The 144179-nt window shown below is 40.6% G+C and overlaps 3 protein-coding genes and 1 long non-coding RNA gene across 8 annotated transcripts; 2 read left to right on the top strand and 2 right to left on the bottom strand.

The window, feature by feature from the left end:
• Positions 1–70646: 70646 nt before the first annotated feature.
• LOC140251633 (uncharacterized) lies at positions 70647–109949 on the bottom strand. Its single transcript, XR_011903442.1, has 3 exons — positions 109875–109949; positions 74720–74843; positions 70647–74053 (listed from the first exon to the last, which is right to left on the bottom strand). It is a non-coding gene; the product is annotated as an uncharacterized lncRNA (long non-coding RNA).
• A 54-nt stretch (positions 109950–110003) lies between these two features.
• On the top strand, positions 110004–111998 carry LOC140251632 (protein EOLA1-like). The gene is made up of 2 exons (XM_072335633.1): positions 110004–110440; positions 111560–111998. The coding sequence occupies exons 1-2, from the start codon at positions 110176–110178 to the stop codon at positions 111775–111777; spliced, it is 483 nt and encodes a 160-aa protein (XP_072191734.1). The 5' UTR covers positions 110004–110175; the 3' UTR covers positions 111778–111998.
• Positions 111999–112188: 190 nt separating this feature from the next.
• Positions 112189–123102, bottom strand: TMEM185A (transmembrane protein 185A). Its single transcript, XM_072336214.1, has 7 exons — positions 122911–123102; positions 121170–121346; positions 119517–119724; positions 117176–117259; positions 116188–116364; positions 115742–115865; positions 112189–114764 (listed from the first exon to the last, which is right to left on the bottom strand). The coding sequence occupies exons 1-7, from the start codon at positions 122946–122948 to the stop codon at positions 114520–114522; spliced, it is 1053 nt and encodes a 350-aa protein (XP_072192315.1). The 5' UTR covers positions 122949–123102; the 3' UTR covers positions 112189–114519.
• A 1176-nt stretch (positions 123103–124278) lies between these two features.
• IDS (iduronate 2-sulfatase) lies at positions 124279–139859 on the top strand. 5 transcript variants are annotated; one of them, XM_072335602.1, is made up of 9 exons: positions 124279–124389; positions 133171–133307; positions 133668–133845; positions 134618–134706; positions 135948–136148; positions 136762–136932; positions 137062–137188; positions 138437–138610; positions 139261–139859. In XM_072335602.1, the coding sequence occupies exons 2-9, from the start codon at positions 133176–133178 to the stop codon at positions 139761–139763; spliced, it is 1575 nt and encodes a 524-aa protein (XP_072191703.1). In that variant the 5' UTR covers positions 124279–124389; positions 133171–133175; the 3' UTR covers positions 139764–139859. The 5 variants fall into 5 exon arrangements, with proteins under 5 accessions (XP_072191703.1, XP_072191700.1, XP_072191699.1 ...); XM_072335599.1 differs by lacking the exon at positions 124279–124389 and adding an exon at positions 131843–132070; XM_072335598.1 differs by lacking the exon at positions 124279–124389 and adding an exon at positions 131843–132088.
• The last annotated feature ends 4320 nt before the right edge of the window (positions 139860–144179 follow it).

Below are 144179 nucleotides of genomic sequence, written 5' to 3'. Positions count from 1 at the left end.
CATGTAAATGAAAGAACATATTGCATAAGCAACAAAGTAATTATTTGTACGTAGTTGAAGGGTCTATAATAAATACATCTGTCTTTGCAGGGCCTATTATAGGTACATACTTATATACCTCTTCAAGAACTGTAATTACAGAAAAGAACCCACAGAGCAATCGTGATTCCTACCAGCGGGGACCCTACCTAGAAGGTTGGACCCCAGCAGCCAGGTGTCCAGCAGCAAACCATGGCATGTAGAGGGAGCAAGCTGCTTTTCCTACTGCTATTCACCATTTCCTAGTGGGGCTGGGGCTGGGCATGCCAGCCTTGCTAGCTCCTGCAGGTTTGTTCCACTGGTTCACATCAGACCACAGCAGCCACTTGTACCAATTCATCTTCATTTTCTGAAGGAAAAAAAAACCACCACACATGACAATCAGGCAACTGTCTAGATAAAAATGCTCTTTTTATCTCTAGAAACCTCAGAGACTGAGACTTACTTTCAAGAGTAACAGATGGCTTAACTGCTCCAGGTAAAGACTGCGCACGAGTCAGTGACAAAAAAGGGTTGAGTAGGTTTTTTTTGTAACATAAATCTCTTCCAAACCCACTCCAGTAAACGGTAATAAGAACATGCAGGGCTTTTTAATTGAACATTAAACTCAGAAGTCCCATTACATTCACAGTACAGTATCCAGTTAATACATCCTCTGGGTTTTTTTCCTTTGTCCCACCCACAGAGATGTTACAAATTGGATTTAAATTAAATTTCATTCTAAACACATATATTCAATCATAACAAAACAGTGACAAATTAGCTTATTCCATTTAAACTCATTGTATTCTCAGCCTGAGTACCTCCAGCTCCAGCCCAGAGCCCATTTCCCAGAGGTCAGGTATGCGCAGAGCAGACACACAGATGTGTGTAGCTATTAGCGTGGGGATTGGTTTGATTATTACATGAGATATCAGATTGAACTGCACTGCATGCATGAAAGTTTTAAAGAATATGGGGTAGAGTTGCTTTTATTACTGCGTGAGCAAAGGGCTATATAAATGGATGGATGCGATCAGAGTGGTTGTAGTGTGTAAGTGTAGTGTCTAAGTAGGTAGCACTGCTCTAGAAATGCCTACACGTATTTTTCTCTTTCTTACATGCAGTCTGATACTAAAAGAAACATGGCTGGCAATTTCCTTTTTAACAGAATCTGTTACAGGTCTGTTTAAACACTGCTCCCCATTAGCTACCTTTACAGCACAGGGATAACCTGCAATGAGATTCCTGACTTTTCTTCCCCACAGCTGGGCCTTTGCTAGTTTTAGCACTTAAAGAAATCCAGAATAGGTCAGGTGTGGAGAGAACAGAGTGAATTTGACACCACTGCTGAGAGAGCTTGGAGAGTTTCCAAATCAATCAGTCTCGGAGGGTGGGGGGCAGAAAAGCAACAGGCGTGAAAAAAAGATCTGCAGTGTTACCATGGCTAAACATCAACTGTGGTGAGATCAAACACTTGTGAGGCAAAGGATATTGAGACTGCTATTTGTAAAGGAAAAACGCCATCGTTCCAAGATTACAGTGGAATGTGTTTAGAAAATAAACATTCTCGATTTGCCCTAAAATTTGTGGCAGTAAACAAACTCGGTTCTTTTTTTTTCCTGGTTTCTGCAGTCTTTGTGCACTGAAGGTATGTCAGAAAGAATTCAGGTCTCATTTTCATAACGGATTTCCAAACCCAGCAGGAATATGGTGTCCCTACATGCAGATGTGTCTTAACTATCAACTGGCCTAGGGTAGTTAATCACAACTGCTAACAAACAGAAGGAAAAAAAAAAAAAAAGAAACAATTAAAAATCTAATTGGTTTGAAGCTTTAAATCCCATCCCAGCGTGTGTGTTCATTGCTCTCTGTACTAACCCAATCCAACCAAACCGTGCCCCTTCTCTCCATGGGCCACCCAACAGCCGCTGCAGCCATAGACAAACCTGCAGCTTCCAAAACTTGTGCTCCAAGTTTAATTCTGGATTGAATTCTGCCAGATACCCAGCTGTCACAGCCTTCAAGGAAGATGCTAACAGCCTCACAAGAAGGGCTCAGCACCTCTCACAGCTGGAAAGGAAGGAACATTTCTCTCTTTGCGCTTAAATGCTGGAAGAACAGCCAACAAGACTGCCCAGGGAGGTGGTGGAGTCACCAACCCTGGAGGTATTCAAGGAACATTTGGATGTTGTGTTGAGGGACACGGTTTAGTGGGAGCTATTGGTAATAGGTGAACGGTTGGACTGGATGATCTTTTAGGTCTTTTCCAACCTTGGTGATTCTATGATTCTATGATTCTAGGATTCCATGATAAGACCACTTAGCTGTCTTTATCTTTCCTAATACAGGTGTATCTTCTAACTGCATTAGGAAATGACTTGAATCTACTGGTGAACTCCCTCAGCAAATGACAGTATGAATCAGCAGAGAATGTAAAGGAGTCATAGGTCTGTAAGATGCAGTGGCTGCACAAACTTTGACTGAGCAGTGCTTTCACACTAGATCATCAAGTGAAAACCCTCCCAACTTTTGATTCTGCAGCTTTCATGGGGTGTAAACTGACTGGTACCAGCTGAGTAGACTCAACAGGACATTTGGAGCTAGACTGCCCCAAAAGTGCTCTCTACCGTCTGTTAGCACACAACATATCCCCAGACTCGGGTGGTACAATAACAAACAGGAGGGTTTGCTCCTGTGGCAGGTGTCTGGTATCCATGCCAGACCCGCTACCCATGTGTAAGAACACTGAGTACTCGTGGTCTTTCCTATCTGAAACCATGGAAAGCTGCACAAGCATGGATCACTTTCTCACCAATAAGCGTTCACAGCTACAGTATCTTAAAACCTGTTCTATACAAGACCTTCCTAGTAGCATTTGAGGCTGTATCATCTGCAGGAAAAATACTTCTGTCCCAGGTTCTTGCACCTTATAAATTAAATGCAACTGTAGGAAAGCAGGTAGTCATAAATGAACAGAAGAATCAAACCCATAATGCATGCATATTAGCCTAGACCCACCCAGCACTGGCTGAGCTGGGCAGTGCAGCAGCATTCCTGTGACCGGCTGCTGGACACAGGAAAGTTCTGTGTGGGATCCAAGGGCCACTGAGGAAATCCAGAGGGCAATTTGGGAGCATGTCCAGTGCCTGTGGCTCGAGCTGTGATGGGCAGGAGCTGCAGGGGCCCTGCCTGTCTGGTCTTCTCCATGACATTGAGTGTTTTCTGAGGCAGCGACACCGACGGCACTCTGTGTCCTAATGTTGAGAGAAGGGTTTAATCTTGCAAAGCTTAACTGACGCAAGTGACCCTCATTCCTAGCGGCTGGAACTGCTCCGGCACACGCAGGTCACACTGGCAGGATCCGGCCAGGTCTGGCCTCTCTCGGTGCTGAGGTCAGATCCATGCAGGTTTTAATTAAATGACAGAAAAGGAAGCAGAGTGGTGTGAGTTAAAAAACACCACCAGTAAAAGCTAAGTCTTTTAAATATTCTTGGAGACTGCTTAAGTATTCCTGCCTCAAGGAGGTAAGTGAGTTTATTCATAGAAGTAAAAACAACTTACACAAGCTATGGTTTGCAAGACACTTTACCAATTACGTAGACAGATTTCTGCCTCTAAAGCCTGTAAAATACTAAGGACAAACAGTTAAAATATTTATTTTCAAGATAATAATAATAATAATAATAATAAATCCCAGAATATTCAGAACTGTAGACTGGAGGGGGAAAGGGAAAACTGCAAGAGTAATTCCCATTCTTGAATTGCTGTTGATGTAAAAACTACTTTCTTTCTTAAAATCCTATATTCACTCTTCACTTTCTGGATTTAGAGCACGAGTTGAAATAAATAGACTCTTAAATTAAGCACTAATTTAATCTGAGGATTTGCTCAGACACAGAAGAAATGCGTCTGATTACAAAACTGCTTACAACGTTAATGAAAGAAAATCCTCCCTTTTTTTCATGGCCACAGAAATCCCCCTGCTTTTGGATAGGTTAAGGTCCTTTATGATGTTGATAAAGCACTCCTCTTGGAGAAAAGGAGGGTACCATCAATCAATAACATTTGTCTTTGGCTTCTTTTGTTGACATCCCAATATTACAACAGCAAATCATAATCCTAGAAAAGTAAATAGACTCTAGGGAGAAGAGGCTATAAATTGGGCCTGCCTTGATCAAATGAACTCCATCATGAAGGTCTGTTAAGCACTGAGTGTTTTACTTTCTAGCAGAACATCCACATTGAAAAGCCATTAGGTGGGTTGAATCAGAGCTAGGGAACACTGAGCCGAATTTAACAATTAGTAGCAGATCACTTTGATCATCTGCGATGTGTCTTTTTCTTTAGCCACTATTAACTTCAGTTTACCCCAATAATTTCTTCTCTTCTTTTCCCCTCCCCTGTTATTTGGAATATTTCTTTAAGGGCAAAATTCAGGCTTTGTATAAGCAGACGTGACTCCACTGCTTTAATGAGCACGAAGGGCCTGTCTACATAAGAGTACTGCTCCAGATTAAGCAAAGCCTGTTACATAAAACAATTGAGCTACCTCACTGAAAGTGGAAATACTTCTGTTATGGTTTAAAGTGGTTTAACTCATTCGTCAGTTTAATGAAACTGAAAGTTTCCCTAGCAATTCAGAAGGAACGCAAACAGAATCTTGTACAAAAAATGCAAGTTAAGCTGACGCAACTTGACATGCACATAAAACTTTTGTAGTCCCTCTAGCATAGAACAGTCAGCCCACTTTTTAACATCTTTTTCCTTTTACTTAATAGTGACTTGAATACCACAAGTTAGCCCTGATTTCCAAAACCAGCTGAAATAGTGTTCTGTTACCACAAGAAATCATCATTACAATTACTTTTCTTCCATATGCCTGTTGGTACACACAGGCAGTACGTTCAAAATCCAAATGTGAAATAATAATAATAATTGTTATTATTTCTCAAATCCCAAATGAGACAAAAACAAAATACGCCTTTGGGCCTCTGAGATGTGTTTTTGACATGAGGAATAAGATCTAGAGGAAGATAGCTTACCTTATGATGCTGAAGTTTTCACACTGTTTACAATAGATCTTCCAACTGCACAGGTGTCAAAAATAAAGCAAACTGTGTTGTGCGGGAAAAGTAACTCCGACAGGTCTAATTTACTGAGTCTGATTCATGTGACAGCATAAACAAATCATTCTTGTCAAAGTCTATATTGAAAATGGAGTAAATTGATTGTGGAGTCAAGTGCGCCGGTAATTTCAGGGAGTATTGTGATTTCATTTGTAAAACTATTGTAAAGAGGAAAAAAAAAATACAACAACCCACCCTGTCTTTCAAAGTTGGCTTCAATTTTTGCACTAGTCAGAGTAGATGAATATGCTGTTTAAGAGCACACTGTTATTACCAGCACTTCCCCTGTGCAATCATGTTACTGTGTATTCAGGGTAGTAACACGAGAAATCCCCCGAGATCTTTTGTACAAATATACAGTGGAGATCAACAAGAAATCCTCCGAGCGAACAAAACATTCTGTATGTGTTTTCTTACTTCTGTAGCAGCAGAACTTTATCGCTGATTAAAACACCAGCATATCATTCGGCTTCTTACTGGAATTGTTTTTTATGCTTATGAGGAACTACAAAAACAACATTTATGATAATGGGGTTTTTCAATTCAAGTTCAAATTATATAATCTCTGAAGTCATTGTTTTTTTTCCTCTTTGGGGGATAGAACAAGTTTCTGGGAGTATGCAGCTGAGTTTCATATCTATGAATAAAAACCAGAAAGATGCAGACTTTGTGAAGATAAGCAATAGCAAAACTCGTATGTAATATATCCAGCACATCTAACGATCCTCAGAGCAGAGAAAGTGAAGCCAATAAGTTATGCTAGACAGGCACTTACAGAGGTCTTCTGGGGTCATGTTTACTAATCTCTCTCTCACTCTCTGTCAGAGTGCTATGGAGCACAAAGCATGCAGACTACAAGGTAGATGAACACTGAATTATTCAAAACAATACCTTCACATTTTATAAAAAAATAACACACATTAAATAAAATGTGCATTTAACCAAAGGGTGAATTTTAGTAACCCCACACCTTCACTGTGCCGTGAAGACAATAAACGAGACAAGACTTGTGAGAATGGTCTTGTCCATTTTGCAGTGAATTGATTTAATAATGTGCCCCTGTTCTCTCCAACCACTTGACTTGGTACAGCCCTTTGACTTAAATTCCAGATGCCTCTTTTTTTTTTCTCTCCCCCATATACAGGAGGTACGAAATCTTTTGTTCGGATATCCAAGGGAAGAACAATTCCGTCCCACAAATATTCACCTTTTGTGTTCGTCTCTAAACTTCATAAGGTCAACATGAATTAGGGAAACAGAGCATTAAATATCTAAAATCAATAGCATGTACATAAATCAACATTCATTACTTTACAGAGATTTCCAGTTTCTCCTTGATTGATTAAAGCTAGGGGTTGAAAATAAGTGCTTTTCCCCTGCCTGGAGAAATTCCCAATTGTCCATGCTGTGAACCTTCCATTATGAGACATGAGACAGCGGTAGCAGTACATGGTTCATTTCACACAGCCACAAAATAGACTTGTCATTCCACAATCGAAAGTAAGGAACCTGATGGAAGAGCAATGTGTCAAAAACTTGTCAAAAGAGGCTTGTGCTTAATGACAACTGAGAACAAGGAAACCGTATCTTGAGGTTTACAATGGCTAGCATTCCCATGCAGACAGTAAAGCAGGAAAAAAAATAGCTTGCTAATTTGTGATATATTTGAATGTGATATTGAATGGTAATTCCTATTTTTCAGCCTAATTAATTTTGATTCTGCATTAATTTATGGAAGATAAATATTTACAGTACAATTAAATTAACCGATTTATAAAAGCAGAGGAGCAAAACCACTTGAATAAGAGCTGCCTAAATTAATACTATGGGAAAAAAATTCTCCGCACTAAAAACGCTGGGAAGTTCATGACATGTACAGTGTTCTATTATTAAAGGTACCGTATTCTAACATGATAAATATAACAAATTGATCTTTTGTAAGAATTATGTTAGGCCCTAAGAAACGCTAATGTCACAGTCTGTGGCACAGCAGAGCTGAACCAATTACACGAGTAGATAATTCAGCCCTTCACACCAATATAATGTTATTAGTAGGAATACACTCAAAGAAAAATACATTTGGGGGGGAATACTTTACAGGTAGGTGATGCTTTTCAAGTGTTTATATAACAGGGATGGGGACATAATTTCTTAAACTTCCAGCATGGAAGGCAGTTCCATAAGGTGTGGATTATATTCATTCTGAGGTGACAATATTGCTGTTTTATTAATAGTTACAGAAGAACATGCATGTACATATGGTGAATATGTCTGAAGTATTTTTTCATGGAAGGACTGATTAATGATGGGTAAGGCTTCAGAGATTCATAAGAATTCTTTAGGATTCATTAGAATTCAAAACCTTTATAGCTAAAAATCTAGGCCAGCATTACCACTAACAAGGACTTCATGTTAAATTTCCAGTATATCTCTTGTCTAACATAGACTGTAAACTGGGGAAAGCCTTCTTTCTCTCAATGTATTTTTGCTTTTACTTTGTGTGTAGAAAACTTTCCAGAAGTTTACCTCAGACCTTCAAAAAGTATTTCAGTTTGTATTTTCAGTGCCAAGTTTAGACCAAGACATTTGCACACCAGATCACTTGCCCCAGTCCCAGGGGGAACCTGCACAGGAAGCAAGGCAGAGCCTTCAGAGAGCTGCAGTTTCTTAAGTGACACAACACTTCCTACAGATATTTTATCTAGTCCCTAACTTCTGAGGGCTCACAGTGTCTGGGAGATCTCTCATTTTTATGGAGTTTATTTTGCCCATATACTACATGATGCTCCAGCAGCACTGGAGGGGATTTATGGATGAGCAGAGTAGGTGCTGAACTTCTTAGGAGTCTCTTCCATCCCAGAGGAAGTGGGATGATTGCTTGAAGAACAGCCCCTTCATCCCCATTTGTCTCCCATAGTGTGTAAGGCAGTCAGGTTTCACAGAATCATAGGGGTTAGAAGGAACCTCTGGAGATCTTCCAGTCCAAGCCCCTGCTAAGGCAGGTTCCCTGCAGTAGGCTGCCCCAGGAAAGCATGAGCAAACACCCTGCTATGACAAGAGCACTTGGTGTAAAAAGCAAGACCGATGTAGAGATTGTCACAAATTCATATTTCATCCAAGTAAGAACAGGCAAAAAAAGTGCCCTTACAAGTTTCAGAAACTATAAAGAGAAGATGAATTATTGTGGAGATGGTAAACATGCAATTTTTATTTTCTGAAATATATCATCACAAAGAATCACTGAATGGTGGGGGGTGATGGAGCCCAGGCTGGTGCCCAAATACACACAGTGACATTAGCAATGGATGACAATAACCTCACTGACCCTCACTGCATAAATTCGAATAATAAATAAATAAATCCGAACACCAGCAGAGCCCTGTGCACTCTTGTGTCTGCACTCAGCTGAGAACAGCTCTAAGCACTAAATGAGGTCTAGGTTGGATTGCAGGCAGCAGATCTTGGTGTCCATCCCACAGCATCACCAGCATTTCCCCAGCCCTGCCTGTCTCAGGTAGCAGGGGCCTCACAGAGGCTGGAGTGGAGCAGGGCTGCGGGTCTGTGCTGAGAGTGATCATGGCCCTGCAGAGCCAGTGGACTTGGCTCTGGAGCACAACTTCCCATGTGAGGTCTGGGCTGTCTTTTTCCAAGAGCATCCAGGAGACTGGAGACCCCTATTCCAGTACTTCTAACAAGAGATCAGGAAGATCTTTGGCACCAATTAGTGTGATGTGCACATGACAAAGAGCCTTGTTCTGAGCTTCCTTTGCATATATGGGCTGGACGGGGCATCCCTGATGTGGAAGCTGCGGCCGTGTCTCAGAAACTTCACAGTGTGCTTTGTGGGGAGGCTTATCATCCCGTATGGCCCAGAACTCCACTGGTGGTACAACAGGACCACTGGGATGCTCATGCTGCAGGAGGCCAGGAGCACAATCCTGCAGACAGACACCCCTGGTCCCGACACCATCACCTGCTCCAGGGCTGAGGAGCTCCCCGGCATCCCTTGTGGGTGGCCCAGGCACTCCACTACCACCACTCTGCCCTCAGAGGAGGAGCTGGGGCAGGAGGTGGCAGCAGACTCTTCTGCTTATGTCCTGGATTGCTCTCTGGGGGACTCCAGTGACTCCCAAAGAGGAGGGCCAGCAGCAGTCCCCAGTCCCCCACCTCATGAGAGGTATCTCCGGCAGTGGCCCTAGGCTGGCACCCAGTGCCAGACAGAGCATGGCTGGGAGGCCAAAGTCAACCTCTTAGACAGGTTCTGAAAGAAAATAAGTAAAAAGAAGTAAAAAGAAAGAAAAAGCCTTGGTGTTATTAACAAGGCAGTTGGAGTTTCTGTCCCTGCTTACACTGATTTCTCACTCTTCTTGTTCTAGAGAAGGCCATAGAGCTGTAAGTTTATTTCCACAATTAGAAACCAGCCAGTCATGGCAGTGTTGCCCTTTTGCAGCCTGTGGAATTTGTGACACTTATCTGGAGCTCAGAAAGTGAGGTGCAGAAGTGAATTTTATCCCTTGTGACCCACTTAGTGGATGCCTTTGGCAGTTTCTTGCAGTTGTAGGGACAAAGAGAGTTCATGTGGAAGGAACAGCAGGAAGGGGAGCGCGTTGATTCTGGAACCTACCAGCTCTAAATGTTCACAAGTGGAATAATAAGGTTTTCCATATATGCACCTGTTAATATGCTGTGGCACTGTATAGTGCCTACAGTGAAGAAAAACAAACAACATTGTTAAGGCAGCAAGTAACCTGAAACTGGTCTCTCAAACTATTTTCTAAAGAATAATTATAACTTCAGGGTGAACTGAAAATGAATCTAAAATCTGAAGCCAAAAAAGCCTTGAGATGAACTAAAACAAGCAAGCATTCTATGCTTCCTTACATTATTTCCTACCTCTCTTTCTGGGAAGAATTTGACACTAACACAGAAACCTTTAATTAGCCTTTAATATGTAGATCCATTGCAAATATGTGATGAGATGATTCCTGTTACTGCACACTGTGGGATCTGATAGGAAAACCCAAGCCAACCTTTTTTGGAAAAAATAAAAAAATGAAGACTGTGACATGGAGAAACTCGAAAACCATCTGTTTAATTCTGGACCTTTTCTGCAAACAAAAAATCACAGAAGTAACAAGACTGACAAGAAAACTGGGATTTGGAAGCAAAAATTATAATTGAATTCTGACACCAGCAAATACCTTGAATGAAAGGCAGAAGGCTGTGCTGCCCCATATTCAAGACTAAAGAAACTGCGGCCGCTGTGCGCTACCAGAGCATGCGCATCTGTGTGTGTGGAGGAGGGCAATGGCAATGCTCTCAGCAGCATTTTGTCTGTCCCTGCTTTGAGCCACCTCTTTTTTTTTTCCCCCTCGCTACAGAGACTGCATGGCATATTTGATTAAAACAAATAAATAAACACAGCCGTATCTAAAGGAGAAGTTGCTAAATGAATAAACTGATTATTTTAAGGGCATTTACAATTTGTTCAAAAACCATTCACTGTATCATGAAGGAAAAAAATTCCTATCGGTGTCGGGAATTGTCCTTAGGGAGATACCACTCTAAGCCTCTCAGCACTGCGCTGCCAATGTCTTTGTTCTTGACCTGACCTAAAAAAGCGCTCTCTTTACTAGTCACAGAGGATTTATTTTCTGCCTCAGCATAGCCCCCGCTTCTTTTAGGCAGAAAATGGCACTTTTGCTCAGTTGAGGCAAAGGACCTTTTTGCAGTGGGGGTGATTGTCCACCAGGACAGGATCCCGTGCTGGAGCCAACAGTGTAGTTGAATTCAGGAGCACAACTGCCTAGAAATATTTGCTACAAAGTCTGCTCTTGTGGATGGCACTGGGGTTTGGAGCTCCTTCCTGCTTTCCTAGAGCAATTTAAGCATAAAAATAAGTGTTTGTTTTTTTTTTTTTTTTTTTTTTTTTTTTTTTTTTTTTAAAGAACGTTTTCCAATATACTAATTTTATGTGTGTGTGACATGGAGTATTTAAATGGTGATTTACATTCTTAAATATTATAAGCCTCTTGAGACCCTAGGAAGTTTACAGGTTTGTGTTCACTTTTGTCAAATGAGAGCTTGTTTATATGAGAATTTCCTCTTCTCCCCTGTTTTACCTGATAATTTTTCCTTTGAACTGGCTCAGAACAAAACTCTGCAGTCTAAATACCCAGTTCTGTAACTTACTTGAGGGGATTTCTGCATGTCTGCAGGGAGATGCTTCATGATCTGGTCATCAAAGCTTACTGCTAGGAGCTTTATGGTTCACAGAAAACTGAAAATATGTTTCTCAGTAGCACCTATTTGGATAAAAACAGAGCCTGCAGCCATGGCCAGGAGATGTGCTGAATGCCTGTGCCCATGGAGGGACTGAACACAGCAGCTGTGGTGAGACCAGCTTCCCTTCACAAGGCACACAGTTATTATTGATCTGTCCAGAGTGCTCGGGAGATCTAAGTCTTTATGATGGCCATGATATGGCATTGTAGTGCTTCAAGGAATTCTTCTGCAAAACACAGTTCAAACTGTTTTGGATCAAGATAACTAAGGCAAGGGCTTCACTGGACTTCTTCTAAGGAAAGCTTTGCTGACCTGCAGCAGCAGACACAATAGACATCAGCTGAGGAAACCAGTCTTTTTAAAATTATGGATTTTTTTATTGGATTTACTAAGCATCTTGCCTTCATTTCCATTTTTTCCTAAGCAAAAACTAAATTTCCATATCTTCGACAAGTAAGTGTTGATTTAATTACAAAGTACTATTGGCACTTCTTAAAAAATGTAATACTAATCTCACAGTGTTGAAGTATACTATTTTCATGTTGTTTTCTTTAAAGATCTGATAAGATTCTAAAGCTTTTAGTGACAGATAAAAGACTGAGAATAAAACAGAAAACACCTTCAAATACTGGAAAGACAGAAGAATAGAAAATTGAATAACTTTATCTTCAAATTCTCATGATTTTTAAGCCAGCTTGCAATTTGATGAGCTGGAGCAATTAATTTTGTATGTATAACTAGTAGAGATTGAACTCCTTATCAGGGTTTCAGAGGGCACATGTTCCAAATGCTAAGTAAACAATACAGCGCCAATCCTTCTTCCCCTCTTCTCATCCTCCCATTGGGTTTTACAAGCTGATGTTTAAAAAATAAAATGCTAATGCTAAGTTTTACCTATTTATATAGGAAGGCAATTTATTCTATCATTCAGAGTAAAAGAACACAATTTCTATTTGAAATATTAAGTCACTTTCCAATTCATACCATGTGGGACTTTTGTCCTGCAAATGACTTCTCCATTGATTTCCAGTGTTTCCTTCAAAACCAGTGTACTGAGTATAAGCTGAGAACCAGACAGAGGAAACTGTGGTGTAGGGAGAGGCTTGGAGCTTCAATGATGCAAAAGTGCAGCATTACAGCTAAGTTGTCGTTAGCCATATCTTCACTAAAAGGTGAAAAGGTAAGAGTCAAGCATGATGCAACTTGTGCTGTGCATGTTTTCCACCCACGCTGCTGGCTAGCAGCACTTCTAGAGTCCAGATTTCCTGCTGTTCAGAACACCCAAGGGCAGGATGGACAGGGCTGAAGGCTGCTCACTTGGGTCATCCTGTCCCCAGCCCTTCATGTAGCATGGCTGAGATCTGCTCTCTGCCATGGAACTGTGCCCTTGGGTGCACTCTGGAGCTCTGCATAAATCCACACTTTTCCTTGGCTTGTGCATGAATAACGCTGCTGATGAACAAGTTTGCACTTGCAGGTAGGCTCAGATAGGTGCTTAAGCACTGGTGTAGGTTGCAGAACACAGCATGAGAATTAGGTTTCGTCTTGCTGGCAGCAAGAGGTGTCCCACTGAAGTCAACAGGAGCTTTGGCTTTGAACTTTTTTCTGTTCCATAATCACAAGAGGTTTTTTTCTATATGCAGAACAGAAAAATGTAGAATTATGGAATGGTTTGGGTTGGAAGAGACCTTCAGCATCATTTATGTCCAGCCCCCTTCCTATTGCCAGGTGCCCCATCCAGCCTGGCCTTGAATGCTTCCAGGGAGGAGGCATCCACAGCCTTTCTGGGCAACCTATTCCAGTGTCTCACCACACTCACAGTAAAGAATTCCTTCCTAATATCTAGTCTACATCTACCCTCTGCCAATTTAAAGCCACTTCCCCTCGTCCTGTAACTACATGCCCTTATAAAAATTCCCTCTCCAGCTTTCTTGTAGGCAACCTTAAGGTACTGGAAGGGCACTACAAGGTCCCATCATAGCCTTCTCTTCTCCATGCTGAAGAGCCCAAGCTCTCCCAGCAGCAAACTTTCCCTAAATTGATATGAGTAAGTTGTAACAATACCCTCATCAAATCTTAGTGCTGTGTAGTATTACTGGATGGAACTTATTTCTAGGAGTATGTCCATAGACCGCTCCAGCCTGAGGAGCCTCTATGCCTATAGTAAGACTATGCTATTCTTTTTGAGCAGTGTTTGCTGACCAGGGCTCTAAGCAGTTGTCCACATCCTTTTTTTGTGCTCATGGCCCCCTTACTGAGTACACATAATGTAAGACATCTTTGTGTGTTTCTACAAAACTAGAAAATCTTCATTGGATACCTCTTGCTTAATATGACATAGACAAATCAGTGCAAAGTCAGCTGTTTGGTAGATTTATTGTCCCTTCAAAAAGCATTCACGAATACCTGAGAGGTCACTTTCCTGTGGATTAGCATATTAGGAAACTGATGTTTGATAAATTAAGCATAAAGTAAATATCCCTTAACTAACAATATCAGAAAAAAAAAATTATAATAAGAGCTCCCAGGAAATATATGATCCAGTGCACAAGGATCCATTTTTATCTCTACATTACAATACTGATAATTCTGAGCAAGAGCAGAATTGCCTGCACTGATAGAAAAACACACACTACCCTTCTCTTACTACCCATTTGCTTTATTTCTTTCTTCTTGCTCTCTGGACAGATAAAGGGCACGATACTAAACTGCTCTGCCATCTGGTCATACTGTTGTTGGTTACTACATAAGACAGAACAGATGTTTCAAAGTGATATGAGATCATAGCCTAATAAGTAAGCAAAATACATATACCTTACTGAAGGCAATTTATTTGGGAGAAAATATTTCACACATTTGTGTGTTATACAGAAGATGCTTTAATTAGGTTATTGTATTTGCCTGTCACATTGTACTTGCTTTGTACTAGAAACAGTCTTATTAAAGAGAAAGACTGTCTTTTTCTACGACCAAGGTTTTTGATATTTAGGGAAAGATTAAACAAAGAGAACAAACTGCCTGAGCATTTCTTTGACATTCTGACACACGATTTCCTAAGCCGATGCTCTCGAGGTGAAAGCTAAGAAAAACAGAGAATGAAGTGCTTTGCTTCTTCTACTCCCTAGCCAGTAATAAGCCCTTTCATAATGAGCGATAGTCAACGATATTTCACTCCATCAGAACCAAACACAAACCAACCCCTGCAGAGCCAACAAGTCTTTTCAATTTTCCACCCTTTTAGTACAGGTACTTTTTAGGAATGTCTTAGAAGAGGGCTACTCAGGGCTCAGCCATCTGGCCATATCCAAACCCCCAGATGCTTTGTCTCAAAGGCTACAAAATGAATGGATTTAAGGCAAAAAGAAAAAAGAAAAAACAACACAAAATAGGTGCAGCATTCTTGACTATGAACTGTACTGTAACAGGCTACTCTCACTAATTCACAGACATCCCTCGTGAATTCTAAAGTGAGTTTTATCTAAGTCCTTCATTTTCCAGGATGGCAGCCACCAAGGGACTGAAGCAGAAAATGTACAGCTCTTCAAGGCACCATTAGCAGCTCCAGCCTCCTTTCACAGACATACACGTTCTACCACATGAATACAGGTTTTGACTAAAAAAGACATTTTTACTCATACTGAGAATGAAACCTCTTTGCAGAAAGTGGCTGTCGTTCCACCTTGGATTAACATTCCATCTCCTCTGATACTCTCTTGCATTCACTTTTCATATCTTTCCTTGGCTAATTCTGTTTTCCAGTTCTCTCTTTCGCTCTCTCTCTTTTTTACATCTTTCACTATTGATTTTCAGCCCTAATTATGAGCACAACTGTGCATTTTATTTTCTCTCACACAGCAGGTGACATTTCATCACCAGCTACAACGAAGTTACACTGATGGCAAGCACAATGGGCTACAACTGACAACAGATCATTCATCAGCTTCTATAATCAACTCATTTGAAATATATATAGATGCATGAGTGTGAAACAAACAAAATGATCATACAGTAAATTGATAGTAATTTCCAGTCTGTTTCCACAGTGGTTTGGGCTTTTATTTCCTACTATCCAAGAGAAAACTGAATTATCTCTAATGCTTCCAACCAATCCTTCAGGATTTGAAAGAAAGTATCTTAAGGTCCCTATTTCTCGCGCTTAAGTTTGTTATCTTTCAGCTGGGGAGCTGGGCTAACTTCTTATTTCATCTGACCTTCCTGATGAATTTTTCTTCTAAATGATTCATTTGATTTTTTTGTTTGTTTGTTTTTGTTTGCTTTTAAGTTCAACAAAGGTAACAGGGATGGCAGCAAGGCTGCTTAAAGGTACAGAATGACCTTATTATACCAGGCGAATTTAGGAGTTTCCTGGCTGCAGAAGTGATGAGTGGATAAGCTGGAAGGCTACAGAACAGAGAAGCGGTTGGTGAATACTTTTTTCTTCACACCCCTGGGATAGTGTATCCTTCAGTTAAGTAGGAAGCTTAAAATAACACAAGGAAGTACTTTCATCCAGTATGCAATTAAGTTTCAGAGAGACAATCTCACAGACTGGTAAAGCCACAGCTGCTCTAACCACTGCGGCTCTGCTCACGCAGTTCTGACCTCATGCCTGCAGGTCAGCCCCTCTGTCCTTGTTCTCACACGCTTCCCCTAAGTATCTCTTACATACACAGGAGTAAATGGACTTTTAGTTTGACCTGGGCCTCTTCCTCAGTTAGCAATAAAACTGTATTGTAGGCCTTCTGTTTTAACTTCCTCCCACTCTGCTAAACAACAAAAAGTTTTCCTACATTTTTCATCCATTCTGCACTGGCCTTACACGATCCACATCCACCTCCACTGCTGTACCCAGAGTCACCTGCACATGAATCCGTCTTGTGAATCATGCCTAAGAAGCATACGCTACTTGATATGCACTGAAGCATACACGTAGAGAAGGTTTTTGTTGTTGCTGGGTTTTGTTTGTTTCTTACTGAAAGTAAGTGGATGCCTCAGTGGTTTGCAGAGATCAGACACCCAGCAAATGTGTTTTCTCTCCTAATGGTTTGATATCTCCAGAACATAACCAGTTTTTGCGCTGCTTTCCTACCCACTTGCACAGCTCAATACATCTCAACCATACTGTAGATGCAGTGATGGAAATAAAAGAGTGATTAAAAAGACTTTTGAATCTGAAAATGAGAGAGGTGTTGTGCAAAGATATAATCCCAAAGTTGATAGCTGAGATCCATTTTCCTTGGGTGTTGAAACTAAACTTCCAATTACAAAGGTGCATTAACTCCCTTTCTGGAAAAGATTCACAGTGATCAGGTACACTAAGTGCAGTTTGTCATTTCATTACCTTTACTGCCAAATGGCCACATGACACTAACCTACTTACTGAATCTCTGCAGATACAGGTGCATGCCCTTTCTTCCCAGTACCACTCAGGTTGTTTTTGAGCTGTGATCAAGTTCAGCCTCATCTCAGCAGCTGCTGCTTGAAACTACACACTGAATAAGCCTTGTTCTAGAGAGTCTGATATAGGAGTGAATTAAACTTAATCATACTCAAGACACAACACTCACTTTTTGATATGTTTTGTTCCCATACAGAAGCAGCTTTAAACCTAACACTTGTTACACTGGATTCAGTTTAAGAAGCACAGAAGAGTACACACTATCTTTCACAAGTGCAAGGGATGCGGGGGGAAGATTCTGAAAAGCTGTAAAAGACTCTGTGTTGTCTCAGACTGGCTTAGAAGAAATAAATCCTATTAGCCTAATACATGCACACATATGCACAGAAATGAACTGTTTTTTAACAGAACATACATTTCCAGGTGCTGTGCAAGTGACTGCCTGTCCAATAATAAGATAGGCTATGCAGTATCATTTTATGGTTTCTATTTATCCTACTATAGACACGTGCTTCAATTAGTATAAAACAAATGGCATAATTCCAGATCCACTAAACCTTGGAGACATGTATTGTCATGCAAATGCAGTATGCATTTACTACTGCATTGCAAGATGGCACAGGACTGAGAGTGGGACACAGCTGTGTGGGCCCAGCAGGTGAGGGCTGCTGCAGCTCCCTCCACTGGGGCAGCTCTGTGCCATGCTCTGATGGGCTATCATGGGAATCGCTCTGAGAAAATAATGCTATTACCTTTGATCAGCCACAGGCATGCTTGAGACTTCCCTGTACAAGCAGCAGCCCTGTTAAGGTAACTGTGCACAGGATGCTCTGTGAGCTCTTAGTCCTCATAATGAAAATGGGAAATTTTCTCCAGCACATCTAAGTTGTGGTGCCTTTTAGAAAACGGATTGTAAGGAGCTCAGTGGTTTTATTTTGGGGCTGCATCATCCTTGAGGCCTCAGAGCCCTTCATTGCCCTGTTCTGCCCCACCAGAAGGCTGCTCAGCCAGAGCTTTTGGGGCACCTAGACCGATAGGAAAGAAATTCCGACACAGCATGACATTTTCACAGAATCACAGAATCACAGAATCACAGAATTATAGGGGTTGGAAGGGACCTCTAGAGATCATCGAGTCCAACCCCCCTGCCAAAGCAGGCTCCCTACACCACGTCGCACAGGTAGGCGTCCAGGCGAGTCTTGAATATCTCCAGAGAAGGAGACTCCACCACCTCCCTGGGCAGCCTGTTCCAGTGCTCCGTCACCCTCACTGTAAAGAAGTTCTTGCGCACATTCGTGCGGAACTTCCTATGCTGGAGTTTCAGCCCATTGCCCCTAGTCCTGTCCCCACGCACTACTGAAACGAGACCAGCCTCGCCACTATAGCTCCCACACCTCAGGTATTTATAAACCTGGATCAAGTCCCCTCTCAGCCTTCTTTTCTCAAGGCTAAACAGACCCAGTTCCCTAAGTCTCTCCTCGTAGGGGAGATGGTCCAGGCCCTTCACCATCTTTGTGGCCCTCCGCTGGACTCTTTCCAAGAGATCCCTGTCTTTTTTGTACTGGGGAGCCCAGAACTGGACACAGTATTCCAGATGAGGCCTCACCAGGGCAGAGTAGAGGGGGAGGATCACCTCCCTTGACCTGCTGGCTACGCTCTTTTTAATGCACCCCAGAATGCCATTGGCCTTTTTGGCTACAAGGGCACACTGCTGGCTCATGGCCAACCTGTCGTCCACCAGGACGCCCAGGTCCCTCTCAGCAGAGCTCCTCTCCAGCAGGTCTTCCCCCAACCTGTACTGGTGTATGCAATTATTTCTACCGAGATGCAAGACTCTACACTTGCTTATGTTAAACCTCATCCGGTTTCTTACTGCCCAGCTCTCCAGTCTGTCCAGGTCTCTCTGAATGGCTGCACAGCCTTCAGGCGTGTCAGCCAATCCTCCCAGCTTCGTGTCATCAGCAAACTTGCTGAGGGTGGCCACTATCCCCTCATCAAGGTCGTTGATGAAGATGTTGAACAAGACTGGACCCAGCACAGACCCCTGGGGGACACCACTAGTCACAGGCCTCCAGCCAGACACCGCACCGCCAACGACAACCCTCTGCACTCTGCCAGTCAGCCAATTCTCGATCCACTTCACCGTCCACTCATCTATCCCATACTTCCTCAGCTTTGTTATAAGGATGTCATGGGGGACCGTATCAAAAGCCTTACTGAAATCAAGGTAGACTACATCTACCGCTCTCCCCCCGTCCACCCAGCTAGTGACATCTTCATAAAAGGCCACCAGGTTGGTCGAGCACGACCTCCCCTTGGTGAACCCATGCTGAGTACTCCTGATAACCTCCTTTTCTCCCAGTTGTCTGGAGATGGCATCCAGCACAAGCTGTTCCATCACCTTCCCTGGGACAGAGGTGAGGCTGACTGGCCTATAATTACCCGGGTCATCCTTCTTGCCCTTTTTGAAGACTGGGGTGATATTGGCCATCCTCCAGTCTTCAGGCACCTCCCCAGTTCTCCAAGACCTTTGAAAAATTACAGAGAGCGGCTTAGCAATAACCTCCGCCAGCTCTCTCAGCACCCGCGGGTGCACCCCATCAGGTCCCATGGATTTATGGACATTAATGTTTCCTAAGCACTCACGGACCACCTCTTCCCTGACTAAAGGGAAATCTCCCACTCCCCAGATTCTCTCATCAACCACCGGGGACTGGGATTCCTGGGGGAGAGCCCTTTCACTAAAGACAGAGGCAAAGAAGGCGTTCAGTATTTCCGCCTTCTCAGCATCCCCCGTTACCAGAACACCCCCCTCACTTAGTATGGGGCCCACATTCTCCCTAGCCTTCCTTTTGCTGTTAATGTACTTAAAAAACCCTTTTTTATTATCCTTTATCTCCTTAGCTAGATTCAGCTCCAGGTGGGCTTTAGCCTTCCTGGTCGCATCTCGGCAGTCCCTGACTACATTCTTATATTGTTCCCAAGTGGCCAGACCCTTTTTCCACATATCGTGTACTTTCTTCTTTCTGCGGAGCTTGCACATGAGTTCCTTACTCATCCACGCAGGTCTCCTGGCACCTTTTCCTGACTTCTTAGTTACAGGGACGCACCGATCCTGAACCTGGAAGAGGAACCGTTTGAATGCTAGCCAGCTCTCACAGGCCCCCTTGCCTTCTAGCACCCTGGCCCACGGGATGGCCCCAAGTAAGTCCCGGAGGAGATCAAAGTTGGCTCTCCTGAAGTCCAGGGTAGCAATCCTACTTTTTGTTTTGCTTCCTCCGCTCAGGATCTCGAACTCCACCATCTCATGATCGCTACAACCCAAGTTACCCCCGACTTTTACTTCCTTAACGAGTCCTTCCTTGTTGGTGAGAATAAGGTCCAGCAGCACCCCGCCCCGCGTCGGTACCTCGACCATCTGCATTAGAAAGTTATCTTCAATACACTGCAAGAATTGTCTGGACCGCGCATGCTTGGCCATATTGGTCGTCCAGCAAATATCTGGATAATTGAAATCCCCCAAAAGTACCAACGCCCGGGAGCGTGATGCTACTTCCAGTTGGCTACGGAAGGCCTCATCAACCTCCTCTTCCTGATCAGGAGGCCTGTAGTACACACCCACTACAGTGTCCCCCTTACCAGCCTGGCCCTTGATTCTCACCCACAAGCTCTCGACTGCTACATCACTCTCCCCCAGGTGGAGTTCAATACATTCTAGCTGCTCTCTCACATAAAGAGCAACTCCACCACCCCGCCTTGCTAGCCGATCTTTCCTAAAAAGGACATAGCCCTCCATGACAACATTCCAGTCATGCGAGCTGTCCCACCACGTCTCTGTGATCGCAATGAGATCATAGCCATGCGATCGCACACAAAACTCCAATTCTTCCTGTTTATTCCCCATGCTTCGCGCATTAGTATACAGGCACTTGAGAGAAGGAGCATCTCCCCACCTCTCTCCATGCCTTTTCAAGCAACTCAAGCTCACTAAGAGTCTGCCTCCTTAACAATGTGGTGTGTGTTTAAATATTAAACTTTGCTTGGTAAGATGGAGTGAAGGAAAAGAAAAAAAAAATGAAGAATGCCTAATAAAGTGATCTCCAGGAGCTGAGCACTGAATAAATGCTGTGTGTCTTCAGTGAAGTGGTAGATTTACAATTAAAGCCTTTGATTTTCATAAAGCTGTTGCATCGTGTCAGGGTAGCAGAGAAATAAAAGTGTTGGGAGTGGGAAGTCAAGAAGGAGGCATGATATTTCCCCTGCAGAAGTCTAACATTTATTTTGCAATTGATTCACTGAGCAGAAGCATCTTGCCACAGCAGCCACCCACTTAATGATGACAAAGCAGGAACACCTCAGCCCTGATGGTGCAGTACAGTCAGGCATGACATCTCAGATCAGGTATGGCTGGCTAATGGTACTACCATGACACCCACACTGAGCTTTGCCCACTCTATCTCACTATGCAAAAACAAGTCACTTCAAACCTCAAGGCAGAGAGTATAATAAACTCATATATATTCAAAGTGAGAGTTTCTGTTCCCTTATGGATTGTTAGGAAAATGCTTCCTGACACACTGCAAAGTGGGTTATGCGAAAAGAAAACATTGAGATTTCATATCAAATAAGCAAATCACGACTTTATTATGAATATATCATTTCATTCTTTAAAGCAACCAAAAATTCAACACGGTGATTGACATTATTCCAAGGAATTCAAGTAATCTCAAGGAAATTGTTCGGCTTTCCTGTCGCTTGCCAAGGATGCAAGAGGTGAGGATTATTCAGGACTGAGATGGACTCATCAAGTCGTGAAATGGGATGAGCTTGAGGGAAAATGTTAATACATTAACTGTAATGTGTTTTTATGTTTCTGAATATCTCCCCCTCATCTCCTCCCTCAAGTATGTAAATTGGCAATAAATGATTGGCATTCACAAATGTGCCTCCAAGCAGGTTAGGGATAATTAGTAAAGCATGTAGGCACTCTGTCCTAAGAGCCAGTTGTGACAAATCCACAAAAATAATGAATCTCTATTAATAGTTAATGATGTATGTCAAGAAGAACCCAGCATTCGGGCTCTTCCCCTTTAAAAGCATGCTACTCTCCTCTGCCTTGCTTGGTCCAGCTGAACGCCTCCCCTGTGCTGGCCTGCTTTGACTCAGAGCCAGGATGAAGTAATTGCAAGCTACCAGCCTGAATACTTCAGAAGTCTGTCACGGAACAAGATTCAACAAGCCTCTTCTCAATTTGTAAATATGCTGGGATATAAGTGGTATAAAGGCTCCAATGTCAAACAAGTTAAAGCATTAGCTGTGCTGCTGTAAGTGCTGCGGAGGTACTTAATACTTTATGTATTAAGCTCTATTAATACTGTAAATCTTGTTCATCTCTTTGTTCCCCAAACTAATTTGCACAGATTTTTAAAGACCAAATTGTATTTACATTTTTTTCTTCCCTCCCCCTCCCCTCCCCCCCCCAAAAAAAAAGAAAAAAGAAAAGAAAAACAACCCACACAAAACAAAAACAACGACAACAAAAAACTGTTCCATTTCTGCTGTTACGTGTGTATATATCATAGAATCGTAGAATCACTGAGGTCGGAAAAGACTTACAAGATCATCCAGTCCAACCATCTACCCATCACCAATGTTGCCGTGTGCTTCCAGTGCCTGACCACTCTTTCAGAGAAGCAGTATTTCCTAACATTCAGCCTGAACCTCCCTTGAAACAGCTTGAAGCCATTCCCTCTAGTTTTATCACCAGCTACACGAGAGAAGAGGCAGACCTTCAGCTCATAACAACCTCCCTTCAGTAAGATACAGAGAGCAATGAGGTCTCCCCTGAGCTTTCTCTTCTCCAGACTGAATCATCCCAGCTCCTTTAGCCGCTCCTTATAAGGCCTGTGCTCCAGACCCCTCACTAGCTTTGTTGCCTTTCTTTGAACATACTCCAGGGCCTTGATGTTTTTCTTGCAGTGAGGGGGCCAAACTGGACACAGTATCTCAAGTTGCAGCCCGACCAGAGCTGAATACAGAGGTACAATTACTTTCCTTTTCCTGCTGGCAACACTGTTTCTGATACAAGCCTTTGGTCTTCTTGGCCACCTGGGCACACTGCTTGCTCATGTTCAGCTGAGCATCAATCAATACTCCCAGATCCATTTCCTCTAAACAGTCTTCCAGCCACTCTGCCCTAAGCCTGTAGGATTGCCTGGGGTTGTTGTGGCCAAAGTGCAGGACCCAGCACTTGGTCTTGTTGAACCTCAGCCCGTTGGCTTCAGCCCAGCTATCCAGCCTGTCCAGATCCCTCTGTAGGGTCTTGCTGCCCTCAGGCAGATGGACACATTCTGCCAAAATGAAGTATTACAGCCATATAAATGCCTAAGATCACAAAACGTATTTCTAAGAATTGTCTGTGCGTCCTTCATAGAATTTGATAGAAAATATAAGGTAGTTTCCAAGAGAACTTGTTTTTTGAACATATATTCTGACAAGGTAAGGTATCCCTGTTGGGAACATCCATATCCATTAATGATAATACATTTGGGGGTTGTTGGATCATATCAAAATACCCAGATAAAATGCAAACAAAACAAACCTTTGCTGTGTGGGGAGAGAGACTGAGTACTAGTGAGAATTTAGATGTCACTACCATTTAATGACAAGCATTCTTCTGGCTCTTTGAAACAGAAGCTTCTTGATGTCCAGACATTACTGACAAGCCATGTACTGTTGATTGGACTGAAAAAAACAACAGCCCTGCTCCAAAGTCTTTCACTGTTAATAGCTTACCTTATTTATTGTCTTCATAATTAATCTTCTTGCTAGCAGAAAAGTTGAAACAGTTAAAACCTCTCAATGCAATGAGATGTAAATGGAGGTGTTATAAACTTGAACTGAAATATCTTAGCTCAAACTTCTGGGAGGCACTGATCCTTATCTAACAGCAGCAGCTTATATCCCTCCCTAATTATTTAGAAGAACAGCTGGCAGAGTGTTTGTAATACTTGATTCCTTGTGACTTACACAGGAATCCTGTTGTTTGTTTGTTTATTTGTTTGTTTGTTTTAATCTGAAAATATTTAGTTTTAAAAGAGAATCAAGGCAATTCACTTTAAGCAGTGTGAGAGAGATGTTGCAGAAGACTGAAATAAGGAACATTTTAATTTACTGGATTTCAAGGCTCTATTAAGATGATAGGGGACCTGCTTTGGAGCTCTCGTGTCCAGTGTTTAAGAACAGGAAGCCTGTAAAACTTCAGCACATGTTTCTGAATGCGGCCTCTACTTCTGTCGAGTCCCCAAGCTTTACTTGTCTTTCTCTGTCATCTCTTCGGAGTCTTTACTGCAAGTCACTGAGGCCTATGGAACCAGCAGAGGTAAAGACCAATGGAGGCTTTGAGAAGTGCCAGAGCATTAATTAGCTCTGGGTTCCCAAATCTCCACTGATCTAATGAAAGCTGCTCAACCACAGGATGATGTGGAAAGCCTGCTGGGGGCTCTCTGGTTAAGGTATGGAAGTGGGAAGAAAGAAGTGTAGGGTCTGTTCTTTGTGCCAGCACCTACGTGCAACCTTGAACAAACCATCAGTTTTCACTGCTCATTTTCTCTGTATGTAAAATGAAAATAATTGTGCTCACAGGACTACTCTTAAGCTAACTTCACCTCCATCTGAGAAGCACTTTGGGATCTTTGAGTTAGAGAAACTACTGAACTGCAAAATATCATTTAAAATATGTATTTTATGGATGTGCTTAAAATAAGTATTCCCTGCACCAGTGCAAAGTAGAGTTTTGACTGTGGGATATTGAGTCTAGCTGATTTTACTGCTACCTTGAAATGTATAAACATTGTATAGGAATTTTCAATTCAGCAGAAGACTGTGAAGCAGCAATTCAAACAGCTTTGCTTAGAATATCTGTTGTTAATAAACAACTTTACAGGATCATTTTGCAACATTTTGCATTAGATGCACTTAAAAAGTAGTTTCAAACATGTTAAAACACTGTATTCTTGTACATACTTTACCATTTCACACAAGCTTGCATTTCTGTTTTAATGAAACAACAGTAATTTTAGCAATGACATTCAATAACTGACTCACATTTATCCTCAGCAAAGGTGACACATTGCAGAAGACCAAGGCATGGTGCTGCTGTGGCTCTGGCTATGTGCTGTGAAGTCAGAGCTGGCTGCTGGGACTATTTGTCCCTAGCATCACACCAGCCAACGGCAATCCTCCCTGAAGGCATCTGTGCAGTCACTCCTGGGTGAAAACTCAAAAAATCTCCACTTGTGCAATTCCTATTGGTAGGTTTCATGTAAGAATGAGTGAAATAACATTTGCTGTATGCTATTTAATATGACTAGATCACTGTTTTAAGATTCTTCCTTTCAAGCACGTGTGCAGATTTGTCCACTAAACTAGCTTTGCCAAGCCTTCATGCAGTGCTGTGCACCCTCACTGTGTGCTTGCCTCAGTCTCTTCCAGGGCCTTCTCCTTGCACAGATTGCAACCATTTAGTAAATATTTGTTGAAAACTTCAAATACAATTCAGTTGTTTCATTATGAAACTCAAATTCAGTCTGTTAGATAAAACAAAGAAGTATAGTCTTCACGCAGCCACCAGGTAGATCTAATGAGCTGGGGCTGAATGCAGGTCAGAGTCAGAAGTAATTTTGTAGTTCTGACCTAAAACTAAGCCTCAGTCCTTAAAAAGAAAAGTTGGTTCTTTCCAACCTGGCGAAACAGAATTACTTGAGTTCAGATCCCTGAATTTAAGTTTTCCCTCATTTACTCACCTGAATGAAGGTGGGGGGGGGGGGAGTGGAAACAACAGCAAGTGGTAGAAGACCAAGACCCAAATGTAAAGTGAAATGTCTAAGTAAAGATAATATAGTGAGTTAAAAGGCAATACCACTTTTTTTGTTTCTCTATTTTTCCTAGTAAAATCAGAAAGATAAGATATACTTTTTCTCCAAAATTAAACTGAGTCCCATTATCTAATGTCTCTCATGTGTGCACTTAGTGAAATCAAGTAAGTCTGGTGTGCTTTAGGATTTCCCTTATTTCTTTTCTCTTCAGAAAAAAAGACGCCAACACACAGGCAAGAAGTGCACTACCTCATGCAGGGCAATAGGTGGGTCATGGCGAACATCTGTAAGTGTTTTCTCTGTTTTTGCAGCACAAGACTTCCAGAGATTTCTTATGCCCTATTATATAGCAAAGATTGAAGAAAAAAGCAGAACTCAGTTCTGTAGATGAGGAATTAAAAAGCCATCCTGGACTGGCATGATCTGTGCGCTACTCAAAAGAAGGATAATATCAGGTTAGCATCAATAACAGGAACACCTTTACCTCACACGTCAGTAGCAGGCAGCGTCACACATAAGCTCGTCATGCAAGGTGTCAGCTACGAGCATTCTGGTGTAAAAACCTCTAGAACAAGATGCTATTTTCAGTGCAAGAACAGGGCAGCTGCCAGCATCACCTAACTTCTTCAGGTTAGGTAGCAATACTCTGCTTCCTAAGAGTCCAGAAGAGCCTTCCTCTCCCTGCAGCACAGGCCACCTGCCCTCCCATCCTCCTCCATGCCTGTTTGACCTGCATCTTGGACCAGGACCTGAGGGACTTGCCAGCTGCTGGACCAGTTTAAAACTTTGGCCAGTTGCTCTTCCAGGTGTTAAAGATCACAAAACCCTGCTTTCCTGCCTATCAAGTAAAAAGCAGACATGCTTCAAGTGCTGGAAAATTACCAGCTTTTGTTGTACTTACCCAAGCAGTAAGCCTAGAGCACACACTTGCCGAACCACTGGTAAGTTATTTGCTTCCTACCAAAGCAAGCTGAGAAGGGAGGAATGGATACTGTCAGAAATTACAAAAATCAGGCATATAGCGTTCTCTTCATGCAATGTGACTTTGTCTCAGACTGAAATAGGGCACAGCTGAATTTGTAAATAGTCCAGCATTCGCCCTTTTGTCCTTGTGTAAATTAAAACACAAACCTTTTGAACAACAACTTTGGTGTCATCTGCAATCTCTTCTGGAGTCTCCATGTGGAGTTACATTGGCAGGTGACTGAAATCTTATCAACTCCCTATTTTAGGTCAACTGCTATTCTGTAATTTTACACCTTCCCTCCCGATCATAACTCCCTAACAAAGTGACACCTGCCTTTGGCTAGGTGGACATAAATGAACTGTCTGCAGCAACTCTACAAGTTTACGTGCTACTCATCTCTTCAGGAATAGCTGGATTTAACTTATCTCATAACGCTTTATGACATTGATGATGCTTTGATAATACAATATTATTGCATAGCAGTTAAAATCTACTACAGATATGATCTATAAAGTGAGGGAAAAGCTTAATTAAAAAAAATAAAATAGAAGATGATGGAATGCTTGGACAGTTCCAAAATGTGATAGGGCCATGTGCTCATAAGCTTAGCTAATTTGCACACAGTGCAAATCCACATGTAAACACGTTGCTGTAAGAAGAAAACATTGCTGTTGTAAAGCATTCCATAGTGTTCTTTTCTTTTTAATTTATTTTTTCTTTTTTTACCCTTAGTTTTATTTTCCATGGAAGCAGACAAAAATATATGAGAGCTGCTCCAAAAGTAGTGTCTCCTATGTGATGATGTTGGCCATGATGTCAGAGGCAGATTTTGACGGTGTGACAGTAGAGGTTGAACCTTTCCACCAATATCCCATTACATTTTGTTGCCATGTGACAGATGGCAGCAGAGGAGCAGTCTGACAGCAGTGTCTGATGTGGAAGAGTAGATGAAGCAACAGGTAGAACTGAATTCCTCCACGAGGAAGAAATGGCACCCACTGACATCCACCGATGCTTGCTGAACATTGATGGAGACCAAGCATTGGATGTGAGTATAGTGAAATATAGGCAGAGGTGACAGTGGTCACATTGTCTGGTGCAGATTTTTACAAGCATGGCATACAAGCTCTTGTTCATTGCTGGTGACAATGTGTAGCTAATCATGGCGATTCTGTTGAAAAACAGTGTTTTGTAGCTGAGAATTTGCCCTATCAAACAGTGCTATTGTGCACTTTGCACCTGCTGTAGTTTTCATGGGAAGAAAAAAAGAGGCATTACTTTTGGAGCAGCCTACCTACTTTAAGAACAGAGTGCTGTTATTTTTAATGAGACCAATCCTCTGCTAGAGGGAAGACATGTCTGAATTTTTGTTGGTGCAAAAGTAAGTAAAAGTAAGAATATGCTGCAGAGGTGACACTACCTCAAAGGTGAGCTTTGGATCTGACTGTTTCGCACACAGCCACGACTGCTTTTGATGCAGATGCATCAGAGGGCAAGTAAATCTACCTAAAATGAATAAAATAATAATAATGCAGCCTTCTAAGCTTCCACCCACACCCCGTAACACACCATTTATCTGCTGACCATACTTAACATGTTCTGTTGGCACTTGTCTATGCCAGGCCACAAACACTATAAGCAGTTCTAAACTGTATCTTGATAAATATTTTTCTCTTTCTAATTCATATCCTGACTTACATATGATTTATAACATTTCTACTGGGAAAGCTTTATAGGCAAGTAAGCTTTCTTTTGTGAGGTTTTCTATACTACCATTAGGAAACATCTTTTTTCTTTTACTATGGTAATATTTTCTACATTGATTTTCAACTTCCTTGTTACTGGAAGTTGCCTAGGTAATAATTTAAAGATATTAAAGAGCTGCTGGTATTTCATGAAGAAGCCTGACAAACATTCAATTAAAAATTGTGCTGGTGGTAATTCATCAGAGGGCACACTTCTCTAGTTCCTTTTCTTTATTTCAGACTTTACCACCTGAAGTTATGCTCTTAATTTGTAGGGGCACAGCTATACCCTGTGCCTCTTGTCTGTGTTCTCTCCGGGAGAAGATGCTGAGTCAGAAAGAGATAAACTTCTATCGTAAGTAGTCATTCATAGTGCTCAGCACAAGAGAAATAGGCCTGAACTACAACAGAACTTGAGGTTTCCTTTACATCAGGTTTCTATCAAAAAGGTCAAGCTAAGACCTCCCACAAATGGAAAAGAAATAGAAGGTTTATTGCTACAAATGCAAGACCGCCGCATTCATCTTATGCAATACAGTGCACAGCAGTGAGATGGCAAAAATTAGAAGCATCATTTCCACAGCACTTAAGAACTTTTTACAGACTTTTTCCACTTGTAGTTACCCTTATTAGGAGTTTTCATTCACCATTCACATGCTGGACATAGAGTGAGGAAGTATTCATCTCTGTACACTTTTTTCCTACTTATTACTTTCATAGGTACAACAGATTAGTGACATTTCCTTCCATTTTTTTTTTCATGGGCACTTTGAGTTTAAGCTGAAAGTATTCAGATTGCGTGGATTAATTAGATGTTTTATTAAAAAAAAAAAAAGACAACCCAAAAAACAACAGGAAAATGAGTTGCAGAGCATAATATAAAACACAGCAGGCTTTGACTTTCTGCCTAGAAGCTGTTTAAAAATAATAATAATAATAATTAAGAAGGAAATGAACAGTACACTGTATTCTATGCATAAATCAGTGATACTAAAGGCAAATATTTGCTTTTAGATTATGATGAACTCAGATTTATAAGAAAAAAAAATGGACTTGAGATGTTAATGTAGCTAAATATGAGCTCTAATCAGCTATTCCGCCTGCATCATCTTCCATGGCTATGCATAATAATAGTAGAGGTGTTCACACTGTAATGCAACCTCTCACTGTAAGCGAGAGCCTGAGGATGTTTTCTCCCCTTATCCTTGAATCCCCTTTGCACAGCCCTAAGCCCCATCACACATTTAGAAGAAACAGTTCAAAAACTAGATGGAGTATAATAAATTAATCTGGACTTAGTGGGTGGATAAAAGGTCCAGCAGGGGTTTGTTACGGACCCTGGGGACAAGAAGAGAGAGGAAAATGGAATATTGCACAATGACATTAGTAAGGCAAACAGAGATAATACTGTGTGTGTGCCTGTCTGTGTGTGTCTGCAGAGAGAGTTGGGGGAAGGGTGCCTTTGGCACACTTAGCCTGGTTTCATCCTCACATAACAATGACTGAATGCTGCTAGCCTACTTCCAGAGCTCCAGCGAAGAACTGTTTCTACATCTGTGCTTGAATTATCACACAAAACCAAATCACAGATAGGGAAGCTCCTCCAGCAAAAGGAGAACAGCACTACAAGTTTCCATTCTGGACAGCTTGTCCTACAAATCTGAAAACATCTTTCTGTTGTCAGACCACCTAGAAAAGGGGTGTCTGTGCAGTCTGGATAAAGCCATTAGCTACAACTTCTTAATGGTAAAAAAACAAACAAACAATTGTTGCCCTTTTGAAAGACAGAGAAACGCAGGTGTTAAATATCAGAAACTAGGTCTGTTCTTCTACATATTCTTTAAACATACACACACACACATATATATATACACACATATGCAGTGCCATTTCAATGTTGAGAGCCAAAGTGCCAGCTCCACTGAGTTTAGCCACTATTATAGTCTTTCTTAAGTGAGAATAATTGACTGGCATTAAAAATGCTTGTGTCCTGCTCACCAGAAATGGGTTGTCCCTTTTGCACACAACCAGCCTTGCTACATGCTATGAACCACCTTCAGGCAGGATATCAAGGTAAAAATGTACAGACTGATACATCACAGAACACAAGGAAACAAGCAGCAAAATAGAGCACAGGGAAAAGAAATAGCTGGTTTAAATGGAGTGAGACTCTCACATCCAGGAGCCAACAAACTGACAGGTTTGGGAAAGCCATTTCCAGTGATCAATTTGAACTTTGTACCTAAAATTCTAAAAGCATGCAATGTTCTTGTCTTTGAATTTATATTCATCCAAAGCTAACATGCAAACTGTGCTTCAAAACTGAAGCAAAGCACAACTTTAATGTCATCTGAAAATGTGCCAAAATTCCAGTTGCTCCTCATCCCCTTTTCTTACATCTATCGCAAGTAAGGGTTTTCCATCACTTACACAACAGAGTTGGGCCACTGCTCATTATATTAAAGAATATAGATGTAGGTGCTCCTCGTTTTGCCTTTTTCAAGCATTCTACAACAAGATGCACACAAGCAGTGGGAAACGCAACCTCAGCTGCACAGGAGTCTCAGAAAACACAAGCAAAAGTCCCCTCTGCCACCACCTGCAATGGGTAAAGCTTTCCTGCTTTCAACTCTCCTCATGCTGCTGAGGAGCAATGTGAATTGAAGGGGAAAGCTGGGAACTGGAAGTGACACAGAGGAGTTTCTCTTGAACATCACTCACACTCTGCCAACATTCTAGCACAACACCAGAGATGTAGCAGAGTTTTAGTTTTTGAAGAAGAATTTCCAAGCGTGAGCCTAGATTTAGTTTGAAAACATCATTTTTACACATTCTCTCAAAAAGCGACTCTGCAAAAAAAGGTCTTTGGAGTATAAGAATTACCTTTGGTTAGTGGCTTAAGCATGCACTGGATTCCCAATGGCCTACTTGTATCTCAGGATACACAGCAGGCACTTCTGGATGCTGCGTGACATCTAACAGTTCTAATGCAAAGAAACGGCAGCAGTTCTGTTGCTCACATCAAAAACCTGGGTATGATTATCACACTAGACTTACAACACCTGATTGACTAAAAATGTGTAGAAGAAGGAGCTATGGAACAGGCAAGCACATTACGCAGAAAGGTAGACGAGCAACAAAACAAAATTAACACTTGAATTTAGGGGAGAGATCTAAAAACTAAGATAACTGCAGTGTTGTTAGGTAGCCAATATCCTAGTTATCATCCAAAATGTGGAGATACGACATTAACTGGACAGTTCGGAACAGTGCTCATTTTGAAGTTACAGCAACTTCCCCCAGCTGCTGGAGCTGCATCTGGCTGCTGCCAGAAAGCGCTCCGTGCTGAATAGCTCTCTTCCTGCATAACTCTTACTCAAAAAAACACAAAAAGATCATAAACAACGTTTTCCTTTCATTATTTGGGAGTATATTTTAGATAAATGTATTCTGATGGCTTAGGACTCTTTGTTCAGATTGTACAAGCTGTTTGATGTCAGAGTTATTTCAATCCTGAGAAGAGGTATTACAATAGCTAGAAATGATGTATGAATAGGACGTAAATGATGATGATGGAAGGGCTGATTTAATAAATGGAAACTTTAAGCTGAAAGCATGAATGAGAAAGCATTAGATTTGCAGCTCCACCAATGGGGAAGTCAGGGAGAAATGAGGAGAAATGCTGCATGTCACCATGCCAGCCAGTATTTATCCAAGTGCTCTGAGAACTGGACATGACGTTGGGTCAGCTCCTATGACTGCCAACTTGCAGACGATACATAAAGCTGACAACCTAATCATCTGTGGCATTAAAGATCCTGTGGCACTTGTAAAAGACAAGGAATTAGCCATCGTGAACTGGCCTAATTTCAGTCTGCATAATTACATTTTACACACCTATGATACACTGGCAGTTTCTCAGGGTGGGGAAAGAAAGTATTCTTCCCTGGCTGTGACCATTTTCCTAGCATATCTCAGACGCAGATGCAGTTATCTTGTGCTTATGTCTGATGTAAAACTGTTAAATTTGCAACAGACTTTGAGATCACTTATTCTGAAAGGCAAGATCATTACCGCAGACATCTCAAAGGACTGTATACTCTACCCTACCTGCTTTGGTAACTAGGCAAAAAAAAGAGAAAATTGAGGATCTGACTTCTGATTCCTCCCCTTTCTTTTCCCTGCCTGTTTCTATGCTTTTGAAACCTAAGTCATAATGCTGCCTGAACATTTTTTTGTGTGTGCTTTAATAAACATAACATGCTTGCACTTGTTTTGCATTTTAATAGCGATGCAGTGGCAGTAAGACACTTCCACAAATATAAATGCATGCAATTACATAGGTACTTAAGTGCTAACTTTTTGTCAGGCACATACATCAATTAAAATTCTCTTCTGGTTGTTACCCATGCCCAGTAGGACTGCATGGCTCCTTGTCTTCTGTGTGGGCACACACCATCACTCCAACTGCAGCTGGTAGGAAGTATTGCTCTGTGGCTGTATGGGAGCTAGCTCCAACAGAGACTTACTAGTGGTGCCTAAGAACTGTCAGTTGAAGGGGTCATGCTGTCAATCTGACAGCTTTTAATTTTTCCCTTTGCTTTCTTACAGACAGTTTCAATATGAAGCATCTGATCCTTAATTGCATTATATGCCTCATTTCAGAGACAGCTTTGTTTGCATTTGTTTGTATTTTCCCGTTTATACTTTTTAACTACTTCTGTTACGTTTCACATTCCACTATACAGACAGAAACTTAAGCTGACTACCTGCCAGGTGTGTTAACCCATCAAAATATGGCCTCTTCCAACACAGCCCAACTACTCTGCCCCAGTAAAGGGATATGACAATACCACATCATGTGGCCGTGACCACTGGCAACATCACTTCTAAGAGCCAGAATGTACAAATATTGCAAACACACAGAGTTTGGTTCAGGATTTTAAAGCCCTGAAGTACTGTGTTGGTCTGTCTAAGGTCTGCACTTGACCCATTTTAAATACTTTCTGTCTAACACAGAAGTAGACCCTCATTAACCTGCCCCGAAGTCCTTTGAAATTAAACTAAATCTCACTAGGAAAAATTCAAGTAGTAGCAGTTGTAGTTTTATGGGATATAGTTGTGCAGTGTTAGTATTTCTGATTTTAGCCCACTACTTCTTTACTGTCTTGCCAGACTTGGGGTAACATTTCTATCATTTTTTGTTCAGAGGTAAATTGCACAACCAGGAATGATGTTAATTCCAGCATTTGGCTCAAAGTGCTCTTACTAACTTCAGTAGCTCACCTACAGGGCTCAGCAAGTTCTGAGGCTAGTATGAGCCACAGTATGAATGTGAAAACTTCAGTATTTCCTATCACGGGCAATATTGAATTGACCCATGTTTACACTAAATAACGTAACTTCCTTGTGTGTTTCATGTGTTGACACCCATAAATCAGCAGTATGATTTTGTATTCGGCTCTATCAGGCTGTTACCCTGACAATCACTGTTAAATATTTATAATAATATATCTATTTATTTTTAATAAATATTTTGTTATGATCTCAGGAGAAGTTTTCTGCCTTTACTATTGTAGAAAGGATGGATACAAGCAACTTAGCTTATATAAGGAACTGTCAGAGGACATGAGGTGAAACACCATCTCTGTTCAGGAATCTAACTGGGTGTACTTATTGCGTGCTAGCATTAGTCAGTTATTATGTTGTTAAATCCTCTCTAATCATTAACTGAATCTTTTCATAAATATCTTTTTGCAAAATGGATATTACCTAAAAATTTAATTTCTCGGATGTTTACAGGCTTAAGGAAAGTGATTTTATGATAGAAAATCAGAATGACTTCCTTTCTAAATAACCCCAATCGGTGCTGTAATTGAGAAGAGCAGGCCATATTTTTCCACACAATAATCTGATATGGGAGTTTTGTTTCTCAAGAGGCTTCCTTGGTCTTCTCTTTATAGACATTCAGTCTCTGTAAATATGCTTTTGGTTTCTTTATCAGTAATAGTATTAGACCTGAATGTTTTCCTATGAAGTGTAATGGAATATAAAAGGGTTTTATGTAAAGTTTTAGGCATGGTAGTTTAATAGATTGAAATGAACATAGATTGAAGGATATTCTTTACAAGCAAACTACTGTTTACAAGGATTTTCTTTTATTACTTAGTTCTTATATTTTTTACAGAAAATGACATTGTTTCCTCTATTGATGGTTGGGGTTTTTTTTTGTCATTGTTTTCCTTATATTCCAGCTCGTACTTTGCTACCAAGCCATCTGACTCTCTGTGTTGCCATGGGAAGGACTGTAATGCCATCAATTCAGAGAAGTTACAGTGTTCTTTTTCTTCATTTTATTCTTACACAATCATTAGCGCAGATTAGCTCATTTCATAAGGGTGTCCTGGCACTCAAACAGGACTGTAAAAGATTCCATGTTGGAAAACATACAGCAAAAACATTTTGCATGTTTCACAGAATGGCACCAACAGACACAAGCAAGAATCAGTGCTTCCAGACTTGTAGACACCTGACTGTTGAAGAACTGAGCCAAACTATGGGCGGTTATCTATCCTGCTTACAGTAGCTAATGGAAGTTCTGGAAAAGTTAAAGCCCCCCCCCCCCCACCAAAACACCTATAACACAAAAAGCCTGCTGCATGCCTGAGGGGATTTGTAATATAATACAGAGATTTTCATTTTTGAACTGCTGGCTAAATCCACAGCAGGCTGGTAGTGACTGAAGTTTGCTGCCTTCTAAATCTGCAGTGTGCTCTATCTGAAAGCAGCCAGCAGTCTCAGCTCAGCTGCTGGTGCCAGCTCTTTCTACCAGACAAAGAAGAGCTTCCTCCTACAGACACATTTCCAGCCTCAAAATAATTGTCTCTGGAAAATGACCTCCAGGAGTCACATCCACTGAAGTTAAGAAGGTCCCACTTGAGCACGGGATAGGCAGGATCACACTTTGTATAACACAACCCAAACTTCCCAGCAATGCCAGGCAAGCACATTTACATATTGGAAGAGGTTTCCCCTTGCTGCTCACTGTGTCCAGTCAGCAGGGCCAGCCGCACCCCCATGTTATGGCAGCCACTGCCCAGCCCCAGGACCTGGATGGTCTCTCTGAATGCAGCTCCAGAGTGGTAAAAGAGGCAAAGCCAAACCCTTAGCTGGGAACTTGCAGCAAGCATCAGCTAGTCCTACTGTATTCGTCATCCAGTGTTGACAATGGTAACAACTTACTTTGACCAGTAAACAACAGAAAGACGATACAGATGATACAGGGAGCAGACGTGCAAAGCTGAGAAAGCCAAGAGCAAGGAGTTGCTATCCTGACTGCAGCCACGTGTTAATCTCTCTTTTGGCTGGTGGCTGTGTGCTGCGCTGCTCTGCTCAGTGTTTTGCATGTTGATTGGCTTGTTATTCACTTCTCCCTCTGTTGGAAGCCAGACTAACCTGTGGGGGAAGTGTTGGAAAACAATTACAGTGTATTGAAATGGCCATACGAGTACAGCATACTGCAATACTCTACATAATTTATTAGGTGTTACTACATTTGCTGGCACCCACATGACAAAGATTTTAACAAGACCGACAAATATGACAACATCTGCATTTCTGGGAGAACATGTGTGATGAAAATTTAAAATTAAATCAAAAATGCACTTACTCTGATGCAAACACTGCAGTTGTGGTCTGCCTGGACTCTCAGTGTATCACGTTAACTCAGGATGGCTGCCAGAGCATAATAGAAATGTTTGTTACAGCAGCAATTAATTGCTTACTATTTTTGAAAATTAAAATTGAATGTACATTTCCAATCCGATCCAGTATTACCCTGAATTTTCATGCATCATTTCTTTGTTTCTGTCCCTATTGTGCACGCAAGGTCAATTAACTGGCAAATACAATTATTTTACAAACATAGCAAGCCACAGCTCTTATAAATAACAACTTATTTGCATGTTTCCTTGTTTCTGAAGAGAATGACAGTGTTATAGGCCTGAAAATCTTTGAAAACATAATACAGGGGGACACTGTTTTTAAGAAAATATTCTGCTTAAGTATACATTCCAGTAAATAGGCTATTTCTTAGATTAGAATCAGTGAGAAGTCAGTTTGCAGATTCTAGAACTCGCTTCATTTGCATCCTGAAAATGGAAGGGAACTGAAAGCTTTCAAGCTTACCGTTCAACTCTGTGATTCTGTTGCTCTTTGTAAATGAAACAGGAAAGAGATATAAGTGAACATATCCCACATTTCGGCTTAAATGAGCTTTTCAAATTGTAAATGAATATAATTGTAGCCACCTTCACCATATTCCCGAAGTTCAAGCTGTGACAGAATTTTGTGAAGGATTTGGGAAAACATGACTCACAAGATTCTAATGCTGGCAGACAAAGACCCCTTTCTGATTCTACTTTTGATTCCCAGGGTCTCTTTAGATAAAGAAGATATTCAGCACCGAGGGACAATAGAGAACAGCTGTAAGGATGATTTCTTTCAAAAGGAGAAATCAAAGGGCAGCACTTCTAATGTGCAGTATATATGGCAATCCCTTTGTCTGAAGATTGAATAACTGGTTGGTACTATCGTGCTGTGCTGAAACTGCATGGCTATAGAGGTTTTCCTAGACATATTTCTTGACGACAACTGCATGCTGTTGGATTTGTTTCAGTGACTGTGAGCAGTGCATATTGTGTTCCATTTGCTACTTCACAAGAAAAAAAATACGCAGTGAGCTTATGGCCAGCAGAACTCCTTTAGGCTGACTGGGGCACAAGGGGTGATTTGTAGATTCAGACGTGCTGACTTCCAGGCACTTTGAAAAAGCTACGCTGGATGAATTTGAGATTTATCCCCCAGAACAATTAATGTATTGGGGTGCTCCTACTGAGACCTACCGATGGGAGCTGACAGCTGCATACAAGGCACTGGAAACACTTTAAAGCTTGCTCTAAAGAAAATAGAGCAGTCTACGCCTGGCGGGGAGGAAAATCGATGACTCGGCACTTGGCAGTGGTGACCAGCAGGATGCTTGTGATGAGTGCTGAGTCATTGATTTCCATCCCCGATAAGCAGCAGCTGCTCCATTCACACCGCAGAAAGCCTTCTTGCCAGGACCAACTGTGTCAGCAGGCTTTATTGTCGTTAAAGCAAGAGGTATTAGCTGACAAGACATCCAATTTATGTATTTTTGGTCTTGATATGTCTACTTACACTTTCAAAGTTGCTTCTCAGCTAGTGCACCTAAGAGGACACACACATCAAGCATGACATTCAATAGCACAGGCAGCTTCACAGGCACAAGTGATATTTGTGTGATGGATATGTGAATGCAGTCCAAGCTTTCACTTCCTTTCCTTACTGGGATGTACACATTTCACGTACTCAAGAGATCAGTCAAAGAGAGGTTAGGGTGCCTTCTGAGAAAGTAGATTACAAGTCAGCACAGTGATTAAGGTAGGAAAACTTCCGTGCTTAAAGTTGGACCTGTAAATATTTGGGTGGACTGAGCTCTTCTTACATGGTATGCCTTCAGTGTATGCTATATTGTAATATGGGATAGCTGAAAAGTGAAGCATAATTGTAGTTCATCATTTTGTGAAAATAAAAAGCCAGCAGATAAAACAGGTGAGACTGCACTGAATGACTGCAATAAAAGAGCAGTTGGAGCAGGTTATTACAAATCTCAGCAGTTTTATGAGTATGTATTTATTCCTCAACATGTTCTGTTGTTTATTACATTGTTTATATTACCATAATTATTACTTAATAGGCTAATATTTTTGTATGTCTGTTTGAACTGATCTTTGAGGATACAGTTTTCAGGAGTCAAAAGAAAAGAAGGGGCTGTCAGGAGATAAAAGCTGTCTCTGCAGATTAAAATGAACTGAAACATACTATTTATAGTCAGACACATCACTGTTGGTCACAGCACTGAGTTTCTTCATTTAGGGTTCCCTTCATCGCCGAATATACATGACATTTCCTCAGAGCTCCTCCCAGAATAGACCATAGCTCAGGCTTCCTTACTGGAGCAGCCACACCAACCATTTCCTCTCAGCTCTGCAGCCTTTGTTGTAACTAGTAAGCGCTTTTTGTAACTAGTTGGTGTGGCCATACATGAGATCCCCTCCTTGGGCAGGCACAAGCCCTCTTCTATTCATTTGCTTTTCATTGTGGCATCATCTTTTGGCTCCAGTGAGCCATTACTAGAGTTATGCTAACTCACCGTTTTGGTTGACATAGACTGTGCTGTGTACATCAGGTACATACAACATCCACTCAGGTTTTAGTGCTTGTGAGTGCATGAACTCTGGACCTGAAGATAAAATCACTGCCAGCATCTTTTCTTTGCCTTATCTCTCTGCATTACTGACAGCCCTCCTCCATTCTCCCTATGCCAAGGGGCAGCTGAGGAGGCTCCTCCTTGCACTTACAGTTGCATTAGCAGAGAAGCTTTCAAGGATAACTGCTGCTCCTCAGGGAGGACGGTAACAGGAGCAGGAAGGAGTGCCCTCATTCTTTTATTCCTTTGCACATCTGGGTTCTGAAGTATCTGAGGCTGTGCTAAAAAACTGCTAACTTAAGAAACAAGTCTTTGAAATCCAATTGTCAGCTATAGCGCAGTTAATGAGCCATGTAACATCTTAAATCACACACATATCACTTTCTTCAAAGTTGTTGACCAAGGGTATAAAGAATACAAAAGAGAAATAGTAAGTGAACTCCAAAGTATGACGTGACCCCTGTCCTGTGCCTGAGTTTCCTTGGCATAATTCACAGAACAGAAATGAATCTCATAAGCGAACAGTTGAAACTGATGCAAATAGATGTGTTCTTAAAATTCTCTATTTAATTTTCCAATTGTTTTAGTAAAATATTAACTTTGCAGAGTGCAGGCAAGATTCTGGTACTGACTTATGGTAAAGTTACGTCTCAAGTGTTGTGGAGTAAAGGAGAGGTCAAATGAAAAATAAAATACCTATGACAGATACTACATAATACCGTTAACAACTAGAAGCTAAGGAATGTGGTAGTCATTATAGAATTCAGAAAGGAACGAGTATTTAGTGTAAAACATTTGAAGTTCCCGTTAAACTGATCAAGTAGGGGGGAAATGCTACTCATAAATAATGAGTGTTCAATACAAATGTTGCAGTTTAGAATGCGGTCCAATTTTTGGATAAAAAAGATGTTCCATTAAAGAGTATTCCAGTGAACAAGATCCTGCTGTATTTAGATCATATCTGTCTTATAAAATTAAAGATCTAGTCATAATTAACGGAGATTCAGGCATTTACCTAATTAAAATGAACTAGGTAGAAATAATTGATTACACATTTCTGTTATGAATGAAAATAAACATAAAAACCAGTGTTCTTCCAAAGATAATGTGTAACTCGAATGCTTTGATGATAGAAATCTCACATTATTAGAATGTAAGATCATGACTGATTGGATAAAATGTAAATGATTACAATTAGTTAAGTCAGATGATCTAAAGCAGTATATGAGTTGATAGAGCTATGGCAATTTATAGTATCTGAGAATGTTCTCCTTATCTCCAGCCAATGAGAAACACAGAAACAACATTCCTGAAGAGAAATACTTCCTTCAAGCCACTATCAAACAAAATCTTTTTCAGATGAAAAAAGACAACAAATGACAACACTGCAATGACTGTCACTACAATTGGCTCACAGAAAGCCTCTGTGTATGTAAAATAACAATGGCTATATGAACCTAATGATGATGTGATGTTCTCAGTGAGGTGTTAAAGCTTTCCTTAAGCTCTGAATTCAGAAAAAAAATCATTGAAAACAGCCTTTTTTACAAGACTGTTAATATTTCTTTGCCTTTTTGTACAGGGAGTATTGGAAAGATTCCTCTTTTTTGGTGTCCTCTGATGATGGAAAGTACCGCTGTAATGCATCTCTTCCAGCACTGCAGCTTCAACAGAGAACTGAATGCAGGATGTTGCTTAGATCACAGAACCACAGCGGCTGGAAGGGACCTCTGGAGATCCTCCAGTCCAACCCCCAGCTGCAGCAAGCTTCCAATCACAGGTTGCACAGGAAAGCATCTGAGTGGGTCTTGAATATCTCCAGAGAAGGAGATTCCACAGCCTCTCTGATGTTCATAGAGACCTGCAGTACCATGGATATGACTATAGGGTTAAAACAAAACCAAAAAGAATGCACGAGTCTAGCATTTTGCTAGCCTACTTTAATGCTTTGTTCGAATCTGGGGGAGGAGATTTGGGTTATTTTATTCCCACTGGTGCAAGAGATAACATTTGCATTCAGCAGTGGTCAAACTGCAAAATCAGAATGGGACAAATCTGTTCATAACATTTCTAGGATCCCTGTTCTTCTGGTAAGGCAAACAAGATGCTCTGTTGTATACAAGTCCTCTGAAAACAAAATATTATCTCCATTGCTGCACCTTTGTTACAGCATCTTCATTTATAAGTAGAAGAAGCAGAATGGAAAGTAAAAAAATAAATATGAACCACAAGGAGCAAACCAGCCTGCTTCTAGATGGTAACATTTGGAGTTGTCATACTGTATTGTATGTAACCTTTCTGTCACATCCCTGAATATAAAAGCAGAATATTCAAGAACAACACTAAGTAGCCTGCCTTTTGGACACAAAAGACGTTCTTAGCTTATATTCCACTAGCTTTCAAATGCTCAAAGAAACAGCTGTTCAATTTTATGTCATATCACTACACTGCTCTTATTGCAAAAGACAGAGACCTTGCATAATCAACATAATTTCCTGGTGTGTGTTCCTATTGCATCCATTCTCACACTGCTAATGGTAACTGCTGCATTAACAGCACTTCTGTTTTACCAAATATGCTGAAGATTATGTTCTAGAATAGACTTTCACAGGCAAATCTTCACAAATACAGCAGGCCAGAGCTGTCAGGTACCTTTATTCCTGAGGACATAATTTTATTTGAACTAAAGACATCTGGTCAATATTTATTAAAGCCTGTAGATTGGCTTGATGATACAGAGCTAGAAATATAGCTGATGTAAACTGGTATGGCTATAACATATTCATCAGAGAGATGCTAGATTAACATCAGCACAAAATCTCTCCCAGAAAACTACAGTATAGCAGTACACTACGTAGGTATGTACCTTTCAAAAACTGATTTGAACTTGGAATCTTCATTTTTTTTTAGATGTAACCTGGGAATTCTCTGGCCCTTAAGCAAAGCTATTTGAAGCTAATGTCCTAGTGCAGATAAGAACTGATTTTAACTCAATGTGCATTCACTTGATACGTTCCATCCTGTTAAAAACACCTCTCCCCACCCAGCAAGACAAATATGTAGGGCAGACTGTGCAGAGTACTATTTCATTTTCTCTCCTTTTTTAAAGCCTTCTCCTTTAGGTGTGTGCATGCACATATTTCTACGCCTACCCCTCCTTGTTCATCTCATGCCTCTGCAGGGCACCAGAAGTGCTTTTCAGGTGGGAAGGCAGCAGTGTAAAATTGACTATCATTCTAGTCAATTTGCTTCCGTAGCCATTCCATGTGTAAAGCACTTGTACAGAAGGAAGCTTTATAGGCACTATGAACAAAAAAAAAACACCAGTTTTTATTATTATTATTATTATTATTATTATTACAGCTAAGAGGTTCCTGTGAAATCAGAAAGGTTTCATGAATTTGTGTGAGGACAAAATTTGGCATGGAACGTATAAAATAAAACATTAAAAAAAAACCCTATTAAGTTCTTGCAGTCTGTTTCCTCTTGTTTTTCTTATTAGCACAGGAAAAACTCTCAGGAGAAAAATCATTTGTTCTACAGAAAAAAGCCTTAACCTACAGACGAAAGGCAGATTGTACGCAAAAGCACTTCTCGCTGCCTCCTACTGTCTGAAACCAAACTGTAGTGTTATTTTAAACAGAGAAAGCCAAGAGAAAAAAAAATTATGTGGCTGCAATATGCTAAAATAGCCTATGTTTGATATATTTGCTTTACCATCCGCTGATAAGTAGCATTTGTTTTGGTCTTCTAGTGTTTACTCTTAAAATTTTTTTATGGTCTTATATAATTTAGGCCTAACCCATAACTTAATTCAGCACTGTGCCTTTAAAGTTAAAGGATGTCTGGGAGAAGGAAGTTGGTACTGCTTGATTTGTTGAAGACCGGTGTTGAAGACAGACATGCTCAGTTTTGTTTTGACGTTCCTTGCAATCTAAAATGAAGGTCATTATACCCAAAAACGTGCGTCTGCTGCTTGTGTGTAGGGAAATCCAGCAGCCTTCCATGCAGCCTGGATGACATCAGGCTGGTACCAGAAATAAATCTTCGTAAGATGCAGAAGATTTATCAGTGCATACAGAGGCACACAAAGGTTGTGAGGCTACCACTTCAAACAATTCAGACAGTGGAAGATTATGATTAATTTACAATTGGTTTCTAGTATCAGAGGGTTTGCCTGGCTTTCAGATACTGTCCATGCTATTCTCTAAGAATATTTAGGTAAGATTATATTAAGAAAAAGATAAATATGTGTTTCTCACATATTTGATGCTATAAATGATTCTCCTGTGTCTAAGCACAGAAACTGGACTTGTCTTTAAGTACTTCCTATTTTGTTGGTTGGTTTTTTTTGTCATTTTGTCTCTCTAATTTGTCAATATTCCTTGGAATTCTCATCATGTTCTCCTCCATTGCTGGAGCCTCCAAAGCTTTGTGGCATCTTCAGATTCAATAAACACACTATTTGTTCTGTCATCACTAATGGAAAGACTGTTAAAGTATCAGATTTAGGACATTCCTTGCTGAACCATGTTTGGTATATCCTACTGTATTTACAGTAAACCACTGGTAACTGCTCTTTCAGTTGGATTTTCCAAATCATTTTGCTAACACTCCATAGCAGCTTTCTCTCGATCCTGTTTTTCCAGTTTATTTAAGACAATGTTATGTAAAGTAACAATGTTTCAAAGCACCTGTGAAGTTATAAACCATATCACCCCATCACTGCCTCTGACTTTCTCCCAGATTAGAGCATTCAAGGAAAACAGAGTTGCTGCAGAAATTCATGGAGTTTGAAGTTTTACTAAGTCTTGAGATCAGTAAGTTATGGAGATAAGCCACCCCTGAGCTTACTCCTCCACTTCCTGGAAAAACCTCTTTTTATTTGGAGATCCCTCTTCCCATCTTGTAATTGCAGGGGGATTCTGCAGGCATGTGCAACAAAAATTATTGCCTCCCAACTAGTTCATCCAATCTATCCAGTTCCATCAGCTTTAACTCTTCCACCTCCACCAGTGCTTGAGAAAGGGAGTATCCAGACCCGTACCTTGTGTGCTAGCTTGTCCCAGTTGGGGATCAAAGGAAGGAATGTTGGCCTGAATTTCCTCAGTAAAGTGCATTACATTAGACTCTTATTGTTACTTTGATGTTAGTTTTTGTGGTTTAATTATATACTGCAAAGAATTCTTAGGTAAGCCAGAAAGAGCTAACCTTATGACTCAACCATCCTCTTTTTGGCCAGTTGACTATAGATTTAATTAACATCCTAGGCATCAGTTCTGCAGGCCTACCTACCCCAGGCAAATCTCCCATCAAAGTGAATGGGAGTTACCATCTGTGAAGGGTTGAGCACAGAGTCAATAGTACAGTGCTACAAGTTTGGGCAAACAGTCAATAGATATGAATTTTTTAGTAATGCTGTTAAAGTGTTCTGAGATTAAAATATTCTATTTTGGTTTAAAGATATTTGTACTCTCTTTATCTGGTACATTTGTACATTTGTAAGCAGGATATTGGTGAAAACATTAAGAAAGGTCAGTTTCATTCAACCTTTTTTGTTTGTATCCCTTCCTCTGTGTTGAGAGATTTGAGCATCTTAGAGGAATCTGGGAAATATACATATATGTATATAGTGTTTATGTATCATATCAACTGTACAGAAAAGGTTACTCCTTCCAACACAGATAAATGTGTATTTAAAGCTCCAGTTAGAAAGATATATTCTGGTCAATGCCAAGAGGTAGAAAATGTGTGTGTTTTATTGTTTGACAATAGGCTAACTCACTGAAGTCAATGAAAATTCTGCTGTTAACATAGTAAAAAATATATGTATAAATAAGCTATGCTTTCAAAATGTTTTCATATGCTTCCAAAATGCTGTCCTGAAGGTTCTGAATTCTGGCATTAAATGGATATCCTTGGAAAGCAATAACAATAGGTGTTCTGCATTCAATTTAGTGATGGGACACAATCATATGGATCTTTTACAACACTGATTTTTTAAAAGATCCCATGAAGTTCACGATACTATCAAAGAGTTGGAAATCCCTGGGTATTTGGAGGGGTGGAATCCTGTGCTAACCTCTTCCTCTCCACAGACAATCTCGTGTTGCTTCTACCAAAGAAGCAGCTTCAACAGTGGTACCACATCCCTTCTTTAACTCTGCTCACCTCAAAGCCAGGTCAACCCCCACAGACTCACAGACCCACACCACCAGCTGTGCTTCCCTCCAAGCTACCTGGGTGACAGGATGGAGCGGTAACTTTCAGTACTCTGCATGTCATCCACCACTAGTGCATTTGTAGGACCCAGAATTGCTCAGTGTTTCTTTTAAGAAGCCAGTGGAATCAGACCGCATACCCTGGCATACCCAGAAACATAATTTGGATTGACAGAAATCAATGTGCTTTGCCAAAAAATGCAATTAGTTTACTCCAACAACAACGGCCACAAGAAGTAGCAATAAACTGCTTCCTTGGTTCAGGGGGGAGTTTCTGCAGAAACAAGATGTTGTTTCATTTTCTGGAGCAATAGATAGAAAAGATTTTCCCTGCTTAAATTATCAAAGAAGGAATTAAATCTTTAGTCTAAATTTTTCTTCGCATTGTGTTTAATTTTTGAGGAGGTGGGTGGGTGATGGGGGAGATCTTAAGGATCTAACTCTCTGTAAAGGAGGTTTTCAGTCTAACGCTTTAAGCAGTGAACTGTGCTGGGCAGAAATCTATCTTGTACTTGTCACATCTATATTAAATTATCAACTTTTTTCATTTTACAAGGGAAGACGTGAGCAGAACATTACTCAACTGTCAGGACATGGGACTGCGCTGCTGAGCAGAGTATAAGTGAATATACTCTATGAAGCTGCAAATCTAGCACAAAGGTGCCAGCGGAGGGATTTGTGTCACCAGTTTTACCTGCTGTGCTTCTTGGGAGGCAGTTCTCAGTAGGTTTTGTTTTCATTGCTTTTTGCTGCGACAATGTTTAAACCTGATCAACAACGCTTTCTCCTGAATTTGATGTTAAAAATAAGGTCCGGGAAAATATTTTTAGCTATAACCAATAACAAATTGACCAATGTAAAGACACTATGATGACTTGTGCAGGTGGTCTGTACCTTGCTATTTACAGAGTGGTAAAAAGCAGTATTTGCAACTCTTCTTTCAGTACATCTTCCAGGTATTCTGGCTTATCACCTCAAAATATGTTTATAAGAGAATTAAGACACATCCTGAAAATGTTATAGAGATCCTACACATTCCTCCCTAGATTATTAGTGAGAAATAGAGAGAAGCTCACAGAACCTCCTGATATTTTTCCAGTTTTGCCTTGCAAGCAGACCTGGTCAGCACTAGACTTTGCTGCCATCCATTTTCCCACTGAAAGGAATAAAAATGTAAAAGAATATTTTACATCCTTTTAAAGGATAATTCGGTAAATACTAGTGTTACCAGCCTCCTGGGCTCAAACAAACAAGAAAGCCAGGCTTGAATGGCTGTGCTGGGACAATGGTGACTAGCAGTGGATATGCTTGGGGATGGAAAAATGGTGGGTCAAGGAAAAACGAATGTGGAAACTAAGATAGTTCCTGTGCATATCTTTTCCTTCCAAAATATTTGCATGTCCAGAGCTTCTTACTGCATCTCCCTGTCAGGTAATTAGCCTCTGCATAAAAAGAGAAGTTGAATGTAAGTTTTTTTGCAGGGGAAAGATACTGTACAGCAATGGCAGGAGGTACTATTACAGCATGTTAGCAACTCTGCAATACGTGGATATACTCTGTGCACTGTAACCTCCCCCTGTGCTTACCTCTCTGAGAACACCAGTATGGGATGAAGATACTATTCCGCTGCCCCTGATTACATCACATGGTGAGTCTGTCACACAGAAGGGCGCCAGGACACAAACAGAAGAGTAAAATAAGAGAAAGAGCAAAATTAATTCCACTAAATAAGCAATTGGAAAGTAAAAATACCTACCCTGAGACATTTCACATAAAAATACAGGCAGTTCAGCTCTCAGGTATTCCCAGCCCAGTGCACTGTGGTGTGCAAAGGGCTGGATGTTAACTGCTTGCTGAAAACATGTTTAATCTAGAAGCTGCAGACTCTGTCACCAAAGGTGCAAGAGATGCACACAATGCATTCTCCCAGCTCATTTTCAATGGGGGAAAACACCAGACCAGCTGCCAAAACAAGAGCAATCTCGTGTCATCAGAAAGTGTTCCACATAGGCTGTGTGACTGCTCCCTTTCATTTCCCCCTCACAAAACCCTTTCAGCTTCATGTGGCATTTGGTTACACACAAGTCTGCTCAGCTCTTGTTTGATCTTATTTGTTTACCCTTGTCATGTTATAAGTGCTAAATCTATTTTCCAGCTTATGACAAGGGCTTTCATTACCTTTTCTTTCCCTTCTAGAATTCTAAGCATCTTAAATGCTGGCCACAGAAATGCTACTGTTTCCTAGTTTCTGTTTTCTCATTTGACAGCAACATTATACACAGGTTTATGTGTAATTTGAGTTTTAAAATCCACCGGGCTTTTCCAGTTCCTTACTGATGTTCTGAATATGGGGACAAGCACAATTTTTAGCTTATGTGTACGACTTCAGGGAAGTAAAAAGTTAAAGTGACAATACTAATATGAACCCTGCAGAGCAGCATCCCTCGTGGATGCCTTTCATCGTCTGTTTGTCATCAAGCTGTACGTAAAGATGGAAGAGCAGTGTTCTGCCTTAAAATAATGACAACTCCACGAGAACTTACCAGCTGTCTGTTTCATGAAAGGTACATTCTTTTGTAGCGCTGAATATCCTGCACTACTAATAATTTTGTAATGACAATATAAGGCACTCTGCTCAGCAGCAAAAGGACTGACCCCTGTATTTCTTGTAAGCATAGATATATATATTTACAAAAAAGAATTCATAAGACAGACCTAATATCTCTTTGCACCTCTTGTGATTACTGGAGTCACCAAATAAGATGTAATTGGTCCTTGTACCTCGGAATGTCCACAATGAACACCTATGCTCATTTACTGCATGGCCGATTAACTGCTAATAATCAGTACTCCAGTGAAAACAGAAACTTAATATATTTCAGGGTATATTTCTATGTATTTGTGAATTTCAGATTACTTTTCAGAGGCACATAGTTCTCTTCAGACACAGACTGACTGGTGGGGCAGCAGGATCCAGTTCTGAAACCCCCCACTGTTTGCTGCTCAGAAGCAGAACTTTTCCCTGACACTTATGAGTTTGGATCTTTCTAGTCCCTTATAAACAGTCCAGTAGAGCCACCAAACAGCAAGAATGCTTTGAATGCTTCACAGTTAGCCTTCTGCCCAGGAATGGTATTCTTAGCTTCAGCAGCTCTGTCCCAGCTGCTAGAACACTAAGTGCCGGAATGTGCTTAGTCAGCATGAAGTGCTGCACTAAAACTCTGTAGACTCCTGTGTGCTCAGGTACATGATTTAGCGGAGGGTTGTTAGTCAGGTTAGTATGGTTAGGTTGTGGTTGGACTTGATGATCTTTAAGGTCTTTTTTCAACCTGAGTGATTCTATGATACGTTATATTCCATCTGCCTTTTTTACTATTGCTTTCAGTTTGGTACACCAAAATAAATGTTCTGCCCCTACACAAGTGAGGTAAGCAGTAAGAACAAGCCAGATGCTTATTCTGAGAAGAAAATGAAAAAGTAAAAATAAAGAGAACACTGTTAACTAGAAGATTTGATAAAACACAGCAATCTCCCTAAAAGAACCTCACCATACACTTATTCTTTAATTCTCTTTGAGGAAAACAAACAAACAAACAAAAACCCTCACAGCTGACAAAAATTAGATAGCATGATACAGCTCATCTACAAGTGATTTGCCCTTTGAGGTTTGCACTCCTGGCAGTTTTACTTGTGGTATTATAATCAAATGCTTTCTTAGGTCACTGAACTGGTTTTGGAAAAGGACTGTACTTTTACTCATTTACATGTCCTACACACCTACTTATTTACCTGGTGAAGAACAGGATGGTTTCACATAGTTTGGGAAATCTGATAACATTCTCATTATGAACTTCACCTGAAGTTGAGAAGAGACCAAAAGAGACACTGTGAAGGCCAAGCTTCCCAAGAAGAGAAAAGTGTTTTTTTAATCTGTAGACCTCCAGAAACTGGAAACCACAGGCTGAGAAGGCCAGAGAGGTGTGAAGTGGTGGGTGGAGAGGGCTGGGGAGGAGAGGAGGAGAGGGACTTGGCACACCTGTGCCTACAAGCACCTGTAAGCACTGAGCACATCCACTTCTCATGCTAAACCAAACAAGGGTTGTGCTTAAAGCCTCTCTTCAAAGTGTGTTAATTTTGTTCTTTGTGTTTGTGACCGTACAGCTGAAACAAGTCCATCGGCTGAAGGATGGGAAAAAGAGATAATAGACCTCTTTAAGTGTCCTGCCATGCTAATACTAGTCCCAGAAATGAAGGGAAAGTGTTCTGAAAGTCTCTGCTGTAATAATGGTGTCAGATAGGAAACTTGTGCCAGAAGGATGGCAGGCTGGTGACTGGAGCCTACTCAGGGATGTTGGGGAGGTTCACAGGCATGCAGTCAGTGTATCTGCAGATCCAGTTACAAGCTCGTAAATGTTGAACTTTAGGAATGTTACCAGAGCTGTGAAACAGACCTTACCAGTAGTGCTGCGTGGGTATGAACACACCAAACAACTGCTCAGACATGGGCTATTAGCAACACTTCCAAAGAGCTGCTTGGTGTCACCAAGATGAACTGATTAATTCGAGCACCTTCACACTGCTCTGGTTACAAATCTTTCATGAAGTTCAAATCCCACGGCAAAGTATGGATCTGAGCAAATCCAGGTTGTCAGGAAGTTCTAGAATGTTTGAACTGTGAAAATTAATTGGTTTTACACTACGAGCTGCACAATTACTTCACAACATGTAATCATCGGGCATCCGTTTGATTTGCTTGACAAAACTGATAATTTTCCAACCAAGAAAACATCAATTTTGGAAATGAACACCAAGAAGCCACTGCAGCACTCAGTCTGCCTGCACAGCATCCTACCTACACAGCTCCCCCATCTGCATAGTACTTTATCTGCACAACTCCCAACCTGCACAGTGCTATGCCTGCACAGCTCCCCCAGCTTCACAGACCGCTTTACCTGCTCAGCTCCCTACCTGCACAGCACCACACATTCTCTGTGCAGTTTCCACATACAGAGCTTGTTGACAAATCTACGGCTGTCTGGATACAGGCTCAGCCAAATTCAGCACCAAACAACTCCATGAATAGAGTCATAGGTAATGCCTGTGCACAGCATGGCTGGTTTTGAGATGTTTGATACTGAAATTTCACATATGCCATTCATTCTGAAATAATTAGTGATTATAATTTCGTCCCAGGCTGTGCACTCTCTACTCAGACCCCACACAGAACCCATGACTACACCATCTGCAAATGCATTTGAACAAGGAAGTTTTGGGCACCTGCCAGAGAGAGGAATTTAAGCAGGAAAAAAAAAGACATCTACTCAAAGAGGATGAAAATTTGCCTGGTAGCAAAAATAAGCCTAACCTCACCATCACACTGTGAATTGGTGTTGTAATGCATGTGGGTAGTTTGCCAGCTCTAACACCAAGTGAGCAGCCTGCTGTTTGTGTGAGCAGGACTGCATCTCCACCAAAAACAAAAGGACCTTGGAAAATACCAAGTCAACTTACCCAGAAGTGCATCTCCTTGTTTTGATTTTTTCAATGGGAAGAATAAATGATTTAGATAATTAGAAAAATAGCGTTAAGAGGCTCTGTCCTGGAAGTTGCTGAGAGAAAGTTAAATTTCATTTCTTTCATTGCAGTCTACGAGTGTTTCACCCAGCTTTAATTGCTCCCATGTACTGACTGGGAAATGTCTCCTACACAGGCTTTATATATTTTTTTCCAGAGAAGGGAGACGGAGGCCTAAAGCTATGATTTTGTCTTCATGTCTGTGTGCAACATATCTCAAGGACAGAGCACTGGACTGTAAACAAAAGGGACAGCTGTAAGGTCATGAACATTCCTGGAAGCCTGCTATACACAAATACAATGTGGAAAGAATATGGAAATCAGTCAGTTACAGCAATATTCATTCTGTGCTGTTTTACATGTTTTTTTAGAACTCAAGCTATTTCAGATTCTTTTAGATCTTTTGTGTCGTATCATTTAATGTATTACAAAGCAGCGTTAGCTAACAGGGAAGAGGTGGGGGAGAAGCACAAATCTCATGGCACCGCATAATGCAACCTTCTTGACTCAAAATGTTGTCATCGATATTGGAACAAAACAAAATAACCCTATCTAAAAGATGAGTTTCAGGGTTAATGATAAGGCACCGCATGGAGACTACTGAGAAGTTATGAACGGGAAAGAGAGAAGAAACATCATCTGTTTGTTTTCTAGGATTTCAGCCATGCAGTCTTCTGCTCTGCTTCTAGGCTGCCTTTACACTGACCCACTCATTCCCTAAATAAATACATCAGTCTGCATAGCCTTAGTATTAACAAGGTTCCATGGTTTTGGAAAAGGGCAGAAGCTCTGTACTTTGCTTTTTTTTTTCCCCCCCAATAGGATAATATTTTCAGGACATGTCTTTCCCTGCACATTGTGCTTACACAGACTTTCCGGTGGTGCTCCAGTAAAAAAATGTTTGCATGTGCAGTTCTAAAAAGTCTTTCAGAGATGTAAATCATTAAAGACACAGGGACTCAAAACCATGTAGACACAGTGAAAAGCAAAATCCCTGTTGGCTGCTGTTCATGACTGAGTTGTGTTGCTTTCTCCTTACCCTCATTAAAGTCTGCACAGGAAAATCATTCTCTGAGGTCCCTTTTCTGTATCAGGTGTTCAGCATTCTTTTCCATCCCTTTTGGAACTCTGCTAATATACCGAAGAACAGAGGCAATGCGAATGGATCTACTTGCAAAACAGCTCCTATTTTATTTGCTTTCTGTGCTAAGCACCATTGCCACAGAGGACTTGGATTTGCCATGGAGAGCTGCCTTCGTGTCCTGCCCAGCACAGTGCTGCGATGGAGCAGAGGTCTCCTTTCAGACTCACTCCTAAAACAGTGCTTCAGAATGGCACTAATAGCACTGCTGTGGCATGGAAAAGCTGTCAGTATTTATTCCAATCATATTCCTAGCAGTAATGATGTATTTCATAAATTCATCTTAATTCTTCACTAGAATTCCTCATTCTCCATTTTTGGTTTCGAAGTGCTCCCGTACACTTTGCAAGAGTTATTGTCAGTGGAAGAGCATGATGCCAGTAGATCCCAGAAATCCTGTGCAGTACGTATTAATCAGCATTCAGAAATATCCTTAAGATCATTAGATGAAAGCAATTAAAAAGTTATAAATGTCTAAAAAGAACTGGGATGTATTGGCAAGCAGCGGCTCTTAGAATTCACACGTCTTCTTGTTGAGTCAATAGAAAAGGATTTTCTCCGCTGATACACACTACTGCTGAATTTGATGCAAAAGCTGGAATGCATTATGCCTACATTTGCTTACATTTTTTATATCACAAAGATAGCTAAATACACAGCGTGGTTTATTCATTTGTAATTGTATGACTTTGATACTTCTGATGCCTAGGAGATCCTCATTTCTTTCCACTGAAAAGCCTCAGAACTTGTGTGCTGGTGCAGGTACCCGAGCAGCTTGGAGCTGGGGCTGCCACCCCTCATCCCACTGCATGCATGGAATAGGGTGGTCTTCTTGGCATATACTCCTGGTCAGAATGAATACTACAAGCACTGGTTGAAATTCTCTCATGTTACAGCAGCGGCATTTTCACTTGCTCCAGCAGAGCAATTCCAGTTTGCAACAACAGAAGAAATGGACCCATTTTTGGACTAGTGGGAAGAGAGGGAATAGCCCCAAGTTGTGCCATCTGAACTTCAGGTTGGATACCAGGAAAAATTTATTCTCATAAAGAGTGGTCAGGTGCTGGAACAGTGTGCCCAGGCAGCGATGGAGTCACTGTCCTTGGAGGTGCATAAGAAATGTACAGATGCTGTACTGAGGGACACCATTTAGTGGGAAATATTGATGGGAGGTGAACGTTTGGGCTGGATGTTGTTGGAGGTCTTTTCCAACCCCGGTGACTCTGTGATTGTAAAATTCCTAATGAAAATTCACATCAATACTGTGATCATGAAGTGCTGTATCACTGTGTGGGCTGTTGGAGGAACAATAGGGGTTTCTCTGACACACGCTGAAAACTGAAACTATCATTAGCAGTGATGTTCTGACTGTGAGGCGTTTCTCAGTGACAACTTTCACAGAGACCAGGAGCAGTGCTAAATGTGGGGCTTCTGTAAGCACTGTGCCAAGCTCCGGAGGCTGTTCCTCAGTGCTATGCTCACACCTCAGAAGAACGCAGAGCAGAGGGATGTATTTTCCTTCTTTCCTATTGCAGTATCTACCCTGAAGAAAGGACTGAGGGAGTTAAGCCCATGTATGCATGTCTACGTGTTTGCATTTCTTTCACAGATGTAAATAAAAGTACATATGCATCTGGATCACCCAAAACTAAAGCAAAACCATGTCTAGAACTAAAAAAATCATTCCGAGTGTTAAATATTTCAGAGTAAAATGTCACTGGGGTTTTAGGAAAGAAGAAGTACTGCATGTAATTTAAATTGCAGCTTGAAAGGAATTATCCTCCAGGAGATCCTTGCCATGGAAGCAGTTTCTTTCTTAAAAATCATTTTGTCCTTTAATAATCTCTAAAAATGACGTACTTACAAACATGAAAAAGACTGTTTTAGTGAAGAACTCCACACACACTGCTCTGCTTCTTAATTTGTATTGCAAATGGAAAACGGTGTTATTTTGAATTAGAACAGAAATAATGCAAACGTGTCAGGCCTGTTGTCAATCTGAACAACAGACGGCTGCCTTAAAATCATTGAGCAGCTCTTATTAATAAGATCTTGTACGCAATTCTTGCATTTGTTTTAAGTCTTTATCAGTTTGAGTACACTCCACTTCCCGTATGTACAGGTATTTCCCATTGCCAAGTGGAAGAGAAAATGTTCTTACAGATGGGTATAAAACCAGAGAAAGACTGGAAAATTTCACAGCAGCTGCAAAACAACTTAATCTTGGACTCTTATTAAGTAAACCACAAGCAGCTTTGGACACCTTTAGGTAAGTGCAGATTTCTCGGCTCCGAGAACCTCCAGCATCACATATGCTCTATGAGAGCAGTGCTGTGGCACAGGCTGTGGCACTTCTTTATCTGTTTCTATGCATTTGCTACAGGAGCACAGCAGAACAACAGCTAGAACAATAGAAATCTGCATTCCCTCCAGCAGTGCCTGAGCAGTTGGTGCTCTGCAGTCGGGACAAGCTGCTTTCCCACTCGGGAATGGAATTCCATGCAAAAGCACCTGCACAAACCACAAAGTGCAGAGCTGTCGTCTCATGCAGACAAACTGATTTTAGCTCCAGGTTGGCAGACTGGTTAATTTGGAGTCTCAGTGCAGGTTTTTCCAGCAAATCTTCTCTATCTATCAGCAGGAATAAAATGCACGCATGCTCCTCATGTGACTTTCCACTCACATTCTCAATTTAATAAAAATAGAATCCCTAAGTGTTTGAATGTACAGTTCCCACTTTGTTTCTAAATTTGGGACTTTACTTTAAATTATTGCTGGAAGCATTCCTCACTAAAGGAGACTGGAAGGAAAAGGACAATGTCTGACTGCAAAGTCGTGATTGTGGAGGAGTTTCCTTTTACTTGGTGTTCTGCAGAAAGCTGCTTTGTGGCATTGCAGAATGCTGTGATTTGTTGCCTGCTACTGCAAGGTGAAAGAAAACCTCATCATCTGATCACCACTGTATCTTTACAAGCCCTGAAGATAAAGTATGGAAAATCTATAACCTCAATGTTATGTCTGTTGCTGCCGCACTCTTTATTAATCAATCAATGCCTCTCCACAGAGCTCTTTCAGCCTCCTCCTACGGCAGTAAGACCTGTAATCAGCTCGACAAACACAGTTCAGAGATGCATCCTTTGTGCTTCTATGTAATTTACATATACTAAAGAAACACCCAGCGTGCTATTCATAACATGTTATGGAGTACAGAACGCACCGTATTAGAGTGCTATAATCACAGCCATTATTTAAATAGGTTAAAATGCTTTTTACATTCTAGAGTAAATTTCACTGTGAAGACCGAATGGATTAGATCGTTGTTTCCCCATTTCCTTCATAAGTAAAGCACAATTGTTAAACAGCCCCCTGCCCTTCCTGCTCACGTACATGGGATGAGTGCACTGTAGCACAAATGAATGCTCCAACGAGTGAACACGAGTACCTGCTACACAGAAACCTTCCAGCTGACTTTTAATAACAAAAAAGAACTTGTATTTTCTGAAATTGAACAACAGACATCAGCAGAACAAAAAGCATTTCCTGATGCATCGATACAAGCTTTTGCTGTTGCCATTATCACACCATTTCAGGCACTGCACTATCCCATGGCACATATTGATTTGCTTGCCTTTCCCTTAGCACAGTTCTCCAGTGGCCTGGCTCACCTGCGTTTAGTCCAGTCATTTTCACCCCCTGCTGTTTTAATTCAGATTTGGAGTGTTAGAATTGCACCTATTGACTATAAGTAGGGTTTTGCTTTGCTCTTTTGTAGGTAAATCATCTGGAGGGAAGGGGTAAGGAGCCTTCATTTTGCCAGCTCATCTCTCCCTTGTGGAGAAGGCCAGCTCCATGCTGCATCGCCTGCAGCTTCCAGCTTACCAGCATTCTGGGGCAGCCTCACAAAGGCTCTCAAAGAAAGTCATCCGTTAAGTACTCAAGCGAAGATTTATTTATAAAGCCTTCGATGGGAGGCCAGTGAGGTGGATACAAAGGATAAGAGCACCAGTGAGGAGGTCACTCTCAGGCACTCTGCTTGTATTCAGGGCAGGGGCATGGCTCATGGTGGGCTGTGCTGCACAGCGCTCTAGAAACAGCAGCAGCAGCAGCAGCAGCTAGCTTGATTGCAGGTATGTTGTCCAATCCTTATAGAATCATCATGAACAAACAAAATGTTACTCTTAGTTACACATTTTATACCTACCTACATAAGATTGTTTGAAAATGTCAGCATGGTAAGAAGTTATTTCTGCCCCATAAACAACTCAGTCCAGCTCTGTTAGAGAATGTGATAGCACCTCAATTACCAAACGATCATGTTAACACATTACAGGAGATGCATATTTTATGCAAAGACTATAATTTGAAAGTATCTTATGGTCACTACATGCACGATAATCTCTACAGATAGCCCTTGGTTAGGTGTTTTGATAATGGTAAAACCAAGGATTTCTCCCAAGAGATATCTGGTTCCTGTCAGTTTCTACTTTCAGCTCATTAGAACACATCTTGCTTAAGAAAAGAAGCAAAAAAAATCTAGAACAGCACCAAGGTGATTGTAAGAGTAGAGAGAGCTTCTCCTTCTGTCTTCCATCACACATACTATGATAGTATCTAAGAAGATGTTAAACGAATTTGGATGGTCAGAAGATGATTCTCAATGACTGATTTTTCCTTTGAGAAATTCACAACAGAGCACATTCTTATCTCAAATATAAATTCTTAGGAACCATCATTGCCTACAAATGAAATAAAGTACTTCCATTTCCATTTTTCCATCTTGAGAATGATGCTGTTAACTAGGTTAGTTCAAATCCATATGAGTAAAAGTCATGAGTCACAAAGCTAGAATTTAGCCCTCCAGAAACTTCACTTGCCTGCATCACTTATTAGCAGAAACAATGCCAGAAAACTGTGTTGTTGCAGTTTTTTAACCTTCTACTTTCTTATTCCAAATACTACCTATCACTGCTACGATCTTTTTGATTTTCAGGGATGAAGACTGTTTGAAGGCACACTGTAAATAGAACTCTTCCACTCAAGAAGGGTCAGAAATTCAGAGAGTGAGCAAACAGGGAGAACATTTTCTCTACATCAGCGCTGAACATCCCTTTGTTATGTTAAGTCTTAATCTCAGTCCTGACCTGAATAGAGCAGAATTTTGTCAATTTCAACTCTCTGTTTTGCAGCTTGACTCCATATTTTCTGATGCAAACACAGTATCTGAGGTCTGATTCAAATTCATTTCAACCTCATCTATATCCCTGTTATCTTGACAATACATCTTGGGCTGTATAAGGGGAAGTGTGGCAATACGACTTTCCCTGAGGGTGAGCTATATTGGATGTAACATGCTCCATATATTTGCATTCAGTAGCATGGCATGAAACACACAACTGTATTAGCAGATCTCATTGGACAAGTCTGGAAACCACAACAGATGCTGGCAATCACAGAGACAGTGTTGAAGCTCAGCTCACAAATTATCCTCACCCTCTGTGCTGTTATGTTGCATTCTGACAGGGAACTGACCTTTAACGCGCTTCTTTGGATAGACACAGTCAAAAGATCTATTCTGTTTGCCTGCTACCAAACAAATGACTTTTAATGCTTGCACAGTATTTTAACAAAGATATCTTTAACTGTGTAGTCCCAATTTTATTGGAATCCTAGTTAATTTTGAACAAATACTTTGATAGCGGATTAAAATACTCAGTTTTGCAAGAGGGAAGTGTTCAGGCTGGTGGAGGTCTGTAGTATATCAATGTCCCTTCTGTTTCCTGCCAGGCAGAACCAGGATTTCCTCTGCTTGGGATAAAGGTTCCCAAACACAAGATCAGTTCTCCATAGATGCAAAACTTCTCCTGTCAGGAGGAAGGGAGAGAATGAGAAATCCCTCTTGGTTCTGTGTGAAGGACAGCTAACTGCTTCCACAGCAAACACTGATGGCAGAAGGCAAACATGCATCAGAAATATGAACAGTGGATGATTTGGGAATTAAACAAATATCACCTCTCTCAGTTACACGACTAACACAGCAGCCTTTAATGCAGAAAATAGAGCATGCTGCAGACTCCAGGAAGTTAGCTGGGAATTTTAGATTTAAAATCTATTATTATGTTCTTCTGTGAAGTATCAGTATGTTTGTGCAGCCAGTCTCGGGTCAATGTGACTACATATTGGAACACAGCACCACAAATGTGCCTCTTTGCTGCTTTTACTTATTAATTTCAAATTGTAGTGTGCGTTTGCAGGGCTATATGACATCTACAGCCAGAGAGCGCTGACTGGTTAGCCAGCACATGCTGCCAGCCACCACAGTCAGTGCCTTCTTTTAGTCTTGCTCATTTCTTCTCTTCCTGCCTCCTTGAAATCCCCCTTTCTATTTCACTCCCTCCCCAGCCCTCACCTCTTCTTTTTCTCTCTCTATCAGGAGCAAATACTAACAGAATTTATATTCGGCAGCTTGTCACGCGGCAGACATCTATTTTTCACTTGTCAAATTGGCCAAAATTGAAGCAAAAGCATGTTAGTATGGTGATCAGAATACGCATATACTCCGGGTCAAACCTTCTCCAAAAGATGGGTGCAACAGACGTGCACAGAAGTTATTTATTTTAAAACAAATATTCAGCTGTGGATGCATACTCATTAAGGATTAAACAAAGCCAAACAAACCAATTAGAACAAGCCACACAATGGGTAGAACTACGAGTACGTTGGAAAATCAATAGCCATATAACAACATCTCCCCTTTTTAACAAATCTGTCTGTAAAAAGAAAACTGAAAGTGGCTAATCCTTTATCCTCACTGTGGAGCTAAAAATTTACACGTGCTGCCTGTTTGAATAGGACCTGCCATGTTTAATATATTCTGAGTTATATTTTTACCCACCTTGATAATGGGCAGCCGTTGACCAAGGTGAAAATTTACATTAAGAGGCAGAGACATTAAGCCAAAAAAACTTTCAATCCTCTGGTTAAGTAGTAATAGTAGCAGTAATCTTCCCTTGCTTTCAGTACATGTAGGTATATTTTAACTCCAGAGAATCACAGAATCACAATCACAAAGGTTGGAAAAGACCTACAAGATCATCCAGTCCAACCATCCACCCATCACCAACAGTTCTCACTAGTCCACGTCCCTCAACACAGTGTCCAAACATTCCTTGAATACCTCCAGGGTTGGTGAATCCACCACCTCCCTGGGCAGCCCATTCCACTGCCTGACCACTCTTCCAGAGAAGCAGTATTTCCTAACGTCCAGCCTGAACTTCCCCTGGCACAGCTTGAAGCCATTCCCCCTAGTCCTAACAATAGTTACACGAGAGAAGAGACTGACCCCAGCTCACTAAAACCTCCCTTCAGGTAGTTATAGAGAGCTCTAAGATCTCCCCTGAGCTTTCTCTTCTCCAGACTGAACAGTCCCAGCTCCCTCAGCATACATCAATATGCAATGCAATAGTGCCAAAGAAGCCAAATGACACTCCTCTCCCTTTGATACATAATACTTCCTCTTCCATTATTGATTCTTCCATGTAAGTGGTCTGTATAGAACATAACATGCTGCTTAGATTATGCTCTGCAATGCTGGAGACAGAGTGAAACCTGTAAGCATGAGGTTCCCAGCTGCATAAGCAATCATACCCCTCTTACTGCCTGATACGATATAAGAATGAAACAGCTGCATTAGCCTTGGCAGAAAATTATTTCAGACACAACTACATTTGATTTATGTAGGGGAACCATGGACATTAAGGTAGACAAGAATTTTGAGAATCCAGGATGTTCAGACTCACTTTATATCTACAGCTGCTGTTATGAGCAGTTGGAGTAACGCATGGTGAAGCAGCAGCAGCATGGGACTGGATGCACTTCCCGACTGTCACACAGTACAGTAACTTCATTTAAGGGAAGGCAGTTATTTTTTCCCTCTTCTACAAAAGGTGCAGAGACCACTCAAGGCATTTTCTCAGTGATAAAAAAATCAGAAGAGATTTTCGTATTTTGAGATACACAAATCAGAAACATAATGACTTCAGCTTCAGACTGACCGAGGTCTGGATGGGTGAGACAGTCTGGAGCCTTTGGAGGACTCCATGCTTTCTGTGTGTTGCTATATCCTTTTCTTGGAACCCCTCTGCAGCTGCTCTGCTGTTTGTCCCCACTGCCGTACAACCACCTCTGAGAGACACAGCACGCTCACTGCAGAGGAGGCTAATAAATCCATGAAGCCAAACTTTCTAGTGTGTCTCGCCATCTCTTTACGTTTTATGGATGCTTTCAGCTGACAGTTCTCTTTAATACTACCAGTGTCTCCAGGAGCATAGGGAAACAAAAGATTAAACTCAGAGAACTTCTCCTATATAAAAAAGCATTTAGGTCTGCCCATCTAATGAAGAAAGTGATAGTATTTACTCTCTTATACGACTGTAGACCAAAGCTAAAATGATACAGCATCATTTTTAGGCCATAATTTTGTGAACTCTGTAACAGCTGTAAAATCAACAGAAATGATAGGAATCTTTAAAAATGTGAAACACGCTGAAAAGAGAAGTGTTCAAAGCTCAAAGATTCTATCAGTGCAGAGGCTCCACTCCCATTGCAATCTGCTTTCTTCCACTGAAATTATCATAGATCTCAAAACAAAATTGAGTTATAACAGTTAAAACTGGAGGGGTAGGGGTGGGGGGGGAAGAGAGAGAATAAGTAAAAAAAAGGCAAATTTCAAAAGAGATTTTAATTCTTCTTTTTGGAGGACTAAAAAACACCAGAGATAAATCCCAGAAATTAATCAACCATAGTAAACCACCACCGAGTGGGTGAAGCACTTGGAAGCCTCAGCTGCACTTAGAGCGTATATGGATCTCGATGGATGAGTAAGCCTGTCCCACAAGACAACTCCTTTGTTCCCTCACACAAAGCACACTATGCAGGACTCAGGACTGGGTTCCAGTATTTTAAAAGTGGTAAACTGTGTGAAATGCCTGGAATGCAATGCTGGGATAGGGGTCCCTGCTGTGCCCGGCCCTACAGTCTGCAGTGTGGCTGTAACAACATTCGTCTGCAGGAACAAGGTATTTTAAGACTGAATGTGTGTAGTATGGTTTCAGAGTCTTAAGTAAAAGGCATTACATAACTGCAGTGGGTTTGACGATGAGGAAGATGAAATGGGGAGGGGGGAGGAGGGGAATTGGGAGAGCTTTGGGGCTGAAGTTTCTAATTCCTTTTTGCTTATTTGTTTTTATCAAGTTTACGTCACTTACAAGAACGGGAGAGCAATAGGATTGTGTGCCAAGAACAGTCATGGCATATTGTAGAGGTGTGTGAACCCCACCAGTTTACAAGCTGCAAAAGCATCCATTCAGAGAGGAAGGCAACCTGCCACACGTTGCAAAAGCAATCCGTTTTGATAAAATGCACGCCTTTGTGAATCGTAAGCAGACTTTCTACAAAACTGTCTCTCTTTTCTCCAGATTCCCTGCAGACGTGTGCAATTTTCACTGCCTGTCAGTTTATCAAAAAGACCAGAGCATCAAATTTCAGCTCGGGATTGTCAGGTCTGATCCCTATTTCCTTTCAAATTCCAAAATACTGACACATTGATTGGAGTTCATAGTGTCAGACAACAGCACTTAAGAGACATTTTTTTTGCTAAAATATAGCTTCTGATCTATCTTTTATGGTTTGGTGTGTTGTTTTTTGGGTTTTTTTTTCCTGTTTTTTTCCCCCTCCTGAAGCCTCAAGAGCATTGATCTGGGGCTCATTTCTATATGATTTTCACAAAGTAGCAGGCAATTCACTCAAACAAAACAGTTCTTTTGTATAACCTTTTAAAAGGGGGCCCATCAAAGGGGACTGACCTAGCCTGTTTGCTTTGCCCAGCCTTCCCCCTCACCCTGCCATGAATTGCCCATCCCTTTAAGTTCTCAGATGCCAGCAAGGAAGATCTAAAACGAGATTGCAGCTACAGAGAACTGCAAAGTTATGGCGTGTTAGCATCATGCAAAAGTTGGGACTCCATAGCAAAAAACGTTTATGTACATACACATACCCTGATAATACTGGGCATTATCTGCTAAGTTTCTTCAGTAAATACATCATCACAGTGGATCTACACTTCCAGCTGTTAGCTCAGAACGTTATTTTGAATCACAGACTCCTCTTTAGCGACCCAAACAGTCATCCTGCCTCCTCAACAACTGTCCACTTTCACTGCAGACCGTCAGATTGTGTTGGAAGCTTCACATGCCTGTATTTCAGAGGTTGCAACAGTGCTGGGCGGGGGGGGGAACGCAGTAGTTGTATTAATTGTGTAACAATAGATTTTGAAGCACATCAATTCATAAGCGCGTACATTGTGATGTAATAGAAACAGTTAATTGGATTCTCCCTCAAGTGTGGAAGTCAGAGGATGCAGTAATATTTCTGCAATTGCACGCTGTGCTCACTTCTCCTTTTGGAAAAGTGTCATGTATTTATTTTTTAAACATTCTCCGCTCTCTCCACCAGCACACTGAGCCATATGTGTAGCATCCAGCTGTGACTCAGAGTGGAAGACTTGCCGCTACCTTGCCCTTCAGGAAACACACTTTTGAATCCTTAAAGCGAGCATCCCTCGAGGGGAACTTCTGAACAAACAGCATACAAGTGTGCTTTTTAAAAGTGCGTGTGTACGTGTTTATATGCACATCCAACAATGTTGGTAGAATAAGCACTTATTTATCAGATGGCCTCTGAGGGAGCAGAAGGGGGAACTGTCACCAAATCCCTGCTCACATCTAGGCTCTTCATTACAAAGACAAAAACTCAAGGCTACTTTGGAGCTGTAGTTGCACAGAGAAGGAGATGGAAGAAACACTACTTGTACTGATTGAATGAAAACCTAATGGACTTTCTTAACAAAACCTGAAAGGAAAGAGGAGTAAGAGTAAATGGGAAATTTTGCAGTGATTGGAAGTCAACCAATAAGGAATCCTAGGTGCTTCAAAAGAAGTAATAGCTAGTGTAGTACAATATATATCTGCTAAACTCCTATACTAAAGCAAAAAACAGGTATACCAATATATGTATGCGCTACCCACCTCCTTCAAGAAAGTAGCATGAAAGTTACATGAACTTTCTTACATTTACTCCTGGAGCTTCTCATGTCTGAGCAGTGAGAAGTCCTCACTCTTGCCTCTACATGTTCTGCACTATCCTAATAGTTCATTCTCTATTTGCATTAACCTCAGAGAGCTTCAAAACATAAAAAGTAATTTTTAAACTGATACTATGAAAAGAGTCTGGGGGGGGGGAAGAAACAAAAACAAACCAACAAACAAAAACACATCCCTTCCAACTGGTAAAACTGCAGATCTCCAAAGCAGAAACACTTTTTCAGCCATCTGAATGAAGAAAAATATTCCATGTGCAAATAAAATGCACAATGCAGTTATGGAAGCAGATAAGCCATAAACTGAAGAGTAGGCTAAGAAATCATTGTTCCAGCAACACATAGAGGCTGCGGGACCCAGTGCACCACATTCTGAAGCACAAACTGACCTATAGCTCTATGGAGCTGAGACTGTCGTTTGCTTGTCTTACTGATGGAGATGTCTGTCTTCAGACTTCTGTATGACACTGGCTATAGAACAGTCAAATAACAATGAAATCATGAAAAGTTGATATCTAACTATGTGCACATACTAAACCTTGCTTTTTAATGAACTGTATGTTGTATATCATGTGAATCAAAGAATGGCTTGGATTGGAATGAACCTCAAGGTTCATAGTATATATAGCATAAACATGCATACAGCTACAGCCACGTGAACTAGTTGGAAGAAAAGCTCTGATTTTCATTTTCAGGCAAGAGGGAAGTTGTGAAAGCTATCACACATAGAAGAAGGAACAAATCTCTTGCACTTTTTTTCTAAGTTCTTTGTTGTAAAGCTTCTAAAATACCGTGATTGTGTTTGAATATGGAATGGAAAAATAGATGACAATACAGGATGTGTGATCTCTGCCACTCTGTTCTTGCTTTATTTCTGAGTGCTGTTTTTATTTAAGTAAATCAGCTGGTAAGCACTTTCCCTGCAAGGTAAGAATACATTTGGCTAAATGAAAGATTTCTTATGAAGTCTTCAAACCATTACTTTTAATCCATTAGCAACTGAATCCCACAGCAAGATCAGGGTAGAAGCCTTGCTTCCAAATCAGAGTTAATTAGTTACCTAGTACCGAAAGTAAATCAAGACACTGCAAAGCTGAGTGACTTGGTAAGGGTCATTAAGTAGCTCAACAGCAGAGGCAATAAAGGAGACAGGCCTGGCCTCTGGCTTGCTCCCGTTAGTGTTGTACCTTTCCCACTGCAACACAAACATGAGGTGGGATGTGAGCCCTTTACAGAGCATAAACCAGCTGGGTATCAGATGGCTGAAGAGTCAGGTCCCTTTGCTTTTAGGGAGAAGGAACACCGCAGACTGTGCAGAAAAGAAAGCATGGAGTAAAACCACATCCTGATCTTCACTGTCCTCACCACAGTAAGACTGAGCTCTTCCTTGCTTCACCAGATGTCTTGAAGTGTTCTGTACATCCAGGCCTCCTCTGTCACCCATAAAGTACTTACACGGCAAAGCGCTGGACTTGGTGCCAGCTGACAGACCCATTTGTTTTCCTGCACCTCTCCTTCAGTTCAGAGAAATCATATTTCAGACTGCTTTACAATCATATTGTTGGTAAAGGCTACCGTAGTTTCAATCAGACTAAGATTTTGCTTATGCAATATTGAAAGTAGAGCAGGGTCAAATAAACCCATAGCAGTTTTCTGTTTACTAGAAAAGTAAGACTTGCTAGCAGAAGAGCTGCAGTAATGCTATGTCAGCTGTCCATCTGAACCAACTGCTATTTGGCGGCAGTGCTGTACAGAAAATGGCCAGTGAGCAGGGAACTGGGCACAATGCCATCCAAACAGATGGGCAGGGGTCTCAGGCAGCCAAGAGACTGTGTATGTGTGTCAAGTGAGGGTACTTAGGGCAGGACTCCCAGCTGGCAATACCCACATGGCCATCCATTCTAAGCTTGCACTTTAACAAAGAAACACTCCATTGTTAATCCAGCTCAAGGCTGGATTAACTCAGAAGGAAAAAGAGCATCTTCCAGAACCACTGAGGATGTAGGAGGGCAAGGTGTCAGGACCAAGGAAAGGGTTGTTTCTCCTCCTCTGTCTTTCACTGCAATGCCATCATGGACAACTGACCCATCAGCAAGTAAATCCCACAACAACAGCAGGGTAAAACCTCACTTCTGAGGATCAGAGAGTGTAGAAAGTACAGAATTATTGTCCTCAACTGATGAAAAGCTTTACTTATTCTTTTAAGCTTACATACACGAATAACATTACTCTTACCACACCCACAGTTAAGTAGTAACTACCTGAAGCACCAATAATTGCCCACCACCACAAGCAGCCTTAAGGGCTTGCTTACTTCGGATGAAAGAAGTGGCAATGGTTTCAGAATGACAAGGAAGTTTCTGGCTCCTAATTTTGTGGCCAAACCATTTCATCTTTGCAAAGCTTTCAAGGGCAGGATTAATTTTGTGACTGCCAGTTTTTTTAGCTTATGTAATTTTTGCTATAGAAGAAACAGCAAACCTGAAAGTTTAGGAACTGCAAGACTTGATTCACAGTGGCATTTGTAGGGTTTGGAACAATGTGCTTTGCGGTCAGAGAGACAGAATACTGTAGAGGATGGAAAGGAAGCAGAGCAGAAAAGGTGACTGCACAGCCTCTTCAGATCTTTGCAGGCTTTTGGGTATGTGAAACATACACAGCTTTGCAACAAAGTTGGGAGTACATTTGAGCTTGAGTGCAAGTATTTCAAATGTCTTTAATATCAATTGTTTTCATGAGATTATGCTGTATTTTGTATTATTCTGTTCCATATGGGATTATGCAAATCGTGATGTTCATGTTCTCACTAGTACATAAATGATCACTCTCACACAAAGAATTCCCCAAGATTTCTCTGATGTTTTGTTTCATGCTTTCAGGAAGGAAGAACTTGCCTCAAAAATAAATGATATTCCACTCTTCCATCTAATCACCAAAAACAATCCTAAATTTAATGTTGGCTTTTCACTGACAGGTGAATCCACACCAGTGTTTCACCAATGCCAGTCATCCTGCAGAAGCAGTCTTCAGACAAAACAGTAAGCCAGAAGGAGCAGAATGCCTTTAATGCAAGGACAATCCCACCCTCTTAAAATATGGATTGATGAGCTGAGGAATACAGAATGCTTTTGGATTTGCCTGTCCATAAGTGGCTCTGTGTGTAGAACATAACATAAGGTTTATGAAGCTCTCAAAAATTAGAAAAGCATGTTGCTCTGTATCTCATTTCTATGTAAAATTAATGAAAATAAAGCAATGCTCTTCCCATGCATAATGAATAACCATGCCAAACTGTATCAACTTTTTCAGACTTTTCCTCTAGAGGGCTTTTAAATGAGGTCAACAGCAAGCGTATCTTTACATTTGATCTAAGAGTGAGCAGCACAGAGTAACAGAGCTTGTCCATGCAAAGCACAGAAACAAGCTCTTCTTGATTTTGATGATGAAAAGTAGAATACTAAACGCCACTCTTGTATTAGTACCAGATATGGATTTTTCAGACTCTCTTTTAGACAGAAGAAAAGACTGTAAGTAGAGATACACAGTTGTCATTAACAATGCTGAAAAGATCAATGCCAGCTAAGCACGAGAATGACAACCCCATATGTCAGATGCAGTAGGACCGGCAGCACGTGCCTCCAGAGGAGACTCTTATTGCACAGAGGAGTTTCAAAGAATCAGGTAAATGCTCCCATTTTACATTAGCAGCTGATAATTAGCATGCTGCTATAACAGAATGCAGCACTAGCACAGCCACAATACGCGGACAGCCACTCATGTTCTGAAGAACTGGGAAGTCAGGGTGCCCTCCCACCACTGAAAGGAGCCCTGTACTGCATGTGGGGGGCCGCTGTGCCCAGCCACTTCTGTGTAGGGTTCATTGTAGGTGATTTATTAGCAGATGTAACCTAATTAAGAATCAATCTCCTACCCCACTGAGGCTAGAATTAAAAGATAACATCTTCACTTACACATTTTCTTACTAATGGCTTATCATATATTATTATTACTATTTGTACTATTACTATTTAAATTATCATTAAATAATTATTCAGTAAAACTCACAACATCCAATTTTTACTAAACCCGTAGTGCACCAGGCCTTGCCAGACATATTCCAACTCCTTTGTCCTCGAGCACTTGCAATCTAGCCAGATGAAACGGGTGGCACAGGAAAGGAAGTACTTCTGTCATTTTCCCTCCCTCCCTCCCTCCTATCCCTCCTTCCCTCCCTCCCTCCCTCCCTCCCTCCCTCCCTCCCTCCCCCCTTCCCCTTCTTTCTTCTTTTCTTTCCCTTTCTTCCTTTCCTTCTTTCATTCTTTCTTTCCTTCTTTCCTTTCTGTCCTTTTGTTTCTTCTTTCCTTCTTTCTTCTTCCCTCCCCTTTCCTCCCCTCTCCTCCCCCCCTTACCCCAGCCCAGCTCAGCCCTCCCCTCCCTTTCTTTTCCCTTTCTTTCTCCCTTTCTCTTTCCCTTTTCCTTTCCTTTTCAGAACACAGTCACTGGCAGAGCAGTCTTACACAATGTCTTGTAGAAAATCTCAGAAACCAAGTGCACAACTCCAAAGTGATACTCAAACATTGCATAAACAAGGGAATGGCTTTTGTCATTTTTTATTATCATTATCAACATCTAAAATGCTTCCCTTTTCCACATCATTCCTACTTCTACAAGGACTTTCTAGCTTTTCAATTTAGACTGGCAACTAACATGATTTTTCATCAACCAGTACATTACAGCCAAATTAAAAATAAAATGCCTACATTTCTCATCTTCCTTCTTGTCTTCTACAAAGAGACATCATTGGGGTATTTCTCCACAGCATCCCATTGCAAGCTAAGAATCAAGATCCTACATCCAGGCCATCAGAAGTTGCGGACACTGATACAGTTGCTTGCCCCTGAACATAAGTACCCATAAATCATAAATCACTTCACAGTTACCTCTTATCAAAGATTAATCACAAGTTAAAATGGTAATAAAAAGAAAGAAGCAGCATTTCTCCCCTTGCAATGCTGGGCCATGGAGTGAGAGCCCCACAGACCTTGTCAGACTTCATTTTTCACATTTGTTCATGTAATTTAAAACTTGCTATAGAAGAAACATTTACTGTGGTTAAAACTCAGGCACTTATTCAAATTATAAGAAAAAAAAAATAACAAATACAAGGAGGAAATAGAACTGTTCACTCTACCTCAGTCCATGACACATTGGGCTTTTTCACACAGAGGACACACAGAGACAATGGCAGATCACAACCACGGTGCTATGCAATGATAATTCCATAATTCTAATACTTGATTCCATCATTTACTTCAAGTTTTTGAGACAGAATTGAGTAACTAGCGATCCTTCCGTAGCAATAGTGATACTAAACAGGCAGAAAAGGATTTGGAAGGGGAAAAGAGAATGTAAAATTCCTGGAGAAGAAGCTGCAACTGTGCAAATTGTTCACAAGCTCAATATGTCTGGATGGAATTTTGGAAATTGGGATTAAGCTCTCAAAGTGAGCAGAACCTACAAGGAAGGTGGAATGGCCAGGCTAAGTGATCACTAATTTGGGCTCTCCAAGGTAATTTATGTTATACAATTAAAGCTGAGATTCCCTTGCTATTCTATTTACGAACACTATTAACCCACGACCTTTCTCTTAAGTTTACATCCAACTGTTTTCAATTTCTTTTCCTGAGCGAAAGGAAAGCAGTTGCTGAGGAAGTTATTTCTCATAATAATTAATTGTAACTGGAGCCTGAGAGGTGGATACATACTTTAAGACTATCTTGCTGTCATGTTGTGCTGTGTAATTATATTAGAGATATGTCTTTGGGATCCTTCAGCTGATCCACTGCTAATACCCTTGGTTTTATTTGTATTGATTTTGCTTTAAGTGTGAAGGTGCCAGATGTTCTTCATTTAGTTGAATATAAAATGATGAGCAAAATCCTGATGCAAACCTTAGTGGTGCCAACAAAGAATATGCTTTGACCCCACATTAATATTTGGCTTTTATTAAGTCAATTTTAATGGCATTTCAATAGGCAAATGCAATAATAACACTTCTGCTATGGATAAGCACACTTTAAGGGCAAGCGGGAAAAGCAGAGCAGTGTGGCATCTGCGTCTCTGAACACACGTCCTCTTGTGTCTTATTCAGCTGGTCATTAACAAGTTCATTCTGATCCACAGTTGAATGACTGGAAGAAAGGCCATTGTTTCTTATACCTAGTCTGGAAAATTAGGTTTTAGTAACTATATTGCACACTGCTATAGCGTGTTATGATTCAGAGAGTGCTCATTTCAGGGGACAGATACTTAATGCTGGCAGCAATTATTCATTTCCAGGATGCTCATCGTGTGTAATATGATGGCTTAAGAACACAAAGTAGCCTAAGTAGCACAGTGAATAGTACAGGGAAGAAATGTTCCCAAAGAAAGGAGTTAAACTGGGAATCCTCTGCTTCAGGGAGCTGAAAGTGTGCAACGCAGATGCTAATTTCTGGAGGAAGGGGCAGGTGCCAGGCTCCATGAAGAGCACAAGTGGGGTAAACACTGCAGCAAGAATTAATGAGCGTGCTGGCCACTGGGGAATAAAATAACATTGTAAACTTCAGTAAACAACAAAGCTCCAGGACTGGACTTAATTTATAATAAATTAGGCTGTCGAAATCTATTGCCCTTTTGTGGGACCAGCCCTGGAAAGGATGCATGCTTTGCAGCAGGCATCAATATAGTTTTATCATCTGTGGATGAATACAGAAATACATGCAACTTGTAAGAATAGCAGAGAGAGATGAGCACACTGATGGAGACATTGCCTTGCTGTTGTGAGATGTATGACAGAATGTCTTATATTTGGCTGCAGAATGATATTCATGCAGATATCTCATGGTTTATTTTCAGAAATAACTTACTATGAGATTTCTACATAAAATAAAGATCTAGTACAAGAAGCCAACCATCCTTCAAGTTGATACTTTTCCCTGAGCACCTGGATTTGCTTCTCCAGATTTACATCACTAAAAATAAACTGCATGATCATTTCTACCGTTGATACAAAGACATGACCATCTGCCACCGCAAGATACCTATATGAGATTGGCAGTTCTCTGGGACAACATTATATTCCTATCACTTTTGGTGTCACATGAGATAGACATCAGCAGCTAAGCCACCAGCAATTCTGAGACAAAAAGCAGTGTGCACCTATTGCTTTAATACACTATATATGTTTGTCTCGTCCAAACCACAAGTAAGCTCATAGTGCATTAGGTATGTTAGAAGAAGTGCAAAACTTAGTTTAATGAAAGTTATCTGCAATTTCAAATTATGATTAAAGCACTTTCATTTTGCTTAGTGTGGATAGTTCATATGCCATATATGTGGTCATTTGTCTGTTGTTCTCTCCTAGCAAAGGGTTACTCTTCACAGAGGATAAATTTCTTAAGAGTGAATGATGCTCAGGAGAAGATACAGAGAAGATTTGTGTCCTGAAGCAAAACTGAGGTATGAAGTCAAAGTGATCTTATGTAAGATCTGAAGAGGAATACTTAGGGTATGTGCTCAGAGACCTGAGACAGTGTACTTCTGGTACACTCAGCAACAAGCTACTTCCTAGGCTAATCTCTTCACTGAAGCACGAGGTGTTGCTGTTATCAGAAAAACAACTACCATCTTCAGGGCATGTCTTGAAACACGTATCTTCAGATTTCAAGTAATTCTTGCTGTTTCTCTCATACAAAATCATTACAGAATGTATTGAACTAAAAACTACATAACTGTTTAAGTTTTGTACTTGTGTATTAGCTCGAGATATATTCAAGCAAAACCCAGAATGGTGTAAAACATGACTTCTGGCTTTTCAGGGTTTTATTAACTCTAACAAACTAATTATGTGTTGTTATGAAATGTATGTAAAATATATAGAAAAACAAATCCAAGGTGCAAGTTATTACACTTTATACTGTTGTATAAACAATGAACTCTTGATTATAAAATAGGAATAGATATGTAAAAGCAATAGGTAAAAGCACGGATCTGTAAATTACCAACTGGTTTACCTGCCAATTTGCCAAACAGTGGCAGCAGTGATAATCATGACATTTCACTTGACAGAAAACTCGAAAACTCTAGCTGGTATTTTTCACGTCTGACCAGAGCAGTTCCAGAAGTTCTTTTCCAGCCACAGGAAACTGTAAGTGCCACTGGTCTCCAGCAGAGACAAATCTCAGCTCTCGCTGTCCCATCCCTGACAGTGTTGGCAGAGCTCAAGCTCACCTCTTCCTCTTCTCTCCTTCCTTCTTGCCTAGGAGAAATAGTACATAGAATATACATGCAGGCATAACATATAGCATCAATGTGCAGCACAAGTACAATATATACATAGTATCTAGTATGTAGAATCAAAGTACAGCGTGTAGCACACATGCATTACATGCATAATCAACAAATAAAATATCCTTTTATGGCCTGCTATGATGTTGTAACCACGTCAGTGGACAAGGGGAGAGCCACCGATGTAAAGTATCAGGACTTCAGTGAGGCATTTGACATTGTCAACATCCCACAACATCCTTCTCTCCAAATTGGAAAGGCATCGATTTGATGGGTAGGCTGCTTGATGGATGAGGAACTGGTTGTGAGATTGTACCCGCAGAGTGATGGTCCGTGCCTCAATGTCTGGATGGAGATCGGTGACCATGGTGTTCCTCAAGGGCCAATTGATGCTCTTTAACACCTTCAACAGTGCAATCAAGTGTGCCCTCAGCAAGTTTGCAGAAGACACCAGGATGTACAGATCCATCAACATGCTCGAGTGACAAGATGTCATCCAGAGAGACCCAGACAAGCTGAGTAGTGGGCCCTGGAATCCTCATGAGGTTCAACAGAGACAAGTGCAAGGTCTGGCACCTACGTTGTGGCAATCCTCACTACCAACACAAGCTGGGGGGCACAACAATAGAGCACAGCCCTGCCAAAAAGGACCTGGGGTACTGGTTCTATGAAACAGCTAAAATGCTAAGGTTTTTCTTAAAAATGTTACTGTTAAAATGTGTCTCCTTCACAGATTATGTCACAATTTTATTTTTATTAATAACATTGGAACCATCAAACAGACAGAGCTGCCATTTGCAAGTAGCCTTACTCTGGACATGAACAGCGCCAGTCAGATCTCAACAACAGCACTGGCTGAGAGTATGGAAACATCCTACTCTGTAGATTCTTCTTTCCAAAACCATTCCAGGATTTGAATCCATTCTAAAATGTGCTTCAGAAATGCACATAAACCCTGTCAGTCCTGTTGGGCTGAAAGAAACCTATCTTTTTTCTCTGCTTGATTTCAGATTGTACATACTGCATAGTATCATTATTAGGTATCAAGAATAAGTGTGATTTTCTTCCTTGGTGTGAAAAGAACATACAATCACTTATTTTCCAAACTAGAATATAGGCTAGAGAAAGAACCTATCTGTTAGGTAGTTTCTTGTCTATAATTTCCACTCATTGCTTGCTGGCATTATTTCTGATCTCCTCTCTGTCCCCCCAGTAACATATGAGTGAGCATTAAGCTAATCAAATTAAAATAAATAAAGAGAGAAAGAGAGAAAAGGAAAGAAGGAAGGGAGGGAGGGAGAGAGAGGGGGAGGAAGGGAGGGAGGAAGAGAAAGAGGGAAGGAGGGAGGTACTGAGGCAGGCGGGAAGGAAGGAAGGAAGGAAGGAAGGAAGGAAGGAAGGAAGGAAGGAAGGAAGGAAGGAAGGAAGGAAGGAAGGAAGGAAGGAAGGAAGGAAGGAAGGAAGGAAGGAAGGAAGGAAGGAAGGAAGGAAGGAAGGAAGGAAGGAAGGAAGGAAGGAAGGAAGGAAGGAAGGAAGGAAGGAAGGAAGGAAGGAAGGAAGGAAGGAAGGAAGGAAGGAAGGAAGGAAGGAAGGAAGGAAGGAAGGAAGGAAGGAAAATGACCATCTTGTCATAACCTCTACAGAGAGTGCATTAAATTCACTGTTTTCTGTTTCTTCATTTGTAGTCTTGTTAAACACAAGAAAAAGGATTATCTAAAACCACAGCCTAAATTTATCTCTAGATTTTGCAAAGTTTTTTATCAGAGCTTGAACTCAACTTGGAATACTTGAATTATCTGAAATACCATGTACAAAAACGTTTCCCTCTTCTCCCTGTTCTTCTGAGGAAATAGCTTGGATGTTCTTGCATTCAAAATGAAAACTTCCATCTGTATCGACAGAAATGACTGTTGATATCAAAACTACTGGTAAACAAGTTAGCTTTTCTGATTTCACAACTGAAAACAGACACATTAAAATTTGATCTGCTTTTGACCAGACCCAAATGACACTGTTAACCACCTCAGTTCCAGGGTGCTCCTCCTGGATGGAGGCCACATGTACAGCTTTCCCCAGCACCTTCCAGGAACTGTGTGTGGTATCCCATCTTATCCACTTCAGAGTGATGCAGAGCAAAGGATAATGGAGCAACATAACGAGAAAATGTCTCATTTTGCATTCAAATGAAAGTCTGAGAGATGAGCCAGCACAATCTCTCTCTCTAATTTTACTTACCAGCCTGCCCTTGAAAGTGTCTCAGAATCACTTAGTGCAGAAAGATTTTGAAATCTGAAGACCAAGCGCTCCATTTAGCGATAGCTAATTAGTCTATACATTGTGCAATGCAAAAATATAATTGACTCTGTGTGTAAAACTATCTGAGGGGAGCCGGGGCATTTGCATGCTAATACAAGGCACTGTTTGTAAAGATAGACCCTGCCATTATAAATGGGATATCAAAAAGGTGCCAATTACGAAGAAGGGGTGTGCTGCATTATAAACCAATCGCCTTGTGCAACTAACTGATGGCTCTACGCGCCGTACAATCCAAAAATACAATTGACCCTGTCTGTAAAACTATTTTTGGGAACAAGAAATCATTAGCATGCAAAAACCAAGTGCTGGTTACAAAGCAGGGAGTCTGACCACTGCGACCATCTGCCTCCTGTGTGAGTCAGCTACGCTTTCTGGGGAAAAAAACAAAAATGCCTCTTTTTTTCTACTGCTGTCCAAAATAAAACCAGGGCTCATGAGGTTTTATGTATAGGGCATTTGCAGTAGTCTGTAGAAGAGAAATATCTTTCAAAGGATTCCTCTGTCCAGATGGGAGCCCTGCTGGCAAGGATCTCTGCCACTGGGAGCTCTGTGTCTTTGTATGCTGCTTGGAGTTCACAGTGGTTCTTTTCTAGGGGTGTTCCTTATTTCCACCTGGAAAAAGGGTTCCACATAAACAGAAAGTCCTTTAGTCAGGCAACACACTAACTTTTTCCATTAACAAACAATAAACATTAGCAAGTTAAAGAGGTAAGCAATGCAATCTCAGTCCCCAAGAACAGCAACAATGTGACAGATGCTGCAGCTTTCATGTTCCCAGCCCACTGTGAATTATCAGTTGTACCACACAAGTACCTGAGCTTTTTGTCTACCGCGTGCAAAAAACACCTGCACCACTGATGTCAATAGCACTTAGGTACTTCCACCACCCCAAACTACTCATGTCTACAGTCATCTCTTCTATAGAAAGTTCTTCTGAATTGAGACATTACTAAGAAAAATCTCACTCTTCACAACTTTGTTACCCTTGGGGTAAACTGCTGAGAAATTGCACTGGGGCTGCAGCATTTTCAACATTCCTGGCAAATGCTTCTGTTTACTTTCCTCATACCATATATTCTGGTGGTAAAACAACCCAAGTGTGTTTTGATAAATGAATGCTGTGAATGGCTACTGAAAGACAATGAAAGTAAAAATGGAAGTGAACTGGCACTTTTTGCAGAGATTCACATGCATCTCAGCCGATGAGTCTTTTCCTGCGCATCCTGCCATAGAACAGATCAGTGTAAGAAAGTTTATGACACGTGCATCATTTATTACCTGGCTTCAGGGATTTCCCAAAGTACATTGCTCATATGAAATGGATTCTGCAGTCTGCACGAGGGAACTGCGACTCTTGGGCTTTGATCTGCAGGCACCAATCTGTGTCTGCGCCAGGAAAATCCTTGGTGAAAAAAATAATGAATAAACTTCTTGTAAAAGAGCTTATATGTGTATACAGAGGTTCCTATCAGTAAATATTATTTCACCAAACCCAAACATCTGTCTACTGTGGAGTGTAAGTAATTTTCTTCCATCACATTCTGCCTGGTCATATTTCACTGCTCTTTGTAACAAATTTTTAGGTCGATGTACCCTAGCTTTAATACATATTAACTATCTTCTCCCTTCCCTTCCCTTCCCTTCCCTTCCCTTCCCTTCCCTTCCCTTCCCTTCCCTTCCCTTCCCTTCCCTTCCCTTCCCTTCCCTTCCCTTCCCTTCCCTTCCCTTCCCTTCCTTTCCCTTCCCCTTCCCTTTCCCTTCCTTCTGTCCTACTCTTCTCTACTGTACTCTATGCTACCCCATCTCATCCTATCCCATTCCATTCCATTCCATTCCATTCCATTCCATTCCATTCCATTCCATTCCATTCCATTCCATTCTTCTTAAAATAAATAAAGAGAGAAAAGGAAAGAAGGAAGGAAGGAAAGGAAGGGAGAGAGAGGGGGAGGAAGGGAGGGAGGAAGAGAAAGAGGGAAGGAGGGAGGGATGCAGGCAGGAGGGAGGGAAGGAAGGAAGGAAGGAAGGAAGGAAGGAAGGAAGGAAGGAAGGAAGGAAGGAAGGAAGGAAGGAAGGAAGGAAGGAAGGAAGGAAGGAAGGAAGGAAGGAAGGAAGGAAGGAAGGAAGGAAGGAAGGAAAGAGAAATGTCATCAGTGAGGATTTTCTTCAGAGAATATTCATTAACTAGAAGGTGTCTCTACCAATCCTCTCAACAACATGCCCATAATTCTACTCCTTGTGTCACTAAGAGAAGATGAAACAGAAGCTTGCCTTAAATCATATTGCAATGATGTAATAATCAGTGTTATTTACCAGAACAACTGCTCAGCTTCTCCCCACCATGCAGGAGTCACAGAATAATGCAAGATTTTACAAATGACAAATGTGGCTGTCCCCAGAACTTCATGGTAAGTGGCTTTTGTTTTTTCCCCTTTCTTTAATTCACTTTCCTTCTCTTCTACCAAGATGCACTGGAGCACACTTCCCTGCTATATGGTTTTGGGTGGATTTTTTTTTGCAGTCACACTCTGTGTTAGCCCGTCATTTCTATACATAACTTTATCAAGTAAGTAAACAACTACAGCGATAAAGATATCTTCACTTGCATTGCCATAGCTGACACACAAGCTGAGAGCAGTGGATGTCACCTTCTCACCCAAAAGACTAAGTGGACGGAGGGACAGTGAAACACTGTCATCTCTTTTGTGGCTGTTAAGGCACACTTCTGCTTTCCTTTCCCTCTGGTTTCTGCTGGAACCAATAGATAGGACACAACAGTGCATCCAGGAAAGTCCAGGATCAGATACATCAGAATAAATGTGAGGTTTCTGATGATGTAACCAGCATTTTTCTGAATACCAACCATGTGGGTTCTTAGCAGCCACTACATTTATTCTGGGAGATCATTGGAAAGAGGAAGTAATTGAGAGTGGAATATAGGGAACTGGTTGCTTTTACTTTCCTCACATACTTTCGTCTCCTATTGCAACAGTGTCTGTAGCTGCTGCACCTTCACTGCCTACATCTGATGTTGGAATAAGTTTCAGATTCAGGAGTTTATATATATTATCAGAGTTCACATCTCACATGGACATCACATTTACAAGAATTACTAGCTCTGCTACAAAACTCGCTTCAGAATTCAGTCTCCTTCCTAACCTATGTTGCTCTCAGCTTTAAAATTCTGGTTATTGCTTTGTGAACTTCAACTACTATTTTACAGTGCCATTTAATAAGGAAGTGAATAAATAAATAAATCAGCAAGACCATGACATCTTTAATAACAACAAACTCAAGAAAAGGAAATGCTTTTAGTGAGCGGGAGCCCATTCTGACTAGCTGGTAGGCTCTCCCTGGTTGGAGTGAACCATGAGCATTACAGTGTGTTCCCAGATCACCTTAAATAATGCCAAACAAACCAGCACATTTAGAAATAAATAAAACACTTGTGCAATCCAAAAGTATGAGCAGAATGACAACTGGCAAAGAATTAATTTTCTTCTTGCCTTCAACCCACTGCCCTGCTGAGATGAATGCTATTGGACTTTTAACATAATGGAAAGCAATGCAAAAATTCTCATCAGAATCTCTATGGAATCTGCTTCACTGGTTCAGCTAAGATAAAATGTTAGTCTTCAGTTTATAGGGTTTTGCAAGATGCTCAGATGCTCAGCTACTATCTCACACAAGCAGAGTAAGCAGAGTTGGAGCAGTGAGAGCAACTGTATCGCAAACAAAGTTGGTTAGAATAATCACACAGCATGGGGGTTTCTCATTCTGCTTTTCTATGATCTTGAGAACTACAAGGAGTAACAGAACACTGATGTAATCTCCTGTGGTCCCACCTTTATAACTTCACATTTGTCTGTATTAACATGGACAGTTTTTTTGAGTGGGCAAGCTCAGAGCAGCCAAGATCCCTTTTCATGTGTGCCCTGCCCAGAGGATGACTTGCTAGCCTGGCAAGTCTCATGTCAGCCATCAATACCAGCAATGATATTACTTGTGCTCTATGAAAGCGAAGAGTCAGGCCAGCTACCATTCCCTGCACAGCCATGGTAGAAACAGTCCCTCTTAAACGCTGCTGCCCCCAACACAACTTCTTTTGGATATCTTTCAGATGACAAGCACTTAATCCATTGGAGGTGGGCTTTACCAGTACTGTAGGGAGTTAATTTTTTTTATCAGACTGTCACACAGTAGTAAGTCAAATGCTGTACAAAAGCCTAAGTAAGTGCACTGCATTTATATACACAATAAACCCCATCATTTTATCACCGCAGTTTTACAATCTGGACTTCCAAAGCTGCTGAATACTCTTCTATTTTTTAACATTCCACGTCTAAGTTTTCAACCTTGAGCAGTAACTGAAAAAATGGAAATTAAATAATTTACCAGTTTCAGATTCTAACCAGTAAATTGCTGTGAATTTGTAACCGCACTATCATTTTCATTGTACTACATTGGCCATTTAGGTGAATGATAACCCAGGAGACAACACCATGCAGGGCTAGCAAACAAATAAATCATTTAGATTGCGCACTGCTTTCAACTGAAAAAGGGGCAGTAAATCTGTCCTGCCTTTGCCTTCTCTTTTGTTGAATTTTCAGGATGGTGCAGTCTTCTCATTGAAACAAATAATAAAAAAAAAAATCTACAGATTTAATTTATTGTCTGGGTTTTGAGCATAACGGCTAAGGCTGACCAATACAAGTCAATGTGCTAGAAGAATAGGATCAGTCATTTAAGATCATGCCAGATAAAACATACGTCTAGTTTTAAGCGTACAAAGCGAAAATTCTGGTTACAGCATGGCACCATCTAATGGCTTTGGCTTTAACTGCAAGATTCCTTAAGAGTTAAGCAGGTGCAAACTGCCCTAATATCAGTATTCTGCTCACCTAACCCTCCATGTATCACAGTCAGATAGAAAAAAGAGAAAGAAAGTAAGAAATAGTATCAATTTAAAATATTAATCTGGACTGATGACTTGGATGACAGAACTACAACTTCTTTTCAAACCACAGTCTAATATTTTAGTTCTAAGATAAATATTTTAACACAAACAAAATTTATGTATAAAAACAATTTAGCATTTGTATATAAATACAAACACATAAATATCAGAAGTCCACGTGTTCACAGATTATCACTTTTTTCTTTCCAATTAAAAATATCTGGCACATCGAAACATTACATTTATTTGAAAAGTTTGCCCAGAAAGACAAGATTTTATACAATTCATTGTCAGCTTCTGTTTTGATTTTGTTTATTTGGAGTAAGTTAGAGGTAGGTAGGAGATAACCGAGACTCTTGGTTTGCATGGTAAAACTAATTTGCTTGAATGTTTTCATTGCAAGTGTGGAAATACTAACATGTAAATTCCTTGTAAGAATGCAAAAGATTTATGAATCTTTTAAATACATTCTCAACTAAAACAGTATGAGATATGATTACATACTGAATAAATATGACAAAGGCAGAAATCTGTATCTCAGTATGAAGTATAGTTTAAGAATATAACCCATCTTGGACATGTTCAAGAAACATTTGGATGTTGTACTGAGTGACATGATTGAGTGGGAAATACTGGCGATAGTTGGGCACTTGTACTGGATGGTCTTTTCTAACTTTGGTGATTCTGTGATTCTTTTCTATGATTCTGAATGCCATTCAGACGTTAACAGAAAAGCAAGTCATACGTAATACACTTAAAAGCGAAAGGTTCCATTGACTTTACTGTTCCATCAGTTCAACACATTTAAAACCCAGTTTCAAATGCTCTTAGTTATACTTCTTTCCCAGGAACAGGCAGCCCAGGGCAGGGCCATCCTCCCACCCATCGCTGCCATCCTTTGGCTCTGGGATTCTCTACGTCTTTTATTGCTGCTTTTGAAATGAAACTCAAAACCTCAGCCCAGAATTGCACTGCGTTCATCTGTAAGTCTTATTCTCCAGATTTCTTGAGAATCAGCAAACCTCCTTCTCTGGTAAATATTTCATTATCTGAGGCTAGCCAGGGAGGGCACAACTGGAAAGACTTGCTGAATCTGGAGTGAACTCCATGGCATCAAAGACAAGCTAAACATAATGAAAATGTTTCAAGTGACTGTGGTGGAATTTGGTCACAGTTGGTGAAATCCATATTACACAGATCTTTTCATCTGCAAAAACAGCCCTGTGAAAAGAACAGCAAAAATTTAGAGGCAGACCTGTAAAGTAATTCAACAGTTCCCACATACTGAAAATAATACTTAAAAGTGCCATGAAACAAGAAAATAATTTTTGAAGAGGGTGAACAAAAGTACCAAATGAAGTGATGTATTAGAGAGAGACCTGATTCACCCTTTTCTTTCGTATCCTTTGGAGAAAGATAATCACAAGATCTACTCCCTGATTTTTCCTCCACACAAACTTTCACATGTTCCACTCATGCACAGATAATCAGTTATTTTTATGATTACTGCTGGATTAGATCCTATTCATATCAGTAATGCAAAAGCATTTCCTGACTCAGCTATAATTTTGCTGTCCCCTTTTATGAGCATAGCATGAATCTGTTCGGAAGTGCAGATGGTTCTGAATCATGTTTTAAGAAACAAGATGTTCATGACTATGCGTGCTTTGGCAAAGCTTCCACACAACATGACAATGCATTTCTATTAGATCTCTGCTGAAGACAGCATTAGAAAAGTGAATCCCAAGGCCTGTGCTTTGAGGCTACAATCATGCATTTGTCCAACTAACAAAAGTCCTACATATGGACAGGGAGCATCTATTCACTCCTGAGAGCATCACTACTGTGTCAGACACTGTGTACTTATGATCATAGTCACTTATTTGGACAGTATAGTATGTAAATACCACAGCCTTCATAAAAAAGTTTACTTGCAAGTTTATTGTACTAGAAGGAGAGAGGAGAAAAAAAAAAGAATAATTAAATCACACAAACATATATTATAACTTTGCATTTATACATATGCTTTATTTAGAAGTCTGTTCTGGCAGTCAGAATGCAAAAGCCCTCTCTTACAATGTAGATCTAAATGCAGGCATAGTTCTTGTCTACAAGGATAGCTGCAAAAGCAAGAAACAGAAAGAACAGCCTGAGGCACTGACAGGTTCTTTCCAGCTGGAAAGCCCATGCACATCAGCTCGATTACTTTACTAGGTAAGCAGAGTGGTGCACTTACCATGGCTGTACCAGGACACAACCAAAGGCCGCATGGGATATGTGCTAGGAAAACAACTGAGCAGTGAAGCAACATAAATTGATGGTTCACACTAAAGGACATCACAAAGAGCAAAGGGCAGCAATTTAAACATCACTTAACAGAAGGACATAGGAGGAAGAGTACAGCAAAGTAAGAATGTCAGAGAAGTGAATTGTGCTATTTTGTATGAAAATATGGTCCAGTTAAAGCACTGAAAAAGACCACAGTCTACTGAGGAAATTCCCAACTGTGTAGTTCACACTTGTGGTCTGATACACCCCAAAATATGCATCTAGCCATATCTTTTAAAATACTCGTGTCAGTTTTTCCCATAGTTGCCTCTGATCACTTTATCACTTCACTGTACTATGCCCTACAGCTTTGTTTGGCAAAGGCAAATCACAGTGCGAAAATTCTTATTCCCTTTCACACCTACCTCCCATAGCTCAGATTATTATTCTTTTTCCTCTGTGAAAGCAGCAGCATCGCTGTATTCTGCTTTTCGTACTTCCCTCTGCACAGAGCAATGCAGAGCTGCAGGTATACAACAGCTTCCTGCTGGTACGTGATGGGTAGTTCAATGCTTCTATAGCATAAAGTTGCTACAGGTCACTGCCTATGTAGACAGTAAAACACTGCTTGAAAAAGCACACTGGGCTTGACATCCAAAAGCTGGCTTTCAATCCTTCCATAATTAGGAGCATTAAAATCCACAAGAAAAAGATAATTGAGCTCCCTTTTCCTCTGTGTCTCCTTCAAATGGTAAGCACATGGTCCTCAGTTCTTCTCAAGTCTGCAAGAGACTTTCCCTCTCCTCCTATCTACCTAGTGTCAGTATGGTTCATCTTTACTTGCCTTTCTGTTCCCAAATCACAGAGTCATACCATGGTCAAAAGTGAAACTATTAAACTTTGCTAGTTAAAGAAAATGAAACTGAGAAGCTGAAGGTGTTGTTACTGTGCAGCTGCATTCTAGTGATACCCTGAAACTACAAAAAGGTGTTACGGCAGAGATATAGAATAAAACCTGGGAGATTAGCAATAGATCCTTAGTTTGCATTCCTCAAAATCTGAATCTCTTCCTCTGCACCACATTCCTCAAATAGTCGATCCCTGCCAGCTTTTATTTGTGTGACCCTGTATGGCTGAGAAAGAGGGGGATGGAATGCAGATTCCAAAAATAGGGCAGAAGACAGAAGCGGCATAAAAGCAGAAGTGGGAGATAGGCAGTAATTGCAAAAGAAATTCAGCTATCTCTGTTCATTTTGGAGGAAGATAACAGTCTCATAACAGTCTCTAGCAAAAATACTCAAGTAGTAATTCTCTAATGGAAGGAAAACAATTCTACCAAAGTCATGCAAGGGAAAAAAGACTGATAAATAAACTTGCTTCCAGAACCTTGAGGACTAATGAGTAATGAGAGTAACCGCACTATTGGCTAAGTTTATCTTTTTGTATGAGAGGAAATAACAGGGTTGAACAATGGCTAAATATCAGGCTAGCATTAAAATAAGGGGAAAAGATTCACCATTTGTACACATAGAAGAAAATATCTCAGATCCAGATTCAGTGGCTTTATAAATTGTTTAGTGTTGAGTGCAAATATATATTAGGATGATTCCTTTTGCTGACTTTAAAGTGTGCTTCTAATAAAGTTCTTCACTTTCCCTTGAATCCATTCATAAAGCCCGATAGCAAGGAGAAGGCAAATAGCACGTTTCCCTTTCTGCATAAATTAGGCTCATCTACCTGGACAATCTGCAGCTAAAGGCTGAATAACCCGGTTTTGCAAACATTATCCACTCTGCACTTTAAATCATAACCTCTGCTCTTTCCTGTTCTTTCGAAACATGTCACATCCTATTGAAGTGTTAAGGGGAGAGACAGAAATTTGCAAATGGAGGAAATCACAGCTTAGTGGGATATGTGGAGCACACGCTTCTGAGAACCTGTGTGCTGCTCCCAGCTTCTGAAGTGGCTTTATGAAACCTGACACAGTTGGCCCAGTGCCCCAATCTGCCAGTCCTAGTAGTGACCCAATAGTACGATGCTCGCATTGATACCTACACAGCTCACACTGCCACCAGCACAGCTCCTGGGTGCACAGCCCTCTTGGACTTGTCAGACTGTCAGACACTCATTCCACTACTTTTCTGCTACATTTGTGTTGCATGCTATTTATGATATTCTATGATATTCTGTGAAGTTATAAATTAATATTTGACCACATAAACAAAATCCTTTCCTCCCCCCCCCCCCCACCCCCCCCACTTTGATATGAGAAGATGTCATTTGAATGCATGTATGTGCAAGTTTGATGCCCCTCCTAGAACTGAACACACATCACATCTAACCAGCCAGGAGAACTACCTGCTACTTCTCCTCTCTGCATTTTGCATGCATGTCTGACCTCAGCGGACCCTGTGCACCTTCTCCAGGTGGGCTACCTTGATAGACCTCCCTATTTCCTCAGCACTTGCTCCATGCAAAGCTCTCCAGGTCACCTTCCTCCTCTGTCTCTCCTGAGACTGATGTTACAGAAGTAATTGCTTGGACTGGGCTAATTAAGGTGATTTTAACACGGGTTGATGCCACAGTGAAGACAGTAAAGCTGAAAGAACTGCAGAAATGGTCACAACTCAACTGCCTCTGAATGAAATAGCAAACAAGGCACTGAGTATACTCAGTGCTTACAAACGTTATGTTCCTAAGACTCATTTCTGGTGGTGTAATTTTCAGACAGTCAATACAACCTTTAAAATAGTTTTAGATCATTTTTACCCTACTTAGGAAGAGTATACAAAGTTATGTCTTAATGAAAATCTTCGTGGAAAAGCTGACGTATGTATTTAATGCATAAGCCATTCGTGACTGTTAACTGAAAGGGGAAAAAAAAAGCATTTATAAGAGGGAAAAAGTGTACAAATGCTGAGAAAATTGTTTCTAGGCTTGCTGAGTAGTGTCCCATGGTATATGAGACATTCTGAATAAAATGGAGTGTACTAAGAAAGGGTAATCTTCTATGTAATATATATACAAAGCTAGCTTCTGCATGTTATAGTGGTGTCTGCTTCAGGTTACTCTGTGCTTCCTCACCTCTGATTTCCCCACTGTCTCCACACCAGCTATCAGGAAAGGTAAAGGAGGCAGACAGTGAAAAGGAAAGAGGCATAAAGAAGGCCGTAGCATCAGCTTAGGATGAAGAGTCACTTGTGACACTTTAAATAGATCTTAAAATTCATGAAAACTTAAGTTTCATTTCTTCATATACTTTGAATGATAGGCCAGCTCCAGCAGTCAGGCACTAAGAGGGTTCTGCTCTACTTGTGCTGCGACAGTTGCGAGGATGTCCAACAGACTGTGTGTGGATGGCCGTAGGTGTGTAATACTGGGAAAAGGAGGGAGATGATTAATTATTTTCCATAACCTTTTTGTCATTTGCTCCCAATGGGATGATTTTGTCACAACACAATGCAGGGTTTGTACTCCCCATTATGAGAGCCTGGAAGAAGCTAATGTGCCTTTGGGTACCTAATCAGCCTCTCCCAGAGGCAAGCAGCAGACTTCAAAGGAGGAACAAAAAGGAAGAGCTCTGCTTAATTAGTGCTTGGCTCCAAAGGGAAGCAGGCCTGTGGAAGGCACAAGGATAACTGCTCCCTGTCAGAGTCCCTTGGAGAAGCAGGCCTGCCAAAAGACATTTGCTTTTATGGCTGCCAACATTCAACTTCAGCTTGCCCAAGTACCGCCTGTGTGGAAATTTTTCTGTATTCACGGAAAGGGACAAAGATCTGCTGTCGACATGTCCCAGAAGCAAAGTGAAATGGAACCAAACCGCACATGTAGGTCAAAACTTACATACAGCAAAGGACCGAGGTTGTGAATATCTCGAATTTATATTTGGATATATGTTGAACAGCAGGCTCTGCCCTCCAACATCCCCAGATGCCACAAGGCTGAGTGTCACAGCAATTCCTTCAGCCTAAATGCTTTATGTGTATATACACACATATAATTAAATAAAAATGCATCCCCTTTCTGTTACAACGAATTTGAATTGTTCTCTCCATTTCATTTTTCTCTCCCCAGCTGCATCTCCAATCAAGAGTAGTATAACTATGTGCACCAATATCAATAGAATAGAGATCTCCAAGACCAGCACTTTCTCTTAGAAACCTTTTATTTTCTTGCTTGTGTCTTGTTGTGGTGGAAACAAAGTAGATTGATTTGTTGTAGTACCCAGGAGAATACAAGGCATGAACAGCTGAGAGGGGACAGAAGCTTTGGAGACGCTGCAATAACAGAAACAAGAGCTTAAGAAGCGCATCTTTACAGACGGCTTCACATCCTGTGTTATGAAACCTACTCACGTCGAGAGGACACCACTTTGTTTTCAAAGACCAAATGAAGCGCACAGTCAGATTTATTATATGCTTCAAAAAGAAGAGATACGCTCTCTGAATAAAGAATCCATGCTCAAATGCACAGCAAAATGAACGTACAATTTTCCCATTGCGCATTTTTCATCCTGAGCATGAAGTAGACACACTAGCCTTTCATTGCAGGTTAATTCATAGACAGAAAAATAAAACTTGTGCTAACAACAGAAACTTAGGAAAGCTCAAGCCCTTCGAGGCTTTAAAAGCAAACAGTTAAAATTTGCTGTTCACCACAGGGTGAATGAGAAGACAAAAATTAACGATGGAGAAATTGAGACAATGTCTGTTTCTTCTTTATCTTAAGACTAAGCAAGTAGGGCATGATCAAAGTACTATAAATAGAAAAAAAGGATAAAATAGATATATAAGTCTAAATGAGTCTGAAGTAATATTTGCTATAAGCTTCTGGCAGTCAAAGGCCTTAGAAATAGCGAGCTTCTGGGTTTTAAAACCCAATGAATCAGTGTAATTTATAACCATCTGGTCTTTGTGTTAAAACACGGAAAGGAAGGAATAAAATATCATGGCATGAAGAGGGCTGGAGGAAAGACAGAGCGAGAGGAGTACCATTCAAACTGAACACATTATTCAGTTTTCATACAGTACAGATAAAAGTTCAGCATGAAGACTGTCATTAAAACATAGCCTAAAAGTAAATGGAAAAGGCAATCTCTTATTCTGTATTAGCTTCAGCTGTTTCAAAAGGATATCCTTATCGTTAAAATATTCACTAGTGTCTATTATGAATTAACTTCTAGCTTTATTCATTGCTTACACAGAATAAGTAGCAGAAAAAAAAAAATAGAGTGAGAATGTAGGAAATTAAGATGGCCATTTATCATCTTTTCCTGGAAGACTTCAGAAGAGCTACATGAAACATAAAGCTATAATCTCTGAATTTAAGAATGCATGTTGTTACTTCAACAAAATTAATATATTTTCCATAATTCTATGACACGAGATTTCATTAACAACTAGTGCTTTGCTCTCCTAGTTCTGTATTAGGAGGAAATACACCTTCTTTAACAGATGGGAATCTTTCAGAACTTGACACGGGGCAATCAAGTTAAGGATCTCTGCTTTACTTTCAATCCCAAATCCTGCCTTTCAAAGTCTGGGATAGCAATCATCACAGTGTGCCCTCATAAAAAACAAAAGCAGTCTCCAATTACAGAGTTGGGTAATTTGCAGCCATCTCACAGCTCCAGTGACCTCTCTTGCACAAATCACTGCTGTCCTAGGTAAGCAAAACCTTTCAGATACCAAACTCAAAAGACACAACTATCTTACATTGCAAGTCTAGGAGAACACAGGGGAAAAAGGACATCACTGACCCAAAATTGCTACATGAATATGATCTCACACAGCTAAATGCAGTGAGTAGCAAGCTGGCAGCCTCAACCTTTTTTTCAGGGGAAATTATTATTCAGGTGTGTCTCGACATATTGAGTATTTCTTCAGGCATCTTTGTCAAATCTACAGCCAATTAGCTCTGCAAATCTCATTATAATTCAGAGAACTGTTCATCTCCGTTGGTCAGATTGGCTAACATGAAGACATAAACCTGAGTATCAATATTTTACTGAGGATATCACAACACTTCTGCCTTGGTTCTTCCTGTTACTAACTTATGCATCTAGAAGGGGAGGAGTGATAGGGGTGGGTTTACGTTACTCACACTGCAGGTACTGAGAACCAGTTCATAACTGCTTAGGAGAGCTGTGCCATATCTCAGAAGCCTCGCTACCAGCAAGGAAGGGAGGGGCTCTTGTCCACAGCTAAATACACCTCCCATGTTTATTTCATACCATCTCAAATCTTATTGCCAGTTCTCCAACAGAACTGTCAGATTCTAGCAACCATTCTTCATCTGCTTTACAGTATTCAATAGCTTTTCATGTCCTCACTTCCCTACTACCCTACGTTTATGGGAAAATCAAGATGATGAGCTGAAATACAACTTTACAAGTGATAAAAATGAGGAAGGTAATTAGAAAACTCATTCTGAGTTACTGTAATTACAATAGAGCTGGGTGAAAGTAAATAAAATGAAAATGGGCTGTTAAGGGACATCATGTACAACACAATACCTTTAACAGGGATATCATATATCACATAATACCTTAAATAATTGTCCAAACTGCAAAAGACAACAACTGCTGTCAGTTTGCTACAGTAAAAAAGTCTGGTTCTGTCATCTTGACAAAGTCAGCATAAGTCACACAAGGCCAGTAAGTCAGGATATATTCCTATAACCTCATTGGGATATATTCCTATTCCTCCTCATTATATCCCAAAAGCTATTTCCCCTCTCCATTCAAAGTAATCCATGTTTTCCACAAATAATCATAATTCTTAATTGTTAAATGATGACTTAGTCAATGAACCTATATTTCATGTTAAAAATACCTTCTTTAATAAAGCATGTGTCTCCTTTGTGATCTCAAGGAAACCAAGTGTAGAAGAGTACAAACATCAACAGTCAGCAAAACACCAAGAGTTTTCTAATGATGAATTACCACCTGTGAAGTGGTCTACTCCAATACTGTTATTTCTGGAATCTCAAGTATGAACTCTGCAAACAGCCAGACTATGCATTTCTATTCAGTGGCAGTAAATGTCTGCTACTTTGGTACCAAGTACAAAAGGATATTGTTGTTTATGTATAATTTTTATCTCCTAATTAGGGAAAAATCTGCCAAGTTATGTCTCTACTAAGGAGAATTTTAGAAATGGATGGAGGAGGCACCAGTGTTAGTGTGCAGTTCTCTAATTTATTTCACTTTGAAGGAAAATGTCATCCTTGGAAAGAGACTTCAGTGCAGAATAGATTTATTAGCCTTTTTCACTTGATCTTAATTTGATGACAAAACATTAAATGGATGTTGTATTATACTGAAAGCAGTTTTGACAATGGGCTCATTCACCCATTGTAGTTGCTAAGAAAACGTCCTTGTATCCTTGTGTTAAAATGGCTTACAATTGCAAAGAATCATCTCAAAAGGTGATTAATTTACATGGTAGCTTAAAGAAATCTTTTCATACTCATTTGAAGTTTTTTTCCTTAAAAATAATCAGAACACATTTGTGCACTGCAACACTACCGGGCAGCCTCTGCAAAATCACAGTGCATAAATTACAAAGCAAGCCTTTTCACAGTAAGCACAGAGCTGAGCACAAATCATAATAATATCCTCCTAATCCCCAAAGCAGAGAAGAGCTAAATGCATCTTTAAAGTGTTCAAGAACTGTTACTTTTTCCTTTTGCTTTGTTTCAGCTATACTGCAGCGAGCTTAAATTTCTATCATCACATTGCTCCAGGCAGTGCCTCTCTGAGCTTTCATCCTTTCAATTTAGGTGAGAGGAGTTCTTTATGGCATGTATGGTTTGGTTCTAACTAGTTACACTGCATCGCTCCCTGCTGCAACTGCCTTCACTTGAGCTCCAACAGCAACTTTCTTGTTATAACATCCTCAGGTAATACTATGATGCTTTATATGTTTACCAAGTCTCATTACTTATTTTATTATGACTATATCAATGTTAATGAAACTTTTACGCATGGACCATTCAGCCCCATAATGAGTGTCTGAACACTAGTGCTACAGAACGGTAGGCTCTACTGTATTACAACAGAATACAGTAATCAAAGTGACTTTGGTTATAAAGCTTGACTGAAATGATCTATCATTGCCAGTCAGTTTAACATATTCATTACATTACTTTAGTAAAAAGATTCCTAAAAATATCCAGTTGTGTAGTCATACTTAAACTGAAACCCAGTAGTACTCCTTTTATATGCTGTACCACCCCATGACATAGCAAACCCACAAGCTTTTTTGTTATTAATCTATTCATTTTGTATTCTTAACACTGCCTTTTTTCCTAGCAACGTAGGAAATTATTTGATCACAAAGATTAAAGAGCAAAATACAACCTGGGAATAAACATCCTAATATGATCAGCACATCACAGATCTGCCTCACTCTTCATTCAAGAAAACCAAAACTTGTCACTAATGAGGGATCATTAATGAGTTCAGAACTTGTAATGCCAGCTCCTGAAGTAAGATAAGACTTGGTTTGCACTCTGGCCAAAGCACAAGCCAAAGGTAAGGCTGTGTCCCAAACCTGTTAGACCTGTAGCTCGCCTCTTGTGGAAAGTATTAACACCCTTTATACCCACAGTACATGATCTACTTATGTGGTAGTCATCTTAATGGATGGAACCATTAAGATCAAACCATTTGTTCATAACAATATGAAAAGAGAAGGGAATTTTCTTATCTGCAGATACTCTATCTAAAGGCTGTACCAGGAGATGTATATTTCAATCAAAAAACATCACCCTCTTTTTTCCCCCACAAAGGCTGAAATCCGTGTACATGATTTTTACGGTGCTTGGGAAATTGATGAAAAATCACAAACATTGCCAAATGTGTAACTAGAAAAACTGCCTTGGAGTGGGTGGAGGAGCTTAGAAATAAGCAGCTGCTCTGTAATCAAAAGCTTTTACAAATATTGTCTCATTACTGAGACTGATTCTGGGAGTTATCCTCCTGCAGACAATATAAGATGTTCAGCTTAACTTTCTAAAGTGCACTTCATGTCCACTGAACAGGAACCTTCAACAAGAGCACAAGACATCTGAGGCTGCACAGAGTGCATGCTTTTGAAAGCATGACGTATTGAGAACCTGAAGCTCCAGCTATTTTTGTTTCTATTTTCTTTGAACCCAAGTCCTGGTAACCAAAGAATGTTGTCTGGGCTAGAAGTTCAACTTCCATGAGTGTCATCGATATGCAGAGCATTTTCACTGATGTATATAATGGCAAAATATAGTGGCACTGAATTGAATTTGAATGTAATCTTCATTTAACCATTCAGCTGCATTTGAATGAAAATATTGAGTCAGGAGAAAATAAGATAAAAAACTCCCCAGATATAAAACCAAGATTAGATTACACCTTGTGAGACATGTCAGAACACCTGATCAGCAATGCCCCAGAAGGCTCTGTAAGGCTTCACGTGCCACTATCTGCTTCACAGATGTCACTAAGGAGAGAAAGTTGAACTTGCATCCCAAATCCTGTCTCTCAAAAAATCCTTCCTCGCTTTTGGCCATCTAAACTCCAAGGCAATATGATAAGGAGCTTCTTCAGATATACTGGCATCACACTGGGTTTGAAAAAGCCCCAGCATTCCTAATAGCTTTAGTATACACTTTCAGCAAGAGTAAGGCTTCATTGGTAGAACAGGATTTTGAAATCTTCTGTTTCAGCGCCTGGTTTAATAGAATCACAGAATGCTGAAGCCATCTGCATCTGGGCAGTCAAAAAGAAAACCTGTACCCGCAGACTGCAAAGCACCATGCAGATTCAAGCTTCTTGGTTTTGCTTCAGGATTGAAGTCAAATAGCAAGTGTAAGTAACTTAAGCATAATCCAGAGTAATGCTTCTTAAAAACAGAAAATGATTCCTCTCCCAAATAATGGATTATAACTTTGCATTTATGAATCACGTACTTAATTTTCAGGTGTTCCCTGAGGTACTTATTGAGTCACACACCGTCAGGCATTCACACCAAGTTTTCAACATATCTATTTTAAAAATATACATCTAATACAAAATGCACAGTAACACACCAGGCAAATTCCAACAATATAACTGGAACACCCACGTAACTCTTTCTTTTCCATGTAAACAGACACCTATGATTACAGACTGAGCTCCCATAGTTTTGATGCATACAAGTACGCATTACACGCGCCACCTCAGCAGGCACTCATTATGCAGTCACAGCAGAGAAAAAGTAAATGCTTCACTGAACAAGGAGGAAAGGGGAGATTTTTTCCACTGGTTCCCTTGAAAGGTAGCCACAACGTAGAGAAAGGAGAAATTATAGCACACTTCTTTTTTTATCCACAATTTGTAATAAAATTATGGCTAAAACAGTACTTCAACAACAAAAAAACTGCTTCTGGAATCCATAAGCTCCAAGAATTTCGTCCCATTTGAAGAGTAGCTACATGAGTACATGAAACTAACTAGGTAATGTAAAACCCAAGTAAATTATTAATTCAAGTTAAACCAGAAATAACAATCTGCCCTTTAATGTCTGGCGATAAATGATAAATGTTCAGTGACTCCAGACACAGTTGCTGAAAGCCAGAGTTAACCCAGGAGATATGGTTTTGTTCTTTAATTTTCCTTCTACAGAAGAGGTAAATTAACCCATTGGCTTCAGCTACCATAAATAACACAGATTATGTCAATGTGTACGCTTAAAAGAAAGTTACTCTTAGATGACATCATCCATTCCTTCTCCAAAGCACACAGCATGCACTATCTTTAAGTTTCTCCAGTTGTATATGAAAATACACATTACATGCACTACAAATCCTGCTGCACTCAACTTCAAAGTATCTGTACTTGCTTCATTCAACTAATTGCAGGAGAAATGAACAACAGCTATCAAGACACCTAGTTAAACACATCTCCATGCAGCTGCAAATATCCCAAAAGCTCCAGCTTGCACTGTGCCATACCTGAGCATCAGTCTGGGAAAGATGGAAAGAAATGTGGTTGGCTTCCACCGCACTTTCACGCACTTGATTCTCCCCCTACATCAAAACCATAAAACTCTGAACCTAAGTATTCTATTGCCTGTTGTGCAGGAAGGGACAGATCCGAATGAGAAACAGCTGTTGCTGTCTCAAGAAAATCAAGATTTAATTGATTTTGCCACCTTGCACTGCAATGAAGTTCTTCCCACTCCAAAACTGCAGAAGAAACTAAGGTAAGCTCCTAGTGGAATATTTCACAATACATTGATTAGGACATTGTTTTGCTGAGAAATAAAATAAATCAGAGCACTAATTTGAATAATACAATAACCATTTATTTATTAAGAAAATAATCCATCCATAGGAATTTTGGGAACTCCCTATCTTAGCTGGCATACAGATATTAACCCCAGCACCCACCAGATCCACATCACAGGCTCCCGGAGCGAACAGCACTCCTTGCAGCCAGCTCTTCTGGAGCACTTCCTCCAGTAAATAAACAAGTACTGATAGCATTTTACTGAAACTGTTCAGAAAGCAACACTCCCTTTTAAGATGACACGTGGTTCAACATTTCAATGTACTGTATTATTTTGAGGGTGTATTTTCAAAGAGCTGCACCTCTCTCATCCAAACCAGAAAACCAGTTCTTGACAAAACTGCCTCTTTAAGCCCTCTGTCAGTTCCGGAGTTAAGAAATCTGACTGTTGCACACCCAATTGTACAACTCCAGAGCACTACAACCAAAACTACCTGGAAGTTTGAGGGCTTCAATCACTTGAAAGTAAGACCATTGCTACGAATGTAAAAAACAGGTTTATTCTTCAGCATGGAACTGAGATGGGAGAAAACCAGCATTCGACATCTCCAATGAAGCAGTTTAAAAATACAAGATAGTGACTTACTACACATCATAAGAGTGTGATCTACTGCCCCTATTGATATGAATGAATATTGTTTATATCTGAGGGAAGAAATCATTTTTAAGAACACAAGCACAGATTATATATTGAAATTAATGGAGCATGTAATGTATGTCAAGGACAAATCATACAGACTTTTTCACTGGTTTTAATCTGCAGCAGTTCTTACATGTTCTTGAATTAGTCTGTGGACATTTTGAGGGTTAAAATGCAATGAACTCTGAGAACATTAACATGAAGTTCAATGTGATGAACGTCAGTCAGTCATACACTGGCAGCATGGCATTTCATTTTTGCCAGGGGCAAGGCAAAAAGCATAAAGGAAACTTGTTACATTAAAAGATAAGAAGGAATTAGTAAGCACTAAAGCTGAAACAGAAGATTATGCAATTTTCTGTAGCATTTCTCCAATTCAGGGCTTACAACCAAAGAAGCCAAAGACTGTGCAGTGACTGAAAGGCTGAGAAGCATTTAGTAATAAGAGCAGCTAAGACCTAAACTTTGGAGGAGTGCTCCCAAAGTCTGCTTCTGGAAAAGCAATGCTGCCCAGTGCACCAAGAGTGGCCTCTACACTCGTTACTGCACACTGATGACTTCTTAAATTCTTCCACTTATATCTCACCACTACAGGTTCATAGATGAGTCTAAGACAAATAATCCCTGAGAAAAATAAAAGCTGGTATTGCACTACTGAGTCATTGAGTCAAATTCTATTATGAAAGTCCAGCTATTAAGTTTTAGACTGGTATATGGCCAAGCTTCAGCCTAGCCATCTGAAAGAGGCCCTCCATTCAGCATACAGCCAGCCTGGGATCACAGGTGCCAAAAAATACATGAAGTATGTAACCATGGGCAGCGAGTCAAGCATTTAAATAACCCTGCTATCCATTTAAGGATAACATTTTTAACAGATGCAGTTGGTTACTAACTATACAGCACCTCTCACTCCCCTCCAGCCTCCTCTGCCTTGTGGTTGTTGAAATTTTGCCACTCTATTGGCAACAATATTTTCATAGCAAGTTTTGAACATAAGGTCTAAGGTAAAAAAAAACAACCCACAATAGGGTTTTTGTGTCTGTTGTTGATGGGTTTGACTTTCTGCTGAATGGTTCCTACTGATTCCTCTTCCTGAATGCACTGCTTTCTGCACCTCCACCTTTCTTAGTGCTTTGGTTTGGAAAGAACCACTGGAGGTCATTTAGTCCAAACATCCTGCTGCAAACAGGACCAGTGTTGGCTGGTTTGCTCACAGACTGGCCAGGCAAGTTTTGAGATACTTCAACAGCTGAGAACCCACAGTCGCCCTGCACAACCTCTTCCAGGACTGGAGTCCCCTGCTATGAAGTGTTTTCCCCAAGTCTAATTGGAACCTTCCTTGCTGCAACTTGTGACCTTTGGTTCTTGCTTTTTCCCATCCTTAGCAATCAGTACCACTTTCCACCTTCTTCGATTCTTCTGTGTGTTAGAGGTCAATGAGGAGTTCACCATTTATAGCCTGTCCTGGCTTCAGCTGGGATAGAGCCTCTCACAGATAAATTCCACGCACTCTCCTGAAAACACATACATGAGCAGTTGTGTCTTGTGCAAGAATACTGCTATAAAACACAGATGAAAAGTCCATATGTTTAAATTGTTATAAGACAATAATGTTGATAGTTGAAATGGACTTCAGGTTAAAGCTGTAGCATGTTCCCATCAAGCAGTTGCAGAAAATTCTGTCACAGTCTGGCCAAGTATTAGAGCATGAACCTAGTCTTAAGCACTTGAGTAGTCCTATTGATCTTCAAAGGGATTATTCACATACTTAAGTTAAGTATATTATTAAATGTTTAGATGGATCACAGTCTAGGTCACTGTTTCAGTATAAACTTGGCCCAGGTCTATATAATAACATCAGAAGATTTTTTTTCTCTAGACTGTACAATACTTAGAGTTGAATGTTAGTGAATACATATGTACAGACAAGGCATATTCTTCAAAGAAGGGATTTATTCTACTAGTTTTTTCACACTGGGGACCTGTAAGATATGTAGTTCTATCAGATTGGAGCTCTAGTTACTTGATTATAACATGTATATAGACAGATATGCAAAATACTGTTAGCTAACATTGAACTAAACTCTACATAGCTTGCTTATTGACTTAGCTGATTATCTGTATATAATCAATACAGACTAGACACAGAGCAGAAATACTGAATAGTCTAAAGCAAATATATGCTAACTCTGTAATGACGTTTTAAACTTGGAAGCAGACAAGCACTGTCAAGTAGGCAGAACATAATAAAATCGTTAGTGTTACAAGGTGGTTAAAATAACATAATGACTGTGGCTTTGTTTAAATGCTGGGGAGGGGTGGGGAGCAAAAACCCATATAATACAAGATCCCCAAGTCTCACTTCTAACTTCATCATTCTTTGTGCCTAGATTCAGTTCTAGTAGTAATAAAACCTGTTTTCATTACCAAAAACACGGGATCACTGTAAATCAAAGATTTCTGTATCCTAACTATGCACATCAATTTTAATCATGGGGGAAAAAAAAAAATCAGGAGAAAATGTAAACAGGAATAGTAGTGGTATAAGCATCTATCCTTTTATACGTAGCTTACTTAAATAATACCATCAACGTCAACACTATCAACTGAAAAAATCCAGGAGCTGAAAAATTTCTTCCATGCTCCAGATTAAAATGGTTTATGCTTTCTTATTAGATATATTTCTCAAAAAAATTTCAGTTTGCAAACTACAGTAGGGCTCTAAAGTCCTGAATTTATTTGAGTAAAAAGAAAGGACGGAACACAGCATAAGAAAAATACAGCAATAATATGTGGAATACATAATTCAAGACAACAGATTCATTCTTTAAGTACTAAGCAAGTCTTTGTTTGAGAAAGCATGCAGTTTACCTACAATAAGGTTGTCTTATTGCATGAAACAGTTAGTGTACAAGTACTTGCTCTAGTAGAAATACCTCACTGTCAGTTATAAGCAGCTCTCTACTTGCAATTCAGGAACTTTGGGTTATTGAAACAATACAGAGTAGATTCTGTTTCTCTTTATATTGAAACTAGAAAGAAATTCCTCCTAATGTTGATTTTAAATGCTAGCATTTACCAAATGGTGATTTGAGAATCACGATGAAAGAGATGCTTTGAAATAATTTTGTTGGAGTAAGTTTTACAAGACAACCTAACTTGACTAGGAAACAGCAAATCTACAAGGTGTGCACTTTTTATTGTCTGGGTGTTTTGTTTGTTTGACTGGTTTTTGTTTCAGAAGGATATAAAATGAAATTTTCATTCCTTCTTCGGTGTCCCTCCCCCCACAATTCCTAGGTAAAGAAAATACCAGCAAGATTCTGCAACAACTACGACCAAGTAAATCTCAACAGTGACATGCTTTGCACCAGTGTTGCCTTGCTGCCATAGTTACAATTTCTAGCAAGGCCACAGTTCAGCAGGTCTCTCCAATGGCAATCTCAACCAGAGAGTCTGTAAAAACACAGTACCTTATTGTGGAGGACAGGGAGAGCAGCAACAGTCACTTTTTCCTCTTTTCCTTACAGATGCAAACAATGCTGGAAGCGCCAGTCAGTCAGACCACATGTTGGTTCCACAACTGCCACCAATAAAAACTCACAGCTAAATCCCCTGACATTAACTCGCTGATATGAGCAGCTCCAGATATTCAACTGGGGCCGTATGTGCAGGATGTGTTAATATCCTCCCTCCAAAAAAGCCATAGCATGTTGAACCAGCAAGTTTTGATTGCTATTACAGCTGGACTTTTATGCGCTAATTAGTTTTGCAAATTCAACGTTTGCACATTTTGTCAGACTCCTACACAGGGCAAACAACCAAAGTCACACTAACAAAACAACTGCTTTTGGTTTTCTTGGCTTTCTAGCACCCCGCTCCTCACAGAGACTTTTACTTGTTTGCAGAGCAGCTCGTTGTCTTGGAATCAGTGATCTTTTAAGTCTTTTGATAAATAATTTTTTAGAATAGATACATTTAATAATGTGATAACACATTTCATGCTACAAATGTTATGCGCAGCCATTTAGATAGCTGGCTGCAGGCAGTTCTGCTCTCGGAGCTGTGTGTACCCCAGGCAGCCTGCAGTGGCAGCTCACGGGTGCTCCCTTCAATACAGCCAGAGCAGATTCCCCGTGCCTGGCTGGGGGCAGCTCAGACCCCAGGCCCTGCACTGGCACTGCCAGCTGTGCACTCTTACTGCCTCCACAGACGGGCTTCAGCTCGGGAAGAAGCACTCTAGCTTCTATAGTAAAACCTGTAGCTTTGCTTGGTTGGAAGCACCCTTCAGCAGCAAACCGCACTAAACAAGTGATGTGAAATAGAACCTTCCTTTCCAAAGCCCTGTGCGTTCATACCTCCTTTGGGATAAAAGGCAGGTACAGGTCAACAGCACTTCTTATCAGAAGACATTTCTCGCCTTCCAGTGCCTCTGCTTTCTATCTACACTAGGATAAGAGATCTCAGATAAGTAGGAGTGTTGAAAATGTATCCCGTTCATTAATGCTTGTAGGATAGTTTCATAATTAGGTGTTGAAGGATAAGTAAGGGCTGTGAAAGATACTGTTATCATTTTCCTGTAAGATCTAATTTATGTTATTCTCTTTCTTGTGGTTAGATACCAGGTTCCAGTCCCAGAACTGTTGTGCTGAGCTCTGCTATCTACTATTTTTGCCCTGTTTTAAATTAATCCACTTTAGTTCTGGTCTAGATTGCCACCATCAGCATTGCTACATATCCCATTAGGCAGCTACAGCAGTGATTTATTATTTAATGACAGCAGTGTGGCAGAAGTGCTGGTGTTATGTTTCTTAATATCTATGAAGAGTTCAATAAAACAATCTGCTGAAGGTCTTTTTGTTTTTCTGATGGACAAAGATATTTTCTACAGACAACACAGGAGACCGCACAGTAGTAAGTATGAATCTCAGTAGGAAACCACTGTGCTTTATTCAACTCATTCTTCACGCAATTCCTAAGATATTAATTACTCCCCCAAATCATCCAAATTAAATACAGTTAATACATTCCAAAAGACTTATCTTCAGCACAGATCCACAGTTTAAAGGAGCTTAAACCAGCTGATCAGGTGCAGCAGACATCTTACTGCATCCTCAAAGCCACACAACTATCCACAAGGCAATGCAGCCCTGGCATCTAGGCATATAAACTTCATATAAACACACACAACACGGCATGTGGAGCACTTTCACATTTTATCTTCAGTCTTGGTGCTGAGTATTTTAAAAGTGCAGTAAGGGTGTAGGTCTTACATTTCATTTTAAATAGCAAGATCTTAGTTTCCAAAGCTGGCAAGCAAATTCACAAAGTCTAGCTCTAAGACACAATTCACTATAAGCAGAAAATAAAATGGTCTGCAGAAAGCTTCTCTTTAACCATTTATTAGTCTGGTTGTTTCCACTGAATTAAAAAGAAAAATGAAGGGCTGGGAAACAACTGTACCCGGTACAGTTGACAGGAGTAATAAAATCACTGCTTTCAGCAATGTGAAAGGGCGCCAAAGCATTGAAAACATCTATTAGCACAGTACGATTATAAGGCATTCGAACAGTTCCCTTTCCACTGAAATTAGCTGGGAATACATGAAGGTATTATGAACCTGTAGAAGGTAGTCTATGAATCCAGGAAGAGAGGTCTAAACGACATGAGTAATAAGAATGGAAAAAACTCTGGATTAAGATCTATACACTATTTATTGTTTTAAATTATGTAATCAGCTTTGGACTAATGACCGTATTCTTGGAGTGGGCCACATTCCTGAGGAAGCATTGAGAGATCTCTCATACAGTCTAAGCAGACTTAGAGTCTACTGCACTTTCACTAAGAAATCTACTTAAGAACCAGCCATATCTAATGATGGCTCAATTTTGTAGCCATAAAACCTGGCTGTCTATTAGCTGTTCTAAAATACTTCTCATTCACTGACTTAATTTTCCTGGTATATACCAATGGGACTTGTCCACACAAACTGAGAGTAAATTCAACAATTTATAGTCTGGGATTTTGCTTGTTTTTCCCGTACAAATCTTAGACTTTAGAGAATGTGGTTAATCCTCAGATGGATGTGCAGAAGTGTTGAGCTGACTCAGACGGCTCAGGCATACTGAGCACAGTATTTTACAAACAGATTTACAGAGTGATACAAACACATGTAGACATACACTAGATGTGCTTTTAGAAGGTTCTGTTGACAGCCTTCTTTTAATAGCTATCAGGTTGTTCCTTCTTTCCATATTTCATGACTGATGCTTTAACCATCCAAGACCAGTAATGTTGTTCAAAATGTATTTATTCAGATGAGTATGAAAGCAAAATGGCAACAGAAGGTATAACACAGAAATTGCAATTACAAGCATTTAAACTGCTGAAAATTATGGCTTCAACCTTAACTTTATTAAGACAGATATTGACAAAATGCACAGGGAATTCTTAAGATTTCATAAGATTTTTGTTGTCGCTGTCATTTGTTGGTTTAAAACAAATAAAATTTCAGGCCTTTATAAATTGATCAAAAGTTATTAAGATTCCAACAGGGTCATCATAATGCAAAGCTGATTGGCACACAGGCTGAGCACTGGGTACTGGATCGATCACTTCCATATTCAGCCTACAAATCAAGTTCTGTTCAGGCTGCCTCACATGCTTGACTCCATTAACAATAGCAAAATGCATTTAAAAACCCCAGGCTTTACATTCACATTACTTCTCTTGCTTGCTCTGTTTCCTGCTGGTGAATAACGCATATAAAAAGTAAAGGCCTGTGATAGGAGAGAAATAGATGGGATTTCCCAAAACTGTGTAGACAATTATCAAAATGGATATCTCTATGACAATATTGTAGAAAGGTCACCTCAACAAGGCATCAGTGGAAACACTGAGCTGAAGAACGAATCCTATTCTCGCGTCCTGTTGATGACTTTGATGAATAGCGTTGTGCAGAGTAAGCACAACCTAAAGCCAAATATGTCAATAGCACTAAAGTGGTGAAAAAGTGGTACATTTCGAGAGGCAGATAAAATTACATTTAGAAAGAAATTGCATTCAGAAATATCGTATCAGAGGAAAAGAAAACTGCGAGACAAATAAACAATGCCTTAAAAGACTTGATAGTGTCCTTTAAGAAGCGTGGTAAGGTTAGCTGGTTCTTGGAATGCAATCTGTAATTTTCAGTTACAGCCCTCTGCAAAAAATGGCAATAAACCTTCACTGGAGCCATCTATGATATGTTCATAAGATATACAGCAGCCCAGAATTTGACTAGGAGACAGTTCATTGTACTGACTCAATTTCTAAATGTAGTATCAGAAGGAATCGTCTACAAAGGTACGCAATTTTTATCACTACAATAAGCCTTGACTGCTGTTGTCTACGATCTTAACAGACTGAAAAAAAGGCAAATGTCATTATGGTTCCCACGTTACGACAGCAGAATGAAAGGGAAACGCAGTACTGCTAGATGCAGTGCATTCGAACAGGAACTTTGATAGGCTCCTGTTGCTTGCTTTTTCCTGATTGCATGAGGCATTAACAAATCCTTGAGAGCAAGTTAGTGATATAAACAAAAGAGAATCAAGCTCTATAACCCTGCTATGGTTTCTCTGAATTTATAACCACATAAAGAAATCTATGCAAACCTTTGTCTTATTTTGAACATTCTGGGCAAACAAACAAACAAACAAACAAAAAACCAGACCACTTTCTGGCTGATATTTGGTATATGCAGCCATTTTTTAATATAAGATACAGGTCCAGCTGACTATTTTTAATATATGTATATATGCATATATACATAAGTAGACATAGTATACCTCCTTAAATGCAACAGGACATGCATGTATGCACGCTGTGCCAAAGTACAACACTGGCTCTTTGCTCTGCTGACCACAGCTGGACTCTGTGAACGTAATCGTGCACACTGCCAAGCACAGCAGGGTATCACAGGTAACTTAGAATTGATCCTCCTGAGGCAAGGGAACACGTTCTTATGTTTCTCCAGGCAATATCCTTGTATAGAACTCATTCTCTCAGGAGAACTTGAGTGGGAACACCATTAGCAGCACAGAAGACAGTGGTAACTAAGACTCAGTAAGGATGCCTGCACAGCTTGTGGAGACCACAAACACGTTATCCTCTTTTTATCTCATTTGCTGTGAAGCAGAAAAAACAGACAGTATCCACTAAATGAACACTCCCACAAATGGGACTCTGCATGCCAAACAAAAATGCTATGATGGAGTTAGTTTACTCCTTCGCTCAGTCACAGATTCCTGTGTCCCCTTCAGCACAAGAGGCTGCTACATGCTGGCAGGCTACAAAAACACTGCAATTCTACACTGGCATTCAATAATATTTTAATGTAATGATCTAAAAGCTCCTTATGAAGTAGGGTGACTGTAATGATCTCTTCTTACTTCCATGGTGTCAGTCGATTTCCTTGATATTGCTCTCCAGTAACAGCACAGCATCATGCCCATGGGTCAGCAAAAAAGCTGCTGCTGTCCATGTTTGGAATTCAGTTGTTTCTTACTGCTCCTTTCTAGCTGCACACTTCTAATATATATCTATTTCTGGCGTCTCATTTGAGCAACCTGAGCTCACTACATCATTAGGAAAGTGAAAATAATTTTCAGCTTTTTATAGAATAATAATGAAGTTTAAAGTACGTGAATTATAGAAGATGTTTGTGATGCGTATCCTCTTCAATGGCATCAATTAGTGCTTCTGATCGTGTTAATTTTCAAGCACATACAGAAAGTAACAAACCTAAGCTTTAATGATGCTTTACATCCTACAACAGTGAAGAGATTTAAGAATTAAAAAATATATATAGTTAAAAGAGGGGGAAAAAAAAGAAAAAGAAAAGTAAGGGCTCATATTAGTAACTGCCTGGAGATTACTTAACTTTCCCTGCAAATACATTCATATTAAAACACACAGCTATACTCTTAAGTAGTACAGCTACAAAGAATACCAATGAATCAATCATCTGTTGCTATTACAACTTGGCTGACAATTGTGCTGTTGCAGAGTTACTGTTTGGTGAGGAGAAGCATATGCGTTAAACATCGGCACTTAGCAGCTCTTTTTTAATCCTTTCCTTCTTGAAACTGCATAGGGAATTATTACCTGGCTGTGGTATCTGGCATTTACAAGAAATATATATATATGTATGTATGTATGTATATAAATAAAGTAGATGTTACATTTCTAAAACGCAAGTAGAAATTTACCAAACAGAATAGCTGCATTGTGCAAGTTACTATAAACAGAACAGTATCACGTCGTACGGGTAACAACTGATGCTTCTGGCAGCTTGTGATGCATGCTACATGCACTGAAACAGCAAGAAGACATGTAAAAAGTGATATTCAGGTAAATACTATAGTGGCTTCCAAGTCCTGGAGGCTTTCACAGCAATGTGATTCCATACTTCAGGAGGAGGCTACAAACAGTCATGGCTTTAGATTTTAAGTACCAGGTGAAGAAACACTCCTTGTGGAATCCTAAAACTGCAAAACTTTGATACGCTGCATTTGCCCCACGTCATTTTCACAGGCATGAACAACATATTAGGTTCAGCTGTCTTCAACTCTGCCAAAACCAATAGATCAGGTTTAAATACCTCTGGATCTGCTATTTTCAGGGTCTTCATTCAAGCCTAGCAATTTTTGCACATGCCCTCAACCCAAGCATTCCAGGTGTTCAAATGGCACAAAGGGTGATGATAGCTGAGGTGGTGCTGCAGCTCCCCTCCCCAGCAGGCAGACTCCTGGCAGGAAGGCAGTACACAGCCACCGCCAGCCCGGCTGGGGCAGGACTCCATCACTGACTCACACCACAAACTCACAGCATTCTCAGCAGTGAGATCATGAATTAAAAATGTTCCCATTTTCGCAGGCAAAACACATGTAGCCGTATTTCAAAAGTTTTGCCTTCCTTATAACTCATGTTTGAGAGAGGAATCAAAATATTTAAGGGAACCGTGCTGTGAAATGACACTTGTTATATAAGCATAAAAATATAGAATCCTAAGCATAAAAATACCAAGGAAACAGGGCTGAAATTTTGATTTAAGACCAGATTTTTAAACACTATTTTCCTACTAGAAAGATGCCCTTCCAATGACATCTAACCATACAAGTGACTTCCCAGGGGTCAGGGCTAGAACTGATACTCTTTAACGTCTATATCAATGACACTGATGGTGGGACTGAGTGCACCCTCAGTAGTTTGCATATGACACCAAGCTGTGGGGTGCAGTCAACACACCCAAAGGACGGGATGCCATCCAGGGAGACCCAGACAAGCTTAGAAGGGAACTCAGGAGAAGCTTGTGAGGTTCAATAAAGCCAACTGCAAGGTCTGGCACCTGGCTCATGGCAACCCTCACTACCAATACAAGCTTGGGGGTATAGTGATAGAGCACAGTTCTGTCAAAAGGGATTGGGGGGTACTGGTGGATGGCAGCTGGGCATGAGTCAGCATTGTGCCCTTGCAGCACAGAATGCCAGCTGGATCCTGGGTATATCCAAAGCAGTGTGGCCAGCAGGGCAAGGGAGGGGATCTGTGCATATCTCTGCTTATTGCAAGGGAGTTGGACTAGATGACCTTTAGAAGTCCCTTCCAACTTGAAGGATTTCACAATTCTGTGATTCTAAATACGACACCTTTCACATTAAAAACTTTTTTACTGATGCCTGAATTCTCTAATGGAAACAAACACCCTGACTAGGCTGCCTGTGGTCACCTCGAGTGCCACACGGCCCCAACTGCTTCTTTCTTTACCGAGTGCAGTCCTGACCTTGAGTGCTGGTACTTATGCCATTGATGTTGGAAATCCACCCAGACAGTGCAGTGGGCACTGGGAACACATACTGGGAATTACACCACACAGAGTACTTGTACCAAGACTGGTCAGTGCCCTGGTTTTAGGGCTTCCTTCAAATGCAAGAACAGGAACCGCAACAAAAATTCAGGAAGAACTGATGGCCTGTAGCAGTGCATTTCTGATCCACTGCACCAACTGACAGTATTTAGCTGCAGAAGAACACTGTCTTTCCAATTTTAACAGTGATTAATATTTTATTAATACAAAAGGAAACAACTCAGTAAGACTTTGCTTTGCTAAGCAATCATACAAATGAGATCTGTTGGAGAAAGCCCATTAGATGAGCAGCGATAAGTTGTCAGAAAAGGAATGAGAACTTACAATTACTACTAAACAAACATTCTATCCTTCTCTGACAAACAGAGCATGTGTACAGCTGACACCACACAGAACATCTCAGCTGCGAGGCTGTACTGGTGCTTTAGATGAAGTGTAACCAGACACTGAGGGCCTATTAAAAGTTCCAACAGCATCTGTGTGAGAAGAGATTTTAAACTATATACTGCGTGCGGAACATCATTGGTTTAGTGCTCTCAGATGCAGTAATACAGGTTGCATCTATACTGGTGTTTTAGTTCAGATCAAGAACTTCTGAAGCAAAGGATGTGAAACAGACCAGATGGTGTCAGATCAGAGCCCGTTTCATGCCCTGAAACAAAGGCCCTGTGCACAGCAGGTTCTCAGCACCAGCTCTGCACCCTGCTAGCTCTGATACAGACAGCCACAAGGAACCAGTCTAACAGATGAAGACAAGCAGGAAGGAGATACGTGGGTTTTGTTACTAGAACTTCCATTGTGCAACTGACAGCAAATAGATGGCAATCACAACCAAGCAGATATTAAAATCAAGGGCGAATCCTTCACCAAGAATTACAGACTCGGGATAATTACTATTAGTAGTAATTTCATTATTTGTTGCTTACTGCAAACTCCATTCTTCATATTTTTACATGGCAAAAAACAACCTCCTGCCGGATGATATTTCATGGTCAGTTAGGCTGTGGTTCATAAGACAAGCATGCTAGGATACAGACCTGAACCCTCTATGATGGCTAAATTAACTAAAAAAACTGTGTTCTATTATTTCTAAAATAATTTTAAACATCAACAACAAAACCCATAAATTGTGCTCCAAACTGAAGACCACAAGAATGTCTCATAATACCAATGCTTCATGAGATACCACTGCGTCCAGAGACAATAATTCCATCTCCCCTTTTATTATGTGAAAATTTTCAAACAACCTGCAGAGCTGGGCACTGGATATCATGTTGCCTTTCAGATTCAGCTCTGTCATCCATATAACTCCAGCTGCAAAAGATTCCCAATCCCTCTTTGTCCAAAGTATCTAATGTCATATCTCGGAAGATCCATGTGAAGTAAACATGTGCATGGTCTGCTTGGGAAGCATGAAAGCATGGCAGCTGCTGCAGACAAACATCATTTCCTCTGCCAACACACCAAAAAATAACATGCCACTTTTGATCCAGTAGTGGTTGTGGAATCATCACCAGAGGTGACTTGGAAATTATATTAAAGATAGTGTTGCTCACAAATAAAGGAAAGGCAGCTGGTATGCAAGGAATCCACTCTATAGAAGTTCCCTAGGTAACCCTAGGTGGTGTCAATATGAGAGAAGCTTGCTGTGCTGGCTCTAAGAGAAACAACAACTTACTAATTATCTGATGCTCTTATCCAGATAGAAATAACTGTAACTAAACAAGCATCTAGGAACAGCTTTTTTTTGTCCTTTTGTTTTTGTTTTCTTTATGAAATCTGTGTTGCCAAAGAGGAATTGTCCCAACAACAGAGCACAAGTATGCCACAGCCTAGTGCATTACACAGTGTCCTTCCTTGCTTTACTGCAAAGGAATTAAGTTATCTACAACAGATACTTCCAAGTTAATTTTGCAAGTAATTCCTACAACTAAAATCATTGGTTGATCGAGTTTAATCACTGGCATTTGTGTCTTAGTAGGACAACAACGCTGTCTCTGGAGAAATGGTGTAAGTATTTAAAGGATGGGCAACCACTGAGTGCTCGAAAAAGTGTTTCCTCGGTCACATCAGCAGCTCTAGGCCTTTTCGCGAGCCAACATGGGCTGTTCTGTGGGTCCTGGTGCCACCTAGGGGAGAGCTGCAAAAGACCAAGGACTGTAGCACAGGCAGGACGGAGTCGTTTAATCAACATAACTCTCAAAATTTGGTCCAGTTGACCTACCTTTGAGACATTGAGAACATACTAAATTATGCAATTTGTTTAATTAAAGATGTGACTTAGCACACATGGGCTTATTAGAAAGAGTAAGCTATTTGAAAGTCTTCAGAATGTGAGTAAAGGAATTTTACCACTGGACAGCAAGCCAATCTGTTCTAGATATGGCTTTTATCTGCTTTTCTAATCATAAGCATACACAAGTGCATAAAGTCAATGAAGACTTCTATATACACATCTGTTTTACAAGCTTCCATTTTATCTCAAATACCTTAGACAACATGTAATTATCCTGCATTGGCTATAAGCAATATCCTTCCTAAATTGTTTGATAACATCCCTGCCAGAAATATAATAGACCATTTCTTACTGCCTTCTCTAACACAGTGTTGACACCAATGAATGCCATTAACAAAAGAACATCACCACCACCAGCAGGAAAAGAAACAAACAAAAACCAGAAGCAGCACTGGGCTGACCTCCAAGGTGGGGACACTTCTCTCAGTGGAGGTAGAGTTGTGAGTTTTTCACTTAATCCAGAGACAAAAACTGCCCTTTCCACTTTTATCAGTGCCTTAATAATAGTAAAAAAAAAAAAAAAAAAAATACTGTTTTATTTGCAAAAGAGCTTCATGGCAACAGTGTGAAAATGCTTTTACTCCTGCATATGAATTCTTTTTCTCATAGTTCTTCCCAGAAATATCTTTTGTTATTAATTCAAAGGGATGAGACAATTCCTTTTCTCCTCCTTCTTTATGAGTCTTCTGATGAGACAGAACCAAAGGGCACTTACCTAAACACAGTACGAATTGAAGATGAATTCCTAACCTCTGTAAGTGTCCCGCAAGATAGATATTACTAAAGAAACAAAAGAAAGCTGTCCGTATTTTAGAACAAGTATCTGAAAATGAAAGAAAAACTGAAATAATTATGAAGCTGGAGGGAAATTATCAATCAGATGGACTAAGAATGCACTCTTTAAAGCAGGACTGGAGAAACATATTATCAAAAAGGAAGAAAAGCTTCCAGCATTTCAGAGGAGATAAAACATGGGCAGGGATCCATGGACAAACAAAGGTTTATCTTTAAAAATCTTTTATGCAGTTGCGTACTGCACCCAGAGTTGCCTGTGGAATAGGGTATCATAATCAGCATGGAAAGGCAATGAGCTCTCCTTCCCCTGCAGCTTACCTCAGCGTGAAGCCATGCATCTCAATAACAACAAAAATCAATTGCTACTGAGAGCTTCCCAAGGTGTTTCTAAATCAGCTTTCTTGGTGCTCACCCTGAAGTCAGCACCCCTATTTTAACCTTCAGAAAAGCAGAAGGTCCAGCATGGCCTCTGAATACTGGCAACCTTCTAGATTAGGATCACTAAGTGGGTAATAACTCAGCAGCAGAACAGGTCTGCCCCATGTTCACATAACTGGGTCTGCTTTCAAACAGGTGGAACATTCAGCAGCAAGACCTGGTGTAAAAGGGACAAGGTGGGCTGTTCTGTATTTGGGGGAGGTGGCGCAAAGGGTGTCTATTAAACTGGAGAAGAAGGAGAAAAACCTTACATTTGCCTGTCAGAAATCTACAGACTCTCACTTACAGAAGCCGTCCAAATTGTAACAATCAGTGTCTGGACAACTTTTTAATCAGAAAGTGCAATTCTGCACAGAAATAATTTCTTTGCAAACAAGTATGAAAATTAGGGATCTGTGGCAATCTTTGAGTACTAAGGATGCCATAAGATTGGAGATCGGTATGCAACATGAAGATTGCCAGAATGGTGGAAGGAAAAAGAGAAACAGCCAGGTAATACATATTTCCTGTCTTTTCCCAAGATAAATTATGTATAATTCTGTCCCAAAGTCCAGCCATTTGCAATGAAATGACTGGAAGAAGAAAACCAAAACAACTAAACTCAGTGTCTACAGTGAGTTATTTTAGTGAGGGATTTTAGAAGTTTAACTCCTGGGTTAATAAGATGTTCATAAGGCCTCAGTCACTTCTTTGCACTACATGTAATCTACCTATCCCAGTACATGGAATTGCTGGCTCCTCCTTCCACTCCAAGCAATATAAACAACGTGCACAGCTTCAGACTGCATTCTCAGAAGGAACATGTCTAAGCTCAGGCCCTTTTGCCAAAATGGGATGTACATATATACACTCCATATGCGTATCTTTCCCATAGCCAAATGAAGACTTGAACAGTGCTTTAAGTTTCCACCTAGACCAAACACGCATGACTAGAACCTGATTTAAATGTTAATTTGTCTGAACACAGAAAGTGAATCTGTCTTCTGTCTCATTTGCAACTCACTTTTGTCCAAGTTCCTTGCCAAGTTCAGTAAACGTTTCCCAGTAAGTATATTTGTTCTGGACAACAGCAACAAATAAAACACCTATTAGTACTTAGCTACTACATACAACTATAAGATTGGTGTCACAAAAGGCAGTCTGTTTGACTGCAAACACGCAGAAGCTTGCACTCTAACTTATACTTTCACGTTTGTCATATACATATAATCTGTTATGAAAACATACTGAAGCCTGCATAAGAAAATTCAATGTGCATGCACTTTTTTCCTCCACAGCACTGAAGTACAACTAAATTTTCAACACCCAGTTATCTACGCTGAGAAACCTCACTGAAATACTCCTCAGACATGAGAAAATTCTGCTCTAAGTAACCAACCATTCATCCAGAAGTCATTACTGCTCACAATACACACAAAGAAACAGAGCTCAGCATGGTAAAATGTAAGCGTTTAAGTTCATTCACAACTAAAGGCTCTTTATTTGGCTTTAAGAATAACGTGAGGCTGGAGCTGTTTTAACACATACTGGGGCTATGTAAATGGTAGTGTTATATAGCTCGGGGCTGTTGGGTGGTTGTTGGATAGTTAGGGTTTTTTTAATAGTTACTGTAAATTTTATCCACTTTTATGAGCAGATTACTTCTATTTGGAATCCAGTATAGTTACTACCATGTCCTTTGGCAATCATCTGAAGAAGGTTTCACCGTAAGAAGTTGCAGGCTCTTTAAATTAATGTAATTCATTCTACCATGCTAAATTTCCTGAAAACTTTTGGCATCTCTTACTGATTAAATCAAAATCAGCAGCAAGTTGAATACCTCAGACCAAATTTGTTTTGATTCTGGAGCTTTTAATAACGTGATTGTTATATATAATGAACATGCAAGATATAAGAGAGGTTTACAAGCCCTTGACTGCAGTAGCTTGAATAATAATAAAGAAGCAATGGCAGACACTTATGTTAGCTGTATAAAACAGCAGGTCTTCTGAATGCACTGAAGGGAATATGTAATTTACAGAAACAGGCCTTTCTTTCTGAAGCAGACTACAGCAAGCAAATGTTATCATAAAGAATCTTTTCTGAAGCTACTGTAAAACACATGGACAAAAACCAAACCAAAATGAATAACATCAACAACAGATTGATCAGGCCATACAATCCACTGAGCTGGGCACAGCACAAGGCCTACATGTCTCCATGACAAAAAATGTTTCTGCATTGCTACTACTAGATCATTCATGGTGCATGCAATTATTCCTCCCTAGGTGCAAGACTCTACACTTGCTTGCATGTGCATGTGCTTGCATGCAAGCTCAGTACATACTTGCAACGCTAATCAGATTCAGCATGTTTTCTGATTACGGCACATCATCTAGTAGGATGGAAATAGCTTCAAGCTAAAGGATATTAAAAGTACTAACCCTGTAAAAACTACAACAACTTTACTTCACACCAACCATTACTCTCTCTTGTTATGCCACTATATAAAGGACTGAAATGACGCCACCTGGAACATTTGGAGCACTATATTAGCTACAGAAAAGAAGGGGACAGATTCTTCAGCACAGCCTGTTGTGACGGAACAAGGGAAGATGGTTTCAAGCTTAAAGAGGGTAGATTCAGGTTGGTTGTAAGGAAAATGCCTTTTACATTGTGGGTAGTGAGGCACTGGTACAGGTTGTCCTGAGAGGTGGTGGTGCCCCATCCCTGGAGACAGCCAAGGTCAGGCTGGACAGGCTCTAAGCACCTGATGGAGCTGTGGGTGTCCTTGTTTAAATGCAATCATTTTAAATACTATTCCTCCCCCCCCCCCCGCTTATCCTCACCGCTCAGCCATCCAGCAGGCGGCAGCGCCTCGGCTCCAGTCCCACGGCCGCGCACCCATCGCTCCTCCCCATCACGCCCCTTCCGCCGGCAGCTCTTAGCGCGATGCGGCAAGGGAGAAGTGGGGGCTGACTGTTCGGCCTTACTGTGTTGGGGAGGGGGGGATTAAGGCCCCCCGGTTCCGCGCTGCCGCCACGGGGTGAGCAGAGACACGGCGGTGTTGCTGGGGGAGGTGGATAAGGCTGTCTCGGTTGTGGGCTTCTCTGGCTGTGAGTTTGTGTATCAGAAACGTGGCAGGTTCCGATGAAAGCAGAGATGAAAGTCGGGTGCCTTTCCTTCCGCCAACCCTACGCTGGGCTGGTTTTAAACAAGATCAAGACTATAGAGACTCGCTGGCGGCCGGTGCTCGCCAAGTACGAGAACCGCACCGTGGCTGTTCATATCGCCATTAAGGACTGGGAGGATGAGTCGTGGAGGGCGATTCTCTTGGATAGGTTGGGAATGACGCTGCAGGAAGTGCAAGAGCTGCTGGATAAAGGGGAGCAATTCGGCAGAGGAGTTATCGCAGGTAGGCAGCCTCGGGCCGTGCGTTTCCGAGGAAGCTTTTCATCTCTCGGCGTATGTTCTTCAGGCGGGTACGTGCCTGCTTTGCACGGCCGGGCTCGTTATGCATTGCCACCCAGTGCGGGGTGCTGCTGCTGCACCCCGAGCTGAGCTCCTCTGGGGAGGGTGGCAGTTCCACTTATATATATTTATATCATCGAGCCTGTGAAATCTTAAAGCGTTTTATGGTACTTGTGCTCAAGTGAGGTTATGATTCGGCATTGCTTCTCACACCACGTTGGATCAATTCTATTTCAGTTCAGCCTTATTACTTGGGCAGCGGATCATTTCATATCTAGTACAAAGTCAGGATGGAGTGATGCTGCTTAAATTATTTTGTGCTGCGGAATAATATGTGTTACTGCTCTGAATACTCGCCAAGTCCGTATCAAACATTCACTCTTATTGTAGGTGTCAATTCCTTTTTCACACCTTGTGTCTCACATTCTCACTTGCATGTTTTTTAGCTATTCCTGCAAGAGAAATTACTTCTATTGCATGTGCCAGAAGATTGTTCTATGGTGCTGAAAATCGTTAGGTACAAAGAAATGTGTAGATTGGTAACCTTCATGTAAACTGCAAGTTAAACTGAGTAGTTATAAAGACCAAGGAAGCTTTTACTTTACTATTTTTAATCTTTAAACAACGTTGAGATTCCCTCTTGTAACACATGGTAAATAAAAAGGGTTCCAGAGAACAGGAATTTCCCATAAGGCTTAATGATTTTAAGGTGTGAGTGGAGTCTGGATATGAGGTGACAACTCAATGAACCTGTTTCAAGGACAAATGTCAGGAGTTTTTCTTAGTAGTTCTACCTGATTTCAGGCTTCTTCTAACAGAATTGCCCATCACTGAGCTGCATTACTGTGTGCTTCTGCTGTTCCTCAGCTTACCAAACTCATTCACACTAGTTGTCTTCTGCAGCCACTGACACTTGTTTAAGGTGTGCGTGTTTTGTACCATCTTATTCTGGCAGCATAGATGAGCTGCTTTGGATGTCCTCTGGGAGGTTTTACTTTTGGGAAACATTTTTTCCCCCCTCATTTCTCAAACATCAACTAACTTAATTTGTTTTCTGATACAGGATTAATTGATATTGGAGAGACATCCCTGTGCCCAGAAGATTTACCACCTGAAGAGATTTTGGAGCTGGAAAACAAAGCTGTTCTCAGTAATCTAGAACAGAAATACTTGACTGTGGTTTCAAATCCAAGATGGCTCCTGGAACCAATCCCTGCCAAAGGGAGCAGGGGAGTGTGGCAGGTCAACATCCCTGATGAACTGATCCCTTCAGAGTCATAGGAGTTGCCCCATGCTGTGTTTTCTCCTGTCTAAATGCAAACTTCTTGACAAATCACCTTCTTAAATACCAGTGCATTGATTAGTATTCCTTCCAAAATCAATTGCTATTTTGTAGAGAGATGATCAACATCCCATTTTTTATGACCAGTGCTGAGTGTTGTTTTACTGGATATTTTTTTAACGTATGTACAAGTGTAAATAAATCAGAATTTTCTAATGCATGATGGAGGTAATGCGTGCTGATCTCAAATGACTGCAGCCTCTCAGTCAGCTGCTATATCTGAAGCAATCTCTTCAAGTTTGGGATTATAAACCACTGCTGGCAAATGGGATTGCTTAAGAGATTGCAATAGGTTTGTGCAATGATCTTGAACTCTTTTTCTCACATGAAACAGAAGAATTACCACCATACTGTTTTATAAATGAAACTTTATTTCCTGGTAGTAAGCCCCCACATCATCTTCAATGAAAGCCAGTGATTGAAAGCCAGTGATGCCCAGCCCTCTTGGTTTTGGCCTGTGGCTGTTCTCTTTTACAAGCTATGCAGGATTCCAGTTCAAAAAACACGATAGGAGAACTGGAAAGGAATCCTTAAGACAGACTATTTGAACACTTACACTTTGTGAATTCTAACCTCAAGAATTCTGATGAACAAAAAGCAGTCAGCGCATATATTACCATCCTCAGCTCCTACACTGAAAATGCTTATTTGAACATAAATGTACCACGCAAGAACGACCTGAGAAATTATCTCACGTGAAGAGCTCTGATTTATGCTCCCCACCTCCTGCTTCATCTAGAATCGTAGAATTAACCAGGTTGGAAAAGACCTTGAAGATCATCAAGTCCAACCACAGCCTAACCATAGTACCTAACTCTAACAGCCTTCTGCTAAATCATATGCTTCAGCACCACATCCAAACGCCTCTTAAACACATCCAGGGATGGCGACTCAACCACCTCCCTGGGGAGCCTATTCCAGTGCTTAAGACGGCTCTAGACAGCTAGACACCAGTGTTCTAGATGGCTTTTGAACACGCCAAAGCTTGGAAGTATTTCCTGCTGAATCCCCAGAGCTGAAGGTCATGAGTGAGATGTTTCACGTTTCCAAATTCAAAACTTTCCAGCAGCCCTCTCCTTCCTTGCACTTCTTCAAGGTGTTGTGCACAAAATCACTGTACACTGTCCATTATCATCCCACTGTAGAGTTTGAAATGGAGTGCTTTCAGAAAGGTTCCAGAGCTGCTTCTAAGAAAAATAAAGACAGAAAGCCACCAACTTCCATAGAGTAGAATTAAGCACATTCTTATTGACTGGGGTTGATGGGGAAGCCTTTTCTTCAACTGGAGTTCTTGAGGTTGTACCAGAATCCTCTCTTTTGTCACGTACGAGGATAGTAGTTGGGCCAGCCAGATCAACTAGCTCATTCAGAACACCAGCAAACTTTCTAGTGAAGAAAGATCTATTTCTTTCTCAGCTTGAGTCCTTCAGCAGAAGGCAGTTCAGTGCCATCTGGTCTGCATCCTGCTAGCCAGGCCACCAGGAACTAGTGGCACCAATGGAGAAGTTAGTCCACTAGTTGTTCCACAGGAAGGAACAACCAGTGCTAGAAATTAAGTGGAAGATCTTTACAGCTTTTCAGTTGAACACCTTTCATACACACAAGTGTCCATACACTCTTATTGCCATACTACCTAAGAAAGAGGAAACATGATCCACGATATTTAAGCTAAGTTATGTGTTTATGCAAACAGAAAAAGAAGGTACAAGGTACAGACAGTCAATGTTAGGTGGTAGAACTTGGTGTAATATAGGTTTCAAAGACTGATTTCTCCAAAGCAGCTGGAGGCCAAGAAAGCCTATGAAAGCAGATCTCTCCTCAAATGAAAGAAACTGTACCAACATGGACCAGTTCCTATTTCGAACAGTTTAATCATCTGTACTAAAAGCTATCACACAAAAAAAATTGGTAATGGAGATTGAGTTAAGATATTTATACCAGCTAACCAACAGCTGTAAAACCTGCAACTAATCTTTCTGGCATAGATCAAGCACACAATGCGAGAGGCAACAGTTTATTAAACAGCCAAACTAAAGAGAGAGTGGCATATACACGTTGCTCAAGAGGAGTTAGAAACTGAACCTGGAAAAGCAACTTCACTCCCAAGCCGCTGCAAAAATGGAAATATGTAACAATTCACATAGCTAACTCAAAAGCATCATGTAAGTTGCTATACATTCAATTTCCTCCCAAAAATCCTTCCAGTCCTTCCTTAGAAGCACAACACACCTGTGCTTTCACAATTAAACTAATGATTGTGGCTGAACAGAAAAAAAAAAAGAGAAAAGTATCAAAATATCCACAAACTACCCAGCACAGACATGGAAAATGAGCGTATATTTAGGACCTGAAAGACACTGGGAATACAATAGGCATTTCATACAGGCTTTTTAAAAAAATACTTTTAGATAATACTTATACTGTACAGGACGAGACTTTTAAACAATATATTACACTGCTAAAATGTTCATATAAATACTATACAGGCACACGTGCCAAGTGAACCATTAGGAAGGTTCACAAAAATCTCTGTGGAAAAAACTGAATCTTCAAGATCTGATTTCTGTGATCCAAGCCACGGAATCGAGCAAGAGCTATTTTAAATTAGTTGGGACAAGATATGAGATGAACTGCATTTGTCTGTTGATTCCCAGTTCCAGTTTTAGCAGGCTGTTGTCATCTTAATCTGGCATATCGATATTTAATTTGGGAGGTGGAATCACATATTTCCCAGGACTCTGTGTAATAACCACTCCAGTCTTTTTTCGAAACATTGGTGCAATTTTTGGTGGTTCAGGAACTGGGGTTTCTTCTGCTTCCTCATTATCTTCGTGATGAAGATCGTAGGAAATATTTCCATATTCACGTAGGAATGGGAAAATTTCAAGCAGGAACTGGCAGAAGTCTTTGCGAATTCCAAACCACCCTAAAAAATAAACACAAACAACCACCTTTCACATGACTGCCAAATAGAGTTAGAAGTTAACTGAAGAAATCAACGCTGCTCCATCTGCCTTCTTATGTTCTCTTGATCGTTTTCATTAGCTATCTCAAATTCATGTTAGTGCTGTTTCTCAGCGTCTCTGACAGCAACCATAGCATTACCAGTTAGATGGTACATACACAAGTGTGTAAGCATATGTACATGTTACAGCTATATACTAGAGCAAGAAGCCAGTACATTTCATGTTATGTTAAGCAGCAACAGATCACACCAGGAAATAAACAGAACAAGAAAGGACTTGCAACACTCCAGCAATCAGTAACACCCGAGAAGATATTCATGCCAATTTTCATTTGATATGCATAGGCTACAGTACCAGAGATGCTGCAGTGACATACATTTACTATGTCACACTATGCATTCAATATTTCCCAAATACTTCTGTTGTTAGCTAGACAGTAGTATCTCATCCTCGGCATTACGTATTCTAGATTGAAACAACAGTACCTCTTCTGTTTATTATATACTTTCTATAGAAACGTTTCAAAGAGAGCATTTCATCAAGTGCCACTTGTGATTCGGTAGATGGCACTCTTTTGTTCATGAACCTCAAAGGTCAGCAATGAACAAACCCACCAAGCCAAATGTTTCAGTGAACCAAGTTAGTATTCCAAGTATTTGCTTGGAAAGATCCTACAAAACCCATACCTATCTTTCTGCGGATTATACTTGATGACCAACTGCTCTATCTCATATATCATACAACCCTAACAAAAGATAGAATGGACGTTTGCCTTCCCAAAGTAATTTGGCTGCAAATTATCAACAGCATGAAAATTCACCCAGAACAATTTTCTATGCAGCTTCCTTTCAACTCTGAAAGTCCTATTAAGTTATATTGCCTTGTTGTGAAAAGCACCTAACTGCAACATCCATAGTATCAACTATTAAATACTTACAGTGATTTCCTCCTTTTTGCCCAAATGTTGTTGCCATTAAAGTTATCAGAGAAAGCCACAGAGGAACAAATATGGGTATAAAAGAGAAAGAATTGTGCCCATCAAGTCTGTGTACTAGTAAAATCTAAAGAGGAAAAAAAAAATAAACAATGTCAGTTTGTAATACCCGTTTGCAAGCCTCTTTGAAACATACACTGATCTCTAGCTTCAGAAATTAAAGGAGAATGGCCTCTACAGAAATACAAATTAACAGGTTCATTGTGAAGCAGATTTTACACACAAACATTCAAAAATACAATTCTTGGTTTTCCTTCATATTTACAGTTAGTATTTATTCCCAAACAAAACAGGGCGTCTCAATTTCAAGTTCAGAGAGAGAGCGCACGGCATTCATCACTCACTGAACTAAGAACAAGTCACACAAAACTCCTTATGCTTTATCCTACCTCAAAGGTGAGCAGTGGAACTACAATTGTCATCCAGCTGACAGCCATTGTGATGTGTGTCCTCCTTTGTTCAGCAATCACATCCATTGAACGTAAGAACAGAACAGACCAAACAATGTAATAGAGCACTACTAGACACAGAAAGGACATCAAGATCCACAATGGAACGCAAACAACCTGAAAGAAAAAAGGAAGTTTACTGCTTTTTGCCCTACCCAGTGATGCATTTTCATCAGTCTTTGTTTTTTTACATAAAGTATTAACAGTAAGTTACAGTAAGTTACAGTAAGTATCCACATGGTAAGACTGAAAAAAAAGAATAAAATCAGGAGTAATCCTCCAACTGATTTCATCTCTAACAAAAGAGCTTTGCAAGCCATATGGACTGTTATGAGCCATTATCACATCTCTGGGATTCCTCAGTAAGCTCTGTGAACTCTATCAAGCTGAAACAACCAATAACAAAGTCAAGATAGTTCTGCTTGAATAAAACTTCTGTGACTCTGAGTGGGCTCAAACAGTACTTGAACTTGACTCTGATGTTTTCCTACATAGAAACTCCTTGAGCAATGTGTTTAAGAGGAGATCCTTTACCATGTTTTATGGAAAACTGTTAGAACAATCATAATCATGACAGGTTATTAACTTTAAGACAAGTTACAGAAATCCAGAAATAGAAGTGCTGTATTCTAAAGCCACTTGAAACAGTAGATCTAAGTGTATTTTGATAGTAACCACAGTAAATGGATTTAGATACATGGTAGCGTAACAAAAGATACTTATCACAAATATTTACTGGCACATTTAAGACATCAATCACTTTCCTGGCTGGTTTACTGAACGAAACGTCAAACTTTCAGCAAAGGACTGTTAAGTGAGCAAAATGGAGATCACAGACTCTGACTGTACACATGAACTATTCCCTGTAGTTAATACTTATATAAAATTTAGTATTTGAACAAGTTTAAGAAGAAAACACTTTACATACAAGCCATGGCCATCTGATGATCTCGTCGAGTCTGAGGGCAATAAATATGAATTGTAGAATATTAACTGAACACAAGATCTCCAGCTAGAAAGAGAAGATACACTGGTTAACATTTAGGATTATGAGGTTATCTGCAAGACAACTTAGAAATCTGTCAAAGAAAGAAGCCAAGTTATTCAGGCTGGAAAAACAAAAAAGAAATCAGAAAGCAAACTATTTTCTTTAGGTAATAAATATTGATAGTCCTTAAATTCAAAGTTAGGAGGTCTGTCTTTAAAATAAATAAATAATATATATACATATCTATATATATATATTTAATTGTTGCACCAACATATTAAATCCATGTAATTTTCATCTTTAACTATGAGCAATCTAGTTTCTTTAACTAAGAGCAATCCAGTTGGAGCTCTGAGGAAAAAGAAATATATGTAATAGTGAAAGACCACATGGAAACTCAATAATTAAGTATAATACAACTTCTCAAGATGCCTAGTTTGTGAACCAACATAGAAAAACAATAGTTTTCATTACTAATTTCAAATGAAAGTTTATCACGCATCCCAATTGCTGCTATGTAGGTCACTCTGAAAGAAACACCTCATAACTATTTCCATGGAAAATACAGAAGACACAAAGAACGCAATAACAGTATTTGATAAAGTAAATTCTCAACTACAAAACAGTACTTTTCAGCTTCATCGCTATTAGCAATGCTTTTTTGACAGAGATGAACAACAGCCTTCATGGCATACTTGTCAAAATCTGCACCAGCAAAGGTGATCCACTGTTTCAAAGCTGCTATTATTACATCATTGCTAGGAGAACATAGCCCACATCTTTCTTCAGCCCAAACAGAAATCAGTCAGAAGGTATCAAATTTGCATGGACGATGTGATGGGTGTGTTAGGACAGCCCAGTCAAGATTGGTGATGTGCTCCATGTCTACAGACAGTTATGGGGCCTGGCGTTACAATGTTGCAAGGGTAAGCTTGTTTTCTCTGGCCTGACTCTAATTCAAAGTCAAGCCTTCAGCTCAGTCAGCATCATGATGTGGTGGTCAGAGTTGATGGCCTGTCTGAGTTCCAGTAAATTCAGAAAGACAACATCTTTCCTATCACAAAAGACAGAGCACACTGCTTTATCTACTGAGAGGCTGCATAGTGAACTTTTTCTTTGGTGGGGCATTCACATGTTGCTACGTCATGGACTGCTGTAGCTCACAGTGATGACATCATGTCTTGTTACCAGTAATTACACAATCCAGGGAACTGTCACCATCAGCCTCACAATGGTCCAGTATGTCCTAACAAATTCACATATGGTGTTCTTTCTGTTCCTGTGCCAGCATTCATGGGACCATACTGGCATAAACTGTGATATTCCATTGTCACCATTGTTTCCACTGCACTGAAGTCAGTATTCAACTCTATACACAATCCTCTGGTCGGGATCCACTGATTCATGCAGATGAGCTGATTCAGATGCTGTTCATTTGATGGTGTGATAGCTGTGCATGGCTGTCTGGAACATGATTTCAGTGACTTTCAAATCACTGGTGCCACTGCTGAGATGCACCACCCAGCCCTCACTGTGCTCATATCCACTGTTTGGTCTCCATACACGTTCAGCAAGTGCCAGTGAATGTCAATGGGTGCCATCTTTTCCCCGCATGGAGGAATTCAATTCTGCCCATCTGCTTAATGCACACTTCAACATCAGATAGCATTATTCTAAAACTCTTCTTCTGCTACCATTTGTCACACAGCAACAAAGCGGAACAGAAAATTGGTGGGAAGGTTCAACCTCTACTGTCACACCACCAGCATCTGCCTCTGATATTATGGGTGAACATAATGAAACGCCAGACTCAGCAAGATGCTACTTCTGAACTTTATGGGCCAATCCCAGGTGGGTAGGAATTTTAAAGCTCAAACAAAAACATTAACTGAAAGAAACCCAAGAATATCTGCAGTTACGTGTAAAACATTTTTTGTCTTACTTAACATGCAAATACATAAGGCACCTTTAAAATGAAGTATTTCTCACATGCAGACAATGTCTACTGCTTCTCAGTAACATACACTGCGTTCTCTTGAATAAATGTGTACCAATAAAAAGACAGGTTTAAGATGTACTGCTATCTGGTAGTTAACAAAAAATAATAAGTGGAAGAGATGATTAAAAAGAAAAAAAGTATTATCCTCAAACATAACTTTTCATGTTAGTAAGTCAAGGCAAAGAAAGTAATGCAGCCATGTATACTATGTTTTTCTGAGAAGAACTCTTAAGAGACACATTATCTTGCATTGTCCTAGTTCTTATACATCATAACAATTACCTCCAGGGACCTGTCATGTCGGAATCCCCATACGCAGGCTGCAACTGACACAGGAGAAACAAAGAATAATGGCATGAAGACCAGAAGCCAAAAATGAGTTCCTCGTTCGATTCTGTCACACACCAGGACTTCGAACATCAGCAGTAGCAGGTGGATGCCTACTGCAATTAACATCGCTTTGAACTCCACACAAGTTTCTCCTTCTGCTCTAAAAAGAGGTAAAGAGATTATTCAATTTACTTGCCAAAGAGAAAGCACACTGCCCTACAAATAGTCCAAAACATTTTGTTTACAGAGTTTGTTTTTGAGATGATAACTCAATTGTTTAAACAAATCTATATCTTACTCCCAATTACCACCATTAAAATACAGCACTGATGAAGAAGCAGGACTTCCTGCCCATAAAGCTGTACAATTAAGTTATTTCCACTCAGACAAAAAAGCAAATGGAATTTTTACAATTTGAGAGCTTTCCAAGGATTCAGTACCTGTGCAGATAAAAGCCAGGATTTCTGTGTTACACACTAAACACTCGAGTTACTTCCTAGCAGTATGCATGATAACCAAGCCTAGAACTATCTGTTTGGTTCCTGCCCCAGCTCTCACTGACTCTACATCTTTCCCCACAAAATGTCTTTAGTCACCTAAATCTGCATATTCCAACAGAATATGACATATTACTTCTTTTCTTAAGTGTTTGTAATAACACCACAGACAGAGAAGCTGTGGGTTTTTTTCCTATACAAACAGAACTGTTTCTGAAAAAAGGCAAATCAGACAGTTCTAAGCCACACAACAGAATGCATCAGAACAAGATCTGTGCATAAAACTTTCCATTTTATGTCCACCATAGAAAGAAAAACAGCATGAATTTATAACATTTGATTTAAGGTAGTTTTCTTTCCTTAGCATGTTCAACTTCACATCCTATTGAGATTGTCAGAAAAGTCGGCACTTGTGCAATTGAAAGTCTGACAGCTATTTTAGCTTATACTGATAATTAAAATATCGCAGTTATGCACCTTTGACAAAGAACAAATAGGAGTTTATAATTTGTCCTCATAAGCATCTCACTTTGGAAACGTTACATGTCTGTGTATATCAGTGTGTTAATCTATGTGAATATTTCTTATCAAAATGTAATTCAAGCCTAAAGAGAATTATAAAGAGAATGATCTGTCTTCACTGCATATTCAAGCATCACCAACTACTCATTCATCTGTACTTTGAGATTACATAGCAAGGTGAAGAGAAATCCATAATTCTTCAAAATGATGTGTATATTTAAGAACCTGATTTTAAAAAATAATCCAATTAAGTCTAGCACATTCCTAGTGCTATAGACACATTTTTGTATGGAATACATTAAAGCAAAGAATTCTCAATGGTTAAATAGAAAGAGGAGTGTCCCCATGACAGTTTTTAGCTTCCCAAAGACAATACTGAAGCTTGTGAGAAGCTGTTGCAACTACGATGAAAACATCCACAACTGTATAACACTGCGTGCACTTAAAATGATTATTATGAGCCATATGTTAAAAACAAACCTTCTGTATGTTGTATCTTCTGGTTTATAAAAATCTATTTAAGAATTTATTTCGGTAGTAAAATGCACATTCCCTCTGTTCTGCAAAGTAAACACCCACAACTTACCGATACTGTGGGTTTCGGGCCCACACTCCTGTTCCCACTGAGGCACCAACAATCACCATCAGCTTCCACAGCCATATTGGAGCAAATACAGCCCAGTAACTCCATTGAATTTTGTCATCCAGACGCAGGGATAGCAACACAGAGAACAGCAGCAGGCAGGCATAAATAAGAAATTTGCTAGAAAATAAGCAAACAAATTTAGGCAGGCAACTCAATTTGTCAAAGAACAAGTAAATTGGTCATAGCTAAAATTGAATAGGACAATGCCTATCAGAAAGCATCTTTCAAAACCCTTTGCAAATTATCAGACCAGATCTGAAAAGTCAAAGATTCTACTGTAAATATAAAGTGTAATCGCTTTCACATATAAAGTCCCTGCTTCAAGGGAACACATCTAAAGCATTCTTGCATGACAAACATAACGAATGGACTTCTATAAATAGCTCCCTCCTACAAAGATCCAGTCAAGAGCTGTACTATTAGAGGCTTAGAAACACGCCAGCCGTACGTGTTGTGGGGAAATGCATTCTTTCATAGAAATCAAATAATTTAAGTTAAAAATAGCATGGACAAAGCTATGAAAATTATGTAACTTAGTTTTGAACGTCAAAGATCTATTAAAGACAAAAGATTGTTACATGCTGAGATACAGCAGGCTCCGCAGATTGTTCGTACAGTCCATTAAATAAAAGCAATATTACAGAAAAGAACAGGTTAAGCTTTTAACAAAGCTAGTGACTTTCAAGTCAACTTTGTCACTGAAATACCGAGGCCCTCCACATAAGTTTAAAATAGTTAGAAGGATGTATTCCATAAGCAAGTCAATCTAAGAAGCAATAAGTAACCACAGAACATTTGGAAATGGGCACAGGAACTGTTGGCAACAGAAGGAATCGCACCAAATAACTGCACAGGACACAACCTCCTCACTCTATAGGAAGGAAAAAGAAGTCACCCATGCTTAAGCTGCCATAAGGATCTGCTTTATAAAACACATCATCACGCTTCAACAATGCTCCAGTAATTACGTGTATTTCAAAGCACAACACGGCACACTCACTGCAGAGCAAAGCAGCAGTAGCAAGCTCTCTACCTTCATCCCAACAGCATAACTCACACTGCCTGCTTTCACTCTCATCAAACACCGATTAAGCATCCATCAAGTCAAGCTGCCTAGCTTCTATCCAGAACAAGAATCTCTGCTGGCCCTTGAAGCAGCACTTGGCAACAACAGCACCTTATTCACTCCCGGAATGCATTTCCCCTGCTCTTCCATTCCTTCCAAACACACGCATTCTGCGCGTTGAACATCGCTGCAACAACGCATTTCCTGAAACGTTTGTTACTCTTCCTCTCGTGCAGAGAACTGATCGAGCACCACCCTTTGTCACCGCGAAGGCCGCTCCGCGAGCCTCAGCACCCCGAGCCAGGCTGCCTACCCTGCGTACACGTTTTAAGGGCTTCTTCGTTTACAGATCCTTCGTAACGTTAACGCCGGTGAGACCGAGTTCATCCTTTCAGCCTGCTTGGCAAGGCAGCGGAAGCCCCGCATTCAGAGGACCAAAACAAAGGAACGCCGCCCGCGAATCCCCTTGTCCGGACGGCGCTCTGTGCCCGCCGCGCCACGCACAGCCCCGCACCCGGAGCAGCGCCACAACAGCAGGGGTTCCTCTCACGGCCCCCACAGTCTCCAAGGCCGGACCGGGCCGCCTCAGCGCGATAAACCCCGGCCGCCCCTCACCTGGGGTTGAAGTCCTGGAACAGACCCCGCAGATTCATGGCAGCACAACGCCGCTACGCCCGAGCTCTACCAGCCACGCATGGCGTACCACCACCACCACCGCCTCTTAGCTCCGCTTCGCTTGGCCTGACCCGGCCTCGCACCGCGCCGCTCCGCCCCGCCGGAACCGGGCGGGCAGACAGCCCGGCGCATGCGCACCGCTTCCCCTCCACCGGGAAGAAGGCAGTCCGCTCTGCGGCCACCGGCGTGCTGCTGCGCATGCGCCAAGCGGAAGCGCGTGCGCCGTAGGCCGAGCGGCCCTGTAGCTGGACCCTGAGCTGCGAGTAAGGCGCGGGGTTGGGGTTTTGGGGTGAAATTGCCGTCTAGAGCCCTCGTAGATTAAATTCATCTCCAGCGTAATCACTGGGATAAGTTACCACAAAGTATTATTTCAAGACGGGAAAATAAACGGATTGTTTCACACGGCATCACCCAGCCGGTTGCCTGAAAAGCAGGCAGCCGTTGCGGTTATTTGTCTTCGGGCTGTGTGTGCCCCATGGAACGCAGAAGTGACGAGGAGAAGGCAGGATTTTTGCCAGCATTCTCCTTAACTACGCTGTTCTCAGTAGCACCTCAGCTGCGAGCATGATTTCAGGCGTTTTCTCTGGCTTATTGCTGTGGAAGCTGCCTGTACGATGCATTTCCTCATTGCTGTAGGTGTATGTCAGTGTGCACAGAAGGGGAAATGCAAATGCAACGTAGGAAGGGAAAGACTCCTCTCAAAAGCTTGGCAGCCACTTTCATTTCTGTGTTGGATGTGATCACAACAGCTGTTTAAATGGCCCTGAATCAGGTTGAAGTTCAAAATTGCACAGATAAGAGCTGCGAGAGTGATTAGATGCACAGGGAATGAGATGTCCTAATGAACCGAGTATTTCAACGACACTGAGATTGCTTACGTTGTGTAAGTACCTTCATGGAGAGAAAACAGCAGGTACTGAAGAACTTTAACCAGAGTGAAGGCTGAGAACTTAAGCTAAATAAATTCAGATTAAAATGGTTTTTTTCTGCCTTCATCTTTTCCGTAAGCGCACCTTATTAGTTACTGGAACAAATTGCTCTGAGAAACAATTATTTCATCTTTAATGAAGTTCAGGTGCTGTCTGGAAGGTACGTGCTAATCCAACTCAAGTCAATGGTCTTAACGGTAGCAGGGGTTATGAAATCAAATAGCAGGTCGGGACAATATTGGCGGTAGGTGGACTAGATGATCTTGGAGGTCTTTTCCAACCTTGGTGATTCTATGATTCCATGATGAATTGCACTGTGAGTCTGTCTTGTGATAGAGCTTTGACCTACCTGGAACCTCTCACCCACCTTTCTTTCTGCTGAGGTACTTCAGCTTTTCTGCTACGACAATTTGTTCCTGGAGGCAAGTGAGCCCTGAGCACTTCTGCAGAAGGAAGAATAATTGCTTCATGTTGGTTCCCTCTATTTAAGGTAACTGTGCAGAATACACACACATACAAATATTTTGGTAATATTGAACTGTTCAGATATAGGTTCTTAAATTTTTCAGTGTGCCACCCTTTCTAAAGAACTCTCACTACAAGCTTATAGTCATTTACACTCACAGTAAGCCTCTAATACTGATCAATACAATGGGCTGTGTTTTACAGATTAAAATGATGCAGAGAAACTAATAGCTGTGACAAGCTCCATTGTTAGCAAGCTTAAATTAAATGTAAGGCAAAAAGCTGTGATGGCTAAGAGAACACACACTGCAATTGCAATGGAAAAGTGATATATCCATGCTAAGTGTTTGTAAACATATTTTTGTCAATATACATTCACTGGGCACTGCAGTGTAACACTAATAATGCCAGTGCTATATCATCCATGCAATAATTCTGCTGTGAGTTAATAAAACCTCTGAGCCATTCAAGGTGCTGTTTTGCAAAAGGAACTTAAATAGCCCCATATCCACCAATATAAAGATATTTTGATACCCAGTTTTCCTTTTTGGAAGTTTTCTGTTAATGGGAAGCAGTCAAATAGTTTGCTTCAATGTCGTCAAAAATAAAATGGGTACCAAGGAGCCTGGTGCTACTGATCTGCATACAAACACCAGCTCTGCTGTTTATCTGCTTCCAGAAATCCCAGGGCAAAAGCGTTACCTAGACATAAAAATCAGTAAAATGTAGGAAATATTAGAGCCAACCTCCACAGACGATATTGCATCAGGAAAGCTCAAGCTAAATTTTTGGTTAGACAATGTGGCAATGGGGATTTTAGTGTCTTTCTTAGATGTTTTGGTGGTCTCAGCTTTCTTGATTGCCATGGCCAGATACTATACTTGTGAGGGTGATGTGGAGAAGGGCTGGGCAGAAAAGAACAGCCAAGGTGTCTGAACTTCAAGAATTACATTTCTCTTGAATTTACATTTTATTTTAAGAAGTGTGTTTGTGTGTGTTGGGGGTGGAGGGTAGTAAGTAGAGGGAGGGGTAAACAAAGCACATTATCCAGTTCCTGTCTGCCACTGATTGTGTCTTGAGCAGTAGGAATTGAATCCCCTGAGATGGTTTATGCTGGGGACCAAACAGACATTTTGTCTTCATTCCTGTACCTCACATTAGCTCAAGAAGACAACATATAATGTCTGCTTTATAATCAGTGCCGTTTCTTCTTCTGTAAGCCATCTACTTATAGTTGTGTTCTGTATGAAAAGCATAACTCAGAACGTTGCCTGTGCTTGGCTGAACAAAGTGAAGTGATGGAAAATAAACTGAATCAGCCTTGTAATTTGTCAAGCTTGCTTTTCTGTTGGTAACAGCCTTGACTCCTGTCTAACATACCTGATGATTCACGTGTCCTGTTTGCTTTTCAAATGTCTCCAAGTGACACTGTTAGATTACTAGAATATAGCAACATTTAAAGTGAGGGTAGTAGCTCAGTAATAATTCACTTAAGTGGACAACAGCATATCCATGACCTGTTTCCAGCATCATTATTCCTGGTCTGTGGCAGAACAGTGAATTTTCTACAAAAAGACATATCTCTGGGCTTGAAAATCCCCATTTGAAATTCTGCAGATTTTACTGTATGCCTCAGTGTTAACATTTGTTCACAGAGTGGAGATTGACTGGTAATTGGCAAAGAATCTCTCTCAATCTGTTAGAAAATCTTTAGGCCAGCCTGTAATTTTACACCATTAAAAACAGCAATGATCTAATACCTACAAAGACGTGATTGGCATTAAATGCAGCTGCTTAGTTTGGGGATTAAGGCCTTCTGAAACTGAAGTTTGAAATCATCTCTGTGTCTTATTTGGCAAATTAGTTTAAGGGCAAAGGCTTTTTTTATTTTTGTGTACCAAATGTGCCTCTAAATCACTGTCCTGCAGCCCAAAACTATTATTGACTCGTAAAATATTACTTAAGCAAGTTGCTGTTTATATAAATGCCAATTGGGATTGTGATTTGATGAAAATTATACACCAAAAACCTATGAATTTCAGAAACAATTCTGCCAGTATGATGCTAGAAAATGTATCGTGCAGCTGTTTGCCCCAAGCAGGATTTGAAGCAGTGGTTTGAAATCATCTGCAAAAGATGTATCTACTTTACTTACAGATACCCCACTTTTTCATCTTAATCTGTTTTGCTCATTCATTACTTGTCTTCCTGTTGAGAGGGAGAAAATTTAGGCAATCTGTGCTCCATCCCACTTTGCTGATGCAGTCTTTGTCCTACCTGCCAATGGCTTACAAGTTACTCATATATGGTGCTGCTTTGTGTCACTCCTTTCCTTCCCAGAATGTTCAGGAGTTTTTGAAGCAAAGATGGAAGAGGAGGTGTTGGATCCTTCTTCTCAAATAAGAACTATCAGTTTCATGGTAATGGTGAATTATTCAGAGTCAGTGTTTCCTTCAAGGCCTTCTTAGCTTTATTAGGTTTTGATGGTGGATCAGATCACCCACTGTCCTGGCAATCTGGCAGTACTATTAAACATAGCATCCAGCACTTGATACCAGGCTGCTATGAATTCATAATCTTCCAGAAATATCTCTCCTGAAACAGGAAATAAGTGACCTTTTCAGGAAGAGGAGATATTCAGCTCCAAAATAAAAGGGCTGTTTCAGAAAGCTCCAGCAAAACAGAAAACTGAATTATCTGTATTTTTCCTATTGGGAAGACAATAGCAATGCTACTGACTTTAAAAGAGTAAGAACAATGTGAGAGCTCATACTAAATCAGTGCTGTGGGTACCATGGATAATCCCTGCTATCTTGTAATGGGTGACCAGAATTGTGGAGACTTTCAGAGGCATCTCAATTGTCATAGAAGCTGTGTGGATTTCTCTACTTGCATTTCTAATTTGTGGCAGAACTACTGTACCAAATAATTTGTCAGGTCGCTACAGCACTGGAGATTTATATACATAGTACTTGATAATGTACCCCTGAAGCTGCTTTGTGGGCATTGAAGAGGCAGCCCAATATGGCTCTGGCAAAAGTCAATGGTGATGGCATTGTTACTGCCTCTAACAGAACCAAGCTGAGGTCTGTTTTGTATGAACCGCAGAACACAGGTCAATCTGACCTGGGTTTAGATTTCTTTAGTTTGAGTGGTGTGTATTTAGATAAGATTTCCTACAATAACTAAAATTTTAAAAATCTAGAAACAAGTGAGAATTGATTTTTGCTTATTTTAACAGCTTTTTGATCAGTGCCACTATCTTGGATTTCTTCATCGATATTCCTGTCACATGCCTTGCAGAGTTTTGGTTTTTTTTAATCAGAATTGAACTTCGTCTGCTCAAGTTAGCACGTTAGCTCTCAGATTTTCCTGTTTTATTTTAAGCTCACACTTCGTTCTTCTTGCCAAAAGCAGTAGTCACCCAAATTCTAAACACAGATAACGTCAGTGCAGATCTGTAATCCTGCAGTACTCCAGATGGGGTCTCACAAGGGCAGAGCAGAGGGGAACAATCCTCTCCCTCCCTGCTGCCACCTCTCTGCTGATGCAGCCCAGGATACTGTTGGCTGCGAACACACGTTTCTGGCTCTAGTTTTTTGTCCACCAGGATCCCCAAGTCCTTCTCCGCAGGGCTTCTCTTCAGTTCTTCTCCCACTCTGTACCCTATATGGAATTGCCCCAGTCCAAGTGCAACACCCTTCACTTGGCCTTTTTGTATCTCATTAACCTCACATGTGCCCGCTTTTCAAGCTTGTCCAGGTCCCTCTGGATGACATCCCTTCCTTCTATTGTGTCAACTGCACCACTCAGCTTGGTGTCATCGGGAAACTTGCTGAGGTTGCACTCGATCCTACTGACTGTGTCACTGAAAAGTATGTTGAAGAACACCAGCCCCAAGACAGACTCCCATTACCTCCTCCCAGCAAATCTGTTTTCCAAAACTTATTGCTGCTAGAATATTTCAGAGTAAAGGTTGATCGTGGATTTTGTTGTTGATTTTTTTTTCTTTTCTGTTTTGTTTGGAGTTTTGTCTCCACTCATACTAATAACAGAATGAAATGCTGACTCAATCTTTTAGTAACCAGACACAAGCTATTCAATTCTGCAGCTGTACTGAGGATAACACCAACTCTGGAATACTCTGAACCCCACTCATCCCCTCCTGCTTTCCCCCTTATAACATGCACTGACAGAAGGCAGGGTCCTTATCTTTACAGGAATCTCTTATGCTTTGTAAGCAGAATGACACTGTACAAAATATCATCTTAGTCTAAGTGAAGTAGTCCCGTACTTCTCATAATTTGCTAATTGTAAGGTTTGAAACAGAGCTGCTTAAAAGAGCTGCAGATCCCTGTTAGCAGTACCTGAATACTGATGAGCTTATTCCCTCCCTTTTACAGTAGCTGTTGAGGGTTGGTTTGATTTCACTGTTAGCATGAAATAGAGGCCAGATTTTTGTAACAACTGTATTTTGTAGTTACACTGACAATATCACCCAAACAACCAACATTTGCAACAACCTTTACTCCAGAATAGCAAGTGAATAAGTTTGTAAATGTTTAAATCACAGATCAATCCCTCACTAAAAAAATCTGTAGCGTTAGGTGGCATTTATACAGGCTTTTCTCTCTTTATTGCATTCACTGTGTCACTTAAGCAACTGCACATATCAGTGCCAGTGGGCACAGAGGTTATTTCTCAGGGGCTATGCTGCAGTGTACTTGTTCACAGTCCTATCTGATCATTTATTATATGAGTTGTAACCAGCTCTACGCAGATGTGCTTGATACACTGTTTTTGGCTTACCCTTGGGTGCTAAGCTTCACAAAAGACTTAAAGGACGTTTGATTTGGTTCTGGAAGTACACCTACAACATCGTTCAGAAACAAAAGTATTATTTAGAGACATCAACTTTATGTCTCAGTGGTTCAGGAAGCTCCATGTCTGCTGTTGGATTTCACTTCCTCACCGTAGAGGCTAGACAAGACTGCACTTATTAATGTATGCATTAGTATTTTTACCAGGCCTCTTTCTCATTTGCTGTGTACCAACTTTTACAGAAATAATGTTGATTAGTACATAAAACAAGAAGGAAAGCAGTGCTTTTAAAAAATCACTGTAAAGATAAGTGGCTTTTGCCACTTTGAAGCTTCTTGATTAGTCAAATGTTTTCTTTAATGCATGAGAAATTAATAATAATCGATATTCCATGAAGCCAAGACATCCTTCTAAGGCTAAGCTCCACACCTGGGATATATTATTTTTCCTGGCCATATTGACTTGGTAATAAGAGCACCTTCTATGTTCCTCTTCAGAGGAAAGGAAGAATGTAAAAACCTGTAAGTCTTAAAGTGTTTTTTTTATTCCCACTTTGGTAGTTAACCCTTGGCATGTTGCTGCCCTCTGTCCAGCAAGAGGATCAAAGTCAATTTACTGCACAGGTAAACAGCAGAGAAAACCAAAGTGATCACATACTTTGTATGACAAAATAATGTGAATCCTCTCATACTTGCATGTATTTCTTTACAAACCTATTCCTGAGATGCTGAATTGTCAGCATGAGTTATCTGGTTGGATTTTGGCTCAATAACTGTAAAGAAATGCAATTTCCAAACAAAAATGAGGAAATGCTCTTTCAAATAAGAAATGTGCATGTGGAATTTTTCCTAGAAGGTATCCCCGGACATGAAGACAGTACCTTATAAGATCTGCTATGGGTCTGATAATACAGCCATTTCTTATGGAGTTGCATTAATGGGATTTTCTTTGCTACTAAAATATTGCTGTGCTAATTTTGTACTGTCTTAAATAGAGTCTGTCATAGGAATTGGCTGATTTTAAGATATTCAGCTGTTGTGATGATGGCCTCATCTGTGTTGTTAATATTTGTGCAAGCTCTACTGCACACCCCCAGACCCTCAGTATACATCTCAGCATACTGTTAGACTGTGCCAGATCTGATACTCAGTGGTGGTGGCAGTAGGTGGAAGATCTTGGCTGATTTAGCAAGAATTTCTAGAATGGGTAAGGAAGATTGTTGTCTAGCTCAGGCAATGTTGGGATTCAACCTTTCATTATTGTCCTGACTCATCACAGCCAATACAGTGGCATTAGTTCAGGAACTGAATCACAGGCAGCTCAGATGACCTTGCATCCAGGGTGGAGTGAACATCTGAGCTGTGGGAACAGTTTGTCAAAGACATACTATTAGGGCTCTGATTTCAGTGCCTGCAATAATTCCAGCTCACTTTTTAGCATCAGGCTTGTATAATCTTTGAAAAGAATTCCTGTGCAATTTGTTCTATAGTGGACTCAACTTAAGATGATTGCTGAGTATGTGTATCAGGCGAACCAGGAAAACCTTATCAAGTGCCACTTAACATATTTGCATTTGAGAGAGGTAAGTTTTATGGTAATTAAACCCATGTAAAACAGCAGAAAATTTCCTTGGCTTTTTCCATTAAAAGTCTCCAAATGAAGAAGTCTCACTTAGGGATGCACTGTTCAATGTTTCTAGCAGCTCATTTTTGCTAGAAGAGAAACCTGTGAGATATGCTAACATACAAAATTAATTCCAAAATATGCATCAAATTAACTGAATGAGCTGGTTAAACGCTACGTGCTTCGCAGTAACTGAATTTGTAGTAACAGGATTCCTCATGTGCTTTAGGCATATTTAATGTCTCTAGAAAGGAATAAAAATACACATTACTGTAATTTTAGAGAAAGTTCATGTTATTGAAAATGTTCGTGCATACTAATATGTAACACATCAGGTTTTTCAGCTACACATCCTATAGAATAGGATTGTGACAGATCATTTTAGCTAATTCCCTCTGGTGAGATCAAAAGTTTATGAGAAGCCCATCTATTGCATATGGGTTCAGGAATGTGTATGTATAGAGCAGAGAAACAGGTTATTCCTTATCCCATTCACCTACTGAGTTGGCAAAGGAAACTGCTTATAGGAAACTAGAAGGCATTCAGTATTGTTTACAAGCATATGAAAATACTAAATTCTGATATGGATGGCACATATCACTTGTACATGCATAGAGAACTTGCGTATTGATGTTAATTTTGCTGTGCCGTGTACTGGAGGTATTGTGCAAGCCATCTGTACCACAAGTGTGAAGGAGATCCAACAAATCCAGCAAGACACAGGCTCTTGAAGGGTGTTCCATGTATGGACATGCACAGTATGTGTTCCACAATTGATCTGGACATGCACAGTATGTTCAATACCTTGAGAAGGTATCGAGGTTTTTTTTGTGTGCTTTTTGCTGTTTGGACCTGCTGTGAATTAATTACGCCTAATAAATCTACTGCCCTGGCACAGGCAGGGTCACCAACCACCAGAGCAGGCTGCCCAGAACCACTTCCAGCCTGGCCCTACCTGCATACCGGCTCGCTACTCTCTCCGCTGTTCCTTCTCAGCCTCCCACCGCCCAGAACCCTCCCACGGCGAACCGCCCCCGGCTCGTGTCCTGCGCGGGGCAACGGCGCCATCATGCGGGATAACAGCACGGGGACTGACCCAGGAGTCAGAGCTCCGCCGGGATCGCCCGCCCCTGTCCCCGCCCCACCGCGGCACTGCGAGATGGCGGACGCCGACCGAGTGTTCCTCTGTTTGCTGGCGGCTTTGTGCGGAGTCTTCGCACTCTTCTCCCCGGCAGCGGCGGCCTCCAGGCTCCGCACTTACAGTACGACGGGGCCCGGAGGTGCGGCGGGGCCTGGGTGGGTCTCGTCCTCCACGGCAGCAGAATGAGAGGGCCGAGTCGGGCTGAGCTTTCCGGGGCCTGGGTTAAGGCGCCGTGCCAGGTCACATAGCTTGTAGGCTGTAAAGTTCAGAAGGAGTCAACTGTAAATGGCTTTGCAGCTTTTTGGTTTATTTATTTATTTATTTATTTATTTATTTCTGTTCAGAAGTGGAGGTAGCTGAAGAAAATACTGTAGAGAGAAACAAGGAGGTCAAAAAAGCCAAGAACGGCATCCTGGCTTCTGTCAGCAGTAGTGCAGCCAGCAGGAGCAGGAGGCGATCATCCTTCTATGCCCGGCACTGGTGAGGTCACAGCTCAGTGCACTGTTGGGCCCTTCACTACAATACAGATATGGAAGGTGTGCAGGGATGGGGCAATGGAGCTGTGAGGGCTCTGGAGCACAAGTCTGATGGGGAGCAGATGGGATGGGTCAGTCTGGAGTAGAGGATGCGCAGGGGAAGACTCACTGTTCTCCACAGCTGCCTGAATGGAGGTTGTGTTGAGATGGGGGCTTGGCCTCTGCTCCCAGGTAATAGCGATAGGACTAGAGGTGATGGATTGTAATTGCACCAGGGGAGGTTCAGGTTGGATGTTAGGAAAGGTTTATTGTTAGAAAGAGTAAAGAGGCTGCCCATGGAGGTGATGGAATCGCTGTCCTTCAAGATGTTAAAGAACTGTGGAGATGAGGAACTGAGGGACGTGGTGGGGAAGGGTTGATGATTGGACAAGATGATCTTACAGGTCTTTTCCAGCTTTACTGGTTCTGTGATTCTGTGAAAAAGGGAAGTGAAAATACAGTTGTTCTGCCTAGGCCAAGTGAAAAGAGAACCTTTGAATTCATCTGCGTTGGTTGAGGGATCGAATCCCAGTATTTACATTTCCTTATAAAGATACTAGATATTCATGCTGGCTTATTTTATTTCTCTTAAGTATTCTTCCAGGTTAAATTTTCCAGAAAAACTCTGGGACATATTAAGTCTGCATAAAATATCTTTTACTTGCCGAAGCTCAAGTTAGTGTATTCTTATTCTATTTTCTCTTAGATGGCATGAATGTCCTGTTTATAGTTGTGGATGACCTGCGTCCTGTTTTGGGTTGTTACGGCGATAACCTTGTGAAATCTCCAAACATCGATCAACTTGCTTCTCAAAGTATTGTGTTCAGCAATGCATATGCACAGGTGAGATACAGATGAAAATGTTTTCTCTCTGCAAAGCAAGTACTGGCATTATAACAGTAGATTATATTAGAAAAGAATGGTTGTGCTGAAATGCAATGTGTGGACTTCAGTGTATAGGAATTGGTTATCAAAGGATAATGATAGGTAGGTAAAGGTATATCATGATGTTATTTTCTGGTTGGGAATCTGTGTTTCTGATAAGGATGCTGTTCAGCCCAGCTTGAACTATATCACTTTCACTGCAGTTCTGAGCCCCTGGATGTTTAGTCCAGCCATTCTGAAGTTGGTAGGCTGCAGTTGCTAGGTGTGCTTTGTATTACGTTCGGAACTGATTTTCCTTTTGTCTGGCTCTCTCCCCAGCAAGCTGTGTGTGCACCAAGTAGAGTGTCATTCCTTACTGGACGCAGACCTGATACTACCCGGCTGTATGACTTCTACTCCTACTGGAGAGTGCATGCAGGAAACTATTCCACAATGCCCCAGTATTTCAAAGAGAATGGCTACATGACTATGTCTGTGGGGAAAGTTTTTCATCCTGGTAAGGTTTGAGTTGTCATCTACATAATATACTCTATATATGAGGTCAGTTTATGAGAATTTGTGTGCATGAACAACATGATTTTTATCTACATGGATAACTTGTATCATTATTGTGAGGCAGACTGTACAGTGATTATAGATTATCATTTATAGGTGGTCTTATATTCATTATTTATTAGGTTTATTAGATGAATGTTATCTAATACATATTTTCACATACTAACTGGGGGTTATGAGAACAAATATCTGCCATTTTCAAAACCTGTCCTGAAATGAGGCGTTTACAAAAGGTGAACAGCCTCATCGTCTTAGCTTTGCTCACACAGACTCTGTGTTTCACAGTAGGCTGTCTGAATCAGGGGATATAGACCGTATGGCTGATGTTACTGGTTAAATAGGAAATTGGTTCTTTAGTTAAAAAGTAATAACACTGAGATGAAAAATAGTGATTAGAATCACATAGGTGATTCTTGCTCTAGTAAGTCTTTACCCCACAGCTAAAGTTACGTGGGTATACAGATGTTCAGTTGATGATTAATCTGAATAGGAATGTATATATTCATTAGTTCTGCTTTTTCTGCTTCTAAAGTAAGGTTCTTTGAAAACTTCAAATGTCTTTCCTCAATAACAGGTGTATTTCAGGGAAAATGGCCTACATTTAGAAAGTGAAATTACGAATATACATATATTTTGAAAGCAATTCATGTTTGTATTGGAGCTTCCTGATTTAGTGAATTACTAGAATACTTTTATATCTTTAACTTTGTCAGGAGTTTCATCCAATCACAGCGATGACTATCCATACAGCTGGTCCATTCCACCCTTTCATCCTTCTACTGAAAAATATGAAAATGATAAGGTAAAGGTCATTTGTGGGATGCTAACAAAGAATGGTTTTCTGGTATAACAAAGTTATTTGTGCCTAGCGTAAGCCTGTGGTCTGGCTTTTGAGACTGTAACATTGGACATGGAAATAACTACTCCAGTTTAATACTGCTGCTAAATCTTCCAAGGGTGTTCTGTACTCCGTGGTAAGGTGTGTCATGTTAATTCATGAGCCCATTCTGAACTGAAGTATTTAGAAATTAGAATTTGATAATGTTACTGAGATACAAAGATGAATTCAAGATAAAGCGATCTTAACCATGTGTCTAGGTCATTAAATTCTTTATCTGAAAAGTCCAGTTGTCAGCTTTCATGCTAGTCTTACTCTATTCAGTTACAAAACATTGTCGTAGGTTTGGTGAGTTTATATCAATTTGATATAGAGCTGGGAGGGGAACTTGTAATTGAATTAGACCTTAAATAATGTGGAACTTTGGTTTTCCAGACTGTTTGTTACTCTTAAACATGGCCTAAAAGAATCTATTTTATACTTATGCATATACTACAATAACACTTTGTGCTGGAGTCTGTAAATGTCAGAGCTAGGAGATCCAGCCATGAGGGTACAGACAGCCTTGGTGATACTTTGCTCTTGCATTTACTGCTGAAAAATACCAGTTTTAACAACAGCGTTTGCACCCATGACGTATTTCTCTTTATGTTCATTTAACAGCTCGCCCAAGCAACCTGCTGAGGCTGCCTTTCCTTGGCAACCATTTAGGCAAATTTATCTTTCTTCACTGACCATAAATGGCTGGCACTTGCTCAGAAATTAATGAATCAGTAGTAGCTTTCAGGCAGCTATGGGATCAGAAGAATGAATAAACACATGTGTATAGCATAACCAAGTTGTACCTTCTTGTTAATAGGTCAGAGTCTCTATTCATTATAGAAGCTGTGTATTTATCTGTGTTACTGCTTTTCATCTTTTGGCCACCTTTAGAAAAGATTCTGCTTTTCTTCAGACATGAAAATTATTGTGTATGTTATGCATTCATCAGCCCCTGAAACTTTCTGCCTCAGTCATCAAGCTAGTTGGTGCTTTCAGTGTTCATAGAAGTTGTAAAATTCATTTTTGTGTACGATCCGCAGAACCATTTATTGGCTAAAGGGTTGAGTAATGAGTTTATTTGATAATTACAGAACTAAAGATCATTTCTTTGCTTGTACAGAAGTTAAGTTACACAACTTTTTGTTATTATTATTTAAAAAAAGACCTGCAGGGGAAAAGATGGAAGACTTCATGCTAACTTGGTGTGCCCAGTAGATGTGACAGAAATGCCTGGTGGTACTCTGCCTGATATTCAATCCACTGAAGAGGCCATACGCTTACTGAATGTTATGAAAACCAAGAAGCAGAAATTCTTCCTGGCTGTTGGTTACCATAAGCCACATATCCCTTTGAGGTACCCACAGGTGAGAAACCTGAAGCCTATGGTCAAAGGAACTTAGAAAAGTGTTTTTTCATATCAAAACTGTTTCACTGATGCTTTGTTACTATTTTTTTTTTCGAGGAAGACAACTGAAAAACAGCCTTTACTCGGTGTAATTTTAGCAGCTGTCTGTATTGAATTTCAGGATGTTTAATGAGAGAGTTGTGACCTGTCGGATAAAATTTGTATGCTTATTAGCTTAATGGTGTGACAGTTATTGCGTGGAGATACTGTTTGTCATGATGGAGCATGATGTAGTAAGGCCTTCTCGCTTCTCCATATGAGCCAGTAGTGGAAGTCCTACTCATATCAGAGGTAGCAATGTTGGACCTTATATTTCAGTGTGATTTTGAGACTTGGGAGACTACTGAAAAGATATGATACCAGTTACTAACTCAGAATTTTTGGGAAGTTTGTTGGGATTAAGTAACATAGCAATATTGCCTTTTTACACTTGGGGGTGGGTGAAGTCTTATAAACTAACTGTAAGAATATTAAGGAAGGGTCATGCAAGGAGAAATGGTTAATGCTTTGCAATGCAACTTTACAGTAGACCTTAGAGGTGAGGACAGTCTTTGTGTGTTTGCGTTGCAAAGGAATTCCTGAAGTTGTACCCCCTGGAAAACATCACATTAGCCCCAGATCCCTGGGTGCCTGAGAAACTGCCTCCTGTGGCATACAACCCCTGGATGGATATCAGACAGAGGGATGATGTGAAAGCATTAAATGTTACTTTCCCTTACGGACCACTTCCAGATGACTTCCAGGTAAGCTCTCAATACAGTGAAGTCAAACTTCATTAATTTATTAAAATGCAAATGCAAGGGAGAAAAAGGCTACTTTTAGATATTCCGAGGTATTCATCTTTTTTCTTCCTTCCTTTTCTTTACTTGCAGAGGCTGATTCGTCAGAGCTACTATGCAGCAGTTTCTTACCTGGATACGCAGGTCGGCCTGCTCTTGAATGCTTTAGATGATGTAGGACTCTCAAATAGCACAATAGTAGTTTTTACTGCTGATCATGGTAAGTGTCTAAATCTTCTTCCAGTTCACTGCTAGTAAATTCTTAATTGCGCAACTCAGTGCTGGAGTGTTAATCGAGAGTGTGTTTGTACATTAGTACAGCAGAGCTGCTGTACCTTGTACATCTGGCTAGTCTGTCCCTGCTTAATGGACTGACATGGAGTTCTTTGGCTGTGATTCTGTTCCTCTGCAGGCACCTCTGTCTTAATCAGGTTGAAGGTTGGCTATGACTAATAGCCCTCTTTGCCATTTGTAGAGGGCATCTACTACAGTGAGCAAGCTTTCTCATTAACCACTAAATTGTTGGGGTTTTTTTGCTTTTTGTTTGGTTTTTTTTTGGCACGCCATTGCTGCTTGTAATTGCTTCAGTATTCTAATATCCATTAAGATAATCTTCCTGTGGTCCTCTTAGTTGGGGAGTGGCTTAGCTGACTTAAAGCAGGATGCAACTTAACTAAAACAGTTTAAAGTTGCGTGTTTGGTTAATTCAGATTGACGTTCGTGAGTACGTCTGTGTTAAAAAAAGGAAAGTTAAAGAGTAATAGAATTAATACTTTTTGTACAAAAGAAGCTCTAGATGTACCTCCTGACTTGCCAGTCTGCATCTCAGTCTGTGGTTAACTGTAAACAGGTGGTGTTTCCAGTACCATGGCAGCAAAGTGAGACAAAAAATGTTGCTAATAGTGAAGTTAGTGATCAGTTTGCCCGGGAAGGAAGTCATGCTGGTATCTTTTCCTAGAGGAAGAAGAAAGCTAAAGAGATTTGACCTCTGTTGTTTCATTCGGAGTAACATCCTGATATGGCAGTCTGACTTAGATAGTAGTCTTTGCTCTAAGGGATATTCAGTTACCGCTTAACAGGAGTATTGGAGAGCTGGCAGCTGCACAAAACTTAGTGTTTTATTGATTCAGTGTGGAGATTGTTGCAGGTGCAATGACCAACCCCAGCTCCTCTCTTACGATGCTTTAATACTGATATCCTAATTCTTATCTAGGGTAATGGAAATAGGGACAGGTGAAATTGTTCCCTTGAGGTGAGTATATCAAGTTGCAAGATTTACATGGCTGTTGAAATAGTTTTCCTATTAGAAAAATCTTGTTATGTTTAAACATAGATAGGTTATTTGCATTTTAATATAACCTTGATAAGAGTAATGGCCTCAACAGCCAAAGTCACTTTACAGCGAAAAAGAAATGACTTCTAAATTACAAATCTGTATCTGTTGTGAATTACACTCTCTGTCATCTAGGATGGTCCCTGGGAGAACATGGTGAATGGGCAAAATACAGCAATTTTGACGTTGCTACCCAAGTGCCACTGATGTTTTATGTACCAGGAATGACGACTTCATCTGCTAGTCAAGGAGGGAGAGTTTTCCCCTACCTCGATCCATTCAGCCATATTTTAGGCTTGGTACCACAAGGTAAATTTTTGGCTCTGCTTGTTTGCACCAAATATATTTAAAAAACAAGTAATGATGCAATGTTGCTTCACATATGAGCAGCTTCTCAGTGTTATTGAGTGTGCGTCTGTGCTAATAGGGAACAAAATCGTGAAGGGAATGTTCCTTGTGTGGACACAGACTTTTACTATGGTTAGCTACACCTTAGCAGTCGGTGCCTGCGTTAATACAGCAGGTAATTTAGGCATCTATGCTACACAAGAATGAAACAATACTTGGCCTCCCTTTTGTAGTGGCAGCTGCTTTGAAACAGTAATAAATAAGCGTTCTCTATGTAGCACGTTAGGAACTGTTTTGATAAAAGCAGTCATATGAAACAATTGACACTGTAATTGCTTTGTCTTTCTGAAGTCCTTTTCTCAAAGCAATGAATATCATTGTCTTGAAGAATTTGCACATTTGAGAACTGTAAGTGCAAAAGTTTCTTCTCATTCAGGTATCTGTAGCCTAGCATCCTCAGAGCAAACTGCCACACCTTGGTTATGTTGCTCCACAAATCTACTACAGAGCACTAGCAATAAAATACCAATTTAATTACGTAAGTTCCAGATATGTACCAATTTCAGATAAATCATCATGTTCAGTAATGTGTATTTTGGTGTTTCTTCCAGGACAAAGCAAAAAAATGGTAGAGCTCGTCTCTCTGTTTTCAACACTTGCTGAACTTGCTGGCCTGCAGGTTCCTCCTGCGTGCCCAGAGACTTCGTTTCACGTTGCACTGTGCACTGAGGGGGCAAGCATTGTCCGGTATTTTAAGTCCTCTGAACAGAAGGTACCAAAGAAGGAGGATGGTTGTAATGACACTAACAGGTGTTACAGTGAAGAACCTATTGCATTCAGCCAATATCCCCGGCCTGCAGATACTCCGCAGTGGGACTCTGACAAGCCAAAGCTAAAAGACATCAGAATCATGGGCTATTCCATGCGTACAGTTGACTACAGATATACCGTATGGGTTCAGTTTAATCCTGAGAACTTCAGTGCTAACTTTGAGGATGTCCATGCAGGAGAGTTGTACCTGATGGAGACTGATCCAAACCAGGATAATAACATCTATAACAATACCTTACATCGTCATCTTTACCATAAAATGATGGACTTCCTGAAGCATTAAGCATCACTAACTTTGTGTGGAGCACTTTTTCTTTTTGGTATGGCACCTTTCTGCTGTGCAGAAAGCACGTGGACAGAATTAAAATCCCATTTGTATAAAAACACCAGCTAGTGTGTTTCTTGTGTTACCACTCTAACTGCACTATACTAGGCAGTGAAATCACTTCTGCAGTTGTGTTGCTCGTTTAAAACACCTTTGAAAAGATCACATGCAGACCCATACTATGAAACAACTTCATGATTTTCAGTGTAGTAGTGACTGAAGAAGCATTCTGTGTTGCAGCTGCTGTGGAAGGTGGAAAAAGACATTTGTACTTGGCAGGCTAGGTAGAGAATGTGTGCTAGTCACAGAATCACAGAGTGACTCAGGTTGGAAGGGACCTCAAGGATCATGAAGCTCCAACCCCCCTGCCTGGCAGGGCCAGTAAGAAGGTCCTATCTGCTTCACCCTGAGGTTTGGAGCTAGAGTAATTAAGGGGACATTTGGAAGCAGTGAGGAACTGAGTTGTCTGCTCTCATCAGCCTGGAGTAGAATGGACTAGAGCTTCAAGGGAAATCTTCTATGTTCCATTCAAAAATGCAAAACTTCTATTTTAAAAAGAATTACTCCTTCTTCACCTTATGGGAGAGGGTCTGAATTTTCATAACGTGTGTGAATGATTTAGTTACTAAAATGCTTAGCAAGATTGAGCAAGATAATGTAACACCACAATGCTCTCCTGTGGTTTTTAGTGAGGATCAGTCCAATGAGGCCCCACAGGTGGGAGCAGATGGAAACCTTTAGCTGTTGTAGCTTGCTGGTGTCTGTTTGTTGAACTGCTTGCCACACTTGTGAGCTGTCATGTCCTGTCACTTCTTCAGTGATAGATACTTGGATATTTGCTTTCTAAATGCTAAATGGGGTTTGGCAATCTTTATTTGGACTAAGACAGCTAAAAACCTTTCATTCAGATTTAAGTTCTCTTGTTGAGCAACACAAGATGTGAAACAATAGTTGTCTAATACTGTGCTGGCAAGTATATTTCTGTGTGGCCAAATGGTTTGAGGTCAGCATGACTGGGAGCTTGTAGCTGAAAAATGCTTTGGCTGCGTACTGTATCTAAATCCTGTCTGTGCATCGTGCTCACTGCCACGTGGAGCACCGCTCTACCACGATGGCAGTAGGACTTGTTGTTCCATCAGCCTGTTGGATTTCTGTAATTCCATCTTGCTGATTGAGGCTTTCAGAATATCGAAATCTGTGCCTTAGAAGATAAGACCTTGTTCTGAATGCTAACTTGCTTACCTTCCTCAATGAACTGTTCTTCCAATTCCTCCAGAAAGAAAAATCCAGCTGTTACGTGTCTTCCTCAGATAAATTGACTTTAATATCCTAGAGAAGCCACAGACATAACTTTATTCCATTAAAATCCAGAGAGTCATAGAATCACAAGGTTGGAAAGGACCTATAAGATCATCTTGTCCAACCATCCTCCCATTACCATGTGACAGTCTTGCTCCTAATTAATGTAGAGATATCCTCAATGAATCTGATTCCATGTTAGAAGACAGCAGTTATTTAGTGCCCTAAACTCAATTAGAAGAATGTATTTCTTATTGAACTTGTCATTTGTTTTACTCAGCTTGAGATGCTCTGTGTTCTGCAGCATTATTAATCCAGGTGAAAACATATGCTTCCTTCACTTATGCATGTGTACTTGGATCCTCAGTTGGTGTGATACACTGCAGCTGCATGTAGCAGATCCAGTGTAACTATACCAATTTCACACTGACCGAGGATGTGTTTTATTGACAGTGGTGCCAGGCAAAGATTTGGAGCCTGCAGCTAGAGCTAATTATGTCTCTTGACATTCTTACCTTCAAAAGCAAATCAAATATTGGGGAAGGTTTGTTTTGTTTTGTTTTGGAATGTATTGGAGCATTAAGGATTAATTTAAGTCTCCAATATGCTAGGTCAGTAACAATGCACATTGAAAATTGCACTGGCAAATCGATATTGGCTTAGAATTGGCTGCCTGAGCATTGCTTTGTTCTGTAGAAATACTTCTGAGGGGACTTAATCTACACACTGTAGTATTAGGAACCTATTTGCATGGCAGCGTTCTTGTACGTACTGCTGTCTGTAGCTTCCATCACTTCAGGCAATTTGATTTTTCAAGTGGAGATAAAAGGTGATGAGTACCTTTTTTCTCTTTTTTCCCCCCTCAGGTCTCAATATTGGAATGGAAAAGCCATCCTTGACCTTCCATAATCAAAATCTAGTAATGTTTTTAGGGGACGTGAAACAGGATTGTCTCTGACAGCTAGTGAATCAAGACACATACCCACATGCTCAGAGCAAGGGCATTCTTGAATAATTGCACAAGTCAATGAGCAGGACTGCAGTCTACCTAGCAAGCAATTTCCTTCTGCCTGCTGCTGTTTGAGGCTTAACGTTTGAGGCATAGCGGTGAAAAATCTTTGCTCTTAGAAGCGTTGTGTGAGTTACACTCGTTGTGGAATTTTGGGTGAGGAAATATAAAAGCAGCAGAAGCAAAGGTAGGAGACGTGTTTCTCAAATCAAAATACTGCTTCCATTGGAGTACCTGCACTCTGGGTTTTGCTAGGCTGAGCAGCCTTTGCTGAAGAGCAAAAGAACTTAACAGGAGTAATAAAAATAAAGTGCTTTTGTGATCAGTGCTCTCTCTAGAGGGAAGGAGGATGCAAGCCAAGCATTGGGAAACAAAGAAGATACCAGTGCTGACCCTATTTCTCTGGCTGGCATCAGAACAGCTGGAGGAACAGCATGATGCTGCATCAGCAGGAATTGTTACCTGCGGTATGTGTATGGAGAGATTCCACTAGAGACCCTAGAGTAGCTGTTGTAAGCACTTGGCACGAAGCAGAGTCAATAAACAGGCCTCTGTTAATAAGTTAATGTACAGGGAGCAATTAAGCAATGGATTTGAAAGCTTACTCCTTAAGCAGCCGTACCTCAGTCAGTCATAACTCTGAAGTTTCTACTGTATAGCTGCATCATGTTCTAAAATCAAAGTCACCGTGTACAAACTAACGGGAATCATTTAACAATTAAGACGACTCTGTATTTGGGTGCATTTTGTAATATTCGAGTAGAATGTTTGTGACTTGCTGTCTGCAAAGGTAGGGTTTGGGTCTAATTTCCAGCATGCTGTGCATGCTGGAGTGTATGGAAATGTTGTTACTTCATACTGCACTGTGCAACAGATTGGGATGCTCCCTTTGGCCTGTGTTTTGCACTTGCTGGGGGAAGTAGGGTATATTTGAATTAATAGCTGTCTGTGGGAGTTGCAAATGTTTCTGTGTTCTGAGACAGGCAAAGGCAGCTGAATGTCACGGTTATTGGTCAGATGCTGACTAATTATTCACTGTTGCATGTTAATTATATATCAGTGACTTGCTGCTACCTTCTGCTGATCAAGTGGAGTCCCCTGCTGGAGTGAATGTTCCACAGCATGGTGGAAAGGATGTAGACGTGATGCCTCCAATCAGGATATTTCTCAATTCTTAGTGTTAGCATGTACTTTCTCTGATGGGGAGCAATGTCACCATTGGCAAAATGGCTGTAGTATCATGATTAAGATCCAGCTTTTATAGGGCACTGCAGTCAGCTTATGTTTCATCTCTTTAGGTTAGGAACAGTCTCAGACTAAACTTGAGAAGTGCCCAGTGGTGGCAGCTGAGATCCTTAGATGAATATGGATATTTCTCTCCAATGGGCACTGAGCGTTTAAATGTGAAACACTACATAAAGAATGAAATGACCCTCTTGGTAAATAGGTTTTCTAGGCTGCAGACCACCTTGCTCTTCATGGTGAAAATTTCCAACCAAGTTAAATTGTCTGTGTCAAAACTTTTCACACCTCTATTTGACTGACTTCCTAGCTAATGAAATTGTCTTCAGATCTGCATGGGTAGATCTTGACACCAATATTCTTCTCTGCCCACATGTGCAGATCTCCTTTTTGAAGCCTGTGGCAGATCTGCTTCTGAAAGGAAATCGACTACCAGTGTTGAGATCCACCATATGAAGCAGCAAAGAGTTGTTTGCCCTTTCAGTAACACCCGATCCAATGCTGAGCAGCAGTGTGTGAAAGTCCCAATATGTGCTATAATGGAGGTTTGAGTAAGCAAGAGAATAGAGCTTGATATTTCTGTACGTGCAGTTGGACATGGAGTAGGGATAACAGCCAAACTTAAGCAGCAGAGAGGAAAAAAAACAGTGAGATATAAGAAAACAGTGAAATTATATATGAAGTAATGGTCTGAAGGATTAGAAAAATAGAACATAATTCTAGAAAGAGCAGGATTCAGAAGGGAAATGTTGTATCTGTCTGGTTTTAGGCATAGCAGAATGAATTGGGTGCTGGTAGGTACTGAGATCTTCTTGTTTCTGATG

This window comes from Excalfactoria chinensis, chromosome 4, assembly GCF_039878825.1.
Source record: "Excalfactoria chinensis isolate bCotChi1 chromosome 4, bCotChi1.hap2, whole genome shotgun sequence".
In the NCBI taxonomy this organism is placed as follows: Eukaryota; Metazoa; Chordata; class Aves; order Galliformes; family Phasianidae; genus Excalfactoria; species Excalfactoria chinensis.
This window is presented reverse-complemented; position numbering and strand designations above follow the sequence as displayed.

Bases quoted from the DNA above. Each gene is read 5' to 3' on its own strand.
- LOC140251632 (XM_072335633.1), top strand. From the start codon at position 110,176: ATGAAAGCAGAGATGAAAGTCGGGTGCCTTTCCTTCCGCCAACCCTAC. The intron at 110,441-111,559 runs GTAGGCAGCCTC...TTTCTGATACAG, and splicing joins CGGCAGAGGAGTTATCGCAG to GATTAATTGATATTGGAGAG.
- TMEM185A (XM_072336214.1), bottom strand. From the start codon at position 122,948: ATGAATCTGCGGGGTCTGTTCCAGGACTTCAACCCCAG. The intron at 117,260-119,516 runs GTAATTGTTATG...TTCTCTTTCTAG, and splicing joins GACATGACAGGTCCCTGGAG to CTGGAGATCTTGTGTTCAGT. The intron at 116,365-117,175 runs GTATGTAAAGTG...TTTTTCTTTCAG, and splicing joins TCATCAGATGGCCATGGCTT to GTTGTTTGCGTTCCATTGTG.
- IDS (XM_072335598.1), top strand. From the start codon at position 131,878: ATGCGGGATAACAGCACGGGGACTGACCCAGGAGTCAGAGCTCCGCCG. The intron at 133,308-133,667 runs GTGAGATACAGA...CTCTCTCCCCAG, and splicing joins TCAGCAATGCATATGCACAG to CAAGCTGTGTGTGCACCAAG. The intron at 133,846-134,617 runs GTAAGGTTTGAG...TAACTTTGTCAG, and splicing joins GGGGAAAGTTTTTCATCCTG to GAGTTTCATCCAATCACAGC.